The sequence below is a fragment of the Lynx rufus genome, unplaced genomic scaffold (genome assembly GCF_022079265.1).
Source record: "Lynx rufus isolate CCGP_SWC_20201006 ecotype Redwood Valley unplaced genomic scaffold, mLynRuf1.p SCAF_26, whole genome shotgun sequence".
In the NCBI taxonomy this organism is placed as follows: Eukaryota; Metazoa; Chordata; class Mammalia; order Carnivora; family Felidae; genus Lynx; species Lynx rufus.
In genome coordinates, this window is record NW_025814841.1 from 15,851,286 (window position 1) to 15,976,101 (window position 124,816).

Genomic DNA, 124,816 nt, shown 5'->3' on the forward strand with positions numbered 1-124,816 from the left:
CCCTCTACTTTTGTTTTTTTAGGCCCCATCCCCATAGGCATGGTTTAATATGTAACTCAAATGCTACTTTGACCATTAAGATTCTCCTGACTTTTTCAAGTTATAATATCTGTTTCCTTCTCTGCATTTCCAAGCATTTTACCTCCACCAAAGCCTTTACTCACTAGCCTTTTTTATTTTTAAAAAAACTTTTTGAAGGGATAATTTCCCATCTTACAGATCTTTAAATATAAAATGTATACCTACAGCTGAAAGCACGATACACACCCAGGCTGTGTTTGTTCGTTAACGATTTATTAGACTTGAAAATATTCAAAAGATCATAGACTGTATCATTTCCACTGTAACCAAGATGAAGGCCAGAGTGATCTTAGGAGCCTTTTGTCTTCCTGATGAGTCCTTCTATCGTGTCCCACTGCTCCTTAGTGACCTAACACAAACAGAAAGCCAACTTAATGTGGTTCTTGCATATTTTTAAAGCTTATTAGTATCTTAGCTGCTAATATTATATTATATTCACAAAACGGCATTACCTTGCTCAGACTGTTGAATTCCCCTGAAATAAATGCTTCCTCTCCACCATCAAATCTAATGACCTGAAGGAAAAAAAAAAAAAAAAGCAAAAATTCTGAAACTAACACCTTTTAAAACGGTTCTGAACCATTAGACATTCTCTCATCTTGATTGGATGGAACATCTCCTCGGCACTTTCAATCAAAGCCCAAATTCTGAAGACAAAAGTGATGATTAAACCTAATCTGATTAACTTATTTTAGAATCCTTTTTCCCCCCATCTCCACAATTTCAAATTCTACCCGATATTAAAAATCATCCTAAAGGCATGTCTTCCAAGGTAATTTGCATTTAATAAAATTAATTTATCCATGAAAAAATTCCATAGGCTAAACAATCTACATTAACATTTTATATTGTTTGCAGCTAAATAAATATTTTAAATCATATTTATATTCAATATTGTCAGGACTGGTTCCACAACATGCCTTTCCACCCCAAATCCACGTCCCCCAAAAGTTAAGAGAAACAATGCTTACTGCCCCATTAATCCAAGAAGCATAGTCACTACAAAGAAAAGCAGCAAGATTTGCAAGTTCTTCTGTAGTTCCCAGCCGACCACAGGGGATTCTGTCAATCATTTCTTTCTCAAATTCTCCAGTTGGGTCAAGACGGCTAAAGGCACCCTTAGATATTAAGAAAATAGTTAGGTCGCGTTTTTTGTTAACGCAACTCCTTTCCTATCTAAGAAACAAGTTTGTAAGAAATGGAATATTACTATGGCAGCCTGTTCATACCTTAGGCCTTGTAAACAACAGAGGAGATTGCCAAATTCTTCCATATTCATTTTAGCTCAAAACAGGACATTTTATCTTATACTTACAAGAAAAAAAATTACTAGAAAATATGACCTTTTTACCTTTGTTTTCTTCATCCATAAAATAAGGATACCTGTCATGAGCCACCTCACAAGACTGTTATAAGCATCAAAGGAGAAAAGGTATATGAAAGTACCCGGAAATACCTACAAGCCCAGTGTGCTGGACGTAGTAGTGATATTGTCATTTGATTTAGAAATCAGAAAAGTACCTCAAGTAGGAAACCTTTCAGGGGAAATTCCTTTTCTCCTCCTTTCTTCTCAAAATAATTGGAAAGGAGGAAAACAAGTAGGGAGGAATACTAAATTCAAGTAGGTCTTAAAGAAAAAAAAAAAACAACCAAAAAACTAAATTTGCCAAACAATGTCTGCCTTCTGTTAATGATATGAAGGTGCGGACCAAGATGAAGTACGGATGTGCATGGATCAAAAAATAAATACATAAAAGACTGGGTTTCTCTGTATCAACGCCTGGGAGCCGAGGTGACAGCTGTCTTCAATAAAACAGGTATGAGACAGAGCAAGCCCTCAGGAGGCTCCTTGGGGGGTCCTCCAGCTCTCCCTGCACACGAATCAACCGGTGGAGACAAAGGGTAGCAACGGGCTACCTGGCTCTACCAGTGCTTGCTTCAGAGTTTCTAGACTTCAATTTTCTTTTAAACTCTTTAAAGCTACATCCGTGTTATCTGTGTACAACTTATACCTCTACTGCTACGCTGCAAGCTCCTTGATCACAAGGACTGATACCTCTACTGCTACATTGTAAGCTCCTTGACAGCAAAGACTCTGTCACAAATGTTTTTGTATTTTCTCAGCACCTTTGCATACAGCAGACACTCAATATATGTTAAATAAGTAAATAAAATGCAGGTGATCTTTCCTAGTTAGTGAGGGCTTAAAAAGAAGCTCTGTGACCCCAGGGTTTTCTTCGGATAGCGCTCAGCACAGTGCTGCCCTGAATCACGTGTGTTAATACATGCTTTTGAGTTATTTTTCCATTAATTGTATTAGACTCTTTATTATTGAAGTGTCAAATAAGATAGCCAAGTTTCAGTCACTCAGGTAGTTCTCCTTTCCATTTCCCCCCCTTCAAGCTGCTAAAGAAACTAATACAGCCATTTCCTCATTGATATTTAATACCCAGAACTACCTACAATCCAAATGCTCCCTAGCATTATTTTCTAAAGTATTTATTGATACAACTAGAACAAGTGATCACACTTCACTGAGGCCTTCAGAGCTATATGCCAGTTAGTGTTGTAAATTCTTGCTTCACATGAAAACAGAAAGTGAGAGGGAAGTTATCTGGGGCAGTGTGAGAGAACACAGAACCTGTGGACATTCTGAGCAGCAACCGTAACAACAATAGTGATCATTATAAGTTGCAGTAAGTATCTGTAATGATTATTAATTATAGGTGAAATGCAAGCCATCAGAAAGATTTGTAATCAGAGACATGGGAGTCAAATGGCATGCATAATTGAGTGTCTGAAAGTGAAAGGCAGAGACGTGAGCAAAGAAAACGCTACCTATCGCAAGAGCAGAGAACCTTCTAGAACATCTCTTAAAATAAAAATATACTTCCATTTCCAGGAACTAAAAAAAAAAAGGATGTCAATCAAAGAAAGAATCCTTAAAATACGGTGAAGATTAATAAATATAGGGTAATAACAGATCACTGAAGCAAATCAGACAAAATACCAAAATTGATGGCACAAAAGATCCCAGAAGATTACGACACTGAAATAGATCTTATCAAGAAATTATATAGCTGCTGTATTCCTGTCCACCTCCTTACTTATAGTGGATAATGGCAAAACCCTCTTCTCTACCACTAGGGCTCCAAGCTCAGACATCTCTGACAAGTCCTGCACACAACAATCAGAATACTTCTACCAATATTTCATTCCTTAATCATTCACAATGAGATACTAGGCAAACTAAACCTTACTTTCGTTTTTATAGGCCCCGGTTGAATCACATTGAATCGTAGTCCATATCTACCCCATTCAGCTGCAAGAGACCTAAAAATTAAAAAACATAGATTCTGAAATATTACACTATATGCTAAAAATGCTAACAACCAAGACTCACTGCATGCTCACTACATGCCAGGGACTACAACCCCGAAGTACGTACTATTATTATTCCCCATATTATAGACAAGGAAACTGAGGCACAGAGAGGTTAAATCACTTGCTCTGGGTCACACAGCCCGTAAATCAACTTTAAGTGGTCTAGCTCCAGAATTTGTACCTTTAATCACTCTGTTTTAATATCTACTATTTATGTAGCAGGATTCTCACACAGAGTCCTGACGCCAAGGCTTTTCTTTCCAGGAAGCAACTTTATTTGTGCCAGCATCGCTCAGTTGGGTTCATTTCTGAAGAACTGAGCCCCGAACACCACGTGGCATAGTTTTTTACATATTTTTTACTTCTTTGTCTCCCACATATGGTAACATACAGACATGTAGTCTGATTAAGTGTCCCATGTTACAAGGTCATGAAGGATGTTTTCATGTATGCGTATACAACCGGATTGCCTTGAGGTTTTTTTTTTTTTCTTTTTTCTTTTCTTTCCTTAGGGAGGGGGCCCTACCACATTTACATTTTAGTGTCCTTCCATAATCACTATGCTCTACCACCCACCATTTACACTGCCAAACCAAGTCCAATATCAAAATACATTATTAGAGTAAGTATCACAATTTAGCATGAAGAGTGAGAGAATCATGCCCTCCCCCACATCTTCTGGAGTTCAGTCCTACATGTACAAAGTCCAAAATAGCTTGACTTATATATAGTCCATTGGATTACAATGTTTACAGCATCACAAGTGCTTTTAAGTAAGAGATGAATTACAAAGATATAAAATACTATCTATATCCATGTTTAATGAGGCTTTAATATAATTGTTGAACTGCACTCAAAAGGAAATAGGAACCTAACAAAATCTTACTAAATGGTATGACACAAAATATAACAATAATAGAAAACATGGAAACTTGAAGCAATCTGTTTTAAAACCCTACTTGATAGACAGGTCTTAACTTTTATTGTCTCATTTTAGGAATTTATATTCATATGTACATTTGTGTCTATATATACTTAATCTAGTTTCAAAAAATGACTTAGGGTAACCATTGAAAAATATATAAATAATGGGGGCGCCTGGGTGGCTCAGTCGGTTAAGCAGCCGACTTCGGCTCAGGTCATGATCTCGCGGTCCGTGAGTTTGAGCCCCGCGTCGGGCTCTGCGCTGACAGCTCAGAGCCTGGAGCCTGTTTCAGATTCTGTGTCTCCCTCTCTCTGACCCTCCCCCATTCATGCTCTGTCTCTCTCTGTCTCAAAAATAAATAAACGTTAAAAAAAAAAAATTAAAAAAAAAAGAAAAAAAAAAGAAAAATATATAAATAATGCAAATAAGGATGATAAAATCATTTGAAGGAAAGAAATAGAGAGAAGAAGGAAGGCAGGAAAGAAGGAACGAAGATAAAAAAAGGATAAGGAAACACAAAGGAACCAAGAATGGAGCTAATACCTAAATGTTCTATGGCATTCCATATAATCACAATACGTGGGTCACAAATTTGCATCCATTCTTTCCATGACACTATGCAAAAATGAAACCTAATCAGTTACACACTTTGCAGTGCCCATAAGGAAAAAGCAAGCTAATATCTCAGGAAAAGCACAACTGTTCCTGATTAAAAAAAAAAAAAAAAAAAAAAAAAAAAAGATCAGAAAAACACTTCTTTCAAGAAGACTTCTAAAATGAAAATTGTGTAATGTAAATAATACAATACTGCATACTTGCAATAGATACAAAGAGATAAGTCTTATGGAACTACAAGAAATCAATTAACATGACCCAACAAGATCAATTCAAAGGCCAAATCAGAGGGTGCCTGGGTGGCTCAGTTGGTTAAGCCTCTCACTCTTGATTTTGGCTCAGGTCATGATTTCATGGTTCCATTCATGAGATTGAGCCCTGAGACAGGTTCTGGGCTGATAGCGTATGGAGCCTGCTTAGGATTCTGTCTCTGCCTGTCTCTGCCCCTCCTATGTGTGCTCTCTCTGTCTCTCAAAATGAATAAATAAACATGAAAAAAAAAAAAAAACAACCCACAAACAGCAATTCAGCAAAATTCATTCTATTGGGGTGGGGGTGGGAGGGCAGGTGCTCCAAACACAGTCTGTTAATCTGTGTTAATCCATGGGTGCATTTTAGAGAATGGGTGGATTGCATCTCTTTGGGGCAAATCATACATAAAGATTGCTTCCCTGAGTGATACTTTTGACAGAATTCATGACCATACCTACCCTTGGCATGTACTTGTAGTGCATCTGCTCCAAATTGCTAGGAAAGTAGTAACTTCATGTCCTAACAGAATTACCGAGCCAAGCAGAGTTTATGGCTTCCTGTGAAAAACTGAGCAACCTATTAAGGAAACATGCCTAGAGGAAAAGCCATCCAATCTCTGCTGAGAGGTGCAACAGATACACTTTTTCCAGTCCTAACTCTCATTAAACTAGTTTATATTCTGATAACGTGGTAAGAAATCCACCTCATTAGCTCATTTTGCGTGACAAGATGCTAAGCATAATATACTCATTATATGTTAGCCATTATTGTTGTTAAATCAACAGATGTTTATCGTGTACTTACTGTGAGCTGATAACACTTTATAAGTGTTACCCTCAAAGAAAGGCAGTCCCTGCTCTCAAGAGAGCAGTCTTATTCTCTCAAAAGAAGCCAGCTCAGTTATATCACAAAGTAGTTACTCTTCTGGGAATTATGTAAGGTGTGCCATGACTGCTTAAAGGAAGAAGTACTTCAGTCTACTGAGAGTGAGAAGGAAGGCTTCCTGGAGGAGGTGATATTTGAGTTAACACTTGAAGGAGTAGGAGTTTATGGTGAGAGGCAAGGGGGAGGAAAACAGGATGGGAGATACCAGAGCATAGGATGGAAAACAAAAGATAGCCCAGGCATATGGGCCAGAATGAGTGAAGGACAAAGACACAAACAACATGCAGTATTTGGGGACTTATAAGGCCTTATTCAGTAGGACCATGTACCATAAAGTATGAGAAGAGAACTGATGGGAATGCAGGCTGGAGAGGAAGTACACATTTACTGAGTATCTATTTCATGCAATACACTATGCAGTAATAAAACAAAACAAAACAAAAGAACAAGCAGCACAGAATCATAGACCTTAAAGGACATGAAACTGAAACTTCTAACAAGATCAAAGGTCCTAACAAGACAAAAATATTTTTTGAGAGAGCACGCACACGTGATGGGGGTGGGGGGCACAGAGAGAGGGACAGAGAGAGAATCTTAAGCAGGCTCCATGCTCAGCACGGAGCCCGATGGAGGGCTCCATCTCCTGAATGAGTTCATGACCTAAGCCGAACGAAATCAAGAGAAGTTGGGCACTTAACCGACTGAGCCACCCAGGCACCCAAGACAAATAGTGATACTGTACAAATGATGCCAAAATAGTCAAGTTCTAATTCCTTATTTCTAATACCATCTGACCTTAAAAAAAAGGTAATTATCTCTATTCACACCAAGACTCAACTTGTAAGTATAGTAATATGTCTTTGTATCTCAAATAAATATATGTTACTGATTTAAACGTTAAAAAGAATTTTGAGACTACTTGGGAAAGAGAATAATTGTGCAGTTCAGCCAGCAAGGAGCAAGAGCTACACATCAGACCTTGCCAAGAAATAAGTATATAGAGATGAATAAGGCTTCTCCCTCACAGAACTCACATTCTAGTGGGGAAGTCAGACAGCTTGGACAGGATGTTAAAAAGGAGTCTTGCGTGTCCTTCCCTGTGCCCCTCATTGGTACACTACCTTCATTTTAGAATCTATAACAATGGGTGGCATTTATTTATTGGTGTGTTAGTCTTCTCACTAGACAAAAATAAAGTTTTAAGGGTGCACAGAGTAGAGAATAATTCATTCTGTTCTAAAGAAATGAGAGAAAACATCACAGAGGAAGTGATATGATGACAGCCTTGAAAGTAGGGAAAATATCACAGCAAATTCCAACAGCAGCATAGCCCAAGCACAGAGAGATGAAAATGCACGGCATATTTAAGGAAATACAGAACAGTTCAATGGAAATTAAAACACAAGAAAAATGGCATAAGACTATACACTCAGGTGGGCGTGAGGACTATTCTACTTCTATCACTATTGTATCGTATCGCTGGTACCCAGCATAGTGTCAGGCACACAAAAGGCACAAAATAAATATTTATCCAATTAGTCAGTGAATAAACAAAGGTCAGGGACCAGTTTATTTAGAATGCCATAGTGAGTTTTGGCTTTTATTCTAAAGAGTCATGGAAAAATGATCTAAGATTTTAGCTAGGGAGTATCATAGGCATACCTGTATTTTTAGAGAGATGATTCTGGTGGGAATATGCATAAAAAATAAAGAGGGAAAAGACTGGTAGCAGAGAAACACATTAGAGGGCTATTACAGTAAGCCATGATGACAACTGACATTACCACAAAAACAGTGGCAAAGGTTGATGGGGAACAGATTCAAAGAGCTATCATATGCTGCTGAGAAAAGGCCACAAGATCTGGCAGTGGTGACTGGTTTATGTTAGTCCTATGAATCTCACACAGCAGGTACAATAAAAGGATGAAGGTGTGTTTAATAGAGATCAGAAACAGACTAAAGATAAAGGTATATGGGAGAACAAAAAGGCTGTACTCCTGTGCTATCTAATATGATAGCCACTAGCTACATGTAGCTATCTAATCTTAATTTTCATTTTAAAGTAATTAAAATTAAATAAAATTTAGGTTCTTAGTCACTGTAGCCACAATTCAAAGGTTCATATGTGGCTGTTGGATAATGCCGAGTTATAAAACACTTCCATTGCCGCAGAAAGTTCTATCGGGCAGTGCTGACCTTGACAAATAGGACTCATCCAAGAAACAGAAAGTATGTTTTCAAGTAAATGCAAATTAATCTTTGTTTACTTTTCTCTGGATGGAGACTAGAATGAAGAAATTTAGCTCCATGAACTACCAAAGTACACTGTTTATCTTCAGTGATGGGATTAACATAGGAGTACTCACTTGTTCATGGCCTCCACACCCGCTTTGGCAGAAGCACTTGGTACTACAAAACCCGACCCACTTTCAGCATAGATGGTTGTAATAGCAAGAAATGCTGCTCCTGAAATTGGAAAAGGATATAGTAATTAACAATATGGCCAAATCTACGCACGTCAGGAAAACATGGTTTATAAGAATGGGATCTGATTCAAGAGGATATAACAAAAATGTAGCATTTTGTAAAACTTCAGTAGCCCTAAATTAATGAAAGAGTAATCTCTAAAACTGCTACATCTTGCTAGTAATCTTGCTGTCCATCAAGGCGGCCTAGTCTGTGCTTACTCGACATTCTATACCGGGTGAGTCAATATCGAGGCCCAAACCTCAGAGGCATGGCCCTATATAACCCCCTGCATAGTCAGCTGGATGGGATTTCCACTAACCAAGCACCCACTTAAGTAAGAATAAATTAGAATCACAACTATATTAGCAGGGACTTCTGCTTCCAGCCACGATGGACTTGCCCTCCTCCTGTAAACGTCTGCATAACACATACAATTACATGATACAACTATTTTCAGATACCATACAGCAGGCAGGGAAAGACAGTGACCCCTGAGAGAAGAAAAACACGTGAAATGAGCCCTAAGGCCACCCCAGATTTTTGTCTAAAGGTACGATACATATACTATATACTCTACAATGTAATATATACCACAAACATACAATACTACACACACACACACACCGTACACATATACTATATAGACTGTGAGATAAGGAAGAGAAATACAAGTGAAATATGGCATTCTCACTGAGTTGAGGAGACAGAGATCAGAGTTTGGGGAGACTGAGGAAGCTGGAATTTGTGAGGAGAGATCCCCCAAGGAGAGAAGTATGCAGATAGAGAACTCTAGAAATCTGCACAGTGTCTCTTTGAGTCTTTGGTCAAACAGCAAGCTGTCCGTGTCTAGGAGGAGACTTCACGAGGCCAGGTGAAGAACAAGTGCCAGGGAGCTGGAAGCTGAACAAGTCCCAGACTTCACATAGGGATGGGATAGAAGGGAGTTCAAAGTAGCCTCACTGAACATCCAGGACTTTCAGTGGAGAATTCAGAAAAGCCATGCCTTACTAGGAGTGTTAAATTAGCTAAAAGTAAAGACTACCCTACACGGAGGCAAATAAAGCTTAAAAATGAATACCAAAATGACCAAGCTGATCCACAAGTAACTGAACTGTTTGCTAAAATAAAACTCAACACATTTCAAAGGAAAATTTTAATAAACACACACATATTCAACAACATAACATTCATAGCATGCAGTCAAAAATCGCTACACAAAAAAGACACAAACATAACCAGGAGAAAAATCAGTTAATAGTCTCAGAAATGCTACAAAAGATAGAATTGGCAGACAAAGACCTTTAAAATGATATTACAAATATGCTAAAAGATTTCAAGGAAAATGAGTATAATAAAAAAAAATCAATAAAAATACAGAAATAAACCAAATAGGAATTCTAAAGCAAAAAAAAAAAAATACAATATCTGAAATGAAAAATTACATGAATGGGCTTATTTGTAGAAGAAAGATCCACTGTCTTGAAGACATAGCATCAGCAATCAGTGAAAATGGAGGACAGTGAAAGGAAAATAGTTGGGAAGGGAAAAAAATAACCAGAGCTTCAGTGAGCTGTAGAACAGTATCTAGCATGCTAGCATATGTACAATTGGTGTCCCAGAAGGAAGGGGAAGAAAAGTCACTTGGAGAAATAAAGACTGAAAACTTTTCATATTTGGTAAAATCTATATCGATCCAGGGAGCTAAACAAATCCTAGGTAAGATGAATACAAAGAAAACCATACCAAGGCATATCATATCAGTCACTCAAAACCAGTGATAAAGAGAAAATCTTTTTTTTTCTTTAAGATTTTATTTTTAAGTAATCTCCATACCCAATGTGGAGCGCGAACTTACAACCCTGAGATCAAGAGTCGCATGCTCCACCTACTGAGCCAACCAGGTTCCCCAAAGAGAAAATCTTAATAGAACCAGAGGAAACAGTAAAAAACATAAACAAGGGAACAGATATTAAAAATATTCACTAACAGTAGTACCTGGGTGGCTCAGTCAGTTATGCATCCAACTCTTCATTTTGGCTTAGGTCATGATCTCATGCTAGTGAGACCAAGCCCCTGTGCTGGACGTGTAGGCTGCTTAAGATTCTCTCTGTCCCTCTCCCTCTGCCCCTTCCCTGCTCAAGCTGGCATTCTCTCTCAAAAAAAAAAAAAAAAAAAACTATTCACTGACATCATCAGAAACAAAGTTAGCTCAGGTCATGATCTCACAGTCTATGAGTTCAAGCCCTGAGTCAGGCTCTGTGCTGACTGCTCAGAGCCTGGAGCCTGCTTCAGATTCTGTGTCTCCCTCTCTCTCTGCTCCTCCCCCATTCATGCTGTCTCTCTCCCTCTCTCTCTCTCTCAAAAAATAAACATTAAAATTTTTTTTTAAAAAATGAAAGTGATATTTTCTGACAAAAAAATCTGAAAGAATTCAATGCCAGCAGACGCATACTAAAAGAAATATTGAAAAAGTTCTTCAAGCAAAATGAAAATGATACTAAATAGAAACTCAAATCTTCAGATGGAATGATGAATGTCAGAAACAGTAAATCAGTCAATATTTACAGTTTTTGTTTTCCAAATGTCTTTTGAAAATAACTGACAGTATAAAGCTGTATTAGAAAGTGACACAAAACATACAGTAATCAACAGTGCTTGGGACATAATACATTCTCCATAAATTGACTAAATGAATGAAAGTTTAAAATAATAATCTTTAGCTGCTAAGAAATCACTGATTTTCTATTTTTTTAGCCACTAAACTAGATAATACTCCAAGTGTAATATATCGTGTACATATATATATATATATATATATATATATATATCTTTTAAAACAACATATGCTTTAAGAAATTTAAAGGACAATAAGTGTGAAAGACTACAATAAAAATAATTTGAAGAATATTCAGATAAGTTTTATTCCTCCTCCAAAAATATCTAGCTTCTCTTCCCCTCTGCATTTTCCAAAGTAGCAACAAAACTCAGCACATCCTGGACAATACGGGGGAGGAGAAGGGGGCAGGAGTACCATTTTGAGGACATGAGAAGATAGTCATTATGGTAACTCCTTTTGTATATCAAACTCAGCCTCTTTTAGTGCTGTGAAAATTATTTTCCTTCCAAAATCACTCTGTGCAAAAGGAAGGATGTCGAACATTCATGTACACAATCACACTACACTGACAACAGAGGCTAACCGCATCACTCTTACAGCAAAATCATAAAAGCTACTTTTGCTTATACAAAGCAAATGCTCCAGTAGAAAGTGCTCCAAGGGTGCCTGGGTGGTTCAGTTGGTCAAGCGTCCAACTTCGATTCAGGTCATGAGCTCATGGTCCAAGACCTGCATCAGGCTCTCTGCTGTCAGCACAGAGACCACTTCAGATCCTCTGTCTCCCTCTCTCTCTGTCCCTCCCCCACTCTCGCTCGCTCTCTCAAAATAAATAAACATTAAAAAAATTTTTTAATTAAAAAAAGAAAGTGCTATAAGTTCTGATTCACATTAAACAAATGTTTATTAAGGTGTGGGAGAAGAGGAATTAAGCCATTTTATATAAAAGATGTTGTCCTCTTCTTTCTCCTTTTAGGTTTTATTTTCTCAACCTAGAAGATCTGGGTCACCCACTGCCTGCAATGAGACAACAGTGCTTCTTTTAATTCTATGAGGGTAAAAAGGAGGTAAAATTTGGAAACTATACTATTCCAATAGGGTTAATGCTGCACAGTGGAAAAATACAGCAGGACTTTAAAGAATGAAAAATAGTGCTAAAAGGTCAAAATAAAGATTGTTAGAGGCACCTGGGTGGCTCAGTTTGTTAAGCATCTGACTTTGGCTCAGGTCATGATCTCGAGGTCCGTGAGTTCAAGCCCCGCCTCGGGCTCTGTGCTGACAGCTCAGAGCCTGGAGCGGGCTTTGATTCTGTGTCTCCCTCTCTCTCTGCCCCTGCTCGCTCTCTCTCTCTCTCTCTCTCTCTGTCTCAAAAATAAAGAAACATTCTAAAGATTGCTCATTAATCGTTGCTACCTATCAATCTTTTACCCTCATGTAAAAAAAGTGCACCATTTTGAAACTGATAATATCCAGCTTTTTAATTACTAACTGTAACTTCAACTGACTTCCTAGCTACTCTGCCAATTTCACTGAAATTTGACTCCTGGCCTTAAACCTATACAAGGATCTGTAGCCACATCTCAAACTCAACCTCTGTCATCATCTTGGTAGATTTCAAACACCAGGAGGACAAGATTAGAAATCTCACAGCTCTAGGATCTCCTCATCCCCAACAAGCTTCCCTGCTACCCTGCCACAACCTGAGCTCTGCCATCACATGCCAAAATATTGCTACAGTGCCTCCCTCACTCTCTGGATCCTGCCCTTCCAGCACTCTCACACCCTCATACTATATGTGTTCCTTAAGACCTCATTATAAATTCCGGGTGCTTTTCCTCTCATATTCCTTAGGCTTATAATTCACTCCCGGTCTAACTTGCTTATTTGCCACGTAGACAATTACTGAATTAATCACTTAATGCCTAGCTACCATGTTGTCTGAAGACCTCAATCCTCAACTCCTCAATACCAGAACTGCCTTCTCCACTGGTAGAAGGGACTGTTACACTGTTACAACTGTGAGTGAATGTCACTGGAAAGATACATCCGCAATTTCACCTGGCTCTCAACACTGCTCATCAGCTCTTTCATTATCCAGAGTAAGACCCTACACCTGTGTTTCTAATTCACAGCTCCAGGGACTAGACCATCCTTTCATTGGTTCTTGTTTCTTTCTCCTTTAACACTTCTCTTCACTGGGCTCTCCCCTCAATCATAAATCATGCTTCAATCTCCAGTCAGAACGTATCTCTTCTTAAGATCCTTCAATTAAACTTTACTAATCTCCAGAGGGTAAACTCCAAACCCCTTACCCTCATTTCTTGCCTCTCCAGGCATTATATGTTACACATACGTAACACTGAACTCCTTATACTTCCTAAACACACAATTGAGCTATTGTTTGTGGCTTTCCTCTTCCATTATTGCCAGCAATTAATTTTACTGACAATCATGGCAAAAAGAGAAAATACAGCACTGCTCTGCCTTTTTGATTAGGGCACAGAAGACCTCATCTATTGGCCATTTTTCAATAGAAGCTCAGATTAAATTTAAATCCAAAAATCATCATTGCTCTAAAAGTTATTCAAAGGAGGATTATATAACTTAAAAAAATAGAATAACTCTTCTAAAAAAATATTATCTACTAAGTAAAGAATTATCTCAGTTGAACATTTAATATAAACACATTATTCACATAGACTGAAACTTGGAAGTTTAATTACAATAAGTAGTATCAGGACTCTGGTTTTTCTAGTCTACTTTAATTATGGGTCCTGGTCTCAACTTTAGGCATTTCATGGCACCCTTGTAACTGAGGTAGTAAACATACACTTATCTTGGTGGAACATAACGTTTTCTTTAATAGCTAACACTTAACTGAGCACTAGCCTGGGCCAGGCACTGTTCTTAACACTTTACACGCACTAGTTCATTTAACCATCACAGCAATCCTAGGAAGGAGGTTCTATATTATCCCCAATTTACAGAAGAAAAGACTGAGGCACAGAAAAGTAACTTGCCCAAATTCACAGTACTATCAAGTGATGTAAGCAGGATGGGAACAGGCAGTGTGATTCTAGAGCCTACACCCTTAACCACTACTAAAACTGCCTAAGAAACTTCCAATTACATAGTTTAAAAGAAAAAAAGATTCCCTTCAAAATTTCCAAATCACTTTACCTTTATATTATCTTCATAATACACCAAAGTAAGGTACATGGTTGCTACAAGAAATTTTAACAAATGAATTTGAGGGGCGCCTGGATGGCTCATTCGGTTAAGCACCCAACTTCAGCTCAGGTCATGATCTCCCGGTTCACGAGTGCGAGCCCCATGTCGGTCTCTGTGCTGACAGCTCGGAGCCTGGAGCCTGCTTCGGATTGTGTCTCCCTCTCTCTCTGTCTCTCTCTCTCAAAAATAAATAAATTTTTAAAAAAATTTTTAAACAAATGAATTTGAAATGTTCCATCAAACTAAGTGAGATAACTCTGGCAAAAAGTGATTTTTGAAAATGATACTGATGCTGTCCTAATAAATTCTGAATGATGAGTAGAAACGTACTTTTAAACATTCTTTAAATGCACCCAGTATTCTAAGGAAGGACTGGACACAATACACAGAAATGTGTCCATATGGTCCTAATATTCTTTAAAATCTAGACAGCATTTAACTTGCACTCACACTACTGAAAAATAAGAAGGCCACACTCTACTCCTGGTCTACTCTTCCTTGCTTGTGCAACAAGGTGCACTTGCTTCCATACCAGTGATTTTGCCAAATGACTGGTCATCTTGTTTTATTCCAGTAGTAAAGCTGACAGACATAACCGAAAGAGCTGTTAAATACGCCCTCAATTCCTCTTGTTTTTGTGGCTCTCAGAAATGTTTCATATACAAACCATCACCTTTCGTGCTTAGTGGTAAGTTAGGAACTCGTGGCGACAGTAATGGAGAATTGAGAATTTAAAGCATCTACCTCATATATAAAAAAGACTAATTCTGAGCCACGTGTAACTATAAGGGAATAAAATAGTACACACTTTACAGTCACTGCAAGTATTAAATGAGCTAATAAATGTTTAGCATTTAGAACAAAATCTGATACAGAATAAACAATAAATGTTTGGTGTTTTTTTTTTATGATTATTTTTATTTTTGAGACAGAGAGAGACAGAGTATGAACGGAGGAGGGGCAGAGAGAGAGGGAGACACAGAATCGGAAGCAGGCTCCAGGCTCTGAGCCATCAGCCCAGAGCCCGACGCGGGGCTCGAACTCACGGACCGCGAGATCGTGACCTGAGCTGAAGTCGGACGCTTAACCGACTGAGCCACCCAGGAGCCCCTGTTTGATGTTTAAAAAAAAGGAAAGATGAAAGGCAAGAAGGAAGGAGGAAGAAGGAAGGGAGAGAGGAAGAAAATACGGCTAAAGTTAAAACATTTCCTTACAAATAATATTTTGCTTTTTGCTTGTTCCATATTCTAACACCTGTTGGGTATTCTACCTTTATTTAGTAATTATATAAGTGGCAGTGATGACTACAGAATTCTCAAATGGTCCTATGTGGAAGGAATTCTAGCTTCTTGGTATAAAGTAATCCATGTGACTCAATTACCAAAGTTAGTCCAAAATCAAGTACAATATCTGGGTAGGCTAACCTATAATAGGATTTAAGAAAAAATGTTTTATTTGAATAAAATCCAAACAAATATTTTTTAAATAATTTTTTTTTAATTTATTTACTTTTGAGAGAGAAAGAGAGACAGAGACAGAGAGTAGGGGAGGGGCAGAGAGCGAGGGAAATACAGAATCCCAAAGCTCCAGGCTCTAAGCTGTCAGCACAGAGCCCAACAAGGGGCTTGAACTCATGAGCTGTGAGATCATGACCCGAGCCAAAGTTGGACACTTAACTGACTGAGCCACTCAGGTGCCTCCAGACAAACACATTTTTAAAAGACAATAATGGGTATGTGGCCAATATTTTAACTTCAATGTCAAGTAATTTTTTAATGTTTTTAACGTTAAATATTTATTTTTGAGAGAGAGAAAGAGAGCACACACACAAGAGGGGGAGGGGCACAGAGAGAGAGAGGGAAACACAGAACCTGAAGCAGGCTCCAGGCTCCAGGTTCCCAACATGGGCTCGACTCACGAACCTGAGATCATGACCTGAGTTGAAATCGGACACTCAGCTGACAGAGCCGCCAAGGTGCCCAAACAAGTAATTTAAAATTCTGATAAGCAGCCAAAAATGACATTTATCAGGCTGTTTTGAACACTCATGTACTATGTTTTTGACAGTGGTACATGAAGGAGACATGTTTTGGACATAGCTTAAACATGATAATCAATTTCAAAAAGCAGGGCTATAGCCAACACATCATCTGTTCACAAAAAACAGAGGTGAGGACTGCCAGAGCAGGTGAAAAGAGGAAGCAACATTTGCATACAAATTGCCCTCAAATAATTGGCTGATCCCTAAACTGAAAAAGCACTGTTACAGCTCTAAGAACCTCAGTTAAAAGTAATAGCTGGAAGCTGAAAAAGTGAGCCTTAAGAAAATTTTAGTGAAACAAATCTACCAATACACAAATAGGATAATATATCATAACCAAGCAGGATTTAGATTCAGAATGCAATGTTGGTTTAAAAATTCAAAAATTATGGACTTCAAGCTGTATTCCAAAGCTGTAATCATCACGACAGCATGGTACTGGCACAAGAACAGACACTCAGATCAATGGGACGGAATAGAGAACCCAGAAATGGACCCACAAACCTATGGCCAACTAATCTTTGATGAAGCAGGAGAGAATATCCAATGGAATAAAGACAGTCTCTTCAGCAAGTGGTGCTGGGAAAAATGGACAACGACATGCAGAGATATGAACCTGGACCACTTTCTTACACTATACACAAAAATAAACTCAAAATGGATGAAAGACCTAAACGTAAGACAGGAAGCCATCAAAATCCTTGAGAAAGCAAGCAAAAACCTCTTTGACCTTGGCGACAGCAACTTCTTACTCAACACATCTCTGGAGGCAAGGGAAACAAAAGTAAAAATGAACTATTGGGACATAATCAAAATAAAAAGCTTCTTTCTGCACAGTGAAGGAAACAATCAGCAAAACTAAAAGGTAACCGATGGAATGGGAGAAGATATTTGCAAACCACATATCTGATAAAGGGTTAGTATCCAAAATCTATAAAGAACTTACCAACTTAACACCTAAAAAACAAATAATCCAGTGAAGAAATGAAAAGACAAATGACATGAATAGGCACTTCTCCAGGTAAGACATCCAGATGGCCAACTGACACATGAAAAAATGCTCAACATCACTCATCATCAGGGAAATACAAATCAAAACCACAATGAGATACCACCTCACAGCTGTCAGAATGGCTAACATTAACAACTCAGTCAACAGCAGATGTTGGTGAGGATGTGGAGAAAGAGGGTCTCTTTTGCACTGCTGGTGGGAATGCAAACTGGTGCAGCCACTCTGGAAAACAGTATGGAGGTTCCTCAAAAAGTTAAAAATAGAACTACCCGATGACCCAGCAATTGCACTACTAGGTATTTATCCAAGGGATACAGGTGTGCTGTTTCAAAGGGGCACATGCACCCCAATGTTTATAGCAGCACTATCGACAATAGCCAAAGTATGGAAAGAGCACAAATGTCCATCGATGGATGAATGGATAAAGAAGACGTGGTGTGTGTATATGTATATATATACATATACATACATACACATACATACATACAATGGAGTATTACTCGGCAATCAAAAAGAATGACATCTTGCCATTTGCAACTACGCGGATAGAACCGGAGGGTATTATGCTAAGTGAAATTAGTCAGAGAAAGACAAATATCATATGACTTCACTCATATGAGGACTTTAAGAGACAAAACAGATGAACATAAGGGAAGCAAAGCAAAAATAATATAAAAACAGGGAGGGGGACAAAACATGAGACTCTTAAATATGGAGAACAAACAGAGGGTTGCTGGAGGGGTTGTGGGAGGGGGGATGGGCTAAATGGGTAAGGGGCATTAAGGAATCTATTCCTGAAATCATTGTTGCACTATATGATAACTAACTTGAATGTAAATTTAAAAAAAAAATTAAGAAATTAATCAATGGAATTCACCATACTAACAGGTTTTTAAAGCTGGGCATGTCAATAAGCATAGAAGATTTGACAAATGCCTATTCATGATTTAAAAGAAAAAAATCAGCAAACTAGATACAGAAGCAAATTTCCTCAACTGATAAGGAACACTTAGGGAAACCTACAGGTAAACTCATAATTAATGATGACTGAGTGGTTTCCTCCTGATATCAAGATAAAACATTTACTTTCACCACTGCTATTCAACATCGTACTGGAGGTTCCAGCTGGTAAAATAAGGCAAGGAAACTAAATACAGATTAGAAAGGAAGGTATAAAGATTGACTTTTTTCACAAACAATTATCAATAGGGGCGCCTGGGTGGCTCAGTCAGTTAAGCATCTGACTTTAGCTCAGGTCATGATCTCACAGTTTGTGGGTGCGAGCCCTGCGTCGGGCTCTGTGCTGACAGCTCAGAGACTGGAGTCTGATTCAGATTCTGTGTCTCCTTCTCTCTCTCTGCCCTTCCCCCACTCTCTCTCTCTCTCTCTCTCTCTCTCTCTCTAAAAATAAATAAACATTAAAAAAATTTTTTTAAATTACCAAGAATATAGAAAATCCTAAGGAATCTGCCAAAAAAGCTGTAAGAACTATTAATTAATTTTAGCAAGCTCACAGAAAAAAGGTCGATGTACAAAAACAAGTCCACCATATTTTTAAATACTAGAAGCAAACAATTATAAAATAAAATTTAGAAAACAATATCCTTTAACATAACACCAAAAATATAAAATTCTTTGGCAGAAATAAGACCTACACACTGAAAAGAGCAAAACATTGCTGACAGAGATTAAAGACCTAAACAAATAGAAAGATACTGCATGCAGACTGACTGAAAGACGATATTGTCAAAATATCACTTCTCCTCAATATAATCTATAAATCTATAATCTATAATGTATAAATCTGTAAATTTTGACTCCTGGTCAAAATTTCAGGAGACTCTTTCGTAAAAATTATTGAATTCTAAAATTTATATGAAAATGCTAAGGACATACAATAGTGAAAGCAATTTTGAAAAAAGAATAAAGTTGGAGGACTCACAATACCTGATGTCAAATTAATATAAAGCTAATCTATATATATGTATACATTATAAAGCTAAGTAATCAAATAATGATAGATGTATCAACTGAACAGAATAGAGAGGTCAGAAATTGACCTACATTTATATCAACTGATTTTCCACCAAAGTACCAAAGTATTTCAATGAGGAAAGGATGGACAGATATATGCAAAAAATTAATCCTGACTGTTATCTCATACCACATGCAAACATTAACTCAAAATGGATCATGACCTAATTGTAACAGTGAAAATTATAAAAGTTCCAGAAGAAAACAATGGAGAAATTAATTGTGACCCTGGGTGAAGGAAAGATCTCTTAGATACAACTCAAAAAGCATGAGTCATAAAAGAAAAGTTTCATTAAACTGAACAACATCAAAATTAAAAACCTTTTATCTTCAGAAGACATTGTTAAGAACAAGACAGATCACAGACTGAGAAAAAAATATTTGCGAAGCATGTATCTAATAAAAGATTTATACTCAAAATATGTAAAATAACTTTTCAATCAACACTAAGACAAACACCTAATAAATAAACGGACAAAAGATTAGAACAGACACTTCATCAAAGAATATATGCAAAGACCACAGGAAAAGATGCACAACTTCATTAGTCACGAAATGTAAGTTAACACCACAAATGAGGGACAACTATAGAGGACGGCTAAAATGTAATATAACCAATCCAGTGTGGGCCAGAATGTGGCACAAATGCATATAAATTGCTGTTGGGAAAGCAACCTCCTAGAGCCAATTTGCAAAACCGTTCAGTGGACTTATCAAAATTTAGTTTCCTCAACTCATCAAAAGACACTGATAAGGAAATGAAAAGACAAGCGACAGATTGGGAGAAAATATTCTAAAGACATACTATATCTGACAAAGTCCTCAGTCCAGATTAAACAAAGAATTTCTATAAATCAATAATGAAAAGACAAACAACCAAATAAAAATATATTAAAAACTAAGATAGTGAGGAGTAAGTGGAAGATGGAAGAGGGAACCCTTGGGAGCAGTAAAAATGTTAGATGTCTTGCCTGGCGCGATGGTTACCTAAGTGCATAAGCTTATTAAAAGTTCAATTTGAACACAAAAAATCTGTGGGTCTCACTATATACAAATTTTACCTCAATTTTAACAAGCTAAAGTTAATACATTTGAGTTATGTTTTACATTTATTTGTTCTTTTTTAATAAGCTTATAATAGTCTTGATTTCATTCTATTTCCACACTGATATATAAAAGTACATTGTAAATTAAATAGTGCCACAGTGGTATAAAGTATTATTAGTGTTACCTCAATAAAATACTTTTTACACGTCCTTAAATCACCTCTTTTGAGTTTCAGGAGGTATCTCTTGTTTCTAGTGATCTAGGGTTTCATGTAAAAATTCCTATCCTATCCATGTCCTTTGTGACTACATTTATTTAGTTTTTTTAGTATGAAATTTATTGTCAAATTGGTTTCCATACAACACCCAGTGCTCATCCCAACAGGTAGTCTCCTCAACTACATTTAAATAAAACCCTCTATTAGTGTCTTTTTTAGTCTCTCTTCATTGCAAGTTCTCTCAATTCTTTAATAAAATTAGGTATCCTTTTCCACACTGTTCACTAATTTTTACATTGATACGTGATACCTTAGAGATTAATGGATCTCAGCATAATATTTTCAATATTCTTCCCAATAAGGATCAGCTATGTATTTACCAACCTTTGTGGTTATAAGAGTACATTGGGCTAACGTTTTTAGGAGTTTCCTAAATCTTTTTTTTTAATGTTTATTATTTATTTTTGAGAGAGAGACAGAGACAGAGCACAAGTGGGGGAGGGAAAGAGAGAGAGGGAGACACAGAATCTGAAGCAGGCTCCAGGCTCTGAGCTGTCAGCACAGAGCCCAACACGGGGCTCGAACTCACGAACCGTGAGATAGGACCTGAGCTGAAGTCGGACGCTCAACCAACCGAGCCACCTGGACACCCCAGGAGTTTCCTAAATCTTTTATTTGTTCATAATTATTAACTTTGCTTCAATGTTACTTAGAAACATACTTTAATAATGTCCTTCTAGTTCTAGCTTTTCTGTCTCTGCTAAGGTCACCTCTCTCGTGATCCTCAGTCATCTGCTATCCCCTCTCCAAGGGCATATGTCATCACCAATTCCTGCCAGCCAATGTCTGCCTTCCAGTTGCCTTCCCTTCTCTAGTCTGAGTTCCCTGGATATAGAACCTTAACTAATTTCCTAGATTCCAGACCACCTAACGTACTTCTGACCACAAATTACCAAAGACTGCCTGCCTTCTGAACTGACTTCCACTTTGACACACTTCAGAGATCATCAGCACCTAAGTTCCTTGACTGTCGCTCCAATACCAGAATAGGCCCTGTGCACTGTACTCCACAGCCCAGTGGTACAAGTCCTTCAAACTCTGTCAGGTTATGGCATCAATAACTGACAGGAATCTTGGAAGAATAAAAACTGGCTTCCATCTTTTAAAAGTCTTAGCTCATATATTTTTAATGAAGCCCATAGAATTTTAATCCAATGTGATGAGTAAAAATAGATCATAGTCTGTTAAAATGAACGACAATAATGAGAAAAGAAGGGGGAGTCAGACAAAAATCAAGAGTCACAGAGATGGGCAGCGGAAGGAATAAAAGAGACAATGGAGCAGAGAAACACAAAGGTGAGAGAGACCAAGATGAAGAACAAAATAGGGAACCAAGAATGAAGAACTGACAGAGACAGAGAAAGAAATAGAGAAATGAGTAAGAGATAAGGAGAAAAAATCGGAGACAGGAGAGACAAAAGGCACACAGGTCAAGGATCCTAGGACAGAGAAAGAAAAAGATAAAAAAAAAAAAAAATCTTGGAAGCTCCAAATGGAACTGGAGTAAGTGACCTGAAGTTTCTATTTCAATGAGCTCAGGGACAAAAGATGGCAGTTGTACACATACAAAAACAGGCAGCACCTCTCCAGCATCCTTCTGTCTGTTCCTACATTTTTTCTCAAGCTGGCTTGAGAATTATCCACACTGTACAGAAGAAATGGAATCTAATGAGGCAAAGGCTTCCGAACCAGAAGGAACCTGGCCAACTCCATGCCTTCCCTTCTCCCCACAAGCCTCAAGGACTCTTCCCCCTTTTCCTTGTTCAGAATGCTCTCTACCCTAAGAAATACCCCTTTCAAGTCCCACCGCACCCTCCCCCCACCTTGTTCAGGGACAGAGTCTCATCCACCTCTGTCATTTGTGCATATAGTACAGGACCTGTTACACAAAAGTCATCAGTAAGTGTCCATTAAATGAACAAATATACTCTGATTCTAGGCATATAAGTATGTACACACGTTACACACATACATAAATTACACATATATTTACTACTTATATTTCATGAATAGAGTTTGTTCCTAGTACTAAACAGAAATGTTCTAGTAACTTCCCTGCAGATCTATTTTCCCCAGTGTTCTCAACCACACCGATGTCATCATCATCCAAGCTACTCACCCAGCACAAACTCTCTCATGTAATCAGTAAGGCCTATTGATTTTATCTGCTAAATGTCTCCTAATTTATCCCTCATGTCATGTGGCCACATACCAAAAGAAAAGACAAACCCTTCGGAACGGTCTCCCTAATTTTTTCCACCCCCCACATTGTTGTCAGTATCCTTTCCAATCAAGTCCAAGACATGACTTGAAGGAGACACCTTCAAGAGAAATCCCTAAGAAAACAACTCCCATTTCCTTCACAAGTAACATCAAATTTTCTTTTTTTATTCTTTTTTTTTAAGTTTATTTATTTATTTTGAGAGAGACAGAGACAGTGCAAGTGGGGGAAGGGCAGAGAGAGAGGGAGACAAGAGGATCCCAAGCAGGCTCCTCGCTGCCAGAGCAGAGCCCAATGTGGGCCTCGAACTCACAAAACCATGAGATCATGACCCGAGCCAAAACCAAGAGTCAGACACTTAACTGACTGAGCCCTCAGGTACCCCAACATCAAATTTTCTATTTCGATATTGAGAACTTTCCCAATTACACCCAATCCACATCCCCACTCATTTCCCACTATTCTGCCTCCTCATCTCTAACCACATCAAATTTCTCATCAATCCCTAAACGTTTGTTTATCAGGTCTCTTTCCTGGGACATTTTCATTTACTTGCCACCCTCCTTTCACCCCAACTTCTCCATATCAGGATCTTGGAAAATTCAGCTCAAATTGTGTCTTGTTCCTCAACCTGATAATCATCCTAGGGAGAGTTAGTCATTCCTATCTCTGGGTTTCCAACATACATGAAATGTATATTTATGACAGCTCATATCATAACATCCAGTAATTATTTAGGTATCTTTCTGCTCCATTAGCCTATGAGTTGCACAGATACCAACAATGTCTTATTGACTTCTGTAAATATCCCAGGACTTATCACAGAACCTGTGTGCAGTAGGGACTCAATCAATATATGAAGAATTAATAAACATACCTTTCTGTGCTTTAATTAGTTGCTTTCCAATTTCTAGAGTCACATAGGCAGTACCATTTAGAACTATGTCAGTTATGGTCTTCCAAGCATTAGGAGAGAGTCTTTCAGTGGGAGAAATAAAATTCCCTGCTGCATTGTTTATCACAATCTAATAAAGCAATAAGGCAAGTTATAGAAATTTTTAGATAAGGAAGAACATTTTCCCTCCAGAGTTTTTACTTCTAAAACATACTAAATCCAAATACCATTAAGGTAAAATTGATAGTCTGCTATGAAATAAAACCACAAGATTTGGTTCAGTTTTACTTTTTTTGAGCCTGTAAAAATCCCCTGTGTTATTTACCACATTTCAGAATCCTATTCCCTGTCTCAAAATTAGGGTAGAATCTATCATTAAGAAAACAAATACAGATTAAGCATGTCTACCACTTATCTACACTGTATTTCAAGGAATCTCAAAATGCCTTTTAATTTCTGGTGACATTTTGGCTTACTTTACCCAATGAAATTCTTGCTTGATAACATGTTTCTTCACTATCAGTAAAGATTCTACCCAGCTCTATTAGCAGACTCAATATTACTGGTCTGTCTGAAAATATCTTTAACTCAGAAGAGCGCTCTCTGAGACTACTGGAGGAAATTGCTTCTTTCCCATATGTGAACCAAACAACAACCAAATACTCATACACAACTCGGGTCTTAAAAGGAAAAACCTGGAGTATTTTATTGATTTCTTTACTTGTATTATTCTCCTCTACTGATGGAGATAATCAAAAGTTATTAGGAAAAGCAAAGAGCATGAATCATTTAAACTAGATATTGTGTTGTTGGATAATTGCTCTTATTTCATAATCTTATTAAATAAAGTGAAATCAAGTTTGTTCTATATGACTGTAAATGCATTTTTTAAGTATTTCTGAAAGGAAATGGTATAGCAGTTCACCTAAACTGTTCCCTGCTCTGAGCAGAGCTGGCTCTTCCCTTAAGAAAGAAAATAGCTTCTCAACACAGCACTTGCTCACGTACATATTTTATTTCCTGAGTGCATCCTTAGTACTCTTGTGGGTGTTATCAACATCCTGTTCTGGCCTCATCAGCACTGAACTTACGTCGGGATGTCCCGCAACTTTGATCAGTTCTGACACAGTGTTTTGCACCATTTCAGGATCCCTCACATCACACTGAACTGCATGAACCTGAAAAATAACACAGAGAAAAAGAAATCCAACAATTTCCAGACTTCTTAAACCAAAAGCATGAAAAAGTTACTTAAACATGTTTTATTTGTAAATCCGAATTAAATAACTCTTTTTAATGTACCTTATTTCCAGTCTGAGAAGAAATTTGTTCTGCCGTATCTTTCAAAACATCAATCTTTCTAGAAATAAAAATATGGTACTTTGCATGAATTCTGAAATGACTTCATATTATATTTTTCTTTTTAATTCCATAAACTGAATTCCATAAATTAAAAACAAAGAGAATCTATAGCTTAAACACATGCATTTTTGACAAAATACAAAAGCTGTATCTATAAACAAATCAGTTTGAATGAATTTACTTTCCACAAGTTAATTTAGTATAATTTTTGTATACTTGATACTCAATTATTGAATTATTTACTTTTAAACTAGTTGCTTTATATCTACTCATAGTTTAAAATTATTTCCTTAATACAAAAATGCTGATTCAAAGGGGTACATGCACCCTAACATTTATAGCAGCATTATCAACAATTGCCAAATTATGGAAAGAGCCCAAATGTCAAATGTCCACCAACTAATGAATGGATAAGGAAGATGCGGTGTGTGTGTGTGTATATGTGTGTGTGTGTGTGTGTGTGTACACACACACAAAATGGACAATGGAATATTACCCAGGCATCAAAAAGAATGAAATCTTGCCATCTGCAACAATGTGGATAGAGCTAGAGAAAATTATGCTAAGTGATATAAGTGAATCAGAGAAAGACAAATACCACGTGATATCACTCATGTGTGAAATTTAAAAACTCAAACAGATAAACACAGAGAATGGGGGGAAAAAAAGAGGGAGGCAAATAAAAGACTCTTAACAATAATAGAGAACCAATAGAGGGTTGTTGGAGGGGAGGTGGGCAGGGGGATGGGCTAGCTGGGTGATGGATATTAAGAAGGGCCCTCGTGATGAGCATTGCTGTTATATGTAAGTGATGAATCACTAAATTCTACTCTTGAAACCAATATTATACTATGTTAACTAAAATTTAAATAAAAACTTAAAACATGAAAAAAAAATAAGTAAATAAATTTTCTTAATTACAATAATTTCTGTTCCCTTGCCCAAGCCTGCTTTAGAAAGAAAATACATTTATGATATAATGTAACCTTATATTATACTATATGAAATCTGTTATGTATAAAATTTATGTTAGTAGATTTTAGACCAAATTTATGGATATAAAAGCATTATATGCATTTAGCTTCATACTCTCGAAAGAAACATGAAAAATAAACCATAAGCATAAATTATGTAGTGTTACAAAGAAAATAAGATTTTAATACTTGCAAAAATGTTACAATATAAAAAAATGTTCTGGCCAATTTGCATGAAAGGAAACATCTGAAAGAGATTCCTTTGGCCCTTTGTAAATTACATTGTGACTTGTCATTCAGATTATTATTCAGCCTATCTAAAAATTTTACACTATTCAAAATAGGAGGAAGGTGAAGATTTTTTGACCAGTCTTTAAAGTTCTACACTTACGTAGGCATAGAGTCCTAAAAATAGTCATAGTTATAGGGCCTAAATAAGAAATTCCATCTACATGGCCTTATCCTTCCCACATTTATCACAAGAGATGTTTTGAAATATCTACCCATCTTATAGAAAATGGAAGGATTATATCCATTACCCAGGTACAAGGCTAACTAGCCTTTGAAGCAGTAACTATAATCACTCTCACTGAAAAAAAAAAAAAGCAGCCTCAATACAGTAGTTTTTAACTTATCCATTATCAATCATTACTGATCTTCCTCAAGTTAATGATGTGGTTACACCCAATAAACCCACCATAAATTCAAAACACCGTTAAGTTGAAAATGCATTTAATACACCTAACCTACTGCACACCATAGCTTAACCCAGCCTACCTTAAACACATTAGCCTATAGTTAGGCAAAATCACCTGATGCAAAGCCTGTTTTATCATAAAGTGTTGAATATCTCACAGAAACTTACTGAATACTGTACTGAAAGTGAAAAACAGAAGGTTTATCTGGGCACAAGATGGTCGGAAGTGTATCGGTTATTTACCCTCATGACTGAGTGGCTGACTGAGAGCTACAATTCACTGCCAGCATCATCAGAGTATCTCGTCACATATTATTAGCCTGGGAAAGGTTCCAAATTCAAAACTTCAAGTACAGTTTCTACTGAATGTGTATTACTTTCACACCATTGTAAAGTCGAAAAATCCTAAACTGAACCAATGCAAATCAGGATCCCATCTGCATTTCTATCATTACAAGTATAACTGATTTTTCCAAGGAGATTTACTTAAATAATCTAAAGGATATTCACAGAAAATGATGATGAAAATCAAAAAACTCTGGCATATAGTGTTTTCAATACTGTGGCACAGAAATGTTTTATACTAGACTCTTGCCAGGCAACTGGTGAGTGTGACTTACCGGCTGGCTATCACACACTGAGCACCTAGGCTGGACAGAAGAGCTGTCATTCCTTTACCAAGGCCAGTACCTCCTCCGGTAATAAACGCCACTTTTCCTTGAAAACTATTAGGTGGTAGCATCGGTTTTCGAAGGGGCGGGAAGAATTTAGACTGAAACGCTTCAAGGTTTTGATACAATATTTTTGTTCCATAACTGAAAAACTGAAAGGGAAAAAAGATTAATTGAAATTTTCACACGTGCATTTCCACAAAATAGATGAATTTCAAAAAACTTACTCTTGAATTCACTATTAATCAAACTCTTGGATTAACAAACTCACTGTAAACTTACTGGTATCGTATTTAACCAATTATTACTTTTTTCCCCACTGGAATGTTAAGTAACACAGTGGAATGGGTAAAAGCATGGGCTTTGGACAAAGACCACATAGGACATATTTTCTCTTTAATTGTATAAACTTCAGCAAGTGATTTAACCTCTTTGTGCCTCAGTTTCTTCCATAAATGAAGACAATAAAAGAACCTTACTCTTGAGACATTGTAAGCATTACATGAATTAACATAAGTAAAATACCTAGAACATTGTTTAGCATATACTAAATGTTCTATAAATGCTAGCATTATTATTTACAGGGGTTTTGCTTAAATTTATATAAAAAGAACTGACATAAAGCACATTCATCTTTCAATAAGAATAACTTGGATAAAAATCACATTCCATCTTTGAATCACTGAAGAAAATTACTACAAGTCCTTATAAGTTTATTAAATCAAATATCTCATCCCATGTTGTCTTCTGGATAATAAATTTAGAACAGATAATTATTTGTTATATTTAAAATAGGGAAAAAATTAAAACATTTTACACTGAAAACATTTGCATTGCCCTATCTTATGCCTTACAACTTACATTCTCACATTACTTGTAAAAATCACTGCCATTTTCTCACCTTTAATTATAAAAACAAACTTTAAGTGTTGAACATAATAACAATAAGGAGCTAATTTCATTAAGTGCTTATCATGTGTCAAGACTCGATATCTTCACCAGCCCATGAAACAGGTATTATTTTAACCTCACTGTGCTGTGGAGGTGTGTGTGTGTGGGGGGGGGGGGGGGGGAGTTATGTTAAATGTATTTTAAATATATTGCCCAAGTCCCAGAACCAAGATTCAAATGTGGTCTGATAGGCTCCAAAGCCCTCCCTCATCATTACCTTGTATATTTCCTCTCTCTACTCACTGAACTCCTACAGAGCTTAATGATCACACCAAAAAGGCATGTGATGTTGTCCATCAGGTCATGGTTGCAAGACTACAACTCCAAAATGTATCATTTCCTGCTAGAATATTCCTATAAGCTAAGTGAGCTGCTATCAGTTGGTCTTGGGTATCTAGAAATTTCTCCTAAGGAAATAATTGGAAATGTGGTCAATGATTTAGGATAAGGCTGTTTATCAACTGGAAATTACACAAGAAAATGCTTATGATATGATGTTACGTGAAAAAAGAAGTATACAATATGTTAACTGTAAATAAAAATATATGCTTGGGAAAAAGACTAATGAAATAACAGTAAGTAGTAGATTCACCATTAATCATGTGCCAAGGTCTACTAAAGACTTTAAATGCATTATCTCACAACAATCCTATAAGGTAAATTCTATTGCTATCCTCAATTTATAGATGAAAAAGGTGAAACACAGGAAGATCAAGTAACAAACTTTTTTTTTAATTTTTTTTAATGTTTTTTTTATTTTTGAGACAGAGACAGAGCATGAGCAGGGGAGGGACAGAAAGAGAGGGAGACAAAGAATCTGAAGCAGGCTCCAGGCTCCAAGCTGTCAGCACAGACCCCGACGCGGGGCTCGAACTCACGGACCGTGAGATCATGACCTGAGCCGAAGTCGGATGCTCAACCGACTGAACCACCCAAGCGCCTCAGTAACTAACTTTTAAAGACAAATAATAAGTAGAAAAGACTTGATTCAAATCCAAGATGTGTCTGGCTTCAGAGTCCACCCATATCTTCCTTACACAATTACTCTCTCTAGGTGATGAGATTATGGATGATTATTTTTGCCTTTTGTTGGGTTTTAGAATTTTTATCTTTTCAATATGTATGACTTGCTTTTACAATCAGGAAAAACATGTTACTGAAAGACAAAATCTGAAAGCATGTATAAAATAATTGGTGAAGATAAATTTGTAAATCTGATTATGCTCCAGGCTGGTCTTTGTACATCCTTTGGCTTCAGGTTGACAAAGCATTTTCTTTTTGTATCCTCTGCCAAAGCAGAATAATCCAAGCAACCTACAATAATCTTTCTCTACATAAATAGCAGTTTTACCTAAGGCTGCCACCGCCTCCGAGAATATTACATTAAGATGATAGAACAGGAAATTTGCACAAGTAGCTTAGGGAGTCTGTCATTACTCACTAATGATGAAAAAACTGTGTTCCAATTTTCCAAAGACTCTAAAATGAATTTTTATTTATTTAGTGTTGCTTTGTACAGGGAATGTGATGTGGTGCTTTACAAAAGATAAATTATGCAAAATATTTGCATATAAACTTTTTTTACTTATCCTAAAACATTGTCTCAACCTCCCAAATGGTAGAAGAATGTACAGGTAAAAATAATCAGTTTGATTAACAGTTCCTAATAAGTGTCTATAACGTATTAGGTTACTACTTAGCACAGGCTTACCTGTTGTATTTTATTTGATCTAAACAACACTGATCTTTCCCACCAAACCAAAAGTGAAGAAATTGATATGCTATTTTAATTCACATTACCTTCTAATAATTCATAGCATATATGCTGTTGAATATTAAATTCAAGCCATCTATTTGTCTACAAACAACTTGTTCATTTCAACATTAAGACCCATTGAGGTGAACAGACCTCATAGAATCTTGTTGTATTCGGTCTCCTATTTCTACAAAGAATTCTGAGCAACCTGAAATAGCATTTTGGCTATTTCTTTTTGTTTTTTTTTTAATTGTTTTACTATTTATTTATTTTTGAGAGACAGAGTGTGAGGGGGGGAGGGGCAGAGAGAAAGGGAAACAGAATCTGAAGCAGGCTCCAGGCTCCGAGCTATCCACAAAGAGCTCGATGCCAGGCTCAAACTCATAAACCGTGCCATCATGACCTGAGCCGAAGTCGGATGCTTAACCAACTGAGCCACCCAGGTGCCCTTGCCATTTCTTTTTGAGTCATAAAAAGTAGATTCAAAATAGACTTTTAAGTTTTCAAATCTTGCTCTGTGCTTTTTCTAGAAATCAGTTGTCTTTTGAAAATAGAAATAATACCTTGCATATCAAGATTGAGTTCTCTGGATATCTTTAAAACCTAAAATTCTTACAACCCTCTCTCATCTTCCATTTTGGCAAACAAATTCACTTTTAGAATTAGAAGTTCTACAATCTCCCAGAAAAAGAAAATCAGTTATCATCTGCCTCCATATGCACGACTCCCCCACATCATATAAACAATATCTATCTCCTTCATGTGGTCCTAAACAATACCATCTAAACTCATGAAAAGTGATTGTACTTTTAATCCTCAGAATGGCAATTCTTTAAGAGCCTTGACTGTCTTCTCCCCGGAGGATGAGGACTGTATAGCAATGAGATTTATTCTTAAATTACCTAAGTATTTTGGCTACTCTCAAATGTCTAGAATAAACACCTACAATAAAGGCAGATTGGTGATCCTAGGCCAGATGTTTTATTAGGCCTGCCCAATGTTTTAAAATAATTTTTAAGTTCATTTATTTTTTAAGAGAGAGAGAGACAGAGTGTGAGTGGGGGAGGGGCAGAGAGAGGGAGACAGAATCCAAAGCAAAGCGGGCTCCAGGCTCTGAGCTGTCAGCATACAGCCCTACATGGGGTTCGAACTCATGAACCATTGATATCATGACCTGAGCTGAAGTTGGACACTTAACCAACTGAGCCACCCAGGCACCCCCAATGTCTTAAAACTTTTGAGCCAATATTTAGATACTGAGTGAATTCAGATAAAAATCAGAAGCTCTACTGACACTGAGGTTCAGCTTCCAATAAGGCTGAGTTAATGCCCACTTGAGACAAGACCTAAGCTCTGCCCAATCCTCACTCACACAGGCAAAGTAAACTCTTTTCAGTGGGCAATCACTGTCATTTATAGAGCCTCTCAGAACTTGAGGCATTTGAGTGCATGACTCCTAATCTAGATAAAACCCAAGAAACTAATACAAAATAGAAAAGGGGAAAATGGTTTTTCTTTTTTCTTGTTCTTTTTTGTACCACAGAAAAGTTTCTGAAGTTTCATATAAAACAATTTTCTGTAAAAGTAATTGTTTAATGATCGAGGTACACTATTAAGAAAATCCAGTTCCAAATCTGTAAAAATCCTATAATAACAGACACTCACACAGAAGTTGTGGGCTAAAGGTCATATTTAAATAGCTCTTAGCTTAGTTATCTCACTATCATTGTCACCATTACTAATTGACAGGGCTCCCACACTAAAATCGCATACCTCAAAAATACAGATGTCCTCTAGAATTGAAAATACAAAAATTAAACTCTTTACTGGCATTCAAGCTGGACAATACAGCCTCAACCTACCTTCGTAGCCCTACTTATCAGTTTCACCACTTAGAGGTTTATTCTATGCTCACCAACCCCTCAGCATTCCTGAAACTTGCCAAGAACTTTCACCTTCCAGTCTTTGCTCGGTCTTTGCTGATTTCTCACTTGCCTAAACTAGCCACTTTCTTTCTCAATCAGCCTTCAAAACCAAGCCAAAGTGTCAAAAACTGTTGACACTTTGAAACATGTGTGTCTGTTAAAAATGGGCCAAATGAATCCCTCCCCCCATCAGGATCTTAGTCTTTCTTAGCCTTCCGCACCAGACTGTGAGCACCCAGGAAGACAGAACAGTCTCCATTCATAACTATAATAGGGTGTCTTGTTTTTTTAAGGAATAATTTTTTTTGAGTTTATTTGAGAGAGAGAGAGAAAGGGAGGGCATCAGCAGGAGAGGGGCAGCGAGAGAGAGAGAGAGAGAGAGAGAAAGGGAGAGGGAGAGAGAGAGGGAGAGAGAGGGACAGAGTGAGGGGAGAGGGGCAAAGACAATCCCAAGCAGGCTCTGCTGTGTCAGGGCAGAGCCCTACTTGATGCAGGGCTCCATCTCAGGACCATGAGATCATGTCCGGAGCTGAAACCAAGAGTCAGACACTTAACCAACTGAGCCAGCCAGCCTCCCCTTTATAATAGGATTTCTAACACCAGTTGGGCATTCAGTAAATGCTTGTTTTATTTTCTGTAATGCTGATCAGCCAGGGTCCGATGCCATCCAAAGTACATGAGAGAAGACAAGTAGACTCTTATGCAGCTATGGATACAACCCAGGTTTCTGCCGCATGTTTCATGAAGTTGAAATAGTCACTTCCAAAGACTCTAAATTATGCCACGTTAAATATTAATCCAAATCTATTGATGTATGAGTATGAACAGATCATTTGCAAATAGAAAAACTGGGCAAAGACCTTAAAAGATAGCCCACAGGCAAAAAATATATACAACCATACTTTCAACCAAGTGATGTAATTAGACAAAGAAGGTATCATTTTTCTCACAAAAGATTGGGAATACTAAAAAATATCTGATTAAAGTCACTCTTACAATCTGTTGAAATGAATTGGGCCAACTTCTTTGGAGGCCAATTTGGCAACACATATCAAAATGTTGACTAAACTACACATATTCTTTGACCCAGCAACTCAACATTTAGGAATTAATCCAACAGATAAACTCACTCTTTCGGGTGGGAGGAAGAAGCTATGTTCAAAGAAAGGCACTAAGATCAAAATGAACTTAACAATTCTATTTACAATCACATCAAAAAGAATAAAACGCTTACTAATAAATTTAATAAAAGTACAAGATTTATAAATTAAAAACTTTATACACCATTAAGAAATTAAAGAGGACCTAAATAAATAAGACATCCTGTGTTCATGGATTGAAAAACTTAATTTTGTTAAGATGGCAGTACTCCCCAAATTGATCTACAGATTCAATGTGATTCCTATCAAAACACCAGGTGGCTTTTTGCACAAATTGACAAGCATATCTCAAAATTCACTCTTAGGGACTCAGAAATACAGGGCACTCAGATGAGCCAAACAAACATATTTACTAAAGCACTGTTTGCAATCAAAAAAGACCAAAAAACAATCTATCTGCATTTCCAAAGGGATGCTCAATTAATTAGGGCACATCCATATAACACAATACTGTGTATCTTTTAATAGAATATATTCTATTCTAATAACAATATGTTGTTATTCAATCGCTCAACAAATTTATTGAGTACCAACAACGTGAGGCATCATGTGTTAAGGAAAAAATCCAAGGTAGGGAAATATATATAAAATGCTCCCATTTGTGTGGTTTCTTTTAATGAAAATATCTCCATATATATGTTGATACATAAACAAAAATTGTTGGAAGGATCCACAAGAAACTATTCATAGCATTAATCTCTTGGAGAGGGACTGTTTGTACGGTCATTGCATCCTTTTGTACTGTTGAGTGTTTGGTATGTTCATAAATTAATTTTTGATTAGAAATAGTTAACACAATATCAGATCATATATGCAAGGACACAATATAAAAAGGGTATAGAGGAAAACAAAGTGTCAGCAAGAAGAACACTGGCATACGATCAGTGCTATTTAAAGTGTAAATAGTTAAGTGTCCACTCTCGATTTCGTCTCAGGTCATGATCTCACAGTTCCTGCATCGGGCTCTGAGCTGACAGCACGGAGCCTGCTTGGGACTCTCTCTCTCCCTCTCTTGTCTGCCCCATCCCTTGCTCATGCTCTCTCCCTCTCTCAAAATAAATAAACATGAAAAAAAATTTTTAATAAAGTGTACTGTATATTCCACACTGAAGTGTAAGTTATAAAGACAATGAAACATCACCCTATTTTGTTTTTTTTGTTTTTTTTTGTTTTTTTTTTTTTGGATTTTCTAAGTACAACATGAGGTACTGCTGATTTAGGTCAACACGAATATTTTTTTAAAAACAAATTCATCCTGACCCAAATTCACAGGAAAAGAGCTCTGCAGACTGGGCCTTGACTGTCACATTAAGATGTCAGCTTGGTAAAGACCTGACAATCTTATTTTTCAAAGGATGACTTTGAAAAATGCATAATTCTGCATTCCCAACACAACTCAATAGTCTGTGCAGACAGTTAAACCTCCAGTAACTACTTCCCAGTCTATTTTGTCCAGTTGCTAGAAGGCACGTATCTGTGCCTTCCCTGCATTATTTTCAATGTCCAGACCACTGCCACTTAAGCACAGTGGACATGGCTCTTAGCCGGAAACATCTGGAAATACAAGAGGAGGCTGGGCAGGATGCTCTACTTGATGCTCCTGTACAAACAGATAGTCCTGCAGAATGAAGAATTGTCCCACCCACTAATCCAAAACCAACCCTACAAACCATAAAAGAATTGAAGAACCCAAACTCTACCCATACCCATGGCTTGCCACAGGCCATGCTACTCTCGAGCTCTGTGCGTGTGTGGATTGCTTGAGTACCTCTCCTTCTCCTTAACTGAAAGCAGAGCACTGCACAGAGGCTCTTCTAAGCAACTGCAGAACACAGATCTCGTTGCCACAGCAACTTGAAGGTAAGGCTGAGCAAATATAAAAGAAAGTTAGCTGGACTCCTAGCTGCAGTGGCTAGGCTGAATTATGTAGTTGTTGCCAGTAGCAAGACAGAAATTACATTTTTAAGTAACGATACATCTCATAGCAATGAACATGAGTCCTTGAAAAAGTAGCTGCTGTGTGCTCCAGGGTGTGCTTCCCATTTTTATTACAGTTCTTACCTGTTGGCAGTTAGATGTGGACCAAACAGATGCTTCACCAATACCACACAATAAAGGGAGATGAAATCAAGGAGATAAATGAGCAGGCAATTTGGTATTTTCAACTGGGATCTTCACTCTGGCTAACCTCTCATTGAGTAATCTTACTGATGCCCATCACATTCGCCAAAACTAACATGACTACCTGACTTCTTTCTTTCTTTCCTTCTTGCTTTCTTTCTTTCCTTTCTTTCTCTCTTTCTCTCTCTCTCTTTTCTTTCTTTTCTTTCTTTCTTTCTTTTGAGAAAGTTCCAGTGCACAAGCAGGGAAGGGGCCGAGGGAGAGGGAGAGAGAAAATCTTATGCAGGCTCCAAGCCCAGCACAGAGCCCAACATGGGGCTTCATCTTACGACAGTGATATCATGACCTGAGCCAAAATCAAGAGTCAGATGCTTAACCAGCTTAGCCACCCACACATCCTGGCAATCTTTTTTGGGGACAAAAAATAGAACCTCAACTCTTCAAAAGGTTTTTTATATGGGAATTTGCTTATATGAAAAAAATATATTAGAGATAAACATGATGTTATGAGCTGGTGTAGACTTAACTCATTTACTTATATTTAGCAAGTTTTTATGGAGCATCTCCTATGCCCTAGGCACTGTTCTAGGAAATGTTAACACAGCAGTGAACAAAAACAGATACAATACTCTACCTTGAGAGATTATTTTTTGGAGGGAGGAGGATAAGTAAATTAAATAATATATATAGTATATTATAAGCTAATACATACTATGGGAAAAAATAAGGCATAGAATAGGGGTGGAGATCTCACTGAGGTGAATTTGAGCAAAGACCTAAAAAAGGTGAGGAAATGAGTGCCACAGTTCTTTCAGGCAGTAGCAAGAGTTAGATCCTAAATATCCTAAAGTTATTGCTCTTGATAAAAACAAAAGGAAAGGGGGACACCTGGGTGGATCAGTCTCAATCATCTGACTCTTGATTGTGGCTGAGGTCATGATTTCGCAGTTCGTGCGTTCGAGCCCCACATCAGGCTCCTTGCTGGTGGTGTGGAGCCTGCTTACGATTCTCTCTTTCTCTCTCTCCGCCCCCACCCCACTGGCTCTTCTCTAAAATTAACAAATATACTTAAAAAAATTTTTTTTAAAACACAACAAAAAGAAAGGAAGCTTGGCAGTGTGCATCTTAGAGATCTAAGAATTAATCTACAAAAGGAAGAATGGTAAAATTAAAAAAAAAAGTTTCACAAAGTAAACTTAACCTTACTATCTGAGATGAATTCTGATATTTCCTATTCTATTTCAATTTATTTTTCTTAAACTCATCTTGTTCCACAAAACTGATTTCAATGTCCAGTCGTGATTATCTCTTAGCCTGAAAAATATACATGAAACTTAATGATGTACACATAGCTTTTCAACCAACTACCCCTAAAGAATGCCTAACACTTAATAGGCACTTAATGAGCATTTCCTGATAAACAGCTGAATATGTGAATGTTTTCCAGGGTAGAACTGAAATCAGCATGAGAGCAAAGGTAATTTTTTAAAAAATTTTTCCAACCCAGGGCCAGGCACAGAGCCAGTTCTCAGTAATTGTTTGTACCTAGGCCTACTAGTTAAACAGAACAATTTAATGTAACACTTCATAAATAGAACTCAACAAATGAAACTTTTCTCTTTGTTCTTGGTAACAAAACTACTCAAATTAGGTTTTAATTGTAACAACTAGTATTTGCTAACAAAAATCTGATGTTCCCTGGAACAACCCACTTCATAGATGTAAAGTCTCTTCTCCTAGGAATTTAAGCCCAAGCCTGCGTGTGCCAAGAAAACAAACCACACCAAAACAGGCTTCTCTTGGCCCTGAGCCCCAATCCTCAAAACTTCTATTTTTCTTAAGCAAAAGAAATTCAAAATTGTCAGATTACAATTACTTTTTAAATGAGTTCATTGTCTAAGGGTGTCAGAAGAGCTGGGATACAGTCTGTGTGACCTTATTACTACAGGCTTAATGATTTGTGGGGGAAAAAAAATCTCTGGGGACTTTTCTGCCTCACAGAGTTGTAGGAAGAGAAAGTTCTTTGAGAAGAGTGCAGAAAACACAAGCTTCTTTTATAACGATCTGTATCCAAAACCTTTAAAGGAAAACAGTATCAACAAAACTTTGGTGTTGAACAAGTATCACTTTTTAAAAGAAAAGTTCTCTTACTTGAGAGATTTAGCATACTATTATTTCCTTGTGTTCACATTTGAAGCTACTGTCTCTCCTTTAAAAAAAAAAATTAAAGGGGCTTCTGGGTGGCTCAGTCGGTTGGGCATCCGACTTCAACTCAGGTCATGATCTCACCATTCCAGAGTTCAGGCCCCGCATCAGGCTCTGTACTGACAGCGCACAGCCTGGAGTCCCCTTCAGATTTTATGTCTCCCTCTCTGTCTCTGCCTCACCCCTGCTTGTGCTCTCTCTTTCAAATAAATAAATAAATAAATAAATAAATACACATATATATTTTTTAATGTTTAATAAACAAATAAATAAAATTAAAAAAAACTACTATGGCTGCCCATTCTATTTGATTTAAAAGGGTTTTTTCCACAACTGGCAAAATAGCTTTTCAACCTAGCTAAGGAAATTGAACTTTTTGGTTTAATTTATTAAGATTTTTGAATTTGGTTGTGGAAGAGGCTGTCTTGGATACTACTGTTTGCTTTTTTTTTTTTTTTTAATGTTTATTTATTTATTTTTGAGAGAGAGAATGAGCAGGAAGGGACACTAGGAGAGGGAGACAGAGAATCCCAAGCAGGCTTTGCAGCTGCCAGTACACAGCCTGAGACAAGCTCGAACTCACCATGGCTCAAACTCACAAACCTGAGATCATGATCTGAGCCAAAACCAAGAGTCCGGTACAACCAACTGAGGCACCCACGCACCCCCACTATTGCTTTGTTTTCGTCTTCCTTTCTCCTTATCCTCTCTGTCTTCACTTTCATCCCCGCCCCCGCGCCTGTTTATTTATTTTGAGAGAGAGAGAGAGAGAGAGAGAGAGAGAAAGAGAGAGAGAGAGAGAGAGAGAAAGAGAATCCCAAGCAGGCTCCCTGCTGTCAGTGTGGAGCCCAATGCAGGGCTGGAACCTAGGAGTCTTGACATCATGACCTGAGCCCAAGTCAGACATAACTGACTGAGCCACCCAGGCACCCCTTCACTCGCATTTTCTATTTGGACTATGAGTCCAACGGATATACATAAGTTGACAAACCAGCAAACAAGTTGTCTTTCCCAAAGCATGGTGGAGATATAGGTAAAAGCCAGCCTTAGATGCTTCTGTCCCAGCTTTACCTCTGGGAAATGGAGTCTAGATAGCTGGGGGTTTCTCCCTTTTCATAAAAAGCTTTATGTGAATATGCTTGTATTAATGTTTAATTTGCACAACACATGAATGGCTCTTCCTCTTAAATCAAGGTCTCTCATAAGGCCAATGCCCCTTCTGGACACCCCCCCCCCCAGGCCCTCTCCCTCCGCAAAGGGCCAACGTGTGCAATGTCTCCAGTCTTTCCACCTATTTCCACACAACTTTGAAACTTCTTAGGGACATGAAAACTTTGAGAATCACAGCATGACCCTCACACACTTTCTCAGACAGCAAATGTGGCTTTGACCCCTCTTAACTCCAACCCCGCCTCCCGGCTCCCACTGCTCTCGCGTTTCTCCGCGGCCCGGAACCCCCTGTCCTCGCTCCCCGCATGCCGGGTCCGGATCTTCGCTCCGTCGTCTTACCCTCCGAGGACCTTGGCCCCGAGTAAGGAAAACTCGGCCTAGCATCGCCATCTTGGACCTTCCGGATTGGGACTGGCGGGAGCGGGGAACCGGGTCGAACGGGGTGAGGGGACGGGGGCGGGGCGGACCGGAGCGGGGAGGAGGGGGTGGGGCCGGGGCGGGGCCAAACGGGGGGCGGGGCGGACCGAAGAGGGAAGGAAGAGGGGCGGTGTCCGGGCCGGGGCGGGCGGGAGCGGGGCCGGGGATGGGGCGGACCAGAGTGGGGAGGAGGAGGGGGCGGGGCGGGGCCGGCAGGGGCCAGGTCGGACCGGAGCGGGAAGGAGGAGGGAGCGGGGCGGGGGGGAGGAGTGGGCGGGACCGGACTGGCACAGGACGGGACAGGCAGGAGCTGGGAGGAGGAGGGGAGAAGGGGGAGGAGGGGAAGGAGGATGGGAAGGGGGCGGAGCCAGAGTGGTCGGAACCTGGCTGGCAGGGGTCGCGATGGGCGGGAGCCGGAAGCTGCAAGCGGGCGGATGGAATGGGGGGGGAGGGGCGGCACGGCGGTCCACGGGGTAGGGGCAGGGCCAGCAGGGGTAGGGGCGGGGCGGGGCCAGCAAGGGTAGGGGTGGGGCGGGGCCAGCAAGGGTAGGGGCGGGGTGGGGCGTGTCTTGATGGCTGCTACCCTGGCGCCCCTGGACCCCAGGTCTAATTCCTAGTTGGTGTGGCGCTGAATCATACATCATCAGAGTAGTAATATCTACCTTGTAGCAGGATTCTTGCACACAGAGTCCTGACACTGAGGCCTTTGTTTCTAGAAAACAACTTTATTCCTGCTAGCACCACTCAGTTGGGTTCGTACAGGAAGAACTGAGCCCTGAATGCCACGTGGTATAGTTTTTTATATATTTTTTACTCCTTTGTCTCCCATATATGGTAACACAAACATGCAGTCTGATTAAGTTGTCTCATGTTATGAGGTCCTGAGGGATGTTGTCAGGAACCAGTATAGACTGGAGACAGACCACACAACCAGGGGAGCCAAGCAAGGTACAAGGTACGATTAAGCAACCTCCCAGAATTAGGTGGATAATTTTATGAGAGTTTTGAATCCCCCCAAAATTGAAAAACATCTTCCAAATAACTCCCTTGGATTTTAACTCTTCCAGGGCTGGACGGGAACAAGAGCAATTCTTTTTGTTTGATTTGTGATCTCCTCTATGACTTTTTTTTTTTCATTACTTATCTGTAGGCAGCAGTTACTTAGGTTAAACTTTTTACAAATCTCTCTCAGAAGCAAGCAGGTAATCTAATGCCAAGTGATTTTGATAGGTAGCATTGTGTATTTGGGTTTGCTGCTTGGCTACTAAATTAAGAGCTCTGGGAGTTTTATTGGTTATAATTTTTGTAACTGCTTTTAGTCTGATTATGCAGTTTAGCTTGTAAGTAGGAGTGCGGTAGCCCCAGGACCCATCCTCTGCCCAGGTGGCAAGGCCATAATATTGGATTATACACTTGGGAGGCCATTTATCATCTTTTTAATTGCCAATTTGTAAGGCATGCCACTTTTTTTGGAGTCTCTCTGTCCCCATACATTTGGACTCCCAAATGTTTCCTTCTGGCAAGTGGGAGCAGGAAGAAAGTTGGACAAATAGTTTCCAGCACATACGACCCTGACCAGATTGAGGGAAGTACTATATAGGCTGTCCTTCCACATATCTAGTATAGTCCACCTGGGTCCTGCCATTTGATGGCTTCGTTGACACTGTCCCAGGCCTCTCAGAGATGAGAGAAGTTAGACAGGGTGTGGGGATCTGGCTCAAGGTGATCTGAGGTCTGCCACCATTGGGTTTTCCGGGCAGCTGAGTTATAAAATCTTTGGCCTAGGCATGTTAAGTTTTTAATAAAGATGACGATGAACTTTTTCCCCACCAGGCAAGACAGTTTTTCCCAATAATTGTGCTTTTGGGGAGCCAATGCCCGGTAGTGGTACTGGGGTATTTTGTTTTACTCTAAGGTTTGTGGGGATCTAATTTTCTAGTCTCTTACAGCCATTGTTTCCCCATGTTGGTACCAACGAAGTATCCTATACCCAAAAGGAAGGTGAGTGCTAACAGAAACCTCTCACCACATTTTCAGCCGGCCAGGGCAGCCTCTGCCAATCCTATGGCAAAGAGTAGAGCAAGAATCACAATAATAGTGACAAACAAGGTGTGACAGTGCATCACAGTAAGGAAACAGATATAGAAAGCAAGGACAGTCTTTTGTTTCACCGGACTGTCAATTCCTCAAGCTTCTGCCATGCACAGATAGTCAGCTTCCTGAGTGACTAAAGCAGGGTTGTAGTCTCTTGGAGCCTCTGGAGTTGCAGATTGCTTTTTCCATATGGTTAGCTTGCATGGCATTGATGGATTAAGAATGCACTCCGAGTTTCGAGAGCAGTAGTAGTGAATCCGGGGACCCACTCTGCTGTAGTGAATCCAGGGACCCACTTCGGCTACCTTTACTGCAGTAGGGGTGGACAAAATGACACTGAACGGGCCCTCCAGAGGGATTTTAGGAGTTGGACATTTCACTCCTTTAGCCATATCGCATCTCCTGGTTTAAAGGGGTGAGCGTCTATGGTCAGACTCACAGGTAATCGCTCCCTGACCCAGTGGTGTAAGATGGTTAGGGTAGAATCAAGGGGCCTGCATCTGTTGCCTTAGGGTTAGATTGCCTATCTCATTTAGATCCCCCCCTTATGCTCTTGATAATGGGGGGGCACCATAAAGGATTTTTATTAAGGGGAGAACCCCATCTGTTGCTTTAGCCTCCCACCTGCGGCTGCAGTCTGCCTCCCTGGAGGTCCCTTATCTCTCCCTGCCTAATGTTAACGCCTTCCCTATTTCTTTCTCCCCTGGAATAGGGCCTGTAACTGCTGTTGGGGAACAGGGACGATGACCGTTCTGGCTTCTTCAAGCTGATAAGAGACAGTGTAGGGGTACAGCAATTAGAGTCAACCCAAGGGTCAGTCCAGTGGCCCACAGTATGGTTTTACAGAAAGACTAGCAGACATAAGGCAACATAAAAGCAGACACAAGGAGAAAAACACAAAGTAAATATTCTACTGACCAACAAGATGACATCTTAAGATGGCATCTACAGTTTCCAAACCTGTCAATCTAGGAGAGACCCTGACTTTGTAAACAACATATATCAGGGAATTTCTCATAACCCAGGTGATGGAGGAGCAGAAGCAGTAAGTAATCAATAGTGGCTCTATTTCCAAGAGTTTGGCCCTAACTTCATTTTTAAAAAATATTCAAGCATCTAATGCTTGTGAGGTGTTATTTAGAGTTTTGCTGAGTATAAGCAGACAGTCTGCTTTATTCTGAGGTGTAAAACTTTTCCAAGAGCCAGGAGTTCTACTAGAGAAAGAGGCAAGGCATCCATTTACCATTATTAATTTGTAAATTTTTAGGTAAGCCAAATCTGGGTATGATTTTATAAAGCAAAACTTTTATTACTTTCTGTGCATTTTCTGTCTTGTAGGAGAAGACCTTTACTCAATTAGTAACAGTATCAATCCATACCAACAGATAGTGGAATTCCTTTGACCTTGGCAGATGAGTGAAACCTAATCGTTAGTCTTTCCTGGATAGTCTCCAGTTCCTGGATTGCCTGGGAGAGCAAGTTTGTGGTTGAAAGGATTGTTTTTAAGACATACCTCAGGGTGCCTGGGTGGCTTAGTCGGTTAAGCATCTGACTTCAGCTCAGGTCATGATCTCATGGTGCTTGAGTTCAAGCCCTGTGTCGGACTCTGTGCTCAGATCCTGGAACCCGTTTCAGATTCTGTGTCTCCCTGTCTCTCTGCCCCTCCCCTGTTCATGCTCTGTCTCTCTCTCTGTCTCAAAAATAAATAAACATTAAAAAAATTTTTTTAATTAAAAAAAAAAAAAAAGACATACCTCACAGGCTGATACTACTTGCAGATCTTTTAGCTCTGTGAGCTTGGTAATAGTAATTGCCCTGCTCTGTTTGTAACCATTCCAAGGGCTGGAGACAGTGTCTAGGAGTCAGACCCCAGTTTATTTTTCTGGGAGACTAGGTGGGATTGAGTTTCCTTTAATAATTGATATAGCAGGCAAGTTATTTTCCTGAACCCTGGTACCTACAGCCTATAATATTCAGTAATTTTCCAAAACTCATACAATTGTTTATTCGTTCTGGAGTTAGTAGTACTATAGTCTCTAATTTAGTTATAATGTCCTTTCCTAGCGATAGAGTAAGGCTCTCTGGTATTATCAAGAATGAATGAGAAAAAAATTAGTTTTTCCCATATGTGTATCCCAGGGACTGAGAGAAAAATTTAGTTATAAGTTTTCTGGAGATGCCTCTAATCGTCATGCTGCTTTTGGATAGTTGGCCTGGAGTGGAAAAGAGGACAGAAAAAGCTCTGGTGTTAAGAAGGAAATCAACCAGTTTTCCTTCTATATTTAGAGTTACCTGAGGCTCTGAGTTTCTGAAAAACAGTTGGTTTAGGGGAGCCACCGTGAAGAGCCCCAGAACCTGGTTAGTCCCTTATCTGAGCTCTCACAGATAGAGGTCCCTGAGGGCACTCAGATCTCTAGGGATTGTCTCCACATAAGGGGCATGGCTTATGAGGTTTTCATTTTGATTGTCCCCTCTGAGGACTTTTTCATTTTAGTGCTCAGAACGGTCATAAAAATGGCACTTGGTTCCAGGACCTTGAGAAGTCTAGTCTGACATAATATGTCAGGCCACAACAAGGCCTCAGGTTTTTGTTTTTTTGTTTTTTTTTTTTTATTATTATTCTTATTCTTCCCTTGATCTTGGTTGTAATATACCCAACTGGCAGCTCATAAGAGCTCCTCCAGGGTCCTTTCCTAACCAACAGCAAGTTTTTGCAGTTTTCCTCAAATATCTGGGGCCAAGTGAGTGACAAATTTGACTTTTAGAATTGTCTCAGCCTCAGGTGGGTTAGAGGAGATAGCCATATATTTAATAAGAGCCTCCCTTAATGTTTCCAGAAAGGCCACCAGGATTTTATTTTGTGTCTGTAAAATAGTGGCTAATTTAGCATAATTTAAAGGTTTAACCTTAGACCTCCTGACAATATATAAAATTTTTTAAAGATTTTTTTTTTTTACAAACTTTTTACAACTTTTCCTTTGCTTTTAGATTTTGATGTCTTTTTTTTTTTTTTTTCAAACAACCAGTCTCATTTAGGACAAATTTACTCTTTTTTAAATATATATCTACTCTTTTATATGTAGAGTTGTGTTTTGTTTTTTGTTTGTTTGTTTGTTTTTATTAGTCTTAACTATATTTAGCAGCATTTTAACTCTTAGAAACTTTAGTCTCCGGTGAAAACTAAGTAGTAAACAATTGTGAACTGTTACATTAGAATTTCTTAGATGGCAAACTTATGAATCAATTAAGCACAAAGCATGTTTTTTCAACAGATCCAAATATCCTTGGTTTTTCTGCAACAAGTCAAAAGCACAGACCTACATCTAGTAATTAGTGTTTTAGCCTCTTGTTAAATATCCAATGAATTTAATCCCAACTTATCTTGCAAGCAAAAACTTTAACATTTTACCAAAGACTTTGAAAGCTATCTTAACAATTACCCAGGAAAACTATGAGACAGACCAAGTTAACCATTACTTTAAGTCATCTTTTTTGCTAACAAATTGGAACAGAGGTAACATGAGCTTATTTGACCTTCAGCAAATCTAGGTAGAATAAAAGTTTTTTTTGTGTGTTGAAAAACATTGTCTATCTTGAGCCAACAGAGTTAAATTAGCTTAAACACTGAATATGTTTTACTTGGATCCATTTAAGACAATTTGTTCCCCATGGTTAATTTTTACCTAGAGCATTGGTGGGGAAATCTGAAATGGGTGGTCTCTGCTCCATGACCTCTAGGGTGGCAGGAGGAGCTGATGGTGCCTGAGGCATTGAGGAGCCAGTTATGTAGGCCGTACCCCAGGTAGTACAGAAACAGGAAGGGGGGAAGGGCAGGCAGAAGAAGCAAGGTGCCAGCAAAAGGCAGAGAAAGAATTCCCAGTTTTAAATCTTGTCAGCTCAGACAGAGGAGCAGACTCCAGGTTTGTTTTGTTTTGTTTTGTTTTGTTTTCCACTAGTGGAATTAGGCAGTCCACGTCAGTCTGGAGAAGACAAGGAATTTCCTCAAAACAAAAGGAGTTTTGGCAGCTGCTTGGGAATATTCCTTAAAGTCCCCATTCTGAGGTAGAATAACCAGAGACAGTCGGTTCTAATTATCATAGTCATTGATCCAGGAAATAAATGACAGACAAGTTGCCACACATAGTCACACAGTGACTCCAACCTGCTGCCCAGTGCCCAGGGCCTTAGAGTTGCAACTTCGTTCCTCATCCCTTGTGGAACCGCTAGGGCCACTCTGGGAGGTGATCAGGCTCCTTTTCTGCCTCTTAGGGGCAGGTCTGCCAAAACAAACCCAGGTTCTTACTAGTCTGATAGGCGGCACTCCCTGAGCTGGTTCCTGGGCCTTACAGGTTCCGTTGGTGCACACAAGGTCCTTGCCCTGGTGGTCCAAGAGGGCTAGTCTCCTGTGGATCAAGTGGTCTGCTGGTGCCAGGTGAGGCCCACCTCTCCTGGCACTCCGAGGTTTGTATCCCTGCGGCCAAAGAGGCAGCAAATGCACTGTCTCTGAATCCCGGACGAGCCCCCAAGTAATGTAGCGGGATTCCCACGCAGAGAGTTGTGACACCGAGGCTTTTCTTTCCAGGAAGCAACTTTATTCCTGCTGGCACCACTCAGGTCATTCGTGCCCAAAGAACTGAGAACCACTTGGTGTAGTTTCTATATATTTAAACATTAAAAAATAATAATTTAAAACTCAGCCTCCCTTGTCCAGGGGCAAAGCACCTGAAATCTAACAAAAGCAGCAGCTTCCAGGCAGCTGTGACTTTCTTGCAGGATACACTGCCCCCTATCGCTGAGAGGCAGCTTGGCTCTGCCGGTTGGACGTTTTGCTTTTCTTGCAAAAGGAGTAATACACACGTTAAAAGAAAGGCATATCTTTAGTTCATGATTCTCCATCTTAATATAATGTACCTCTTGACACAATGCATGAACTCAGATCACACTTCTTTCCTCATTTCTAAGATGTGAATTTTCATACCTCGCTTAGGATTATTGTGAAGATTGAAAGAGGATGGATGTGAAGCCCCAAGCTCAGACTGATCGTAGGTGACATTGAGAATTCACAAAGTAGTGAGAAAGAAAAACAAAAAGCAGCCTGAACATTCAGAACCTGACCTGTCACTCATGTGTAGTCCATACTAATCTCCTTTTGGATATAAACTATGTCACAGAATACAAACTGCACAAGTTTGCTCCCAGATCAAAAAGTGAGACAAAGCGAGCTGACTTCATAATTTTGTCTATGCACAAAAACAAGATCACGGTTGTTACCCACAAAACATCTAACAACCTGTCTCTTGGCTCTAATGAGTGACTGTTTCCTTACCAAGTACAACTTTTATCTCATTCTAGTATCCCCTCACTCTAGATAAAACTTACTGAGATCGTCCTTCTTAGAATTGCCCTTGCTTTCTGACAGCATCCAACCTAGAGTGAACCCACCACTTCCTTAGAACATCTCCGAAATTATCCAACAAAAGTCCAAATCCTATAATAGATTCTTTCAAACACCCTTTTACTAAGACACCCCATGGTTTCCCATGGTGTGTGTCCTCCCTTGATGCAAAATAATGAATCCTATCAGTTCAACTGTAGGTGTGTCCCTCGTGGACTCTGGCTGGAGGGTATTAACATTGCCTTTACTATATTAACTCATTGTCTCATTTTGGGTTCCCTGTAAGCAGATTATGGAACAAGGATCCAGTGCAAGTTACTCATTTGGGAATTACCAGTAGAGAAGAGAGGCAAGTGATACAAGGTTATCCAGCTAGCTAACACTGTGGACAACTAGAGCCAATGCCACAGAGGAAACTCAGAGAAAACATGCTGCTATGGACTGACTATTCATAGTCTGAAAGCCTAACCCCCAAGGCAATGGTATTAGGAGGTGGGGCCTTTGGGAAGTGACTAGATGAGGGCACTTATAAAAGAGACCTCAGAGAGCTAGCTCATCCCTTACAACATATGAAGGTGCAATGAGAAGCCGGCAGTTTGCAACCCAGAAGGAGGCTCTCATCAGAACCTGACCATTCTAGCATCAGACTTCCCGCTTCTGCAGCTGCAAGCAGTAAATTTCTGCTGATTATGAGCCACCCAGTCTATGATATTTTGTTATAGCAGCCCAAAGACTGACACACGTCTCAGAGAAATCTCACCTAGAAGTGAGGGAGCTGGGGTATTTACACACCACTCCTTTTTAAACAGCTGAGGGCTGCTGGGGTTAGATGTTGATTCTCCAGCCCTTTTGTCCTGTGAGCTTAGCATCGGGGCTTCAGAGAAGGACCTCAAGAAAAGAAATGCAGACGCCGTAGTTGGTGGTAGATGGTACCTTGAAGTGGTGAGGCCCCAGGGTCTACCAGTGGGATGCCCCACTGTCAACCCACCCTCATCTAATTCTCACGACCCTGTAAGGTTTGCTTTATCCTTTCCCTTATGTCCCAGAGGCATATACCGGAGTGGTTGAGGAACTTGACTCAAGCTCCACAGCCTTGGAGAGGCAGAGCTGGGATGTGATTGTAGCTGTCCAGACCTAGAGCCTGTGCTCTTTCCCAGTACGTTCTTTTTCCTGTGACAAAGTACCACCAACTTCACTGTAACAAAAGTCTGACTTCACTTGTTGATGCTCAGTTTTCAGCCTCACCCCCACCCCTTCCCGTGTGTCTTGGGTCAGCTGGGCAAGCTGACAAGAAAGCACAAACACACCCTCCTTTGGCATTGCAGCAAGCCCCTTGTCATCTGTGGGCATCCTCATTCTAACCCCTAACCAGCCCCTAACAACTCTAAAAACCCCCAAGCCACTCTTTTTTCCTTACCGTATTAATTCTCTGGGGCTGCCATAGTAAAGTGTCACAGCCTGGGTGGTTTAAACAACAGAAATTCATTTTTTCACAATTCTGGAGGCTGGAAATCTGATATCAAAATGTCACTGAGGTTGGTTTCTTCTGAAATCTGTCTCCTTGGTTCATAGCTTGTGTCTTCTTCCACTGTCTTCACATGCTCTTCTTTCTTTACATTTCTACGACCAAATGTCTCCTCCTTATGAGGACACCAGTCATTCACTGGATTAGGGCTCCCCAGAATGACCTCATTTTAACCTTATTATTTCTTTAAAGCCATATCTCTAAAATGGGTGATTTGACCAATTGGTCAAATTCTAAGGTACTGGGGGTTAGGACGCCAAAATATGAATTTGAAGGGGACACAATTCAGCCCATAATACTTGCTCTCTCAAACCATTTTTAGATTAGCTCAGGAGGATTTCTCTGTCCTCCCAACCAATCTCACTACATAAATAATAAAGCTTTTTGTATTCTCATGATGGTGGTGGTGGTGGTGGTGGTGGTGGTGGTGGTGTGTGTGTGTTTGGCATCATCAGTCTTGATACCCAAACCAAATTTTGGGTGGAGTCCATCTTGTTTCCACAGAGATACTACAACATTAGGGTCTAAAAATGATATATATTTATTATGTCACTGTTTCTATGGGTCAGAAGTCCAGATATGGTCCTAGACAGTCCTAGACAAACTCTATGACTATCCAGGTATGCTTAGGCTCTCAAAAAGACTGCAATAAAGTTGTCCACGAGGCCAAGTTTTCATCTGGAGGCTAAATTGGAGAAGAATCTGCCTCCAAGGTCATTCAGGTTGTTGGCAGAATTAATTTCTTTGTGCCCATATGACTGAGGCCCCCAGCTTTTGCTGGCCATTGGCTGGAGGCCACCCTCAGTTTCTAGAGGTCACTTGTAATTCTTTTCTATATGAGCTTCTCCAATGTGACTACTTATTACATCTAGCTAGCAAGGAGAATCTCTCATCTCAGGAAGGACCCAGTCCCTCTTTTAAGGATAACCACCTGATCAAGTGTGGCATACTGAGAATAATTATAATCTTTGATTAACTAAAAACCAACTGATTTAGAACCTTACTTATATGTGCAAAATCCCTTCACCTTTGCCATATTCTGTTGGCTAGAACCAAGTCACAGATCTGATCCATAATCAAGGGGAGGAGATTACACCGGGTAGTAGGGATTATGGGTACCTCTTAGAGTTCTGCCTACCATAACCACTATGCTATCCATAGGAAGGAAAGGAGGTTGCAAATGTTTCAGGTAGGCCCACACTCTACCACTAGTCAGAAGAGAATAGCTATAAAATACACTTTGGCAGGCTAGGCACTGGGCACTCAGCTTAAGTGTTGGGACATCAAGCTTGGTACACCTTGGCAGAGGCTTGGGCTTCAAGAGAACAAGTCAGCTAGGGGAAAATAGAACCACTGTGGTCTGAAAACCAGAGAGGTCTCCTCAAAGGCCTGTGTCAAACCTGGGGCGCTTCTCATGATCTTGAGAGGGGAAGGAGAAAGCAGGGCCCAAAGACAAATAAAAGTAGGAATGAAAAGACTTATTTTAACCACTAATGTTGTGGTATCTTACTCTTGCAAATTTTACTGAAAAATAAATGGCCCGGTGCGATGAAAGGACTGTGCACTTAAGGGGACCTGAGTTTTACCAGCTTCTGGTAAAGCCACCTCTGCCCTTGCTACACATTTTCGTAGAGTTCAGGTTTTTCCTTTTGTAGCTCTTAATACAATTGTGGTTGTGTCTCTCTTTTATACAGTAGGGTGTGGGGGGAGTCTTTTTTTTTTTTTTTTACACATCCTTCTATCCCCCACATCTAGCAAATGTTTGGTACATAGTGAGCCTTCTGCACAGATTTGTTGAATGAATAAGCACTGAGGCTGTTGCCATCTTCTAAAGGCAGTACCATAAATATAATTTAGACAACTTGTAGCACTGATAGGCACTACTAAGGCATAGACTGGGGGAATGTAAAAAAGCAGTCACTCCAAATGCCCTGAGTTATTTCACTTAGGCAGGAGCCATGGGGTTTGACTTCAATGCCTGAGGATATATTACTCCTGAAGGCTAGTATTTCTTAATTGTTTTGTGTTCAGACTGTGCTCAGCACCCTACATGTCTACTAGTCCTCATAAGCATTTGTGAGGTTTATACTATTATTATCCTCATTTGGAAACTGAGGCAAAGAACAATTAGGCAAACTGCCCAGCTATTAACTAACAGTGATGGAGTCTGAGCCCAGCCCGGGGCCAGCTCTCCGCCAGTGCATTGTCACTGTGCTAGTGAGGTGTAGACATGGGAGTCAGACTGTTGGGGCTCAAGCAGAGCTATATGGCTCACTAGATAAGTCAAGTTTAGGCAGTCAAGAACTTTTTCCGTTTCATTTCCTTATCTGTGAAGTGCAGATATTAAGAGTACTAACTTCAAAAGGTTTTACTCAGGTTTAAATAATATATTTAAAGCACTTGCAACAGGGCATGATACATACAGAACAGTAAACGCTCATTATGATCATGTACTTAGAGACTGAGCAGTAGGTAGCCCAGAGTTAAGGGAAACCCCTGAAATCACTATATAATGTGTTTTTATTTTTCTCATGGAACCACAGGCTATGACTATTTAGCAAGTTCAACAAGATTATTATCCAGAAGATAAACTACCCCAGGGAAGAAGAAAAAAAAAGGAAAAGCCTACAAAATGCCTTGTTCTTGTGTTGTCTAGAAATTGCAATCATTGCTGTTTCATATTTTTGTTAGAGAGTTCTATACACACCTAACATGAAGTGTCTAAAATAAGTAAACAAAGTTGTGTTTGGATGAAATCAAGGCTCACAGCTTCTGTCCCTGGGGAAGAGATTGAAGAAGGTGATCAGTTTCCATCAGTTTGACAATTTAAGTGGTGTATGTTCTCAACCCCCCTCGGAGCTTTAGTGGTGGAATGGGAACCCAGCCCCCTTATGCAGAGGCGGGGAGAGACTGAAGAAGGAGACAGCCCTCTCAATGTTGGTAGGTGGCAATTTTAATAATAGCAAAGGAACTTACATATGAGGCTCGTCTTGAGCGGCAAGATGAATCGATCCCTGCACCCACCCTCCAAATCTTAAAAGCTTATAAAAAGGCCCTAAGTGGGCTCAGTCATGCATACTGTGCAGGTGTTTTCAACATCACATCACCATCTCAAGGCTGTGTCCTTGGAGCAGCCTCTGGGAGCAGGAAAGACAAGTTGAACCCACATTCCAAGGGCAGGAGCAGGGGTGAAGTGCCTTTGAAGTGCCCTGGTCCATCTCACGGGTCAACTGGTGGTCACATCTTTTTTGATCTAACAAGTGGGAATATGAATTAATATGAAGACAATTCTCAGTTGAAAATAGGGGAAATGACTCCCCCTTTTTTTGGAGCATTTACTTTAGAAAACTTGTCATTGTAAATTCTTCCGTGGCCTCTGAAATGTATGTAGATCCTTTTTAAAAGGTTAAATAAAACTCTGCTACCTTTACAACCCAGTAATCTCTCTCAAGGACCAGGGGGCCATCTCTTTGAAATGTAACAATCAAGAAAGATAGACCCCATTTCCTAGTTCAACCTGTAAAACTATCTCCTGTCATAAAGATATGAGTTTGTCAGGGCACCTGGGTGGCTCAGTCAGTTAAGCATCAGGCTTCTGCCCAGGTCATCTTGTAGTTGGTGAGTTTGAGCCCCACTTTGGGCTCTGTGCTGACATCTCAGAGCCTGGAGCCTACTTCAGATTCTGTGTCTCCCTCTCTCTCTGCCCCTCCCCCACTCATGCTCTCTCTCAAAAATAAATAAACTTTAAAAAAAAGATATGAGTTTGTCTTCTGGATAAAGGCATTTAGCTAACACAATGGTTACTCTAATTGCCAGGTGAACCTAAGATGAGCTATGTGTGACAAATGAGGCTGTCAAGTCCTCTTATTCAAGGACTAGCCATTGTTTATCTGGAGAACATGTTATGGAATGAGTTTTATCTGCTTGCCTATATAAAAGGGTGAGATTTCTCTCAGCGATCTTTTGAGCAGATTGTCTAGAATTCTGGCTTATGCTTATTCGATAATAAAACAGTTCCCTTTCCCTTCTATATTTGTGGAAAGGGTTTCTGGTATGCCAGAAGATTCTGTTTTAACTATGTTTCCCCAATGGCAATGAACTTCAAACCCCTTAGTGCCCAGCCCTAACGTCACACAGGGCTTCAAACCCCTTAGTGCCCAGCCCTAACGTCAGGCCTCACTGCCAGGGAAATTAAAAAAACATGTCTTCCAGAAAAGGCCAGAGAGTTGTTTAGCATTGTCTGGGAGACAGCATGAGAAATCCTTTGACCGATTTGTTTCACTACTGAACAATTGGAAGAAAGCCCACCTGAAAGGGGAATTCTTGAGTACTTTAGGTGGGAGGTGCTGACATCCTTAAAGGTAGAAGTATGATTCTGAGAAAAAGGAACAACAATTGAAAATGCTCCCACCTCCATTTTCGATCCAGCATCCATTCACTCCTGGCTGCATAGTATGGGGATTGCTAAACGGTAGCGTGAACTGAAAAAAAAAAAAAGCCGACCTCAAAATAGGTTAGTAAATGCTTGATTCATCATCTTACTGAGGACGATAATCCAGGGGACAGTATTTCACATTGCTCTGAAAGAACTGCTCCAAAGCATGTCAGTTTCCAGGGCATTATATATTAAAAGGTTAAAGGGTAGTGGTATCTGTAAGCAGTTCCCCAAGGTCTGCCCGTCACAAGATATAATTTGATCAGTTGTGAAAACCAATGTTTATTAATTTCCACATAGACATGTTGAAGACCCTCAGCTCATCTTAATACATTCATTATGTTTCTATCATGTCTGATAAAAAATATTGCGTGCATGCCTCCACTTATCTGGTTTACTGGTTCTTCTTGTTTTTCGTTTCTTCTTGAGGTCACTTGAAAGGGTCACAGGAGGCTGACATCATTTACCTACTGCAGTGTTAGTGCACAGGAGTGCTCAGAGGACTTGGTCCAGGCTGCTGTTGCAGGGATCTAAAGAGATTGCACAGAGGGGCACCTGGGTGGCTCAGTCAGTTAAGTATCTGACTTCAGCTCAGGTCATGATCTCACACTTTGTGGGTTCGAGCTCTGCATCGGGCTCTGTGCTGACAGCTTAGAGCCTGGAGCCTGCTTTTAATTCTGTGCCTCCCTCTCTCTCTCTTCCCCGCCCCCCCCCCATGCTCTCTCTCTCTCTCTCCTTCAAAAATAAATAAAAACGTTAAGAAAAAATCTTCAAAGAGATTGCACCGAGAAGCACAAGATCTGCTTATCTTGTTTGTGTCCTGACTCCACTACAGATTGGCTTTCAGCTACCGGGCAAGTAAACTTTTACCAGCTTTATTTTCCTCATCATAAAACTGGGGTGTTGATGTAAATTATCTCTAAAATCACTTCTGTTCTAGTTTTAGTAGTTCTAAAAATCTGTGATTTTACAAATAAATTAGATTTGGCAGAGTTATTATAGGCCACCTGGTGAGGTACTAAGAAGGTCATTGTGAAATGCTATTAAGACTTTTAAAAACCTGGTAGATAATATTCTTCCTTCAGAATATTAGCTCTTATGCTTCTCTGGTGCTTGAGTACCTCATCTAATTTTACACATTTTAGGTGAATATTAAACTTCATATTTTCAAAGTGCTTAGCAATCTCAATTAGCTTCTTAAATGACCTCTGGAAGGGAGGTTTGCCCATGATCCCAAACAAAGGCTTATTTGTTCTTGTGCCATAGAGGCAAGTCTTACACTTTGCAATTTGGGGGTCTGACGTCCTTTTATCTTCCAATTAAAAAAAACAAATTATACAGGGTGACTGCGTGGCTCAGTCAGTAAAGTGTCCGACTTTGTCTCAGGTCATAATCTCACAGTCTGTGAGTTCGAGCCCCACGTTGGGCTCTGTGCTGACAGCTCAGAGCCTGGAGCCTGCTTTGGATTCTGTGTCTCCCTCTCTCTCTGCCCCTCCCCCACTCACACTCGGTGTTTCTCTCTCTCTCTCTCAAAAATAAACATTAATAAATAAATAATAGTTAAACAGCCAATTTAATTCAACTAATCCACTGATGTTTGGGTAACTCTACTAATAATTCACAGACTAACTTGATATATACTGTATACTCCCATATAAAGATAAAACAATTAAGACACAGAAGTTAAATTTTTTATTCTAGTAAAATATACAATAGAATTATTGCAGTAAAATAATTCTAGCAAAATGAAATTAGGGTTGAGCTATAAAAATAGAACTCACTTGTTCCTTACTCTCAGATAATCTTCATAATAAAAAAGATACACTTTGGGTCAACACTGGTTCTCCACATGCTTCTCATTTCCCCAAACTGCACTTGCTTTCACAGTTCAACATAAATATTGGAAACAAGTGTAAAAAAGTTTCCATGAGTAGTTCAATTTAATAAACAGTTACATCAGGTATCCATCACTATGGTAAATATTAGATATACAAAAGTGATTTAGATAGTAGGGACCCAAATATGATTTAGATGCAGCCCCTACCCTTAAGGAACTAGAAACGAAGGAAAGGAACTCAATATTTGTTTGATACCCATGATGTATAGTGTAGTATCTCATTTAATACTAACAACAATATTGCAAAGTAGATATAATTTAAGCCCACCTATATGTAAAGGGAGACTAAGCTACCTTTATTGGTACTTGTGTGTTATCCTGAGACAATGAAATCCTAGCCCTGTTAAACCTATGCTTTAGCTTAAATTAGAAGTTGATGACCAAGTTAATGAAATTTTAGAGGATGACAAGGTTGTCTTTTTTTTTTTAATTTTTTAACATTTATTTATTTTTGAGAGACAGCACAAGCAGGGGAGGAACAGAGTGAGAGGGAGACACAGGATCTGAAGCAGGCTCCAGGCTCTGAGCTGTCAGCACAGAGCCCGACGCAGGGTTGGAACTCACAAACTGTGAGATCATGACCTGAGCTGAAGTCAGACGCTCAACCGACTGAGCCACCCAGGTGCCCCAGATTGTCTTTTTATTTATCTTTTTTTTCCCCAAGTTTTTATTTAAATTCCAGTTAGCTAACATACAGCTATGTCATTATTAGTTTCATGTGTAGAATTTAGTGATTCATCACTTCCATACATCGCCCAGTGCTCATCACAGCAAGTGCCTTCCTTAATCCCCATCACCTACTTAGCCCATCCCCCTACCCATCTCCTCTCTGGTAACCATCAGTTTGCTCTCTAGAGTTGAGTCCGTTTCTTGATTTACCTCTCTTTTTCCTCCCGTATTGGTTTATTTTGTTTCTTAAAGTGCACATATGAGTGAAATTATATGGTATTTGCCTTCTTGGATTTATTCAGCTTAGCATAATACACTCTAGCTCCATCCATATCATTGCAAATGGCAAGATTTCATTCTTTGTTATGGATGAGTAATTCCATTGTATGTATGTGTATATATATATATATATATATATTCCATTGTGTGTGTATATATATATATATATGTGGAATATATATATACCACATATATATATATATATATATATATATATATATATATATATATCAAGGGATATTTGGGCTCTTTCCATAATTTGGCTATTGTTGATATGCTGCTATAAACATCAAGGTACATGTGCCCCTTCGAATCAGTTTTTTTGTGTTCTGTGGATAAATACCTAGTAGTGCAATTGCTGGGTTTTAGTGTAGTTTTATTTTTAACTTTCTGAGGACCCTTCATACTGTTTTCCCAGGTGGCTGCACCAGTTTGCATTCTCACCAAAAGTAAGAGGGTCCCCTTTCTCCACATCCTCGCCAACACCTATTGTTTTCTCTGTTGTCCATTTTAGCCATTCTGACAGGTGTGAAGTGATATCTTATCATAGTTTTGATTTGCATTTCCCTGATGCTGAGTGATGTTGAGCATCTTTTCATGTATCTGCTGCCATCTGTATGTCTTCTTTGGAAAAATGTCTATTCATTCTTCTGCCATTTTTTAACTGGATTATTTGATTTTTGGGTGTTGAGTTTTATAAGCTCTATATATTTTGGATACTAACCCTTTCTCAGATATGTCATTTGCAAATATCATCTCCCATTCCATAGGTTGCTGTTTAGTTTTGTTGATTGTTTCTTTTGCTGTGCAGAAGTTTTTATTTTGATGAAGTCCTAGAAGTTTATTTTTGATTTTGTTTCTCCTGCCTCAGGAGACATATCTGGTAAGAAGTTGCTATGGCTGAGGTCAAAGAGGTTGCTGCCTGTGTTCTCCTCTAGGATTTTAATGGTTTCCTGTGTCACACTTCGGTCTTTCATCTGTTTTGAATTTATTTTTGAGTATGGTGTAAGAATGTAGTCCAGCTTCATTCTTTTGCACGTTGCTGTCCAGTTCTCCCAGCACCATTTGTTGAAGAGACTTTTTTCATCGGGTATTCTCTTCTGCTCTTTTGAAGATTAACTGTCCATATAGTTGTGGGTTCATTTCTAGGTTTTCTGTTCTGTTACATTGATCTATGCGCAAGATGATCTTTTAAATGTTTTTAAGATAAGGTGAAGGAAACAGAGAGAAATTGAAAATACGAAGGAGAAGGAGGTAACTGATAACGCAAAGCCTTGGGAGAAATGAGAGGAGACAGGTTTAAATTGAGCACAAATGGAAGAATTGATCTCAAACTGAAGGGTCAAATCATACCTGGAAACCAGAGATAAGAAGGTAAGGATGAAGTGTAAGTATAGATTTTAAAAGAAAAGAAGTGTAGGAGCATCTGGATGGCTGAGTCAGTTAAGCGTCCAACTTCAGCTCAGGTCATGATCTCACAGTTCACAGTTCAAGCCCCGCATCAGGCTCTGACAACTAAGAGCCTGGAGCATGTTTCAGATTCTGCATCTCCCTCTGTCTGCCCCTCCCCTACTCATCCTCTCTCTCTCTCTCTCTCTCTGTTTCTCTCAAAAATAAATAAAAATTTTTTAAAAATAAAAAAAGAAAAGAAGTTTGTCAGGGTGCCTGGGTGGCTCAGTCAGTTGAGCGTCCAACTTCCACTCAGGTCATCATCTTGGAGTTGACGAGTTCAAGCCCCACATCCTGTGCTGACAGCTCAGAGCCTGGAGCCTGCTTTGGATTCTGTGTCTCCCTCTTTCTCTACCCCTCCCCCACTCATGCTCCGTCTCTCTCTGTCTCAAAAATAAATAAACATTTAAAAAAAGAAAAGAAAAGAAGTTTATCTTATGATAGGGATAAAAGCAGAGTTCGGCAGAAATGGTAAATAAATCCTTATAAAAATTTTCTCTGTAAGATGTGAAACACTATTTTTGGAAGGGGGACAGGAGATGGTCATATCTGAGGAGACTGGCAAAGGTATAGAACAGCTGTTCAGGGTTTCAGAGAATGGAGGTTTTTTTAATGTTTATTTTGAGAGAGAGAGAGAGAGAGAGAGAGAGAGAGAGAATCCCAAGCAGGCTCCATGCTGTCAGTGCAGCGCCAGACTTGGGGTTCAACCTCACTACCATGAGATCACAACCTGAGCCGAAATCAAGAGTCAGATGCTAAACCGACTGAGCCACCCAGGTACCTCAAGAATGGATTTTTTTTTTTTAAAGCAAGAGGTAGAACTAATGAGTCTTGTTCTATAATTCAACTGATATTAGAGCTTGTGAATTTTCACTGGTTTCACATTTTCAAAGATAGGCAGATTTAATCCAGAAGCTTCAGTATAGAAGGTGGTTGTATAATTGGCTCATGATTGGGGTTTGTTAAGGCTCCTAGACAAGCGAGCTACAGAGACTCTGAGAATGAAAGTAGTGCTGAGAGCTGCTCCCAGTACGGAAAGCAGAGCTGTGAGTAAAAGTAGTTCAAGCTACGATCCTGGTAACCAGCCTTACCAGGATATGATGGAGGATAAAAGGAGTCTGATCACCTGGGTAAAGTGGAGGGATCAAGTGCCGAGAGACCTGGATGAAGCTGAAAGCAGGTGTAATGGAGTGAACATATAAGAAACCTAGAAGGCCAGGCAGCTTGTCAGAAAGTAGCATGTTAAAGATGGGGAAGGTCCTGGTGATGAAATGATCTAAGGGGTGGCCACTGAAGAGGTTGTGTGTGGGGAGTAGAGGTGAAAGTCCTAGGATTTGAGAAAGTCGGAGAAATGGGTAGAATGAGTTTTCTATTTGTGTCTTACAGATACTTGAAAATACTGGCAAGATGGGGCGCCTGGGTGGCGCAGCCGGTTAAGCGTCCGACTTCAGCCAGGTCACGATCTCGCGGTCCGTGAGTTCGAGCCCCGCGTCGGGCTCTGGGCTGATGGCTCAGAGCCTGGAGCCTGTTTCCGATTCTGTGTCTCCCTCTCTCTCTGCCCCTCCCCCGTTCATGCTCTGTCTCTCTCTGTCCCAAAAATAAATAAACGTTGAAAATACTGGCAAGAGTTGGGATGGAGCAGAAAACTCTCCTGTAGGTGGCGATGTCCTCAACGAATATGGACAAGTGACATGGGTATACCTCCAATAGGTAACAGTAACAGAATTTATAAAGAGTGTATTCACACAAAATGATTCGGACCTAGGAGAGATTTTGCAGGGCAGGGAAGAGTAATACACTAAAATGGAAAGTGAAGGTGTAGGTTTAGGTGGAAATAGTAATCCTCCTGGCCAATAAATATGGTGGATAGCCTACTGGTCAGTAAATATGGAAGAGGCTTTGGAGAAATTATCCCAGAACCGGTTGAGAAAAACTGATCTAGGGTGAGAGCTCTGTTTCACTTAAGGCAGGACATAGAGGAAAGTTTTCATGAAGACTTAAAAGGTCTAGCAGTCTTCGCTTACAGCAGAACAGGAGGTGACAGCAGATGCCAGCAAGCTACACAAAGCAGGGGGCCTGGAATAGTAAGCAGACCAATCTGCTACCAATTTAAACTCTATTTGCATTGTCTCCCCCTTTAAAATTTTTCTTAAGCTCTAGGGGCACCTGGGTGGCTCAGTAGGTTGAGCATCGGACTCTTGATTTCAGCTCAGGTCATGAGCTCACGGTCATGGGATGGAGCCCCAAGTAGGTCTTGATGCTGGGGCTGGAGCCTGCCTCAGATTCTCTCCCTGCCCCCACCAAAATAAAAAAATAAATGAATGAATTAAAAATTTTTTAAAAACAAAAAAGAGGGGCGCCTGGGTTGCTTAGTTGGTTGAGTATCCGACTTCAGCTCAGGTCGTGATCTCACCATCGGTGGGTTCGAGCCCTGCATTGGGCTCTGTGCGGACAGCACAGAGCCTGGAGCCTGCTTCAGATTCTGTGTCTCCCTCTCTCTCTGACCCTCCCCCACTCATGCTCTGTCTCTCTCCTTCTCTCAAAAATGCATAAATGTTAAAAAAAAATTTTTTTAAATACAAAAAAGATTTAAAAAAAATAAAAAAAATTTCTAAGCTCTGATCATCAGTCTTGTGCAGTTGCCAAGCGACAGATAAATTTTCCTTTATCACTTTAACATTGCCTTGTGACCCCTCCTGGCAATCAGAAAATAAATAGAGCTAAGTTATAGTGTAACCCAGCTGGGGAAGGACATGGCCTGATAAAAGAAGATGTGACTTTACAGTAAAAGGAGCTGCAAGGCCATCAATGTGTCAGTGGGAGCAAGGAGAGTACCTTTGGGACTATATTCTGAGGATCCTGAACAAGGGGCAAATGGAAAATAAATTTGGATAAGGGAGACTTTATCGATTTGGGAGCACTCACCAGGAAGAGACAAATGAATGCCCTGGAAAGGACCCTGGAAAATATGACTGTCATAGTTCCATGATGGCTCTTAGAGGCTTGAAGAAAGTGGTGGCCCATGCTGAGAGAAGTAGAAATAGAATTGTCATGGCAGATGGTGGAAGCAGGGAGCAAAATGCTCAGAAAAGTGGCATGCTAGAGCGGTTATGCACATAAAGCTGGAAACTCCACCAGATGACAAAGTTCTGATTCAAATTCTCCATTTACGAAAGTGACTAGGAATTATCTGGTGAGAGGGGTACCAGCCTCACTGGTGGGCTCTCCTCCATACCTCATGGCTGATGATAAAAGATGCTGTTACCAAAATAGGTTCAAAGATAGCAACAAAGATACCTGAATCTTGAAACCGTAGAGGCCAGGTAGCAGCATCAGAAGGGTGCAACTGTCTTACTGCGTGGCAAGAATGGAGTGACAGCCAGAGGTCTTGACCTACAGAGAGCTCTGAAGATGATTAATAGAACATGGCACCCTTCAGGGGAAAGACAGAAGCTAGCCAATGAAAGCATACTCAATGAAAACGAAAAGTCAGGGATGGATGAACACAAGGCTGAGAGCGGCAGCCTCTATAAAAAGGTTCAGTCTCTTCCCCTGTTTCTTGACTTGAACCAGTTTATCATTCCAGATCCTAGTGGTTGAAGGAGAGCTAGGAACACCAAGAGGGAGGACCCTGTAACACCACAGTGAGAATATACAGTGATGCACCCATGCCCCCAGGAATTCTTCTCCAAAGAGACCTACGGCCATTCCCTTGGGAAACCATACACTGAAGAAAAGACAATGCCTAAATATTTTGAAGACTGTTGGGCACAATTATTGATACCTAGGAACCCTGAATATTATTATGACCTTCAATTAGAGTAAAGGTATACAGGAGCCAGGTAATGAATGGAGTTTTTGCCCAGATCTGGCATACAGCAGGTCCACTGAGCACATGGACCAATGTGGTGGTTGTTTCCCCACTCCTGAACGTATAGTTGGAAAGGACATATTTGGTAGTTAGTATAACACCCACATTGGTTCTTGGCCTATGGGATAAGGGTTATGAAAGTGTGAAAGGCCACAAGGAGCCTTTGAAATTGCACAGCCAATATATTAAATAAAAACAATACAGGAGAATGGTAGATATTAATGCCACTTTTGGTTCCCATCATATCCATTTAATTCACCATTCATGTGCCTCCAGAGACCCAACAGCTCCTGGAGAATAAATAATAGACTACTGCAATTGAACTCCAAGTCATAACTACAATTAGAGCTGCTCTACCGCGTGTGGTATCTTTACAAGAACAGAGCAACATGACCTCAGGGAACTGGCTTGAAGTGGTTGATATGATGAATGTGTTCTTTTCCAACCTTATCAGAAAGTAAGATTAGAAGGTGTTTGCATTCACTTAGAAAAAATAATAGAAAATATTTATAGTCTTCCCCCAGGGCTATGTTGTCTTTTCTACCCTCTGTCATAATATAGTCCTAAGAGACTTGAAATGTTTGGATATCTCACAAAACACAACACTGGTCTACCGCATTGATGGTATTATGCTAATCGAGTTAGATTGATAAAAATTGGAGGCCTTGGTGAAACATGTTTACTCCAGAAGAATAAGAAGAAAAACCCTACGAATTGTTGGGGATCCACCAAATCAGTAAAATTTAAGAATTATGGGTTCCAGAGAATACTTTTTTGTGTCCTGTTTAAGAAATATCTGCCATGGGGTGCCTGGGTGGCTCAGTCAGTTAAGTGTCCGACTTTGGCTCAGGTCACAGCTCATGAGTTCAGGGCCCGCATCAGGCTCAGTGCTGACAGCTCAGAGCCTGGAGCCTGCTTTAGATTCTGTGTCTCCCTCTCTCTCTCTGCCCCTCCCCCCCTCTCAAAAATAAATAAAAACATTTAAAAAATTAAAAAAAGAAATATTTGTCTATTTCTCAGTCATGTTTTCTTATAAAAATATTTACTATTTTACTTTCATATTTAGACTTATGATCCATCTGGAATTGATTTTTTTGTATTTTGTTGGTAAGGAAGGTGGTCAGCCTTCATTTCTTCTGTAGTGTTAATAAATATCCCCAAGTTCTTTTATTGAACCCCTCCCTCTGAAAAAACAACTTCCTACGTTGCTCTGCAGTATCACCTTTGAAATGTCAAATTACCTTTCATGTGTGCATCTTTTTTAGGTCTCTCTCTCTCTCGACCATTTGCCTATTTTCTATCTTTGTGCCAATAGAACACTGATTTAATAACTACAACCTTTTAATAGGTCTTAATATCTGGCAGTGAAAGTACTCCCGTTTTTGTTTGTTTTTTTTTTTGAAATTACCTTGGATATTCTCTGCCTCTGAATTTCCATATGTATTTTAGAATCTGCTTATCAATTTCCTTTCAAACAATCCTCTGGAACATTACTGAAATTGCTTTGAATCTATAGATAAGTTTTAGGAGAAATGACATTTTAATCCATAAATATGGATATAGCTGCATTTATTTAGTATTTAATTTCTGTCAATGTTTTGCAGCCAGTAATGTTTTGTATCACCTCTTTTTATAGATTTATAACTAGGTATTTGATGACTTTGGGTACTATTATGATTGTATATTTTATGTGTCATTTTCTATTTATTCTCTGGAATACAATTAAATTTTGTATATAGTCATTGTATCCAGTGACCCTATTAAATTCACTTATTAATTTAAGTTGCTGATAGATTCTTTTAAATTTTAACTGTATATAGTCATACGTCTTATGAATGACAGTGTAATTTCTTCCTTTCTGATCTATATGCCTTTTATTTTTCTCCTTTATTGCATTGGCTGGAGCATCCAATAACAAGTTAAAAACAAGTGGTAATAGCAAATATGTCCTTGTTTCATTGCTTACATCAGGGGGAAACATTCAATGATTTAAGTATAACATAAGCTGTAGTTTTTCATAGATGCCCTTTATCAGATCAAGGATGTTCCCTTTATTCCTATTTTTCTGAGAGTCTTTATCATGAGCAAATGTTTAATTTTATCAAATTCTTTTTTCCACAACTACCAAGATGATCATATGAATTTTCTTTTTTTTTCCCCCCAGTTATTCTGATGAGTTATATTGGACTTTCCCCCAAATACCCATCCTTCCATTTCTGGAATAAGACCCACTAAGTCATGATTATCCTTTTTATATACCACCTGATTAAATTTGCTAATTTTGTGTTTATGATTTTTGCATCTACGTTTATAATGGAGATTGATAAACCAGCCTCTTAAAGTAACATTTTTTTCCTTCTCATTACAAATGCTTTAGAAAACCAGAAATTATATGATCCCAAGCGTGTTTTAGGATGTTTATTTTGTAGTGTACAGGATATAGAATGGATTTATGCAGGAGATGGGTGGTGAAGAATTAGGGGGCTACTGGAGTATTAAGAGAAGAGCGTGGACCAGTTTGGTTCAAGTAGAAATGAAAAGGAAGCATAGACTCCCCAGTGTTTAGCTCCTGATTAGATGGAAGGGTAATGTTGTGAAGTAGAGAAGTTAGGAGAAGTTGATTAAGGCTTGGATAAGAGCAAAAATAATGAGTTGACGCGGGGTAAAATCTTTATCTTCATTATAATTATCATCATCGTTTGGATCCATACAAAGGAATGACTGCAATCTAAGAAATCGCAAATGCATGAAATTACATGATTGGTTACTATGTCAAGGTTGCTTTGTAACTAATTTTTAAAATTATTTCCATTCACAATCACAAAAGGTTAGATAATCTTATTGACAACGGGATCCATACTTCGTAACCTAATACAGCACATTTCGATACAGATTGCGCTGTTCCATCCCTTCACCACCAGGTGGCGACTAGCAGCCCACGTCGCACTCCTGGTTATCCCTCCTCTTCCTAGGCGGACCGGCTCCCGGGAGCGCGCACGTCCAGGAGTCCACGCCGATTGCGGGAGCTGTGGCCGCGCACGTCGGTCAGCTGCTGTTACGCTTCCTCACGTCGTCCATTCCCCCAGAAGACCCGGACCCATGTGGAAGCTGGTCCCCGTGGCGGGCCCGGCCCGAGGTAAGGGCGGAAGGGAGATTCCCCCGGGACTGTTTTCCCGGGAGCAGTTGCCGTGGGGAGAGGGGCCCCGAGGAGCGATGCTTCCGGTTCTTCTTGGCCTTCTCCCCGCCTTGCGGCGCCGCCTTCGTTCCCGCCCCGGGAGGCTGCGGAAGCGGGGTGTGGGGACCGCGGTGTCTTCCCGGGCAGCGCGGTGCTTTTGAACGCGGCTTTTGCGTGCGCGGTGGAGGGGGCGTGGGGCTCAGGGGCTGTCAGTGGCGTTGGCGTCCCTCACCCGGCCTGCCGTCTAGTGGTCGGGGGTTGGGACCGGCTCTGACCCGGCTTGCAGGCCCTGCCGAATTGAGCCTTGGCCGGCCACTTGTTGCGTCCTCTAGTGTTTCGAGCTTTTGGCGAAACACGAGAATGAAGTTAACGCAGGCTAGACCGAGTGATGGCAACAGATGACTTTGTCTCGAGCGCATTGTTCAATCTTGCGAAAAACCGGCCATGACTCGGATAAGTGGCAACCACAGGAAAGCGTAATTTCAGTTTTGTTTTAGAGCCCTTTTTGTCATCAGAACTGACAAAGTAGATTTTTTGACTCGGATAAGTGGCAACCACAGGAAAGCGTAATTTCAGTTTTGTTTTAGAGCCCTTTTTGTCATCAGAACTGACAAAGTAGATTTTTTGACTCGGATAAGTGGCAACCACAGGAAAGCGTAATTTCAGTTTTGTTTTAGAGCCCTTTTTGTCATCAGAACTGACAAAGTAGATTTTTTTTTCTGCCGTGTATTTTCAGCCATGGCAGGTGGTTATGTCCCGTTAATTGGTTGCCTGGTGTGTCCGAGTCCTTGTTAAGCGGCTGTAGCCTATGATTAGGTGTCGCCCTTAGGCCAAAGACCTACCTCAGTTTACTAACAGTGTGTGAAGAAGGCCAAAACGAATGGTTAGGAAAGTAAGTACTATAAAGACTAAAGATGAAGGCATCACTGTGGACTTGGAGCCGTGCTGAGGTAGAACGTAAGCTGTTGGTGGGCGAGTACGATTCAGTTGCTTTCCAAGAACAGCCGTGCCCTGTGGCTGGCTCTCAGAGTTCCTGTAGCCAAGGTAGGTAGCAGTACAAAAATGCCTCTATCATCATTGGCCAGCATTCTTGACTTTTAGGCGAGTTTATCCGCCCTAATTACCCTACCACTCCGGTGATGGACTCCTGGGTTCCCATACAAAAACTCTACTAGCTTCCAACGAAATGCTTTTGCAACCCATAATTTGTGATTGCAACATTAACAAAACAAAACAAAACTAATAACATTTTCCCGCTTGTTTGAAATGCTATCTTTTACGTAAAAACAAAATTCCCCCCAAATACACACTTAAATCAGGGCTGAATTTTGCATTGATCTATGTTGTTTCTTCCTGATACCATACATTTTAATTACTATAGCTTTATGACATAGCTTACCATCTGGTAGGGGAGGTTCTGTAATATTCATATTTTTCTTGACAGTTTTTTACATTTATTTCCCAGTGGATTTTTGAATCTATTTATCAGGTTCCAGACGTAGTATTGGGATTTTTGTTGGGTAATGAATGAAATGTGTAAGTTAATTTGGGCAAGCATTGACACTGCTCAATATTGTTTTCTCTTTAGAAAATTCTAGAGTTTTCCATTTATCTAATCTTTTGCATTCTTCAGTGAGACTTTACCAGAAAACCCAAGTTTGATTTATATAAAGTTGATTATTAACATTTAAATAGTAAAATAAGAATATTGAAGTATTTGCCTGCATATATATGTGTATCTGGATGTGTGTCTATACATTTACTTTTTTTTTTTTTTTTAATAGAACCATTCAGACTGTTGACTGGTGTTGAATACGTTGTTGGAAGGAAAAACTGTGGCATTCTAATTGAAGGGGATCAGTCAATCAGTCGAAATCATGCTGTGTTAACTGCTAACTTTTCAGTAACCATGCCGGTATGTTACTAATTTTATTTCACTAGTTTATATAGTAAGGGAGTTGAAATTACAGGATTACTTTGGTGGGTATGTGAGAGAGTTTGTAGGATTTTTAATTTCATAAAGGTGTTCTTTAAATGTTAAATACTTAACATTTTGGTAGTCGTAAAAATGATACTCGTTTAGTTTGATATTTGAAGTTTCTGTTCCCATGTTTTACTCTGTTGTAGTAATTTAGAAAGTCAAAGGAAGTAGAACACATTTATACTTACTTGATGAACATTACGTGTTTACTGTGTGTCCATCAATGTGCCAAGCCTGGCAGTGAAGCAGTGACAGACTGTCACACTCCTGCTTTATTTAAAATTTTTTGGTGGGGGGCGCCTGGGTGGCTCAGTCGGTTAAGCACCCGACTTCGGCTCAGGTCATGATCTCACGGTCCGTGAGTTTGAGCCCCGCATCGGGCTCTGTGCTGACAGCTCAGAGCCTGGAGCCTGCTTCGAATTCTGTGTCTCCCTCTCTGTCTCTCTCTCTGCTCCTCACCCGTTCATGCTCTGTCTCTCTCTCTCTCAAAAATAAATAAACATTTAAAAAAAAAAATTTTTTTTTTTAAATGTTTATTTTTGAAAGAGACAGAATGAGAACTAGTTGGGGAGGGACAGAGAAAGGAGACCCAGAATCTGAAGCAGGCTCCAGGGTCCATGGGGCTCAAACTCACAAACCACGAGATCTGAGCCGAAGTCAGAACTCCTGTTTTATTTAAAGAGTTTGTAAGCCATGTGAAGATAGGTATTTCCCATATAATGTAGGTTTTCACAGTGGGAATTGGTTTGTTTTATTAGGAAAAACAGCTTTTGCTTGTGTCCCATAGCTCCTCTGAATGGCTTTCAGTTTGTTTTATTTGGTTAGTTGTTTTAGTTACAACTCTGGGTGTTGAAAGTAACATATATAAATATATACATGTATATGTATATATATGCGCTCATGATAATGCTGGTGATAATAAGAAGAAAAGCCATTATCTTGAGCAAAGACTATATATCAAATGCTGTATCTGTTCAGTAATATTTAGGTTTTGTGTCTGTATTCTTTTAGGTATAGAAGATTATTGTTAAAATTCCTAAAGGGAAAATAAAATTATTACTGCAGGTTAGAGACTCTACCCTTTTCTCATTGGACCATTTTTTACTATGTTATTTTGATAATGTAAAAAAAAAAAAAAAACCCTTAGGAACGAAGCTGTCATGTGTGAAACAGACTATACAAAAACAAGGAATTGTCAAATGTGTGAAATTCAGGGGTCAGAAAAATCTCCACTGACTTACAAAAATGCATGTTCTAAGAGGGGTGATCCTGGAATTAAGACATTTGCCATTAATTTCTAGCTGAGTGATGATTCTATGCAGGTAACCAAAACAACAACTATTGCCTAATGTGTTAAGAAGTTAGCCATCTATCAATTACCTATTCAAAAGTTACCAGCTTTTTAGTTTGAAACCTTTCCCCCCTGAGAATTATATTTACTGAGTGGTAAAAGACTTTAAATTAGGTATTGATTTTTTTCCCCCCCCAGAGTGAAACAGATGAAATTCCTATATTGACAATAAAAGATAATTCTAAGTATGGTACTTTTGTTAATGAGGAAAAAATGCAGAATGGCTTTTCCCAAGCTTTGAAGACTGGGGACAGAGTTACTTTTGGAGTGTTTGAAAGTAAATTCAGGTAAGGATTTTTTTAATTGATACTAAAAATGGATGGCTTTGCTTTGCACTACTCAAATTTTAAAGGACACGTTATTTATAGATAATAAATTGAAAACCGTCTAATTTAGTTCCTTCTTAGCATGTTAGTGAACTTTGCATCATGTGTGGTTAGTGCTCTTTGCCAATCATAGGTAGTGCCAAGGGTGAATAAGAGTGTGATTGGTCTCCAAGGACCTTAATGGGAGCTACATTTGTTTGATTCCACATCAATGAAAGCATAATGTTAACTTTGATCATTGTTTTTCCTAAGTGCAACTTAAGACTTAGGAAGTGATAATTTAATAAATTAGGAAGTTTAATAACATGTAAAAGTTAAAATAACACAATGTGACATGAGCTTAAAGTTTACAGTACTATAAGTTGCCCTTTCTGGAGCTATGATAATACAACTTTATGTAACTTATTCTCATTTACAGAGTAGAATATGAGGCTTTGGTTGCATGCTCTTCTTGTTTAGATGCTTCTGGGAAAACTGCTTTAAATCAAGCTATATTGCAACTTGGAGGACTTACTGTAAACAATTGGACAGAAGAATGTACTCATCTTGTCATGATATCAGTCAAAGTTACCATTAAAGTAGGTTGAATGCCTTGTTATTATGTTAAAATAAGTTCTTGAATTTAAGCTTACTCTCCCACTATACACAAGCCGTTTACTTTACAATTATCAGGGCTGTTGTGGATTTATATATGTTAATCCATGCGTTTGTATACCATATAGGCTAGAATGACTTTTCAGGTAACTTGTTTATTATTTGAGACAAGCAAAAGCACATAAAATTATATTTCAGGTTTTGATTTAGCATTTTAAAAATGACTTATGGTATACTTTTCACCAGTAAGTTTATAGTTGATATCCTCAGTCTAAAAGCAAAGTGATGGAAGTCAACTGCCAGTCTCCGAAGTTAGCATCTCTAGTCTCTTCTATCAGATTGTCTTCCTCCAGCTCATCTCATGGTCTCATGCTCTCTTACTTAGTTTCTGTTTTGTATAATGCCCTAATCACAGACTTTCTAAGTTCTTATCAGTTAATATTATCTTCACAATCTAGAGACATGTATGTAGGTACACACCATCAGAAGGTGCCAACTCTTCATTAAAGCAGTGGTATATTTTGGTGTGTTTTCAGATTTTGCATCTTCATCAGATTTGGTCGTATCCAAAGCTAATTGAAGAATGACATTGGGAGGTGATTTGTCTCCTTTTAAACAGGTTGACTATAGATAATGTGGGATTGTTTTAGGTTAGTATCTATAGTGAAAAGCAAAAAATATTTAGATTCCTTTATTAGATGCAAAAATCCATTAATATTTAATGTAATTAGAATATATGTATTTTTGCTAAACAGGTATCATAGAGAAAGACTTGCTGCTTAGATTGAACCTCAGGTTAAACTTTTATGTTGGTGGGGTTATCTCTGATCAAGGATCATTCCATCTTTGCAAGTTTATGAAATCGATTTATAAATTCAGAGTGATTAACCTCCTGAGTACCAATTTATGCTAGTAAATCAAAATGTCCATTTATTAGCTTACCGTAAGGATGCACCTTTATAGTGACCACGTATTTATGTGTGGACTTCCTTGAAGGTATTAAGGGGACACAAGCCTCTTGGGGGTATTAAGGTACCTGAGAAGTGAAACTTAGGTAGTCATGCACTCACTTGGTGGTTATGAAATAAGAGCAAAGGCAGTTGGAAGGTCTTGAGAGAGATTTACTGAGTCTGTGACAGACCTGGAACTAGCATTCATTCACCAGAGTACACACTATTCCAGTGAGTGGGATACTAATGGCAGCGGTTATTAGAGAGTCACTGGATATACACCATCATTGACTTGTAGAGCAGTCCTTTTTCAAATACTTTTGATCAGTCATGTGCCAAAAGAGAAAACCTAGTTATTGTATTCTTTTGGAGGTAAATTATCCAAAAGTACAAGTTACCTTATATTTTTAAAATCATTAAATGTCAGAACCCAAAGGAAACTTAAGGAACATTCAGTTCAATTTTTATTTTCTGAAGAAGAAACTAAGGCGTGACCAATTAAATCCTTTGCCCAGGATCACATGTATTGGAGCTTACTCAGTCCAGTGTGAGTTGCACATCACTGCTTCCTGCCAGAAGTCAGTTATTTCACTCACATTTGAGGTTGGTGTATTCAGATTTCATTCTTGAGAGACACCCTAAGCTGCTTGCTCATATTTAAGTACTACCTCTTGTTATTAGAAACATATTTAGAAATTTTTCAGTTGGATTATTTCCTAAAGTTATGATGAATCTTGATTTTTATATTCAGTGGTATTTTCTAATCTTTTTCAGGTTTTGATATATTTGATGTTGACAGTTTAGTTCACTTGCTATTTGCGGTTTCTCCACCCTCACCTTCCCTGATCTCCATATATTTTGAGCTTTTATCCCTCCCCAAACTGTTACTTTTATTTACTTTCTCAAAAATACTTGAATCCATAGTTACAATCTGTTCAAAAGGCATTTTTTTAGGCAGAAAAGGTCTTAAAACTCATATTTATCTCTAGGGTACTTGATAGACTTAGTTCTACGATTTACTTTTTAATATTTAATGTCTTTTAAATTGGAATACATTTTAAAATTGATTTATATCTTATGTTCTGCCTTCCCTAAAGCAGGTTTTTTTTTTTTTAATTTTTTTTTAATGTTTATTTTTTGAGAGGGAGAAAGAGTGCAAGCAGGGGAGGGGCAGAGAGAAGGGAGACACAGAATCCGAAGCAGGCTCCTGGCTCTGAGCTGTCAGCACAGAGCCTGATGCAGGGCCCAAACTCAAAAACCATGAGATCATGACCTGAGCCGAAGTTGGATGCTTAACCAACTGAGCCACCCAGGCACCCCCCTCCCCAAAGCAGTTTTTAAATTAATATTGTAATTGGTGGCTTCTTAAAATCAAGTCATTCTATAGAGATTGGTATTACTAAAACTAAGTTAGTGGCCAAATATTGACTTGAATTTTATAGATTGTGGCTCCTTTATAAATTTAGAGAGATGAAAGGGAAAACATAATAGAACAGCCCCTTTGTAGTTTCTTAAAAAAAAAAAAAGAAAAGCTAGAACATGAGTGTATGTATTCACGTATGTTTTCTTCTTTTCAGACAATATGTGCACTCATTTGTGGACGTCCGATTGTAAAGCCAGAATATTTTACTGAATTTCTTAAAGCAGTTAAGACCAATAAACAGCCTCCACAAATTGAAAGGTATATCCTATGTATATATTTTTAACTTATACTAGTTTATTAAAGGATATGATAAAGGATGCTAACCAACAGCCAGATGAAGACATGCACAGGGCAAGGTATGGGGAAAGGGCAAGGAGCTTGCACGCCCTCTCCAGGTGCACCACCCTCCCTGTACCTTCATGTGTTCACCAACCTGGAAATTCCTGTATTGTGCATTTTAAATGTAATAGGATGTACAGAATGTGATAGCACTGATTTTATGTAGTCTTAACATAAATTATAAAACATATAAATGTAAAACATAAAAGCTCTTAAAGACTGTTTCAGGATATAGTGTTCAATTTTACAAAGTTTTTTTTGTTAGTATGTAAAGAACGGTTTGTTGTCTTCAATCTCAGTGAGTGAAACAAATGTGACATATATGCCAGTATTTTATTTATTTTTTAATTTTATTTTTTTAAATTTACATCCAAATTAGTTAGCCTGTAGTGCAACAATGATTTCAGGAGTAGATTCCTTAATGCCCCTTACCCATTTAGCCCATCTCCTCCTCCCACACCCCCTCCAGTAACCCTCTGTTCTCCATATTTATGAGTCTCTTATGCTTTGCCCCCCTCCCTGTTTTTATATTATTTTTGTTTCCCTTATGTTAATCTGTTTTGTCCCTTAAAGTCCTCATATGAGTGAATTCATATGAGTTTTGTCTTTCTCTGACTAATTTCACTTAGCCTAATACTCTTCAGTTCCATCCACGTAGTTGCAAATGGCAAGATGTCATTCTTTTTGATTGCCGAGTAATAGTCCATTGTATATATATACCATGTCTTCTTTATGCATTCATCCATCAATGGACATTTGGGCTCTTTCCATATTTTGGGTGTTGTTGATAGTGCTGATAGTATAAACATGGGGGTGCATGTGTCCCTTTGAAACAGCACACCTGTATCCCTTGGATAAATACCTAGTAGTGCAGTTGCTGGGTCGAAGGATAGTTCCATTTTTAGTTTTTTGAGGAACCTCCATGCTGTTTTCCAGAGTGGCTGCACCAGCGTGCATTCCCATATATGCCAGTATTTAAACAAAATAGTTGAAGGACAGCAAATGGCACAGAGGTACAGTCCAGAGGCCACATGTTCCAGTGCCTGGCATCATGTATGCAGGAGCCCTGGAACTGTGTGGTGCAGCAATGTCATTCTGTGGAGTCACATAGTCCTGGGCTAGACTATTAATAGCACTGTGGCCTTGCGAATGAGCTTATTTCTTCTGAGCATCAGTTACCTCCTTTGAAAAATGAGATTAATATTTGTCTTGTATTTAAGTATTTAGGAGTGGTATTATTTTAAGTAATAGAGTATACAGAGTCTGAGGATGTTGCCTGGCACCATGATAGGTGCTTGTTAAAAGAAATGTTCCTAATTGCAATAATATCTGGTAGGATCCGTAGTAACTTTTATGATGATGATGATGCTGGTGATGATGATTTTAGATAACTGCTAAATTTGTGAACCACCAGACTAAAGGATCTACCTACCATATATATTGTATTTCTGATGCTTTGAAATAATATAAAGCTACAGTTGAGGAGGAAGATGTTTGGATTTTTATTTTCAGATTGCATGGTTGAATTGCTGGTGACTGTAAAAATGAGTAGGTGTTTTTAGTCAACCTAGCACATGAACATGCTTGGTTAAAATATATGTCTCTAGATTATAGCCTTTATGACATAATAGGTATACTTTATAAGCTCATCTGAATCTCTATAGGATAACTTTGAGTATTTGAGGCTTTAAAAATCTGAAATGTTAGGCAAGTTAAGAATTATATTAGTATTTGTAAAATATCGTTACATAAACTATTTTGCCCAACACAGGTTTTGTGTGTGTGTGTGTGTGTGTGTGTGTGTGTGTGTGTGTGTGTGTGTTTTAGGGACTATTTATATCTGATAATATGTGTCTGCTTTATTTTTTTTATGTATCTGCTTTCAAAAGTAACTGAAAGACATTTCTCCTTGTTTTTATTTTTCCCTTGGGAGGTTTCTTTTATATTGAGGTTAACTGATAATGTATTGTTTTTGGACTCTAGAAAGAGGTCCTTAGGTATTAAAATAGATGATTGTAAAACCTTTTTTGAATCCTAGACCCCTCTGAGAGCAACAAAACACTAGTCTTTCCTCTAGAAACTTCACTTACGTACTACCAACTTGCAAAGTATTTCAACAGAATCACATTTTTTCCCTGAAGCCTATTTGTGATCCTCCCTAGGGAACCCAATAAATCCTATAAGTAATGATCTTTGCTACAGATAATAAACAATTATTAATTCTGTATTACTTGGGAGTGGAGGGGTCTGATAGGTTTCTACTACTGATAATACATGTTTTATGGTCTTGAAGTTTTTAGGTTTAGTCATTGATTACTACTTATTGTTCAGACTCACTTAGGTGTGTTTAACCTGGATCTGTTTTTGAATTTAGGTTCGTCATAATTTTTTCTGGCTTTAATTTGTGACTCTATTAACTTAGATGACTATAATAAAACTTCTCAGCTATAAGGTTATTCAGTAATTTCTAATTCATTGTTAACCATGAAAAGCATTTACATTAGCCATGTTTGATAATGGCAACTGATCAAATTTTAATATTATTTTAAAATATGTAGTTTTTTGCCTTACTAGATTTGTGTACCTATTGGGATCCATTCTGATATCCTTGTTGAAGTCTTATTTGACTATATACTCAACTATCAAATAGAAAAAGGATTAAATTTAAATATTAAATAGGATGGGTTACAAAAGGTTTATGAAATTGTGGCTCTTTAATAAAATGTAACTACCTCTTAGTTCTGAAACAGCATTATCACTGGATTTAAAATAAGAGGTATAGTTTTGGGGTATCTGAGTGGCTCATTTGGTTAAGCATCTGACTTTCCGTTTTGGCTCAGGTCATGATCTCATGGTTTGTGAGTTTGAGACCTACATTGGGCTCTGCACTGACAGCACAGAGCTTGCTTTGGGATTCTCTTTCTCTCCCTCTCTTTGCCCCTGCCCCACTTCCTCCCTCCCTCCCTCCTTCCCTCTCTCTCTCTTTCTAAATAAATAAACTTTGAAAAAAAATTGAATAAGAAGTATATTTTTAACCTGACAAAAAGTACAATTCTATTTAGTGCGGTTATGTCTTCATCTTGGCACTGTTACTTATTCAGAGTAAGACAGAGTTTAAGCTTCATGTACCTGACATGATTTGTGAGATCTTACTTGCCTGTATTGTCATCAAAATACCAATGCTGATGAAGTCATTTTTAGAAGACTCCATTTAAAAGTACTGAATTTTGATTATTTATACTTTATTAAAGGAAGCTCATTAAAATATTGTATATTTTGTGAATGTTAAGAAATGACCCCTTAGAAAAGAGAAGGAGTTACCTTTTGTTTTAATTTTTAGTCTCTCATATTGTGGAGTGCCCTCTCAGTTACTATATTTCAAATAACAAGCATTGTGTTTGGGAAAACACTGTTGGGAGAAAATTAGTATATGCATTCATATGCAACTTGCTGAATGTGCCAAGAATACAAGGCCCTGACCACCCTCTGTACCCAGACCATTTCTCATGGTTTGCCTTGAGGGAAGAAGTAATGTCCCTCCAGGCACAAAGAACAGGTCTCCTTATAGCTTGCTGTGAAACTGAGTGGATTCTTAAGTTCAGTGTTCCTCTCTCCTGTAACACAACTTACTGTTTGTGCCTTTTATACTGTACCCACAGGACTGGTCTGAGAGGAGATATGATACAAATACGCTGAGGCTTGCTGCTCACTTTGTCTCTGACCCAGGAGTCTTGTGTCTTCTGCCCACATCCAAGAAACAGGAACAGGCTGTTGGCTTGTAATCAAATATCAGACCCAAGAAACATGTTAGTCTGAAACAGTCTTAGTTTAGGAAGTTTATGGAGTTGACTGTATGTAATCAATCAAAATTCAAGGCAAAGAAATTTAACATACAGCAGAAATTTTTTACTGGCGATAAAACCTCACATTTACAAGTTGTGTATGTCAGTGTAATTCAAGCCTTTTAAAGATCACCAAAAGAAAGCTGTATAGTAAGTTCTTATACAAATCATGAACATATGCCTATGAGACTAATGAAATAAAGAGCCATCCAGATATTGGGCAAGTGAACATTGTGGCTTGAGATACAGTATTTTTGGCCAGAATTGTATGTGAATTGAGAAAAATTCTGTATTTGGATAATCTTGAGACAAAAATGAAGATGATGTGCTTTGAGTTAGATGAAATTTATTGAAGATGATGTAAAGAATTTAAAAAGTCATAGAATGTACATAGGGAAAGTCAAGATTTCTAGACTAATACTTTATAGAATTTGTGAATTATATGTAGTAGTTACTATATAATAAAACATAACTATTTGTAGTTCTTGAAGCTTCCATAGAAGTGGGCCAAATTGTTTTAATTTTTTCATTATAGAAAATGGAGATTAGATTATATTTGTGGTAGCCTAGTATTCAGAGACCTTGATCTCTCCCAAGTTAATTTACTCTTTTCCAAAGTTTTTACTAGCTATCAAATCACTGTAGTCTCAGAAATGCTTTAAAACTTCTAGAATGTATTGCTTCAGAAATACTGATTTTTAGTAGTGATTTCTCACTTTATGTTTGTTTTAATTTTTTTAGTGTTTATTTATTTTTGAGAGACAGAGACAGTGCGAGTGGGAGAGGGGCAGAGAGCGAGAGGGAGACACAGAACCGAAGCAGGCCCCAACCTCTGAGCAGTCAGCACAGAGCCCGTTGCAGGGCTCGAACTCACGAACTGAGATCATGACTTGAACTGAAGCCGATGCTTAACAGACTGAGCCACACAGCCGCCCCAAGTTTTCTCACGTTTATTATTAGTTTCCTTTCTTGTTCTCATCCATACACTATTAAAGAGAAAAAGACTTCTCTGGGTATGTAAAGTTCAGAACATAGTGTATTATTTATCACTATATTATCAATTGTTTTTATACATCATATGCATACATATATATGTATTGTACATGACTCCAGCATTTGGTTAGATTCTTCACAATACAGTGATGTATTTTTTTTTAAGATCAGTCTTACTGAGTGGCTCAAATTTCCCAGTGTTTTTAAAAGAAAACTAAAATACATTTTTTCAGTACCAGAATTTTTTAGTTTTTTATTAACGTTTATTTTTGAGAGAGAGAGTACAGGTGAGGGAGGGGCAGAGATGGGAGGGACACAGAATCCAAAGCAGTCTCTGCCATCAGCACAGAACCCGACACAGGGTTTGAACCTACAAACCATGAGACCATGAACTGGGCCATAGTCAGATACCCAACTGACCAAGTCACCCGAGCACCCCTTCAGTTCCAGAAATTTAATTTAATTTAATTTAATTTAATTTAATTTAATTTTATTTTATTTTATTTTATTTTATTTTATTTTATTATTTTATTATTTTTTTTAATTTTATTTTTAAATTGACATCCAAGTTAGCATATAGTGCAACAATGATTTCAGGAGAAGATTCCTTAGTGCCCCTTACCCGTTTAGCCCATTCCCCCTCCCACAACCCCTCTAGCAACCCATATTTAAGAGTTTGTTCTCCATATTTGAGTCTTTTATGTTTTTGTCCAGTCCCAGAATTTTAATGGTCAAATTTATATACTGAGGAAATTGAGGGATGTTTATACTTTTAATTTATTAGATGAGTTTTTAATTTATATTTTGTACTATCAGTTTATTTATTAACAAATATTTCTGAATACCTACCATGAATTAAGCAAGATAGACCTGAGGATATAGTGATGAGCCAAAAAGCATTACAGTTTGTCTTTATGGCACTTGGTAGAAGAGCCAGATACTGAAAAATGACACATTAAAGTTAGGACTCTGGTAGTGCCATCAGGGAAAACAAAGGGTGTATCACACTCCTGTCTTTAGGAGCCTGGCTCAAGGTTTAACAAATGTTCGCTTCTTTTTTGTTCGTTTAATGTTTATTTTTGAGAGAGATAGAGCGTGAGCAGAGGAGGGGCAGTGAGAGAGGGAGAGAAAGAATCCCAAGCAGGCTCCACCCTGTCAGTGCAGAACCCCACAGGAGGCTCGAACTCATAACTGTGAGATCACGACCTGAGCCAAAACCAAGAGTTGGATACTTAACAGACTGAGCCACCCAGGTGCTCCAACAAATGTTCACTCGTTATTGAACTAAACTACAGTTAACTGATCTTTGGGTACAATAAACCACTATTTGTGGCAGAATTAAGAAAGTATGAATAACACAATGGTGTATGTAGATAATTTAAAAATCATGGGGCGCCTGGGTGGCGCAGTCGGTTAAGCGTCCGACTTCAGCCAGGTCACGATCTCGCGGTCCGTGAGTTCGAGCCCCGCGTCGGGCTCTGGACTGATGGCTCGGAGCCTGGAGCCTGTTTCCGATTCTGTGTCTCCCTCTCTCTCTGCCCCTAACCCGTTCATGCTCTATCTCTCTCTGTCCCAAAAAAAATAAATAAACGTTGAAAAAAAATATATAAAAAAAAAATTCATTTTATGTCGTTGGAAAGCAGTAAGACTCTCACATCTCTTTAGTCATATGTATGTGTTGAACGTACGTACCATTTTTGCCTGGGTATGGCTCCATCTTCCAGTGTTAACATTACTGTGTATACTCATTTCGTAAACGAGCCCTTGTGTGTAAGTGAAGTGTTAATTGCCTTTCACGCTGAAAGAAGAGTGAAATATGGGAGAATTCTTGTTAAAAGGGAGAGGATAAAAGGCATATTAAAAATTTTTCTTAGGGGCGCCTGGGGCTCAGTCGGTTAAGCTTCTGACTCTTGGTCTCAGCTCAGGTCTTAATCTCAGGGTCTGATTTCAAGCGTCGTGTTGGGCTTCATGCCCTTTTTAAAAAAAAAAAATTTAACACTTAAAATTGTTTTCATTATTCTCTGTGTAACTTTAAAAGTAAATAAAGGGGCACCTGGGTGGCTCAGTCGGTTAAGCAGCCGACTTCGGCTCAGGTCATGATCTCACGGTCCGTGAGTTCAAGCCCTGCGTCGGCCTTGTGCTGACAGCTCAGAGCCTGGAGCCTGTTTCAGATTCTGTGTCTCCCTCTCTCTGACCCTCCCCCAGTCATGCTCTGTCTCTCTCTGTCTCAAAAATAAACGTTAAAAAAAAAAAAAGTAAATAGAATTTTAAAGTCACTTATCTAGAAAAATCAGAGTAATGCAGTGGGTTGCATTTCATCCTGTTGGCTAAGTCAGCTTTTGCCCGCAGATAGCTCATTTGAGATTGCAAGTTCTAGGAATCATAATTTTAGAACATCTGTTGTAGCAGGTTGAAACATGTACATTTGTGGTTTCAATCAGTTATCAGAATTTTTAAAAAATTGTTTAATCATGACTTAGCTGACTTTGTGAAATATGTATGTGGCCAAGGAAGACTCTAAGGGAAGAAAAAATATGTAAAGAAATTAGTTCTAAAATGGGGGATGGTGAAGGGCACCTGGGTGGTTCGGCAGTTAAGCATCCGACTCAGCCCAAGTCATAATCTCACAGTTCATGAGTATGAGCCCTGTATTGGGCTCTGTGCTGTCAGCTTAGACCCTGGAGCCTGCTCGTGATTCTGTCTCTCCCTCTATCTGCCCTTCCTCTGCTCATACTCTCTCAAAAATATACATTCAAAAAAAATTTTTTTTAATGTGGGATGGTGATCCTCATGACCAAAATATTTTTACTACATTGACTGTTTGCTCTCTACAGATGGTTAATTCTTGATTTTTTAGTGACTAATTGTCCAGGTTGTAAATTTCCCCTGTCCTGCATTGTCTCCTCCTCATCACCATGCTGTGTTAGTAAATTATTTTTATTTAAGGTTTTATTTTTATTTAGAACAGTTTTAGGTTCATAGCAAAATTGAGAGGAAGGTACAGAGGTTTCCCACGTACCTCTCATTTCTACACATGAATTGCCTGCCCCCTTTAGGGTATTCTCCATCAAAGTGGCACATGTGTTAAAGTTGACAAGCCTACATTGACACATCATAATCACCCAAAGTTCATAGTTTACATTAGGGTTTACTCTTGGTGTTGTACATGTGGTGGGTTTTGATAAATGTGTAATGACACGTATTCATCATTATATTATAGTAGTATTTACATTGCCCTGAAAACCCTCATTGTTCCCACTCCCCCAGCTTCCAGCCACCACTGATCTTTTACTGTCTCTGCCTTTTACAGAATGTCATATATAGTTGGAATGATACAGTAGGTAGCCTTTTTAGAATGGCTTTTTTCACTTAGTAATATGCATTGAAGGTTTGACCATGTCTTTTCATAGCTAGATTGCTCATTTCTGTTTAGTGCTGAATAATACTCCATTGTTTGAATGTACTACAGTTATTCATCCATTCACCTACTGAAGCACATCTTGGTTGCTTCCAAGTTATGGCAATTAAGATACAGCTGCTGTCAGGGCACCTGGGTGGCTCAGTTGGTTAAGCGTCCAATTCCTGGTTTTGGCTCAGGTCACAATCTCATGGTTTGTAAGTTTAAGCTCCACATTGGGATCTGTGCTGACAGTGCAGAGCCTGCTTGGGATTCTCTCTCTGTTCTCTGCCCCTACCCAACTTGTGCGCTCTCACGCTCTCTCTCAAAATAAGTAAACTTGAAAAAAAGGAATAAAGCTGCTGTTGACATGCATGTGTGGGTTTTTGTATGGGCATACGTTTTCAGCTCTTTTGGATAAATATCAGGGAGTGTGATTGCTGCATTGTACAGTAAGGATGGGTTTAGTTTTTGTCAGAAAGTACCAAACTGTCTTTCAAAGTGACTTTGCCATTTTACATTCCCACCAGCAATGAATTAAAGTTCCTGTCATGCCATGTTCTCATGAGCTTCTGGTGGTGTCTGTGTTCTGGATTTTGGCCATTCTCTTATGTGTGTAGCAGTATCTCGTTCTGATTTGCATTTCCCTGATAACATGATGTTGAGCATCTCATTATTTGCTATCTCTGTATTTCTTTGGTGAGGTAGCTGTTAAGATTTTGGCTCATTTGTTAATCAGGTTGTTTTCTTACTGTTGAGCTTTGAGAGTTCTTTGTATATTTTGTATAACATTCCTTTATGAAATGTGTCTTATGCAAGTATTTTCTCCCAGTCGCTGGTTTGTCATCCATTTTCTTGACATCGCCTTTCACAGAGCAGAAAATTTAAATTTTAATGAAGTCTAGCTTACCAGATATTTCATTCATAGATCATGTTTGATGTTGTATCTAAAAAGTCATTGCCATAACCAAGGCCATCTGTATTTTCTCCTATGTTATCTTCTAGGAGTTTTATTTTTATATTTAGGTCTATGATTCATTTTGAGTTAATTCTTGTGAAGACTGTAGGGCCTGAGTCTAGATTTGTTTTTTTGTTTTTCTGTTTTTTTTTTTTTTTTGCATGTGAATGTCCAGTATCATCATTGTTGAAAACACTGATCTCGGGACTCCTAAGTGGCTCGGTCAGTTAAGCATCCAACTTCAGCTCAGGTCATGATCTTGGGGGTTCATGAGTTCAAGCCCCGCATCGGGCTCTGTGCTGACAGCTCAGAGCCTGGAGCCAGCTTCAGATTCTGTGTCTCCCTCTCTCTCTGCCCCTCCCATGCTCATTCTCTCTCCCTCTCTCTCTCAAAAAACAAAACAAAACAAAAAAAAACCCTTTAAAAAAAAAAAAAAAAGGAAAGACTGAACTCCTGTATTGTCTTTGTTCCTTTGTCAAAGATCGGTTGAGTATATTTATGTGAGTTTGTTTCTGGGCTTTCTAGTCTCTTGTCTATTTTTTCATTATACCAGACTGTCTTGATTGCTGTAATTTTATAATCATGAATTTGGGTAGTATTAGTACTTTGTTCTTCCTTAATATTGTGTTGGGCCTTCTGGATCTTTTGCCTCTCCATGTAAATTTTAGAATCAGTTTGTCAGTATCCACAAAGTAACTTGCTGGAAATTTTATTGGGATTATGTTTAATCTATAGATCAAGTCGGGAAGAACTAATATCTTGACAATATTGAGTCTTCTTATTCATGAATGTTAGTAATTAGTAATTTTTACTTGAAAGTGGATAAGCTGAAAGGCTGGTCCATTATGAATTGTTGTAGCAAAAGATTTGATTATGTAGAAAGTTGGAACTGTGGAAGGCTTAAGAATTATCTGTTGATTTTGCTTCTGTATTTTCTTCTTTTCCCTCATTTTCATGGATGATTAAGGTGTTCTTACAGCATTATGTTAAAGAGCCAAAAGATTGTGTTTTTTAATCTCACTTTGGAAGTTTTATTTAAACTGACAAAAATAAGTTTTAAAATTTCCTGAGCTTCTCCAATGGACTTATAATAAAACACAATAGTAGTTCACAGAATTAGATGTGAACATTAACACACATTGGTTCCCAGGAAACCCGAGATGCCAATAGAATTTGATCTTTATGGACATTGTCTTTTTCAGCCTTTTGTAATTCACTTAACTTGTTTGATTCATGTTTATTAAATTGTATTTTATGATTGTCTACCCTTGGATTATATTTTTTCAGAAAATAGAGAACAGTTCTGCTGTTTTATGTGGCAGGTGTCACAATTTTTCTAGATGCTTTTTGCCCCAGATAAAACTTTAAAAAAAAATGCTTTTTCATGGTGTTATGGAAATTAAACCTTTCTAGTGTCTAGATAGCTACTCTGCTTACAAATTTAACAGTATACATACAGAATAGTATATAATTAGAATATTCTTAAAAAAATTTTTTTTTACAGCTTTTACCCACCTATTGATGAACCAGTTATTGGAAATAAAAACATTGATCTGTCAGGACGACAGGAGAGAAAGCAAATCTTCAAAGGGAAAACATTTGTATTTCTAAATGCCAAACAGGTAATGGGCTAAATTTTCCTAAAGAAGATGTTATAAACTAGGATAAATTAATAATGTTAACAGTAGTAGATGCTTTTTTTTGAGATTTTGTATAGAAGCGCGAAGTGAAATAAACTGCCCAGGCACCAGAACTTTCCCATTGTTGATGTATATGATTATGGTATTTCTTGACATATATTAATTGGATAATTAAGGCTATGTTAATATATAAGTGGGGGAGTGGGGACAGAAAACTGATTTAAGTCCTTACTTGGTCAGTTAGTAAACGGGTGTTGAATGTCTTATATGTGCCAAAATGGGCATTCAAGGAGTTTAAGTTGTAGGTGCAAAAATGCAGGCAAACCCACAGAGCACTGTGAATTATGATAAAGAAGTGCAAACAGCGTAACAGTTCCACAGCTGAAGAGATACCTGGTGAACCAGGGATTTTCTGAGAGGAAGCTCAGATTGTCTTCTCAAAAAATAGAATCAATTGTACTTTTATGTTACTTCCCTAATAGAGATGAATGGATAAAGAATATGTGTGTACATACATGTACACATACCTACGTGTGTGTGTGTGTGTGTGTGTGTGTGTGTGTGTGTGTGTATACACATTACTGAGCCGTAAAACAAAGAATGAAATCTTGCCATTTGCAACAACATGGATGGGTCTAGAGTATAATGCTAAGCAAAATAAGTCAGAGAAAGACAAATACAATATCATTTCATTCATATGTGAAGTTTAAGAAACCAAACAGATGAGCAAATGAAAAAGACAAACCAAGGAACAGATTCTTAACTGTAGAGCACAAACTGATGGTCACTAGAGGGGAGGAGGTGGGGGTGAAATAGGTGATAGAGGACTAAAGAGTACACTTGTCATGATGAGCACTGGGCGATGTGTGGATCACTATGTTGTACACCTGAAACTGATATAACACTGTTCACTATAGTAGAATTAAAATAAATTTAAAAAAAGAATGTACTCAAAAATTGGGGCTATTTCATTACTTTTTGTTTCCATTTTTAGCATAAAAAGTTAAGTTCAGCAGTTATTTTTGGAGGAGGAGATGCTAGGTTGATATCAGAAGAAAATGAAGAAGAAGATAGTTTCTTTTCAGCTCCTGGAATTTGTGTTGTTGATGTAGGAGTAACAAATTCACAAACTCTAATTCCTGACTCTCAGAAAACATGGATTCACTCAATTATGGATATGCTCCAAAGGTACAGAATGATTCTTTATTTTAAAAAAAAAGCAATTTTATCTATAACTGAAAATTTATTGTAACTTAGTATGCTAGAAATAGAATATAACAAACACAAATGTAAGTTTTTTTTTCTGAAATTGCCTAGAACTGAAATGTATTTGTTCTTTGGTCAGTGCATATAAAAATCTTAAGTCCTGTCATATAGGCTACCATGCAAAAGCAAGAAAAAATGCTATATATTCAATAATAGGATTTGTAGTGGGGAGAGAGGGTGCAAAAGAGATAAACAAAGGGTTTTTTTCTTAAACTTTTTATTGATATTAATGATCTTAGCATTGTTGAAGCTTAAAAGTATTGTAAAAATGTCAGGCTTGGCAATCTGCTGACCAAATTTCTATTCACCTACCAAAAAGTAGTTACGGCGTAGGGTATTTAATATATCTAAAAAGTCCATAGCTATTCCCTACAATACTCATTTTTCCTGTCCCAATAGTCCTTCTACCCATGGAGATTGATTTTATTTATATGTTTGCTGAAACAAAAGTTAATATTTCAGTCATCTGTCCCATAAATATTTTATTTTTTTTTTAATTTTTTTTTCAACGTTTTTTATTTATTTTTGGGACAGAGAGAGACAGAGCATGAACGGGGGAGGGGCAGAGAGAGAGGGAGACACAGAATCGGAAACAGGCTCCAGGCTCTGAGCCATCAGCCCAGAGCCCAACGCGGGGCTCGAACCCACGGACCGCGAGATCGTGACCTGGCTGAAGTCGGACGCTTAACCGACTGCGCCACCCAGGCGCCCCTATAAATATTTTATTTAATGGAGATGTAGTAACTGCTACAAAAAGAAAATACTTGTGTAAAAACGGTGATATCTTGCTACTACATCCAGAATTTACTATTGTTTTCATATTGTTTAGGCACTGGGAATAGTGGTAAACAAGGTGGCTGCGGTCCCTGCCACCATTGGAGCTTACTGTCTAGAGGGAAAGACAGATTAAGACAAGTAACCAGATAATTACAAATGTGTATAAAGGAAGTGGAATAACAAGGCAAGGGGAAGAGGTTTATTTTAAATAGCATAAAGAAGAGAAGGCCTCTTTTAGACAATACTTTACCTATGACCAGTCTTTGAAAGCCAGGCAAAACAGCAGTAGTGAAAGCTATGCTTACAGAATACTGTATAGCAGATCCTGTCCTAAGAGTTTTAACGTATATAAAGACATTTAATCCTCACACAACTCTGTGTATTATCTACTGTTATGGTACCCATTGTATAGATAAGACAAAAGGGGTAGAACACAGGGAGTGAGCAAGAGCCAGGATGTGAACCCAGGCAGCCTGGATACAGAGTGCATGCTCTTCACCATTACATCTCACTGCTTCTCAGCATGTACCGTGACCCCGAGGTAAGAAAGTAGCTAGAGTACAAAGTTGATCAGAGGCTGGTGCCTTCATCATACGGTGACATTTGGCCCCATTACAGTTTGGTTTTGGAGGGAAGGCAGTTTTATAATTTGAGAAAGACCGACACTTAAGGTAACATGTGTCCACTTAGTCCAAGCCACTGATAGTCATTGAACGTGCAGTTAGATCAGGCAGGTGGCCAGTAAAGCCAGCTATTAACTGAATTTCAGACAAGGCAATACTGGGATTGGCTACTGCCATAGTTATATTGATTAGTTGTAAAAAGTGGGTATTGGACATCAGTGGTTAAAATTAAATACCTTGTGAAGAAAATTTCAAAGTCTAAGGGAAATGATTTTTGTCCTTGCTAAGGTACATTCCCAGTATCTTAGCTCAAATTTGGGAACTCTTCCTGTTACTAATTTAGTTATCTTCTCTTTATCCTTTCCTCCTCTTTGCCTTTTCCTCTCTTCACCTGTTGCACAGTTTTGCACAAAATTGGATGAGTCTTAATCCTTGGTTCATGGTACACTGTCATCATGGAATCATAACTAATACAACTTAATTTTGTTCACTAGTTAAGTAGTTATTTATTTTTTTATTTTTTAATGTTTATTTTTGAGAGAGACTAGAAGACACAGAATCCAAAGCAGGCTCCAGGCTCTGAGTGGTCAGTACAGAGCCCGACACAGGGCTCAAACTCACAAATCGCGAGATTACGACCTGAGCTGAAGTCAAGAAATTTAACCGACTGAACCACCCAGGCAATATCTGAGAATCTGCTCTGCAGAATACAAGCTAGGTACTTGAAAATAACCTACCTCTAAAATAGGATACTCCTAGCCCACTGTCCCCCCTACGTGGGATAACTATCTTCCTGAATCCTTTGCTTATCATTTTATATACAGTTTTATTGTTTTTTAATATATTCCTAAAATATGTGTATGTATGTTTTAGTTGATTTAACTTGATAACCTGGTCCTCATACTGCATGTAATCTTTGGGGATTTTTTTCACTTGATACATTGCTAATAAGAATTCATCCATTTTGTTGCATGTTGCTGTAATTTGTTTTGATGGTAAAATATGTTTCATTGTGCGAATAGACCACAGTTCATTCATTTTTTCCACATTGAAAAATACCTTATTTCTGGTTTTTATTATTGTAAACATTGCTATTAAGATCATTTTTTATATTTCCTGGTTGTACTTAATGCAAGATTTTATTTGGAGAATATTCTTAGAGTTAGGACTGCTGGGTCATGGGTTATGTGAACACTCAACACTCCGGAAATTCTTTTCCGCTTTATACTTCCACCCACGGTATATAAAAGATCAAGTAGATGCACATTGTTTTCAACACTTGATATTTTTAGACTTACCATTTTTGTTAATTGAATGGATGTATATTCATGTCTTAAGATTTTGATTTCTATTTTTCTCATCACCAGTGAGAAACATTTCTTTCTAATGTTTATTGGACATCTGTCTTTCCTGTTCTGAAATAGCTGTTCATGTGTTTGACCTCATTTTCTATTGGTGTAATTGTTTTATTTTTTTAAATATGGATTTTTCAGTTGTGTGTGTGTATGAATGTGTTTTAGTTCTATACAATTTTATCACATTTGTAGGTTCATATATTCACCACCTTAGTCAAGACACAGAACAGTTCCATCACCACAGGGATCCCTCCTGTTGTTCTTTTATAGCCACACCCACTTCCCTCCCTCCTTTCCTCTCTCCGTCCTCACTTCCCACTCCATGTTCCCAAATCCTGGCAAACCACTAACTTATTCTCCACTTCTAAAATTTTGTCTTTTAAAAGAATGTTGTATAAATGAAATCATATAGCATATAATCCTTAGGACTGGGCTGCTTATTTAGCATAATTCCTTGGAGATTCACCTAAGTTGTGCGTATCAGTCATTCATCCTTTCTTATTGCTCATTAGTGTTATGTATAAATATATGTATATACTACGGTTTGTTGAGTCATTCTATTGAAGGACATCTGCATTTTTCCAGTCTTTGTCAAAAATGAAACCTGTATAACCATACATGTACAAGTAAGTTTCTTTTGAATATAAGTTTTTATTTCTTTGGGATAAATGCCCAAGAGTAAAATTCCTGGATCATGTGGTAATTGCATATTTGTATGCTCTTCTTTTTTATTTGTATAAGTTCTATATATTTCTCAATATTATTCCTTTTTTCACTTGTATGTATTGCAAAATCTTTTACCACTTTGTCATTAGTGTTTTACTGGTGATACGTGAAAGCCCTTAATTTTAATATACTAAAAATTAACATTAAATAACCTTTTCTTTCTTAGTGCTTTTTGTATTTTAAGAAATCTTTCTAGGGGTGCCTGGGTGGCTCAGTCAGTTAAACGTCTGACTTCACCTCAGGTCATGATCTCACAGTTTGTGAGTTCAAGCCCCGCATCGGGTTCTGTGCTGACAGCCTGGAGCCTGCTTCGGATTCTGTGTCTTCCTCTCTCTCTGTCCCTTCCCCACTTGTGCTCTGTCTCTCTCTGTCTCTCAAAAATAAATAAATGTAAAAAAAAAAACTTAAGAAATCTTTCTGTTCTTAGATTAAAAAGATATTCACCTATGCTTTTTACTAATTTGTTGCTAGTGTTTTGATATTTTGTTTTTGAAATTTATTTTTAATCTATCTGGAATTGATTCTGTTTTATACCAAAGTTCCATACATGCATAGGGATGCTTTTGGCTTTATTCCATTGGTCTCTATGTCTGTTCTTGTACCAACACCACATTTACTACATTGTTTTAATTACTATAACATCAAGTCCTCATAATCTACTATGGTAAATCTTTCTGCTCTTCTTTAGAATCGTCCTGTCCATTCTTTGCTCTGTATTTTTCCATATACATTTTGAGTCATCTTCAGAAACCTTGCTGGGATTTTGATTAGGAATGCCATTGAATTTACAAATCAATTTGGGGAGAATTAACAATTTTTATAATTTCCCTATAGACATCACAAGTACCTTTTATTAGATTTATTCCTCGGTACTACATATTTTTTGGTAGATATTATATGTCTGGTAAGTGGAACATATATGTTATTTCTAATTACATTTTCTAATATAAATTCAGTAGTCATTTAGATATTACTCTTATATCCTGTTACTTTTGTTAGCCTCCCCTTTATTTCTAATGTATCTGCGGTCTTTTTTTTTTTTTTTGTAAAAATCCTCATCTGTAAGTAAAGTTTTTGTCCTTTTTTTTAGATCCTTATACCTCTGATACTTCTCTCCTTTTCTATCTTTCTCTGTTCATACCTACTGGAACCTCTAGAGTAGTGTTGAATTAGGGTTAGTAGCCACATTTATCTCACTATTGACTTTAAAAGGATTGTGTTTCCCCATTTAGGATGACATAGTATCTGTGTAGCATTTTTAATTATATGTTAAAAATGTTTTTATTTTATGGAGCTAAATTTTATAACTAATTTACATAATTTACAGTTTCAGAAAAGGGTAATAAAATATCAATTTTGAATTACCTGAATTATAAATAGATATGTGATCACTTGATTATAATACTTTATTTTTTTTAATATTTTTAAAATATTTTTTGAATTTTTTTTATTTTTGAGGGTGAGAGACTCAGAGTATGAGCTGGGAAGGGTCAGAGAGAGCGGGAGACACAGAATCCGAAGCAGGCTCCAGGCTCTGAGCTGTCAGCACAGAGCCCGATGCGGGGCTCGAACTCACAAATGGTGAGATCAGACCTGAGCCGAAGTCGAGCACTCAACTAACTGAGCCACCCAGAAGTCCCATAAAATTTTTTTGTTTTCAGAAAATGGTTTTATTATTTTGAGAAAGAGAGCGTGTGCACACAGAGGAGGGGCAGAGAGAGAATCCTAAGCAGGCTCCACACTGTCAGCACAGAGCCCAGCACAGAACTCAGTCTCACGAACCATGGCATCATGACCTGAGCCGAAATCAAGAGTCAGATGCTTAACTGACTGAGCCACCCAGACGCCCCTATTCTGCTTTAAAAATATATTTTAATATGGTGTTGTCATAATTGCACATACGGTTGAATTTTATTTACATAAACCTAGGACGTAAACAAAATGTTTAACATTTGAAAAAGACTTTTTAAACTACAACCACTTAAAACATCTTTACAATAAGCATTTAAAGGAGTTTTATAGTTCTTAAAGTCTGAGGTAGAGTTTCTATATGGTAGTTATTGTTTCATTCACAGAAAACAGAAGATACGTACCGTTCACTGTATGATTCTTTAATAAGTTTGCTTAATACATGTAAATTTGGTAAAATGATTTTATTTACTAAACTTTAAATTATAAAACATGTATAGATACAGCTTATGATAGTTCTTTGTAGTTTTCTCTCTCCTTCCCTGTCTACCGTCTTCTGTCTCTCAAGTTTTATCTTTGGATCCTAGTATTAGGTTTGCTTATAAAAATTTCTTTTAGGGGCTCCCGGGTGGCTCAGTCAGTTGAGTGACCAACTTCGGCTCAGGTCATGATCTTGCAGTTTGTGAGTTCAAGCCCCGCGTCGGGCTCTATGCTGACAGAGCCTGGAGCCTGCTTCGGATTCTTGTCTCCCTCTCCTCTTTGTGCTCTGTCTCTCTCTCTGTCTCTCTGTCTCAAAAATAAATAAATGTTAAAAATTAAAGAATAATTTATTGCTTCATCGGGGCATTACAGTTTTTTATTTGTTTTTGTTTTGTTTTTAATTCTAAAAATTACAGAATTTCAGAACTGGAAGTCTCTATATCCTTTATTCTAGGTCTTTATTTCCAGATGAAATAACCGAGTTACTAAAAGGTGATGGGCTTGCCCAGTGTAGCATTGCCCCAATTTAGTAGGCCAGTACTCAGTGTATTTGAAATTCTCTCCATACCGTCAAATTGTGATACCTCTTTAAGGAAGGAATAAAAAGATTCAACTTGATACCACTTTAATAAGAGTTGTTAGTTTCAGTATACTATCATACTTAATCTATTTTATTTTCACAGGCAGGGTCTTAGACCTATTCCTGAAGCAGAAATTGGATTGGCAGTCATTTTCATGACTACAGAGAATTACTGTGATCCTCACGGCCAGCCAAGTACAGGTAATTAAAGCATTATTTTCTTGATTCTATAACATCTTTATTCATAACTTGATGATAGACTGTATGCATATTACTCTGTACTTGTCAGGGATGACCATTTTCACCATCTTTTAACACTCCTCTATCCGTTTATTTATTTGATAAATATTTGTAGCTGCCGTGTACTGGGCACTGTTGCTAAGTGCTGAGGATACAGTGGTGAATAAAGTAAAACAAGATACCTGTTCTTGTGAACTTTATATTCTAAAGGTCAAGATTCAGTTAATAAACAAACACATTGGACAAGTTCATGTAAGGCCAAGCATAAAGAGAAAGCTAAAACAAGACCTGAAATTTTCTCTCTGTAACTTCTACTCACGAGGTCTGCTGCCATTCCTTCTCAACAGCCAGTGCCCCATTTGAACCTTCTGTTGTCTGATTGTCCTGAGGGCTGTTGTAATTGCACCAATGATGGTCCTGTCTCCATAGTCCCCTCTACAGTTAACATTTCACTTTGCCAATAGAATCAGCTTACCTTTTCTTAAAACCTTTTACTAGCTCATTATTTATGAAGTAAAACCCTGAGCCCTTCATCAAGAGTTCTGAGCCCTCAGCAGTTTAGCTGATAAAGCCTTTCTCCCATCTTCATCTTTTTAAAAATACATCTCCCTACAGTATATATGTGTCATATTATTTATAGTTTCCACACTCCTTGATCTTGCTCATCATGGTCCCTGTTCTAGAATGTCAATACTGCTCTTCAAAATTTGATTCATTCTGCAAATGCTTACCTACTTCATGAAGTTTTTCTAAGTTGTTTTGTCTCCCATAACTCTCCAAATCAGAATTATTGTGTCTTCTGTACCCCAGTAACTTTTTTGCATTCCAGTTAGCGTTTCTTCTTACTTTGAAATGTAACCAGTTTCCATGCCTCTTTCAGCCACTAGATTAATTATCTGTTACTAATTTTGGATTCCCTGACAGCACCGCGCATAGTACTTGTCTGTACTAGGTATGAATGTTTCCTTAATTGAACTAAATTGTTGGTACACAGGATTATCTTTGCCAGTGTGGAGCAACAAAGTTTTATCATCCACTGTTGGAAATGTGTTATGGCCAAAAGGGCCTTAGAGATCATCTAATCTGTCTTTCTTTCAAAAGGTAAGAGAGCTCTCAAGGCTGAGAAAAGATAAGGTTCCGTAAATACTTCATGTTCAGCCCAATCCTAAAGCTTGGGTGTTTTGAACACTTAGACTAGTACCTTTTCTATTGTATCATTTCATATAGAAACAGGGTCATAAGGAGTAAAAATCAACATACAATCAGTAGTATTAACTTCTTGCAAATACACATAGGTGGGTCTATATAGTTTCCAAGTCCTAGACATCTGACTTATAAACAATTTTACACCATAACCCGTTGTGGGGGAATAGACAAAATCCTGTATCTTTCCCTTTCTCCCCTCCTTACTTTCTTCCTTCCATATTTTTTCATTTATTAATTCAGATATTTATTGAATATTTGTAATATACCTATAATCTAATCACTTGGAATAAAGAGGTGAGCCAATCAGATTCCTTCCTATATACTATTTTTAGGAAGGAAAACATTATAAATCTTTTGTTGACAAACATCACTTATTTGGATCTTTACATTCTACTTACAGTTTCTTTTAGTAATAATGTAAGTATTTGTAATTATTATTTTTTACAACCTTAGGGGCACGCTGACATGAATTCTAAGGATATGTGTGTTTAAGGAGATGTGAATGAGCTTCTAAGGAGGTCATATAAGGAAAGTGACAAGTCATTTATATACCTGAATTTGGAATCAGCAATAAACATTTATTTAGCACATCCTATGTCATGAGGACCTAACAAGTGATAATTTAACTTAGTAGATGTCAACTTTTTAAAATTTTCTTTTAATAATTTAATTCCATTAACTTATTTATATGTACTGTCTGAAACGTTGCTCAGGTACCAAAGATTTAGATATGAACAACAGCCAGTTCCTACTCTCGAGATTCCAAGTCTAATAAGGGAAAGTAACAAGTAAACAAGCGTAATATAAAGTGATGATAACAGCTAATACAGTACTTGCATAGTACTTACTGTTTCCACGCATTTTTTTAAGTGCTCTCCATGTATCAATTCATTGTGCCTCAAAACAAAATGATCCAGATTTAATGAATGAGGAAACTAAGGCATAGAGAGGTTAAATAATTTAATGCAGGTCGTGTAGCTGATGGTAAGTGTGCAAAAAGTTAACAGTGTGATGTAAAGGGTGGTATGGGAGCTGAAATGAAGGATACCTAATTCAGTGTGGGAGGTTCAGAAAAGTATGCTGGAAGAGTGGCACTTGAATTAAGTTGTTGTTCTAATTAATGAAAAGATGAAGTAATCATTATGGTTTTCTGGAGTGACCACAAAATTTGTGCCTAAAACTATTTATGTCTTTTTTTTCAGATAGTATTCCTTCAGAAAGTGAAACTCACTTTAATTTTGATTTGTGTAGACCAAGTAGGGTCGATATTCTTTCTGTGGGGAAGAAATGCAATTTTTTGGCCTACTGACTTAAAGCATAATTTGAATTATAATTTGTTGGTTTTATTTTTATTTAAGATTATACTTCATGAAAGATTTGATGTAGCTTTAAAATGATTTGATGCAGATAAGCCCATTACAAATGCCAACAGGCTGCTTTTAGGCTATTTCGTTAAGTATTTGTTGGCTCCACTGACTGAAGATAACTGTGTTCTATGTTACCAACTTACTTCCCTCGGCATGGAACAGTCTAACCATTTTAAGTGAAAAAATGTTCATCTTGTGTCTAGCAGTTATGATTCTTCCTTTTGCTTGTGTGATTTACAGCATTGAAGATGACTCCAGGGCCAAGCTTTTCCCAAGGCTTGTCTGTCAATGAAAAACTAATGCTAAGTGCCCCAGTGAACACTACAACATATGTAGCTGATACGGAATCAGAGCAAGCAGATACATGGTAAAGCTTCATTGTTAACAGACACTTAATTCTATCAGTGAGTTAATAGTATATTTAAGAAGTAAAGTCAGTGCCACTTTCAGATTAGTTCTTAGGAGATAAAGTATGGGAGAATGGGATTGTCATGTTTTAGGGCAAGATTGGTGAACTTTCTATAAAGGACCAGAGAGTAAATATTTTTGGCTTTGTGGGTCGTTGATCTCTGTCACATCTATTTAGCTTTGCCATTGTAGCATGAAAACAGCCTTGGACAACATGTAAATGAATGTGTGTGGTTGTGTTCCAATAAAATTTAATTTACAAAAATAAGTGGGAGGCCAGATTTGGTCCATAAGCCATAGATTGCTAACCACTGTCTTACAAAGTTTTTTTGTTGTTGTTTCTTAGAAATGCACATGGAAGACCAAAAAGAATTACGCACTTTTTTTGTGACTGGTGAAATAACTTTGAAATAAATGTGTACTGTATAATGTTGCCTTTATCTGAATATTACAACTTTGGAGATACTTTTTTTTTTTTTTTTTATGTTTGTTTTTGAGAGAGACAGAGTGTGAGTGGGGAAGGGGCAGAGAGAGAGAAGGAGGTGCAGAATCTGAAACAGGCTCCAGGCTCTGAGCTGTCAGCACAGAGCCCGATGTGGGGCTCGAACTCGGGAACAGCAAAATCATGACCTAGGCTGAAGTCGGACACTTAACCGACTGAGCCACCCAGCCGCCCCTTGGAGATCCTTTCTGTGTTTCTACCTGGCTATCTAAACAATTAATATTTGTTTGTGAAGATAGTTTTCTAGTAGTTCTCTATTTGAAGAGGCCTTTTTTGTTCTTTGGGGTTTTTTTTGAGCAAGGGCAACTTATATATATTCTTCGGTATTTTTCATTTAAGATAGTATATTTTAAATAATCCATAATAAACTATTCATATTGAAAGATATTTGTGATATCACTATATTGGATCATATTTAAAATTTTAATGTATCCTTTTGTTATATTGAGGTCAGATATAACTTTAGAAATTTTTTTTAATGTTTGTTTAGTTTTGAGAGAGAGAGAGCGCAAGCATGGGAGGGGCAGAGAGGGAGACACAGAATCTGAAATTGACTCCAGGCTCTGAGCTGTCAGCACAGAGCCCCACATGGGGCTCGAACCCACGAACCATGAGGTCATGACCTGGGCCGAAGTTGGATGCTTAACCGAATGAGTCACCCAGGCGCCCCATATGTAACTTGCTTTTTTTTTTTTTTTTAAACGTTTATTCATTCCTGAGAGACAGAGACAGAGCATGAGCAGGGGAGGAGCAGAGAGAGAGAGGGACAGAATCCGAAGTAGACTCCAGGCTGTCAGGACAGAGCCCAACACAGAGCTTGAACCCATGAACCGTGAGATCATGACCTGAGCCGAAGTCGGACACTTAACCGACTGAGCCACCCAGGTGCCCCAGCCTAGATGTAACTTTTTAAAGAGAAACTATTAATGTTTTGAAAGTCATCTGTATGACCACTTTAGTTTTTTGTGAAATAAGAATATTTGTGTGTGTGTGTGAAATAAGAGTATTAAAGGCAGTATATGTTTAACCATACATTGTAGAACCATGTGTGTGTTTTCAATATTTTTCTGGTAGAGAATAGAGTTCTATTCTAGGGACTACCATCTGGCTGGAATATAACCATTATTAGTTCATCTATATTCTTGCCATCTGGGTAGAATATAGCCATATCAGTTCATGTGAATCTAAATTTATCTAATTTAGTTCTAAAGGGAATCTAAATATCTCCTTATAGATGATGCTGGAATTGTAGAAGATTGTTCTTTTTCTGATTTTCCTTTTTTTAATTAATTTTTTTGCATGAAAATAATTCTGAAATTTTAAAGTAATAATTACCTAGGTTATCACCTAGTTTAATTTTTAATAGAATACTAGGGTGATACTCGTGTGTATGGTAGTTTTTTATAATAGAGTATGCCGGACATTGTGTGCCGTAAGGAATGAAGAAGAGAAAGTTATCATTTGTCTTTAGGGAGCTTTGATGAAAAAGGAGTGACTTTCTTGAGGTAGTGAAATATATTCATTTAATTATTGTCTAAAGATAATTATGTTCTAAAGCTGTATCACATTAGTACTATTTAGAGGACTTTGTTTCTAGATAAAAATTGCTGTAAATCCACTTGTTTACCTTGCATTCTTTTCTTTTGCTACAGCATGGATTTGAGTGAAAGACCTAAAGAAATCAAAATCTCCAGAGTGGAACAGAAATTCAGAATGTCTTCACAAGAAATATCCGCTGCGAAGGAACCCCACAAAATAAGCTCTAATGATAATAATACAGTATCAAATACTCTGGTTAGGATGAAAATCCCAACCTATCAGCTTTCACCAAATAAATTCTCAGGTGTAAATAAAAGTAGAGATCGGGCTTCTCAGCAGCAGACCAACTCCATCAAAAACTACTTTCAGCCGTCTACCAAAAAACGGTATATTTTAAAATAATGCTTCTGTGTCTCTGAAAAATATTAATATCTGTTATATGATTATAGAATGGCATTTAGTCTGTGTTCTGCTTGAAAATGCTTCTGTGGAAAACTGACTCTTTGACCTCATGCCCTTTCAGATATGTCCAAATCTCCTCCTTCACTAAGGTCATTGTAGATAGATTATTTTTTCCTAGATAGCTTAGCTTACCTGTTATTTCATTTTACCATGCTTCTTTTGAAGAAGAGCTTTCCCACACCTCATTCTTTCAACTTCTCTTACCTCCTCTAAGACCATGCTCTCAGTTAGTTTCTCAGTTTCCAGTGCCTTTAATTATTCTAGGTCCTTCTCTTTTCAAAAGCTGTCTGTCCCTTTTATTTTTTGAAACCTTCCCTTGACTTGGTTCTTTCCTCTAGCAAATGCCTTTTGTCTTTCACAATCACTATTAAACTTCTCAAAAAAAGATATTACTGTTACTGCTCCCATTGCTGTATGAAATAATTCTTAACCAGCAATATTTCATCTTGACATGATGTCCTTGAAAAGTAACCATTGACACAGTTGCTAGCTCTAGTGGCCTTTGGTATACTCAACTCTTGAATCTTTATTCTCCTTACAGTGTCTTCTCGGAAGTAGTAGTAGCTTCTGGTTGTTTTGCTTCTCTGCCCCCTTTGAGGACTTCTTTCTTTTTTCATACTACTGCTTTTTATGTGTTGTATGTGGTACCTTCAGAGTTTCATGACTTTGTTACAGATGATCAATATATTTGGCCTTAACTTAACCTTTAAACCTCACTTCTGCTTTCCCACAGGAATTTTCTGCTGTTTTCCCAAATAATTCACCTAAATCTTTTCTCCTCTGTCATCGATTATGTATTTTTTCTATTAGTAGTTCACTTTGTCAAAATCTTTGACTCTCTATTCTACCCCCCCAAAACAATATTGTAATTCTTATTTTCATTGTTTCCTAAATTCCTCCCTTTTCATCTGTTTGTATTGCCAGCTCTCTGATTTAAACTCTACCTAAATTATTGCAGAAACCTCTTGATAAATCTGTCCAGTACCCTGATACTGTATTTGTGTTATTAAAATATCACCTTGATTATTCCAAATTAGCATGAATTCAGTAAACTTTTGGGAAGCAGAGATCCACATTTTTATGTTCCCTGTGGATGTTAGAAGTACAGTATATAAATGAATAAACTATTCAGTACTTAAACAGTATTGTATAGAAAACTCTTATAGTCACTTTTTAAAAAAAAATTTTAATGTTTATTTTTGAGAGAGAGAGAAAGAGACAGAGAGCACTAAGTTGGGGAGGGGCAGAGAGAGGGAGACACAGAATTCAAAGCAGGCTTCAGGATCCAAGCTGTCAGCACAGAGTTCAATGCAGGCCTCGACCCATGCACTGTGAGATCATGACCTGAGCTGAAGTCGGGCGCTTGACCAACTGAGCTACCCAGGCGCCCCGTGTATTCACATATTACTTGCAGTGTATAGTCTGTGCTGTGTTGTGGATAGAGCTACTCTGACTTATTACCTTGAATTAGCTCTCATTAACCCATCAGGTTTTATTTCCAAGGTAATTTTTCCCTGCCTGCAAGTTCCCTACATTATAAAGTAAGCTGTTGTTTCCCGGCAACAAATCCTCTGTATTTTTATATCTTCCTACCTTTTCCCCTCCATTGATTTATTAGCTACTGCTGCCTTAGCAGAGAAGATAGACTTCTCCCTATTGTTTTAGCCGTTGGGTTGGCAGTCCTATGAAAGCAGTAGTCTATATGAATTATGTACTTTTTTCAGGTGTCCTTTTTTTTTTATTCCCAGTAATATTAATAAAAACAAGAATATTGTGCATTAAATGGGAGGAAGTGAATATTGCCAGATATCAGCTGCGTTCATTTTCTGTTTTGTTTTCTTCTCTCCTTTTTTAAATCGAAGGGAAAGAGATGAAGAAAATCAAGAAATTTTTTCACCCAAATCAGCAAGAATAGAAATGTCTTGTTCTCTGTTAGAACAGACACAACCTGCTCCACCCTCAGTATGGAAAAATGAGGAACAGTCTCTATTTCAGAGTGAGCTTCTGGAAAAGAAACCAGATAACTTACTTACAGATACAGATTTAAAATCCACTGTGAAAAGTTCTGCCAATGAATCTCTTTCTACAGACAAACTAAGATCAGAAAAAAGAAAAGAAATTGATGATTTAGCCATTGAAGATGAAATATTGGAAGAGTTACTCAACACAAAATCAGAGTTAGAAATTGGAGTGAAAGTTCAAAAACAAGAGGAAGATGTCAATATTAGGAAAAGGCCAAGATTGGATATAGAAACAAATGGCACTTTTAATTATGGTGAAGCAATACCAGAAAGTAACAGAATATCTGTAAGTAACCTTTTTTAATGAGAAGTATCACAGACAGAAACTTAGAAGATTAAAAAGAAATTTAAGACAGTAGAAGCATCCACTGTTTCCTTGAAAAAGTTCATGTGTTCAGCACCCAGTATTAAGTGTAAGGATTTGTTGGTGGATAAGGTAAATATTAAAAATAGTGTTTCTTTGACAGTATATAATAAATGACAACAAACTGTTGTTCATGATTAATATAGTTCCAGGCTGTATTATTACTATACTATTACATGAGACCTTTGGCACTGATGGTAAGTATAGGAGATGCCTTAATAGAGCAAGCAGACATACCAAAATGAAGAAAGTTAGTAAAACAAACTATGAAATAAATTGTTAGATAAATCAGGTATAACATCAGTAGGAATTTTTATTTTCATTTTGGTCTTTAATATCCTATTTTCATGAATGTCAATAACTTGTCTTACCACTTTGATCTAAGAAAAGTCTTCAGATTATTTTGTATTTTATGCCTAAGTTGCCCGCTTCTGTAGAATAGTTAGGTCATTAGGTGAGAGCATGGACCTGATGAAGTAAAAATATAATATTCTGATCTTTCATTTAGGTTGATTAGCTCTACTCTTGTTCATGGTTGTGGTCACTCCCCTCCTGTAAATGGCTACTGCATAAGGACAGGACTGAGTAAAAGGATAAAGATTAAGTGGTTGGAAGGTATAATGATTTAATAAGTATTTGTTAACCTAGTGTGTATCAAGCACTGTAAATCTATAACTACTGTTGAGAAAACAAAGTAGGTGTCCTGTTTAGCCTATATATTGGCATCTTCCTATGAGAGAAAATCCTTATTATTTGTTAGTTTATTTTGAGTGAATCTTAAATGCCTTTCTGTGGATCAGATGCATCAGAATCAGCTGGTGAGCTTTTTTTTTTTGAACTTTATTTTTAGAGAAATAGGGTGCATGTGAGCAGGGGAGGGGCAGAGAGAGTGGTGAGGGGCAGGGGGAGAGAGAGAGAGAAAGAGAGAGAATCCCAAGCAGCCTCCATGCCATCAGTGCAGAGTAGAGCCCAACCCAGGGCTGGAACTCACAAACCACGAGATCATGACCTGAGCCAAAATCAAGAGTCGGACGCTTAACCAACTGAGCCACTTAGGCACCCCAGTTGGTGAGCTTTTTTAAAAATATGGATACCCAGACCAAAATCCCCAAAGATTTTGATACATCCAGTTTTCTTCCCAGAAAATGCTCCCTCATTTTTAGTTCAGAATTCCTTTTGCTGTCTTTAAAAATTCTAAAATCAGTGGCTTAAATAAGGTAGGGTTCTTTTGTTCCTATAAAAGAAGCCCAGGGGGACAAAACATAAGAGATTCTTTTTTTTTTTTTTTAAACGTTTATTTTTGAGACAGAGACAGAGCATGAACGGGGGAGGGTCAGAGAGAGAGGGAGACACAATCGGAAGCAGGCTCCAGGCTCTGAGCCATCAGCCCAGAGCCCGACGCGGGGCTCGAACTCACGGACCGTGAGATCGTGACCTGAGCCGAAGTCGGACGCTCAACCGACTGAGCCACCCAGGCGCCCCAAAACATAAGAGATTCTTAAATATGAAGAACAAACCGAGGGTTACTGGAGAGGTTGTGGCAAGGGGGATGGGCTAAATGGGTAAGGGACATTAAGGAATCTACTCCTGAAATCATTGTTGCACTATATGCTAACTAACTTGGATGTAAATTTTTAAAAATAATAAAATAAGCCCAGAAGTAGGTAACCAAAGCTGCTTGGAAGTTCCATGGTATTAATTTCTTAGGTGTCTCTTTTTCTCTCTACTAGGTGGCACCTCTAGCCATCATGTCAACTTTCCAGGGAGGAAGAACAAGGTGGAGAAGGGGACAGGGTAAAAAGGCCTCTCCACTTAAGTTCCCCCTCACATTCTAAGGAGCTCTTTCAGAAACCTCACTTTATAACTTTGGTTATTAGCCAGAATTTAGTAATGGTCTGCATGACTCCCTGTCCCTCACCTTTAGTCTACAAGAGAGTATGGGAAATGTTTTAAGCTTGACACATTGCTGTCCCTAACAAATTTAGCATTAGATAAGTAAGGAAGAAAGAATAGACAGTGAGATCCTGTTTAGCCAAATTGAGAACTTCAGAGAAAGGGAGGTTCTTTATTATCAAAGATTAGCTGTCACTTTACAGAAGAGGTTACTTGAACCAAGTGGTTTATATATCCTGTAAGTTACTTGCTTAGCAATTTCCACTAGAGTGGAACTTCACGTTGGTTTCATGTGGTATTGGTGAAGTCCAAGGGATGATTTCCTAACTACATTTAATAAATTTGTATCTCTTTATAAAGGTATGTTTATTTGTATTATGAATTTACAATGTTATTTTAGCTCCAGACTATTCCAAAATTTGTGTTCAGACTACTTAATACTATAAGCATTTAATCTTTAGAAAGTTAGACTCTATTTATATTATTTTCATTACACCGTGGAAATGCATTTCCCTTGCAGTGTATCTTTCCTCCTGTACTCATTTTTAGTTTTTTCTGGTATGTTCTTATTTTCTTTCTCTAGTCTTGTGCTATTACATGCTTTCATTTTTTTAATAGCCTTTTTTTTTTCTTCTATCCCAGATTGGTCCACTGTTCACAGTGGCTACAGCTGTCTGAAAATGGTTATGGTTTTAATAGCAGAACTCTTTGGCCCCTCCTGTATGGCTGTTAATATTCTGAAATACTCTGCATTGACTGCACATTCTCCCAGGGTTCATGGTCACTCAGGGTTGGGCATTTGATCCTAGAGTGGGAGAGACAGGAAGTGATCATTATACACCAGTGATACGGGATTTAGTAAACAGTCTTTTGTGTATCTGAAAAGACCTTTCATTTAATAGCTGAGCTTTACGTGCTGTATATTGATACTAGGGCATACAGTTACTTTATTTTGTTCTGTGGTTCTGTAGCATAATTTCCTCTGTCCTTACTTTACTACTTTAGAATTCATAACATTCTAAATAAAATTACAGAAATCTTCTGGAGGATGAATAGTGATTTGATTGTGATATACTTTTGGGTATATTAAAAGTTCAGTCACTGTATTCTAACACTCTACATATTTAGTAAGAGCCTGTTATTTTGCTTTCAGTGTAAGATAATTTTTGACAACTTTTTATTTTGAGATAATTGTTGATTCACATGCAGTTGTAAGAAATTATATAGAGAGATCCAGTATACCTTTCATCCTGTTTCCCCTAATTGTAACATCTTGTATAATTACAGTACAATATCACAACCAGGAAGTTGACATTGATGCAGTTCATCAACCTTAAACAATGGGAGATTATTTTTAATTTTTTCACTTTTATCGTTTTAAGAATTTGTTGTTGGAAAGTCCTTGTAGATGAGGTGTTCATGGAATAAAGGAATTGCACTTATTTTTTTTAGCTGTGGAAGTGATTATCAGGAAAAAAATTCTTAATCCTTTCATTTAAAAAACTTAATGCGGGGCGCCTGGGTGGCTCAGTCGGTTGAGCGTCCGACTTCAGCTCAGGTCACAATCTCGCGGTCTGTGAGTTCGAGCCCCGCGTCGGGCTCTGGGCTGATGGCTCGGAGCCTGGAGCCTGCTTCCGGTTCTGTGTCTCCCTCTCTCTCTGCTCCTCCCCCGTTCATGCTCTGTCTCTGTCTCAAAAATAAATAAACGTTAAAAAAAAAAAATTTAAAAAAAAATGCAATTTTAAGGCAAAAATGTGAAACTTCTCTTTGACATTGGATTCCTTAGATTTCTAAAATCTGTTGATGATAGAACCACTCTTTTTCTATTTTGGGATTTAAATATAGGTTCTAGCACATTTATAATACTTTTTATAAGCTGAAATAGAAAGCTTTTGACTAGATATTCCTGCTAGAAGTTTATCCTTATATATATGACAGCTGTGCCTGTGTCGTGGCCTTACAGTTTCATAGTCTCACAAAATGCAAACATGACTCATCCTTCTTAACATTTCCTCTTCTTAATAGCACCCACTGAGTGCAGAGCATCTTTTCTTCACCTCATTCTACCCTCCTGTTCTAAATTAAGGTTTCCACTTCTCTTAACTACAGTATCTTCCAAAACCTAGTAGTAATACCTACCACTTACTGGATATCATCATTCTGTTTATAGCAATTCTGCAGTGAAGCAGTACTCTACACATTGAACTGATTAGGAAATTGATAGTAAGGTATTAAGTAACTTGGCAAGGTTGCTTAGCTAGGTTTTGAACTGGGACGAAAATGTAGGGCTACTCTGCTCTTTTGGCAGTTCCTTTTATCAGCTTTCTTAGAATGACATTCATTTATCCAGTTACTCCAGGCATCGGGCATGCTAACATGAAAGGCTGTCTGAAAGGATAAGTTTGCTAGGCCTTTAAAAGGTAGAATCTCCAGGGACGCCTGGGTGGCTCAGTCGGTTACGCATCCAACTCTTGATTTTGGCTCAGGTCATGATCTCATGTTTGTGGGTGTGAGACCTGTGTTGGGCTCTGCACTGATGGTGCAGTGCCTACTTGGGATTCTCTCTCTCCTCTCTCTCTCTGTCTGCCCCTCCCCAACTTGTACTCTGTTTCCTTTTCAAAATAAATAAATTAAAAAAAAAAAAGAATCTCCAAGACTTGGTGATTGACTCAGCATGAGAAATGGAGAGAGAAGAAAAGAGTATAGGATAATTCCCAAGTTTAGAGTTTGAGTGCTTGGGTGGGTTGTAACATGATTCTCTGGGATGGGAAATAACTGCTCAAGAGGATGAGCAGGTTTGAAGGAGTGGGGCAGTATAAGGGAGAAAGGGCGGGGGTGTAAAATGTTCTGATTGTGATTAACTTGCAGTGGGTGATGTATATGAAAGTAGTGAAAGGGCACATGGTAGGCTTAGTATAAATTTTTAACCTTACTATTGATAAAAGTATTAATTCTCTTTAGTCCCTAAGCAAAAACAAAGTATGTACATTTGTTTTTCTGTCCTTTCTTTCCAACTTTTTATTACAGTTTTTCTGAATTTAATATTGAATCATTGAAAATTTGATGTAAAATCGTATGCTCCCCTAGTGTACCCAAGGGATTATAGTTTTTACTGAAAGTGTCAGAAAGCCATCTATGTAATATGCTCTTGTCTGGAACCTGGTCTGGATATTGGATGTGAAGGAAACTACAAGGCAGTTTGCATTTTATTGCAGACATATATCTTGAGTAATTAAAGTAACCCTATTTCCTTTTTCCTGGATTAAGGGCAATTTAAAATACTAAGTGTAAATTTAGATAGAATCCTTTAAAAATGTTTCTATTTTAGAGTATAAAAGTAGTACATAGCTATGTAGAAATACAGAAAATCAAAACATAACAATTTGTTGATAATCCTACCTACCATCTGTAGATAACCATAGACAATATTGTATTTTATTTATTAATTTTTATTCTGCAAACTTAGAATCAACTGTTAATGTAATTTCATAGCCGTTTTTACTCATTTATACTATGGTCACATCATATTGTAAAATAACTGGTATGAACTTAGATTGTGTCCTCTTTGCTCTTGTAATTCATACTGCAGTGTCTTTTTTTACATAGATTTCTATTCTCAGCTTTTCTAGGAAAGATACTTGAAAATCAAATAACTGGGTCAAGAACATGAATATTTTTAAAGTTGCCATTTTATAATTTCTATGAACAGTATTTTTATTTCTTTAGCAAGAAAATGAAATTGGGAAGAAATGTGAGTTCAAGAAAGATACACTGTGGTCAACTAAAGAAGAACTATCTGTAAGGAAATTTTTCTTTAATTTTTATAAAGATTTGACTTAATGAGCAACATCTGATCAATTACTATTAGTTTACGTTCTTAGGATTCATTATTTCCCTTTGTGTAATTTTGATCTATTTCATAGTTACGCTTACTCTGGGAATAATTTGATCATATTATAATCATGAGATAGCAAAAAGAGGATAGAGAAAAGCCTGAGTATAATTCCCTGCCTTCTGCATAAATGTGTGATCCTGAACAAGTCACTTTCACATTTATGGACCTCAGGTCTTTATAAAATCAGGTCAGCACTTTTCCAACAGGGTGATCATTTATATCAGATAGAGGAATGGATGTGAATTATTTCTAAATGCTAAAACACATTTACAAAAGTATTAAGTCATTGTTAATTTATTAGAGTTCCTAATTACATTCTGTCACTAATAGATGAACCTTGTCTTTTGACTTTCCACTTTTTTTCTTTCTCTCCCTGTCTTTATTTTAGTCCTGTTAGCAACTTCCATTTGAATAGGCAGTAAAAGAGTAAAAAACTTAGATGGTCAGCCTTGAGTTGCTCTGACAATGTTGATATGTAACTAGTTGGTTAATAGAAAATGACCTAAAGAATCTCATCCAGTAACAGGAAGGAATCTTCAGGCTGATTTAATACTGTCAATCTGCAATTAAAAAAATGGCTTTCAGTTAATGAGTAATGAGTGTGTCCAGAACTAATGATTTTTGGAGATGTGAAAAATAATGTTACTGAAAATCCAAGGAAGCTTAAATATAGTAGATGAGAACTTGTAGAACAGATTGTTACACTAATGTTAGTTCATGGTTTTTATGATAAGAAGTAGACAAAACAGATTCCTTGCTGAGAAAATATATAGAAGATGAAGTATTGAGATGATATTCATTGGAATAAGCTACTAAATTAAAAATGCTAAATAGTTTTAGTCTTCTGTCATAGATGAGTGTATAGAGTATTTGAGTAAGTAATATTCTGGTTTTGAAGTAGTTATGATTTGATTTCCAAATACAGAGTTTGGGTGCCAGAAATAAACCTTTTTTACTGTGTTTTTTTTTTTCCTCAGGTATTTGAACTTTTTCTGTAGATGCCCAAATAAGTAATTTTCTTTTCCTTATCTTTTCTGCTTATGTATCCGTCGTAACCCCGTTTAAGATCAAAGATGAGCTTCAGGGTGATGGTGATATGTTTCCAAGGAAGGTGTTACTGACTGAATTTAGATCACTGGTGGTTAGTAACTTTACCTCCAGAAATACATCCTGTGTAAATAGTGATTATGGTCAATTAAAGAATTTCAAGAAATTCAAAAAGGTATGGTATTCCTTTAACTACAGTATCACCAGAGGGCAGCGTTTGAAATGTTTTTAGAAATACTGTTGATGCTAAATAGTAAAAGCGGTTCATGTTGAAAACTGATACTATTTCTTCTGCTTAAAACAGTTAAAATTATTCTAGTAAGAACATAAACTGACAGTTAATGAATATGTGAATAAATATATGTTGAGTATATAAAGAATACATGGAAACAAATTTCATTGAGACTGAATTCTTTAAAGGGTGCTGTTTACCTGGTCTTCTCCACCCTAAGGGGCAGGCTTTAGGCTATATTGAAAGGGTTCGTCTACTTATAATAATGATCTCTGGCTACCTGAAAGGACCTGAAAGTCCTTAAATCAGGACTTTATGAAGATAATAGATCTGTTTAAAATAACTGAGCACATTAAATAATGAAAAGTAGACATTTTACTGTTATGTGTATATATAAAAAATATAAATATGTACCTGAGTGTTACCATCAGCCAGAGTTTCTTCTTTTTTAGGGACTGATAAGGTATTTAGTTTGTCAATATGACTAAAAGGATATTTCCGATCCAGTCTGTATTTTGTTGTCTATTGCTGGGATATTTGCTTCTTGTTCCATACCTACTACTTACTACTACCTTTTGCTTAAGCAATTAATCAGAATACAGTTAATTTTTTCAAAAGTGGTTTCTGTGGAAGACTGCCTTTCACTAGAATATGATCTGTTTGATTCTTGCTGTGACTATGAGGTATTGTAGCTTTTTCTCTCTAATGTGAGCTACTATTAACATTTGTTAATTTTTTGCTTACTATGACAATGTGTAAAAGGTTCTGAACTCCCCTTTCTTCTACTTAGAGTGGAAGATGGAAATACCTCCCATTAGATGGCACCCACTTAATTCTTTTCCATCCCACAGGTGTAGCACATGAATACCACAGGGTTATTCTTAACCGAATGGTTATTTCATGTTCAGTGTCATGTTACCAAGTCTCATTGTTGAATCAAAATTCAGAAGACATACTTTTTTTTTTTTAAGTTTATTTATTTATTTTAAGAGCACGCAAACGTGGAAGAGGTAGAGAGAGAGAAAGAATCCCAAGCAGGCTCCGTGCCATTAATGCAGAGCCGACGCAGGGCTCAAACCCACAAACTGTGAGATCATGACCTGAGCTGAAATGACAGAGTCAAACACTTAACCGACTGAGCCACCCAGGCACCCCTGATACATATTTTTTATTAATGAAGTTACCAAAGATAAAGCAATCCGTGTTGGCCCAGGGATGGCCAAGAGCTATAAAGTAGTACAAGCTTCTGGAAAGCAGTTTGGAAAAATTTTATTTTTTTAAAAAATTTTTTTGAAGTTTATTTTGAAGGGGGGTCAGTGGGGGAGAGGCAAAGAGCAAGGGAGAGATAGAGAATCCCAAGAGGCTCAAAGCTTCACACTGAGCTCGACACAGGGCTCAGTCTCATAGCTGTGAGATCATGATCCAAGCCAAAATCAAGAGTTGGACGCTTAACTGACTGAGCCACCCAGTTGCCCCTAATCTTACTACTTTTACTTTTTTTAACAGGTCATATTTCCTGGAGCAGGAAAACTTCCACACATCATTGGAGGATCAGATCTAATAGCTCATCATGCTCGGAAGAATACAGAATTAGACGAGTGGTTAAAGCAGGAAATGGAGGTTAGTAGGAAGTGAGGCCTAGCAACTTGCTTGGTTTACATTCTGGTCCCTTGTGGTTTCTTTAGAGCACATCCTTCGTAAAACCAAACTTAAGATAATTGGCCTAAGGTCATTCATTAAGGAAAATTCCTGAGTTACAGAGCATTAAGGTTAATTTGTATCTTTACATAATGCTTCTTTAGAGACTTTTAGATTTATTAGTTAAAAAAGATGGGACCCAGACAAATGAGTTAAGTTTACATCCTAATGTAAAGGAGAGAAAAGAGATTTAACCAGCAAAAAATAAAAGAATACTAAAAGATAACTGTTAAAAGATGGTTGTACAGTCATACGGGGGATATTACAAGTAATATCAGTTATATAGTATGTGAATGAACTCGGCTTTCCAAATCTGGAATTATCTTTCAGCAGTTCTGAGAATTTCTCAGTCCTTATTTTAGTATTACCTTGTTCCTGTTTTTCTATTGTATTTCTTTTTTCTTGTATATTAATTTTTTAAGGAATTGCCATAATTTTTCCATAGCAACTTCACCATTTTGCATTCCCACTAATATGTGCAAGGGTCCAGTTTCTCCACATCCTCTCTAGCACTTCATTTAGTTTTTTTTTTTGTTTTTTTTTTTGATAATGTACATTTAACTGGTGTGAATCTCAATGTGGTTTTGATTTGCACTTTCCTAATGATTAATGATGTTGAGCATCTTCTCATATGCTTATTGGCCATTTGTGTATCTTGTTTGGAGAAATATGTATTCAAAAATCTCTTCTGATTATCAGATTGTTTATCTTTTGTTGTTTTTGAATTATGGGTGTTCTTTGTATATTTTGGATATTAGTCCCTATTATCACATATATGATTTGCAGGTATTTTCCCTTTCTCTGGGTTGCGTTTTCACTCTGTTGATTTTGTATTTTGATGCACAGAAATTTTAAATTTTGATGTAGTTCAGTTTATCCGTTTTGTTGTTGCTTACCTGTGCTTTTGGTATTATATCCAAGAAATCGTTCCCAAATCAAATGTCAGGATTTTTTCCCTTTTTTCTTCCAAGAGTATTATAGTTTAGCCCTTATATTTAGATCTTTGATTTTGAGTTAATTTTCATAAGGGGTGTAAGGTTAGAGTCCAACTTCATTCTCTCTAGTTACACTTTCACACTTTGGTTCAATGATACATGAACATACCATCTCGATGGTGAAGTGGGGGAATCTCAAGCCAGTTATACTATTGACAACTGTTTGCTGTGAGAACCTTGCCTTAATGCCTCCTCCCATGGGCAGTTGTTACTGATCCATCTCATTTTTCCCCAGAGTCTAAGTTTTAAGAAGGTAAGAGAAATCATTAAATAATGTTGGTTGATTATTAAGTAGTAATTATTTACATTTAGTTCATATTCTTAAACTTTTAATTATGAAAAGTTTTCAAACATACACAAAGAGAGGAATGAAACAAACCTCAAACACAGGTTCAACAGATATCAGGATTTGCACATCTTGCTTCATCTGTTGCCTTTCTCAACTTTTTTTTTCTTTCTGGAGTATTTTTCTTTCTGGAATATTTTAAAGCAAATCCCAATCATTTTTCATTTCATTTTTATTTATATGTTCAAACATACAGATTTCTGATCAAGTACATATTATGTCAGAGTGTGTCTTCCTATCACTTTACAGTAGGGTACTTAATATAATCAATTCATGTTCAAAACCCTAAACTAGGATCAGCAGCATAATTTTGATACTTGAAATTGCTTTAAAGTTTTATAATTTCGCATACTTGCCTTATGGCATGTCTTCGATCATATCTATAACTAATATGTTGCCTAAGTCTCAGGAAACCAAATCTCAGTTATGACATTGCTCTTTTGGGAAAATATCAACTGCTTTACAGCTCTCCATGTTAGAATGTGATTTTCAAGAACTCACTGTTTACACATAACAGCTGTATATATTTATATACTGCTATAATGAGAACTCACAGGAAAGATTATAAAAATAAGCTTCTCTTTTCTTTCAAATTTTTTAAGAGAGCACGTGTGCATGGGGGTGGGAGAGGGGCAGAGAGAGAGGGAGAGAAAGAATGCCAAGCAGGCTCTATGCTGTCATTGCAGAGTCCCATGGGGCTCGATCTCACGAACTGTGAGATCATGACCTGAGCTGAAATAAAGAGTCAGACAGACGCTCAACCAACTGAGCCCCCTCAGGGTCCCCTATGCTTCTCTTTTTTTTACTTTTTTCCTAGGTGTTTTGAGTCCTAGTGGATATTATGTAAAAGGACCATCTACCTGATTCATAATTCTTTCAACCCCTGACTTTTTTTTTAACTGGAGAATTTAATAAAATTAAGTAAAGTGGACAACTTCTGCCATAGAGGAAGTTACTGCATGGAAGTTAAGATTTCAGAAACATAGGACTATTGAATTGAGAGATAATCAAAGGCCTCCTCTAGGGTTAGAATGTTTTCTTCTTAGTCTTTGTATTGCCTGATTGTCCAGTCCTCCTGGAACCCAAAGGTGGGCTCCAGATAGGTTGTCTCAGCAGGCTATTTGAAGTAGGGCCACTTGGTAATTGAGGGGTGAGGATAATAACTCTTCCCTGAACTCTACAATTTTATATCCCTTTCTTTATCTTATTTTATATATATTTTATCTTTTTTTTTTTTTTCTCTGAAATTTATTTCTTGGTAACTTCTCCACATTGTCTTCCAGTTTGGTACTTTTCCCTTCCACTCTGTCTAGTTGGTATTCCCACCCATTCATTAAGTTTTCACTTAGCCTATTGTATTTTTTCAGTTTTGGATGTCTGTTTCATTCATTTCTAAATCTTGTTCCCTGCTGATATTTGTAAGCTCTTCTTTTGTTTTCTGTGCCTAAAATGCTTGTTGCTATTTATGTTTGTGCTAATCATCTCCTATGGAGCCTTGTTTCCAAGTACATATTTTGTGATCTTTTTATGTGAACCACTCATTTTCCTTATAGTTTGATCTGTGGGAATTCCTTGAGTTCTAATCCTCCAGAAAAGATATGTTGTGTCTGCCAGTCTTGTTCTACTACTAGGAAACCACTTTAGCCTCAGCTGGTGATTTTCTTGGATTACCTAGGTAGTTAATTCCTAGGATCACCTAAAGTACTCAGAAACCTGAGTGAAGGCCAGCTTGTCATTATAAACTTGATAGTTTTTTTCTTTCCTTCACCCTGTGCTAGGGTCAAGGCAGACAAGTTTCTTTCTTACCTTCTTTTGTGTTGTAGACTTTATTCCTCTTTCTCCCTTAAATGCTGGAGTCTTTTCTTAGATTCCTCATCTTTGATTTTCTCTCATATCACTCATCACCCATTGCAGACATCAAAGGCAGAGCCCAGTTTTTTTATGGTTTGTGGATACCCACAGAGGAGGGCAAAAGCTGGCTGTGTTGTTAACTTCTCAGGGTTTTTGTTCTTCTTCATTGTGGGTTTAATGTAGTCTCTAGCAATTTGTTTTTAAAAATGCTTTTTAATTAAAAAGTTGTTACAAAGGTCACTAAAAAATGGAGGTTGTTCAAGGTCACTTAGGATATGTAGTGTCAAAAAATGGAAGAATGAAAATGACATCTTTCCTCCTTTCTTTTTTGAAAGAATAAATGGCCTTACTATTTAAAATGTACATTTCAAAGAATTATGGTACTGCCCAAAAGAATGATGAGGTTACAATCCTGAAGTCCAGAAATAACCCATGTAAATTCAGTAAACTATTCCAGACGTCTCTTTATTGAGGAGGAGTAATAGGACAGAGTGCAAGAGAAGGGGAGGATCGATAGAAGAAAGTAAAGCTGAAAGCATTGCTGAATTTGTGCAAATGTTTCTTCTCAAGATATTTTGTTTTCTGAGATGCATCTAAGACCAAGGGGTGATAGATACGGAAAAAAAACCACTATCAGATTAGAATCAGTATTTGTTTCAAGGTGGTTTTTGGCTCCCTGCTGTCAACAGTGAGGAGATTGTACTTCCTCCATTCTCCCTGCTCCCGCCCATCTTCTGACAGTCCTTTCTTACCTCCCTTTTAAAGGTGATTTGCACTTGCGAGTCAGAAGCAGTGAGAATGTGTCTCAGTGTTTCCCAGTTCTCCATTTGTTTTCCCTGAAATACAGTATGTTATTTTGATCTGCAGATGCATTTCTTTTTATTTCAAGGAACTCTTCTGTTACATCTTTGAAAGCATTTTTCTATTTGCTGGGTTCTGTATATTTAAGATGTAACCATCCTTTTATTAGATCACCTTTACTCTCTATACCCATTTCTTCTGCACTCCCTGTGGTTTTCTTAAGCTCTTTCACTGTGTCAAAAATTCAAATTTCAGTTGTGTCTGTTATTCTTCGTCAGCTATATGACCCTGGGTGGATTACTTGATTACTTTATGCTTGTGTTTCTTCCTGTGTAGAATGGGAATAATAATAGTACCTCCGTTTCACAGAATTTTTGTGAGAATTAAGTAAGATGCTATTTATAAAGCATTTATAACCATGGAAAGAGTCAGTGTTAGCTATTTCTAATTTATTTGATTCTGAAATGGTGTTATTAATAGGTCTCAGTGTTTTAGCATTTGTTCCCTTCTCATTGTCATTGTATTTTGTCATCTAACTTTTTGGTTCTCCTTTTATTGCTTTCATGTTCTTACTAAATTTTTTTTTTTAATTTTTTTTTTTTTCAACGTTTATTTATTTTTGGGACAGAGAGAGACAGAGCATGAATGGGGGAGGGGCAGAGAGAGAGGGAGACACAGAACCGGAAACAGGCTCCAGGCTCTGAGCCATCAGCCCAGAGCCCGACGCGGGGCTCGAACTCACGGACCGCGAGATCGTGACCTGGCTGAAGTCGGACGCTTAACCGACTGCGCCACCCAGGCGCCCCTACTAACTTTATTTTTTGATCCTTGGATTGTTATTTCTTGCAGACTAAGTTCTTCATTTATTTTGCATGTTCTGTTCCAGTTGCTGTCCTCTGTTTCCCCTTTAGTATGTGGAGTAGTTTTTGGTTTTCTATGATCTTGGCAGCTGTTTGGAGTACAATACCCTGTCCAGATACTGTTTGCTTTGCGAAGCATCCTGTGCTATTTTATGCAGGGATTACAATCTAAAGACAGTTTGTGAGGCAAAAAGTGAATGTAGTTGAAATTACTCCTACCTGAGCTCTTAGCTTGCTGGTGGAGAACAGAATGACCCTTGTGCCTCTGTAGCGTCAGTGTGGCAGTGTGCTCGGGGCTGCAGTGCATGTCGCATCTGGTTTCTGTTGCCTGGAGACTTTGAATCCAGGAAAGGAAAGGCTCAGCTGGACCTGTGCATTGCTTCCCTGGGGTTGGAATTAAATGTGTACCAGGGAGCGTATCTTCTCCCAGAAGACAATCACCTGCCATTTTAGGTTGTTTACCTAATTTGTCAGGGATGTGTGGCGCCTGTGCCTGGTCAGTGTTAGTCCCACTCACTTCCCCGTGCCATTTGTCCCTTCCCAGCAGCCCACCAGTGGTGTTTTCTTTTGCCTGCTCAGGCTGCTTTTTCCCAAAATTGGAGTATTGGTAAGCATTCTCAGGTTGGTTTTAGTTCTGTGGCATTGTTTCATGTGCTGGGGCAGTGTTAGAAACATCTGCATCAATCTTTTGGTTCTTTGCAGGCCACTTTTTTCAAGACTGTGGCTCCTTGATTATTATGGCTGTAAGGTTTTACTTGTTCTTGGACAGGGAGGGTTGAGAGAATGACAGTGTAGCTGCTGACTTCTTTCGGTCTTTTGTTTATTTGATTAGAATTAGTAGAGTCTGTGTTCCAGATTTATTCCACCAAATCTCTCTTTGCTAGAACAATTTTAGGTGAACTAGGTCGGATTCACTCTTTAAGATAATAGAGTTGACTTTGTTGTGCAACTACACTGTCTGTATAGAAGTATGTTACTGCTTTGACATCATACTTCCCCAGGCTGGTCCCAGCCGCTGTTCTTAAGTATCTTTTGCCTTTCTTTCATTCTTTGTCAGTTCTTCCTTTGGTGCTTCTGCTGTAGACCAGTCTTTGTTTTCATAATCACTGAATCTGTTCCTGAAGTTTCCTTCAGTTTAGGATATTTTCATTCTGTGCATTAAACATAATAATTCTTTGAGACATTATCCAACCTGATTGGAATTTTGAAAGACTGGAGATGTAATTCTCCCAAACCTTTAAAAAGATGTCAGTAATATGAGGATTTCTATTTCTTAATACTATTTTACTTAATGTTTCTACTAAGACACATAAAGCTGATTTTTCTTTACAATTGTTCTTTATTAGAAGTTTAAAATTAGCATCCCCTGCCGGGAAGCCTTTAAGGATAATTATGATAATGATACCAGCCACTTTTTTTGACAGCTCCTTGATAAAAATCATTATCTTCCCATTTATGTGCTGCTATACCTATTAGAAAATGTGGAAAGATGTAATTTCATTTTGATATTTCCCTGTATGAATAGAAAACCATTCTGGAAGAATCCCTGCAAGTCCTTCATCTAGGCCCTTTCCACAGATTCAGAAGCTCTGTAATAGCCTGTTAAGACCTGGTGGTGCTCTTCTTACTTACGAAGACCTGGTCAAATCCTGTTCTTCATACGACAACCTTAAGTTACTTAACCTAACTCTTTGTTCCCTTATTGGTTAAAACTAGGATAATAGTCTAATAGTAGTAATGAAGTTATATGAAGATTAAATGAAATTTTTTTTATAAAGACTTTTAAGATAGTGTCTGGAAATACACAAATGTAGGTTGTTAACATAAAAATAAACAGTATGTACATTCAAGGAACTTCTGGTCTTTTAGGGAAGATATGATACAGGGTGGAAATTGATACGACAAATCTGAGTTGTAGAGCTGAAGTTTTATGGGGGTTCTTCATAGCAGATGTTATTTTTAAATGAAGAGGATTGGATAATCATTGGTAAAGAGGTGAACATGTTCCTGGGCACATAGTAGGCCCTAAATTATTATTGAATGAATGCACACTGAAAGATTGTCAGATAGGGGAAGAGGAAAGAAAAGAGGTAATCTTCTGGGCAGAGAGAAAAATATGAACAAAAGCAGAGAGGGATGAGATATTTGTTGGGAGGTGAGTCTGGTTGGTTGGTTGTTTTGTGATTGAGTTTTAACAGACATACAGGGTTTATGAAGAGGGAGGTGAGAAATGACTGAGAATGTAGAATGGAGCCAGATTATGAAGGTCTTTTCCCATTTTAAGGGTCAAACTCAAGAGTTTGTGTTTCCTTTGGTAGGTGGAAGAAGTCACTGAAGGGTTTTGAATGGCACATGGTAGGATCATAGCTACACTTTAGAAAGAGGGACCCAGCACAGAGTTTTTCTGTTCCTACCTCTCAGCGGTGCATTAGGAGTTTGGCAAGTTTATGTTGAAAATACTTTTGTCAGTGAAGTAATAAAGCATCAGCCTCAGAGCCTGACTTGGGACCTTGGGGGAGAAAACCATTGCAGCTGGAGGCTGCTCTGGTTGAAGATGGGGGTAGATTTTGCCATCTCAGCCCCTTCAGTAGTCCTGTGACCTCAAAACACTTAATTTTTTTAAAGCGTTTTGTTGGAAAAAATATTTAAAAACTCAATAAGCTAGCAATATATACTTATATCGGTTGCCTTTGGGAAGGGATTAACTGGAGAATGCTGTTTAATTAGAGAACATTTGCAGAATTTTTGGCAGAAAGTGAAAATGGAGAGGATCTGGTGAATGGGGGAGATACTGGTAGAGGCAAGAACTCGTAAACCTGGTGACCTTATGGATGTTGAAATCTCAAAAATAACTGTGACTACCCAGTATATAGCAGTTGATGAACCATACATTCGTCATTAAACAAATGTTTGATATTGTGTCAATTTTGACAGGTTCAAAATCAACATGCAAAAGAGGAGTCACTTGCTGAAGATCTCTTTAGGTAAAGTTTGTTTTCTCTTGAATCTTTGAGATGTGTATAAAATACCATTTTACTCATAGAGATTAAATATTCATTTCTTCTGACTTTAGAAATAGACGTTTAGTCCCTTCACCTAAATAATGTTTTGTCTTTAATGTATGTATTTTTACTTTGAGCACCTCTTAATTAGGTTTGCTAGATATGTCTTTGAGGTTTGGGGTTGATTCAGTTGAACCTGAATCACATGATATTTAAAATTTGTATGGGGGCATTCATGCAAAAGAAGGGTCCCGCACTGGGTGAATTTGGCTGGATACATTTGTGAGATTTTCAGCTCTGAGTAGAATTATGAATGAATGGTTTTTGAGTTAAGACAAAATACCAGAGCATTTGTTTAGTTTTAGTTGGCACAAGCATAAAAACAAGAGGCTGGATTAGAGTTTCAAATCAGGTTTTTGTGGGAGGTTGAGAGGCTTTATAATGGGTGATTATAATTTAATTCTGACTTAACACATTTTCAGCATTCCTGCAGGCCGGAAACCTTATAATAATTAGCTCTCAAATACTCACAAATAATATAAAATAAAATTACTTTTCCTACTGCTAGGTAGATACTGGCTAGGGGAGAATAACATTTTCCCAAATTTAGTTAAAGGCAGAACCAAGAAGTACTGTGTCTCAGAGTTTGTTTTGCAGCCAATTTGATTCTTTAATTTTATTATTAACAGTATATATCATTGGTGAAAATGGTGACATATGGTGCTGATTTTTAAGTAGTTAAAGGAGAATATATGGTTGCCAGCTAAATTTGTTGAAATACTGTAGGAGAAAATTTTATAAATAAGTCTTACTTTTGGCTCATAATACTCTCTTATGCAGATGTTATACTTTAGTTAGGAGTTGGAGGAGTCTGAAGCCATACTGGGAAAGGTGGAAACATTTAGTTTTGAACTGTTTTCATTAATTATTTTAATGCTTTTACAGGACTTTTTGTTATTGTTGATGATGTTTTATTTTTACCAAATATTCATCTAACCAACATCAAAAGGACAAAAGAAAGTAAAAATATCAGTGCTTAATGTATGATCCTAAGGATAAAATTGGTATGCTCATTGTTTGCCAGAGTGTAACTATATTTTGAAAGCTCTTTAACTTTGAAAGTGAAAGAAATGCCATCATTTATCTAATGCTTTAACTTTTTTCTTTGCAGATACAATCCTAATGTAAGGAGGAGAAGATAACTGAGGATTTTATGAAGAAGTCACAGGAAAACATTTCCATCAAGCATTTATGTCCTTTTCCTCTAGGATATATACATAAAGTACATAGAAGAGATTTAAATTACAAATGTTTTAGGCCCTAGATTTGTTGAATAAAATGCACAGAATTCCCATTTCTTTTGTGTGTGACAGTATTATTCAGTTTCCAGTCTTTGTCATCTCATGTCTTATGGTAATTTTTTCATTTTTAAATGTGGTTGTTTACTTATTGAATACTTAACATAGTCACAATTCAAAATGCTAAAACTATAAAAGGATAAGAAATTAAAGTCTCCCTTCTACGACTGGTCTAGCTACTTGGTTCCCCTCAAAAAAAAAAAAAAAAAATACAAAACTATGATCCTTCTTTCTTATGAGTCTTTCTGGAGATTTCCTATTAAAATTTTTATGCATATTATTTTCAGTTATTTCCTACAAAAATGATAGCATAATATATACACTGTTCTGCACCTTGCTGAATAGATTAGAAGATCATACACGTATCAGAGCATACTCCCCCCCCACCATACCATAGCCTTCCTTGAGCTGAAGTGACCCAAATGAAATGGATTTCCGTGATGAAGATGTCACCACATATCATTCTAGTACTAGAAAAGACAATATGAAAGACTTCTTCAAGCTTGTATAATGGGAAGACTTACTTGGTGATCTTACTGAGCTGGGTGTACCTCTGTTTTGAGCTTCTTAGAGTCCTAGTTTTCCTACCTGCAAAGTGTAAGTGATAAGATTGTCTTCCATGAAGGGGCGCCTGGGTGGCGCAGTCAGTTAAGCGTCCGACTTCAGCCAGGTCACGATCTCGCGGTCCGTGGGTTCAAGCCCCGCGTCAGGCTCTGGGCTGATGGCTCGGAGCCTGGAGCCTGTTTCGGATTCTGTGTCTCCCTCTCTCTCTGCCCCTCCCCCGTTCATGCTCTGTCTCTCTCTGTCCCAAAAATAAATAAACGTTGAAAAAAAAATTAAAAAAAAAAAAATAAAAAATAAAAAATAAAAAAAAAAAAGATTGTCTTCCATGTTAAAGGGAGATGGTAAGAAAAAAGTCTTTTTTTCAAATTTTGTATAAAGACAACCTTGTACATTAGAATTGTAATAGTCTTGGGGTGCCTGGGTGGCTCAGTCGGTTAAGTGTCCACCTCTCGGTTTTGGTTCAGGTCATCATCTCATGGTTCGTGGGTTCAAGCTCTGTATTGGGCTCAGTACTGCTGGTGCTTAGAATTCTTTCTCCCTCTCTGCCTGTTTCCTGCTGCCCCCCCCCATCAAAATAAAAAGAATAAATGTACTATTGCTAGATCCTCATGGAAGATTATTGATGTTGACCACCTTTTCATGTACTTGTTGGCCATTTGTATATATTCTTTGAAAAAAGGTCTCTTCAGCTCCTCTGCTTGTTTTTTAGATTGGATTGTTTTTTGCTGTTGAGTAGGAATTCTTTATATATTTTGGATATTACCCCCTTATCAGATATATGATTTGCATATATTTTCTCCCATTCCATAAGTTGCCTTTTTGTTTGGTTGATGGCTGCTTTTGATGAAGCTTTTTAGGTTGATGTAATTGCACTTATCATTGTCATGATATAACAATTATAACAGTCTCTTTATTGAAGAGACCCCTCTCCATTGAGTGTTTTTGGCTCCCTTGGCAAATACTAGTTGGCCATATATACCTAGGTTTATTTTGGGGATCTTGATTCTATATTTGTCTTGATGTATTTGTTTTTATATCAGTACCATACTGTTGTGCTGATTATAGTTTTATAATCTAGCTTGAAATAAGGGAATGTGTTGCCTAATGTTTTGTTCTTAGGATTTTTTGGGGAGGAGGCTATTTGGGGTCTTTTGTGGTTCCATATAAATTGTAGGAGTGCTTTTTCTACTACAATACTCCTACAATGGTATCCTAAAGATATCATTGGAATTTTAATAGGAATTGCACTGAATCTTTAGATGCCTTTTAGTAGTATTGACACTTTTAACAATACTAATTCTTCAGTCCACAAAGGATACCTTTCTATTTGTATCTTCAGTTTCTGTCATCAGTATTTTGTAGTTTTAAGAGTAGATAATGTTAGTTAATGTTCCTAAGTTAGTTAATGTTCCTTAGTTAATGTTCCTAAGTGTTTTGTTTTTGGTGCCATTTCAAATGGGATCTTATTTTTTGAGAAAATTTGGTGTTAACTGTATAGAAATGCTACTGATTTTGTAAGTTAATTTTGTATCCTGTAATTTTACTGAATTCACTGATACAACAATTTTTTTGTTGAGTCTTTAGTATTTTTAAATAAAACCATGTTTCTGTAAATAGAGACCATTTTACTTCTTCCCAATCCTGAAACCTTTCATTTCTTTTTCTTGCCTGATTGCTCTAGCTAGCACTTCTAATAGTATGTTGAATAGGATAGTGAGAGTGAACACCCTTGTCTTGCTCCTGATCTTACAGGGAAAACTTTCAGCTTTTCACCAGTGAGTGTGATGTTAGCTGTGGGCTTGTCATGAATGGCTTTATTATGTGGAGGTATGTTCCCTCTATACCTACTTTGTTGAGTTTTTATTATGAATGAATATTGAATTTTGTCAAATAGTTTTTCTGCATCTATTCAGATGACTGGTTTGTATTCTTCATTTTCTTATTTTCTTTTTCTTTTTTTTCGTATTCTTCATTTTCTTAAAGGTAAGTATCACATTGAGTTATTTGCCAATGTTGAACCATCCTTGCATCCCTGGTCATGGTATATGATCTTTTTAATGTATTGTTGAATTTGGTTTGCTAATATTTTATCGAAGACTTTTGCATCTATGTTCATCAGAGATACTGGCCTGTAATTGTATTTTCTTGTAGTGTAATTTTCTGCTTTTGCCATCAGAATAATGCTAGCCTCACAAAATGAGTGTTTTTTCCGCTACTGTGTTTTGGAAGAGTTTGAGAAGGATTAGTTTTAATTCCTCTTTAAATGTTCTGTGGAATTCACCAGTAAAACCACCTAGTCCTGGGCTTTTCTTTTTGGGAAGATGTTTGATTACTGATTCAATCTCCTTAGTAATGCTTAATCTATTCAGATATTTTGTTTCTTTATGATTGCATATTTAGATTGTATAGTCCTGGCAATTTACCCACTCTTGCTAAATTCTACAGTTTTTTTGGCCTATCATTATTATATTCTGTTATGATCCTTTATATTTACATGGTATCAGTTGGAATGTCTTCTCTTTGATTTCTAATGTAACTTTTTTGTGTCTTTTTTTTTTTTAAGTCTAGCTAAAGTTGTATTAATCCTTAAAAAAAAAAACCTTAGTTTCATTGATCTTTTGTATTTTTGTCTCATTTATTTCTGCTCTGATCTTTGTTTCCTCCCTTCCACTAATTTTAGGCTTATTTTTTTTGGTTCCTTGAGGTATAAATTTAGGTTGTTTGAGATCTTTATTGTTTCTTGGTGCAGGCAGTTACTGATAATGAACTTTCTTCTTAGAATGCATCCCATAAGTTTTGGTATGCTTTCTTTATGCTTTAATTTGTCTCAAGGTACTTTCATATCTCTTGATATCTTCTTTGATCCATTGGTTGTTCAGTAGTGTGCTGCCTTATTTCCATCTATTTTCCAATTTTCTTTTTTTTTTTAAATATATGAAATTTATTGTCAAATTGGTTTCCATACAACACCCAGTGCTCATCCCAAAAGGTGCCCTCCTCAATACCCATCACCCACCCTCCCCTCCCTCCCACCCCCCATCAACCCTCAGTTTGTTCTCAGTTTTTAACAGTCTCTTATGCTTTGGCTCTCTCCCACTCTAACCTCTTTTTTTTTTTTTTTCTCCTTCCCCTCCCCCATGGGTTTCTGTTAAGTTTCTCAGGATCCACCTAAGAGTGAAACCATATGGTATCTTTCTCTGTATGGCTTATTTCACTTAGCATCACACTCTCCAGTTCCATCCAATTTTCTTCTTGTAATTGAATGTTAGTTTCACATTGTGATAAGAAAAGATGCTTGATACAAGAATTTCAATCTTAAAAATTTTAAGACTTGCTTTTTGGTCTAACATATATGACCTACCCTGTAGAATATTCATGTGTGCTTGAGAAGAATATATATTCTGCTGCTGTTGGATGGAATGTTCTGTAAATGTCTGTTTAAATTCATCTAGTCTCATGCATCACCTCAGCTCCATATTCTGTGATTGATTTTCTGTCAAATCTATCCATTACATAAAATGGGGACATTGAAGTCCCCTAGTGTTACTGTATTGCTTTCCATTTCTTCCTTCAAGTCTATTAAATTTATCCCTATATTATAGGATATATTTATAGCCTATATATATCCTACTTCTATGTTGGGTGCGTAAGTATTTACATCTGTTATGTGTTGTTATTGGATTGATCGTTAATACTATATAATGATCTTTTGCTTTTTTACACTCGGGATATAAGTCTATTTTATCTAAGTATAGCTACTGCTTTTTTTGTTTGTTTCCATCTGCATGGAATAGCTTTTCCTATCCCTTCATGTTCAGTCTGTGTATGTCCCTAAAGTTGACATGAGTCTCTTATTATAAGCAGCATGTAGTTGGGTCTTGTTTGTTTTCTTTTGTTTTAATCCATTGAGCCACTCTATGTCTTTTCATTGAAGGATTTATACCATGTACATTTAAAGTAATTATGGATATGTGTGAACTTATTGTCATTTGTCTAGTTGTTACCTGGCTAATTTCTGTAAATTGTTTTATATTTTCCTTTATTCCTTTCTTCTTGCTCTCTTCCTTTGTGATTTGATAATTTTCTGTAGTGGTATATTTAGATTCCTTTCATCTTTTTCACATCTAATGTAGATTCTTGGCTTTGTGTTAACCATGAGGCTTAAAATACCTTATAGACACACAGTATATTTAAAACTGATAAAAAACTTAAAGTTCAATGCATACTAAAACTCTGCATTTTTACTCTTCCTCTATGCTGTTTTTGATGTCACAATTTACATATTTTTACCTTGTGTAACTATTAACAAATTGTACATACTTTTTTTTACTTTTTTTTTTTTTTTTTTTTTACAAAATCCTTCATCTTTTTTTAAATGTTTATTTAGAGAGCAGGGGAGGGGCAGAGAGAGAGGGAGGGGAGAGAGAGAATTCCAAGCAGGCTCCATGATTTCAGGGCAGAGCCCAACATGGGGCTTGAACTCAAGAACGGTGAGATCCTGACCTGAGCTGAAATCAAGTTTCAGATGTTTAACCAACTGAGCCACCCAGGCATCCCTGCTTTTGTCTTTAAACATTCGTACTAGATTTATAAGTGATTTACCTATCACCATTACAACATTATTTTCAATTTATGTATTTACCTTTACCAGTGAGATTTTTATTTTCCTGTTACTAATTACCATTCTTTCTTTTCAGATTGAAGAAGTCCCTTTAACATTTCTTGTAAAGCTAGTTGAGTGACCATAAACTTCAGTTTTTGTATCTGGAAAACTCCATCTCTCCATCAATTCTGAAGGACAACTTTGCTGGGTAGGCTATTCTTGATTGGCACTTTTTTTTTTCTTTTAGCAGTTTAAATCTGTCTTTCTACTCCGTCCTGGCCTGTCATATTTCTGATGAATAATTCTCATAATCTTGTAGGGGGTTGGCTTGTAAGTAACAAATGACTTTTGTCATTCTGCTTTTAAGATTGTCTTTTTTTTTTTTTTTTTTTTTTTTTGAGAGAGAGAGTCTTAAGCATGCCCCATGTTCAGCGCAGAGCCCGACACAGTGCGCAGTCCCACAACCCTGGGATCATGATCTGAGCTGAAGTCAAAAGTCAGACACTCAACCAACTGAGCCATCCTGGCACCCTATGATTCTTTGTCTTCAACTTTTGACTATTCAATTATTTAATGTGTTCGTGTGGGTGTTTTGAGCTTCTTCTAATTAGAACTTTTTGGGGTGCCTGGGTGGCTCAGTCAGTTAAGCATCCAAGTCTTGGTTTCAGCTCAGGTCATGATCTCACAATTATGAGATCGAACCCCGTAACAGGCTCTGCATTGACAGCACAGAATCTGCTTGGGATTCTCTGTCTCCCCCACTCTCTGTCCCTCCCCTGCTCATGCTGTCTCTTTCTCTAAATAGCTTTTTTTTTTTTTTAAAGAACTTTTCGGTTTTCTAGATCTGGATGCCAATTTCTTTCCTCGGGTTAGGGATATTTTCAGATATTTTTTTCTTTGAATAAGCTTTCTGTCTCCTTAGCTCTTCTTGTGAGATCTCTATGATGCAGATCTTGGTCCCATGAGTCCCATAAGCTGTCTACATTCTTTTTCATTCTTTTTTTTTCCCCCTCTAATTAGATTAATTCCCTGTCCTGTCTTTAAGTTCACTTTTTCTTCTGTTTATGCTAGTCTCTTTTGAACCCCTCTGTTGAATTTTTCAGTTCAGTTTTGTATTCTTCAGCCCTGTGATGTTTTTTTCTTTGTTGAAATAATCATTTTTTGCACATATTGTTCTGACTTGGTCAGCATCTCTGTGACCATTATCTTAACTTTTTATCAGATAAATTACTAATTTCCAAGGTCTGCTTCTGAATTTTTATCTTGTTATTCTATGTGGAACATATTTCTATATTTCATTTTCCTTGATTCTCTGTGTTGATCTCTGTGTATTAGATAACGTGGTTGAGGATGTGCCAAGTTCTGTAAGTGTCCTAAAGAGGAGAATCTTAGCATCTGGATGCAGGCTGTTTAGAAGCTGGACCCTCAGAAGTATTTTAAAGTATTCAAGTGGCTGGCTTCCATGGACCTGTGAGCTGGATGTTTGTCTTTTTTTTGTGCTGAACGTAGAGAGGAGTAGCTAGTTAAGAATTGTTTCTTCTTAGCTACAATCCTGTGTGACCCCTGAACACAAGCTCCTTCTAGTGAGGTTAGTGATTTGGGTTGGGCTACAGGGAGAATGCAGGCATGGTGTCTGCTGGCTTCTCTAGTCTCTGAGCAGGATGGCAGTCTCTCCCTAGGTGCAAGATAAATTAGAAGCCTGACCCTTAGGCTACAGCTTTTTATAATATGCAAATAGGCTTCTTTCAGGGAGAGACTTGAGACAAGAGCATTAGGGTGTGTCTAATTCTATACTGATTCTGCATTGACCCCTGGACATATAGCTGGTTAAGAACTGTTTTCTTGGTTAGTCATAGTTCTATTGAACCCACAAACAATACTGCTGGCCACCAGTGCCAGGCTATCGAGGAATGTGCCCTCTAGGGGGCAGCCACAAAAGCTAGTGCACCAAACATGTGCACCAGCCCCTTTTAGGAAAACACTAGTGACCTAGAGCAGGGCAAAGGGAGAATGCAAAGAAGACATCTACTGGTCTCTGGAGAGGATAGCAGTCTGGTCCTAGATGTGTGCTAAATTAGCAACCAGACTTGCAGGCTGCAGCTTTTAAGACCGGCAAATAAGCCTCTTCTAGAGAAAGACTGGGAGGGAAATGAGCATTTTTCTCTGCTGCCTCTGGTGAAATATCCAGAATAAGTCCAAGCCAGTTAGGAAACATTTCTTTGTTTGCTATAGTCTTGTGGGTCTTGTACACACAAGCCCCTTTGGCTTTCAAAGCTAGGTGTTTTGGAGCCTCATCCCTCAGAGGAAGTCTTAAAATTGGGGACATTAGATGTTGAATCCACACCCTTCAATCTGGCAGGGGGGTGGGATATATAAGTTTCTTCCTGATTATTTGCTGCTGTGCCATAAGTGGGGTTTATGGCAAGGGTGTGTCTAAGCTCCTCCTTACCCCTTTTACTAAGGTGGAGGTTTTTTTTGTTTTTTTTTTGTTTGTTTTTTCCTCTTCCTCTCCTCATTTGCCCATGTAGGAGTTTCTCAGCTAGTTTCCAGATTTCTTGCAAAAGGGATTGTTCCATGGGTAGCTGTAGATTTGGTGTGTGCATGGGAGGAAATTATTCAGGAGCCTCCTGTGTCACTGTCTTGTACCAGAACTTTATTTTTCTTAAAACTCAGTAATTAGGTGTATATGCATTTAAGATTGATATGTCTTCTGGACTTACTATTATCTTTTGCTATGAAATATCCATCTCTAGTAATACTTGTCTTGAAGTTGCCTCTTATCCTTTCTTTTTTAATCCTTTTATAACCTATCCGTGTCTTTTTTATTTCCATAAGTCTCTTATAAACACCATTGAAGCTTGCTTTTCATCCATGATGATGATAATTGTATTTAAAGTGGTGGTGCTTAATCTTACATAATTTGTGGTTGGGTTGAAGTCTGTCATCATATTTTTCTCCTTGGCCTACTTTTTTCCACCTTTGGATTAAATATTTTTTAGTATTCCATTTATTGCTTCTATTGGCTTTATAACTACACCTTTTACATGTATTTAGTAGTTGTAAGGTTATACACTTATTTCTGCCTACCTTAAATAACATACCATTAATGGGGTGCCTGGGTGGCTCAGTCGGTTAAGCGTCTGACATCAGCTCAGGTCATGATCTCACGGTCCCTGAGTTTGCGCCCCACGTTGGTCTCTGTGCTGACTGCTGAGAGCCTGGAGCCTATTTCAGATTCTATCACCCTGTCTCTCTGACCGTCCCCCCACTCACGCTCTGTCTCTGAAAAATAAACCTTAAAATTTTTTTTTTTTAATTTAACATACCATTTATGCCTGTATAATGTGTATGTTGTAAATGTGTACTTCCACCTATCCCATTATTTATGGTATAATTATATTTTACTTCTCCATGTCCTAAATCTTAAATTTGCTTTATATTGTTTCTGGTTATACACTATGACATTCAACAAACAGCTAATTGGATTTTAAATAAATAAAAATTATTTTTCTGGGGCCTAAATTATTTCTGGCACTCTTTTATCCTTCATGAAGATACATGTTTCATCAGATCTCATGTGCCTCCAATGTGAAGAACTTCACTTAATATTTTGTGTAGTGCCGGTCTTCTGAAGTCCAATTTTCTTAGCTTTCATAAAATTTAAAGGATATAGAATTTTATGTAGATAAAGCTCGACAGGTTTTTACTTAAGCACTATAAAGACACTGCTCCACTGTCTTCAGTATGTTTTTTTCTGGTCAGTTGTTTGTTGTTTTGTTAATGAGTCTTTTTTCCTGTCTGCTTTTAAAATTTCCCCTCTATTTTCCAGCAGTTTGATAGTGGTATGTGTAGGTGAGATTTCCTTTATCTTGTTTGCAGTTTAAGTTTCTTGGATCTGTGTTTTTTTTTTTTTTTTTTTTTTGAAGTCAAATTTGGGCATTTTTCATTACTCCACATGTATTTTTCTGCCCTAGTCTCTCTTCTCCTTCTGGATTCCAGCTGTACATGTTAGGCCCCTTGTTATTTATCCTATATGTTATTAGGTCTGTTGGTTTCTTAAATCCTTTTACCTCTGTGCTTTCAGTTTGGAG

At 37.8% G+C, this 124,816-nt stretch overlaps 2 protein-coding genes across 4 annotated transcripts; one reads left to right on the top strand and one right to left on the bottom strand.

Moving 5' to 3' along the window:
• Window positions 1-275: 275 nt before the first annotated feature.
• On the bottom strand, window positions 276-39,428 carry DECR1 (2,4-dienoyl-CoA reductase 1). The gene is made up of 10 exons (XM_047088990.1): window positions 39,315-39,428; window positions 27,637-27,839; window positions 25,286-25,343; window positions 25,075-25,161; window positions 23,966-24,113; window positions 8,509-8,608; window positions 3,342-3,414; window positions 1,053-1,199; window positions 534-596; window positions 276-430 (listed from the first exon to the last, which is right to left on the bottom strand). The coding sequence occupies exons 1-10, from the start codon at window positions 39,363-39,365 to the stop codon at window positions 371-373; spliced, it is 990 nt and encodes a 329-aa protein (XP_046944946.1). The 5' UTR covers window positions 39,366-39,428; the 3' UTR covers window positions 276-370.
• Window positions 39,429-64,041: 24,613 nt separating this feature from the next.
• On the top strand, window positions 64,042-115,554 carry NBN (nibrin). 3 transcript variants are annotated; one of them, XM_047088932.1, is made up of 16 exons: window positions 64,042-64,142; window positions 65,966-66,096; window positions 67,652-67,800; window positions 68,258-68,417; window positions 70,961-71,064; window positions 81,840-81,957; window positions 82,970-83,163; window positions 89,575-89,672; window positions 92,525-92,651; window positions 94,847-95,119; window positions 97,058-97,502; window positions 103,200-103,271; window positions 104,435-104,590; window positions 106,154-106,267; window positions 114,133-114,182; window positions 115,372-115,554. In XM_047088932.1, the coding sequence occupies exons 1-16, from the start codon at window positions 64,106-64,108 to the stop codon at window positions 115,400-115,402; spliced, it is 2,259 nt and encodes a 752-aa protein (XP_046944888.1). In that variant the 5' UTR covers window positions 64,042-64,105; the 3' UTR covers window positions 115,403-115,554. The 3 variants fall into 3 exon arrangements, with proteins under 3 accessions (XP_046944888.1, XP_046944890.1, XP_046944887.1); XM_047088931.1 differs by lacking the exon at window positions 64,042-64,142 and adding an exon at window positions 65,124-65,225; XM_047088934.1 differs by lacking the exons at window positions 64,042-64,142; window positions 104,435-104,590 and adding an exon at window positions 64,985-65,225.
• Window positions 115,555-124,816: the final 9,262 nt, after the last annotated feature.

Coding starts and splice junctions, on each gene's coding strand:
- DECR1 (XM_047088990.1), bottom strand. CDS start 39,365: ATGGCGATGCTAGGCCGAGTTTTCCTTACTCGGGGCCAAGGTCCTCGG. Junction 27,840..39,314: donor GGGGCCAAGGTCCTCGGAGG/GTAAGACGACGG, acceptor TTTCCCTTTCAG/TTTTTCAGTTATGGAACAAA. Junction 3,415..8,508: donor GGTGTGGAGGCCATGAACAA/GTGAGTACTCCT, acceptor TTTAATTTTTAG/GTCTCTTGCAGCTGAATGGG.
- NBN (XM_047088932.1), top strand. CDS start 64,106: ATGTGGAAGCTGGTCCCCGTGGCGGGCCCGGCCCGAG. Junction 64,143..65,965: donor CGTGGCGGGCCCGGCCCGAG/GTAAGGGCGGAA, acceptor TTTTTTTAATAG/AACCATTCAGACTGTTGACT. Junction 83,164..89,574: donor ATTATGGATATGCTCCAAAG/GTACAGAATGAT, acceptor TTATTTTCACAG/GCAGGGTCTTAGACCTATTC.